The 111,379-nt window shown below is 40.8% G+C and overlaps 4 protein-coding genes across 5 annotated transcripts; 1 reads left to right on the forward strand and 3 right to left on the reverse strand.

Annotated features, from left to right (window-relative positions):
* The first annotated feature begins 1,359 nt into the window (after positions 1-1,359).
* LOC110971809 (target of Nesh-SH3) lies at positions 1,360-41,612 on the forward strand. Of its 2 annotated transcripts, XM_051958487.1 has the most exons (16): positions 1,360-1,789; positions 11,411-11,590; positions 11,719-11,787; positions 11,871-12,003; positions 14,188-14,378; positions 15,793-15,836; positions 16,606-16,654; positions 27,496-27,618; positions 27,989-28,078; positions 28,212-28,421; positions 30,321-30,426; positions 31,383-31,462; positions 32,696-32,725; positions 32,851-33,009; positions 39,419-39,541; positions 40,356-41,612. In XM_051958487.1, exons 1-16 carry the CDS (start codon positions 1,666-1,668, stop codon positions 40,469-40,471), a joined length of 1,827 nt encoding a protein of 608 aa, XP_051814447.1. In that variant the 5' UTR covers positions 1,360-1,665; the 3' UTR covers positions 40,472-41,612. The 2 variants fall into 2 exon arrangements, with proteins under 2 accessions (XP_051814447.1, XP_051814446.1); XM_051958486.1 differs by lacking the exons at positions 1,360-1,789; positions 11,411-11,590; positions 11,719-11,787; ... (2 more) ...; positions 15,793-15,836; positions 16,606-16,654 and adding exons at positions 18,166-21,203; positions 21,589-21,666; positions 22,069-22,257; positions 23,474-23,542; positions 25,977-26,039.
* An 8,404-nt stretch (positions 41,613-50,016) lies between these two features.
* On the reverse strand, positions 50,017-70,483 carry tfg (trafficking from ER to golgi regulator). Its single transcript, XM_051958495.1, is given in 11 exon segments — positions 50,017-50,817; positions 50,820-51,147; positions 51,149-51,171; positions 51,841-51,928; positions 59,577-59,724; positions 61,422-61,548; positions 61,551-61,610; positions 64,179-64,325; positions 67,268-67,351; positions 67,512-67,725; positions 70,337-70,483. Coding segments are annotated over 10 exon segments (1,239 nt in total). The 5' UTR covers positions 67,696-67,725; positions 70,337-70,483; the 3' UTR covers positions 50,017-50,767.
* A 161-nt stretch (positions 70,484-70,644) lies between these two features.
* On the reverse strand, positions 70,645-73,748 carry jagn1a (jagunal homolog 1a). Its single transcript, XM_022222211.2, has 3 exons — positions 73,698-73,748; positions 72,537-72,637; positions 70,645-71,737 (listed from the first exon to the last, which is right to left on the reverse strand). The coding sequence occupies exons 2-3, from the start codon at positions 72,623-72,625 to the stop codon at positions 71,275-71,277; spliced, it is 552 nt and encodes a 183-aa protein (XP_022077903.1). The 5' UTR covers positions 72,626-72,637; positions 73,698-73,748; the 3' UTR covers positions 70,645-71,274.
* A 1,034-nt stretch (positions 73,749-74,782) lies between these two features.
* col8a1a (collagen, type VIII, alpha 1a) lies at positions 74,783-89,153 on the reverse strand. The gene is made up of 3 exons (XM_022222212.2): positions 89,050-89,153; positions 78,697-79,000; positions 74,783-78,505 (listed from the first exon to the last, which is right to left on the reverse strand). The coding sequence occupies exons 2-3, from the start codon at positions 78,989-78,991 to the stop codon at positions 76,569-76,571; spliced, it is 2,232 nt and encodes a 743-aa protein (XP_022077904.1). The 5' UTR covers positions 78,992-79,000; positions 89,050-89,153; the 3' UTR covers positions 74,783-76,568.
* Between the last annotated feature and the right edge of the window lie 22,226 nt (positions 89,154-111,379).

Below are 111,379 nucleotides of genomic sequence, written 5' to 3' on the forward strand. Positions count from 1 at the left end.
TGTTATCAAAAAATGAGTAAAAATCTTCCAAAAAAATCCTACAAATATCTAAATTGATGACATATATATCAGTAAAACTTTCTTTAAGAACAAAAATCCAGTGAATTTCACTGGATTTTGGTTGATTTTTTTGTGTGAATGTTCTTAAGAAACTTTTTTAAAATTTCTTTTTTTCCAACCTTTCAAAGATGTCCCAAAAATGTTGAAAACGTGGACATCAGAAGTTTTATTGTGAAAATATATTGTTTTTCCAACATTTTCAAACTTTGAAACGGGTCAATTTCGACCTGCAGGACGACACGAGGGTTAACGGGCATGAGAGCGTCACAACTGGACCACATAGCTGTACAAAAATGTCATCTAATCTGATGAATGATGTCTTCTGTTACTTCATGTTGATGTGTCAGCTGGTATGATGTCATTCCTACAGATGTTACCGCTGTCGACATTCTCCAAATCTTAACTGACTGAATATCTGTGAGATGTGGTGAATAAACAAGTCTGATCCATACAGGTGACATCATCAGGACTTAAAGAACCTGCTGCTAAAGTCTTGGTGTCTGATCCCACAGGATGCATCCAAAGTCTGTGCCTCCACGGGTCGGAACTGTTTTGGCAGCAAGAACCTGCACAATATCAGGCAAGTGGCTGATTTCTATACATCCATACTGAACCATTTTGCACCTCATGATATGAACATTCAGACTTCGTACGTAGCGGAAAGTAAAGGTGTGGAGGTCTGTAACAGGTCTCTGCAACAGGTCCACTGTTTATGCTGGTGGCCAGTTTATTTTACGGATTCTCACATCTTTTTTTTTACCTCCAAGCATGATCCTTAACGTTAACTGAGTGTATTTTGCTCTTGTTTTATTTGCCGTCACATTTCCCTAACATTAGCCAGACCATAACTGGAACGCACAGATACTGCAGAAAATTAGAATTTAAAAAATTGGCTGGCTTTGTGGTTTTACACATTTGCTCAGTGCTGACTCTTCATCTGGTGATCGGGTTGGTGCACAAATGATTAGAAACCTGAATAATATTAGATTCATGAATATGCATAGCCAGATTTCTCAGCTTTGGAATAAACATCATATCTGGATGATCAAACCTGGCATCTTAGTGAGCATGCAAACATTCTTAGTTTGAAAAAAGAAAGTGAAAGAGAAGAACAATAAAAGATCTCAAAAGGCCTTTTCAGAGTAAAAGCAGGACTGGTAGAGACACATCACACCAAGCAGGAAAAAAGAAAAGAAAAAAGAGGGTGGGAAGCTTGGAGAAAACTTTCTCTCTCTCTCTCTCTTTTTTTTTTAGAGAAACAGAGTGTGAGATGGAGGAGAGAATGAGGAGGGTGAGGAGAGTGGGTGTGTCTTGCTCTCTGTCCCCTCCCTCTATTGTGGAGGTATAGATGGTGCAGGAGCAGCCGGCTGCATCCAGAGGTTCAGTCCAGTGAGCTGCACTAGTCCTGAGAGCCACCAGCTCAGAGAAGTAGTCCAGCTGCTCCAGAAGCATCCAGCCTGACTCCTGCAGCGTGCTCTCCACTCACCCTGTGTCCAAAGACAACACCAGCGTTTGTTCCCGTGACTCACTCCTGCTGAGACCTCTGAGCTCGTTCAGATCACAGCTGCTTGTTTCACCTGAGGCTCAGAGCTGAACGCAGCACAGATGATGATGATGATGATGATGAGGAGGAGGCAGCGGCACTCGCACACCTTTCTGGTCCTTCTCCTCGTGCTCTTCATGGCTGGGATAGTTCTGTCTGGTCCATCCAGTCCCCGCAGGAGCAGAGGTAGGTCATAAATGCACATCAGGTGACACCGTTGAAGGGGTGCATTTGTCACATGCATGAATGCTTTGCTGTCACAGTCTTCTCTCCTCATAGGTGTCCCACCAAGGTTTAAAATCCACACCAGTGAGCCTCAGTATAACTGGCTTTCTGTCTTAGTGCTGTGATGGACTGATTACTTCTCCATGGTCTTTGTCTGCCTTCTGCCAAGTGCATGCTGGGACAGGCTTGGAAACACAATATGTCATAGTTAGAAAGATGGATACTTGTTTCAAGGACAGGTCACAAGAGTAGAGACTTTGTAACAAGACTGAGACAACCATTGGCTGTAAAGCATTTTGAGTGATGGATACATTTTAACAGACTTGTTTCTAATATAGTACAGCTACAAACGCGGTTACAGAGCAAATCATGAACTATGTGGATGAAAGCGTCATGTTTTGAGTTCAGGTCTCTTCCTCAGGCAGCTCCTTACTAAGTGTATTTGTTATCTGCCATCAGACTGTTTCCACTAGAAGCAACCCTGATCACCACATTTGGCTTTAATGTAGCTCTGTCCAGGAGATGAAGCAAGTTCTGCCCTTCAGCTCTGGTACACAAGAGCACAAGTACAGTAAAAGTGGGTGTTCAAAGTTCAAAATTAACTCCAAATGGTGATTTCATTTTGGATGATGTTCCAAGGTTTTTTTTTTAAAAGAGCAGTTAACAAAACATTCAGCTCTTATATGGAGCTGACTGGTATAAATTCAATCCTTGTGGCTCGATGTTTGACAGCCGCTGAATGTCACTTTTTAGGTTTTAGTTTTTTGATTAGTTCTGGGTATTCATACGTTTCGTTACACAAAATTGTTCAAGTGTTTTTCTCCCTGCACTGAGTGGAAAAAAACGGTAGCATGCTGGCCTCCCCTCAAACAAGGCAATTTAGTAAATTAGGTAAAGGATTTACAAAGATTAACTTTCAGTAAGTGAATTTGATACCATCCTCTGATTCTGCAAAATGCTGCTGAACCCTGAAGCAGTCAAGAATCCACTGTCAGGCTTTCAAACTGCCTTCATTAGAAACTGTGTGAGCCTGTGCTTTGTACACATTTCCCTGAAATGAGGTTAGCAGACAATGAAAGGTCATTTACTGCTCACAGGTTTTCATGAAAGTGTTTCCAGGTTGGGGTCAAGGATTAGTCTTGTAGAACTGATGGGAGCCAAGCAGAGCATCTGAAGAGTTTACAAGCTGACCTATTTCTTTTGTACAGTGCCTCAGGCAAAAGATTTGTTTTATTGTTTTAAACTTCTCACACTGCTCATTAATGGATTTTTATACAAGCCATCTGAAAAGAGGCTCAAAAATTAAACACAGAATCAGACGTATAATTGCCCTCATTTAAACCACACATGTCCAAAAATACGGAGATTTTCGCTGCAGCGCCTTTATATTAACAAACAAAATGTAAAAAAACACAATCCAGGTTGTTATTTGGAGGGTTTCACCTATAGTTTAAAGAAGACTCATTATCCCTCATGCACTGTTTTCTTCTGCCGCATAGGAAACCCCAAAACATACTTTCTTTATTACGTAGATTATTATTTTCGCAGTATTCTTGGAAAACATAACATTTTCCACAAACGTATTGCACATTATCTCATCATCCAACTGGCATGTGGATGCACATACACACAGATACACACTCTGAGTGTACAGTCAGAAAAGGGCTCTATTCTTTTAGGTAAACTTGGGCTCCCTTTGAAGACTTTGGTGAGAGATGAAGTGGTCTGAGGTGAGCAGACTGGAGTCAGCGTGAGGAGGTAAACTCTGTGGAAACGTCTGCTTCCAGTACGTAACCTGCTGGCTTTCAGACAAATCTCAGTGTGCAGCTTTGGCAGCAAGATGAAAGAAATGCTGTGTGTTTTCTCTTTGGGAAGAGAGTTAAATGTCTGCATCTCTGTTCTTCTTGGATCAAGGATGAAGCATGTTATGGTCCACACCGTGTTTGCTTTCTTGTCTGAGTGATATTATAGCATAGGTGTCAATGTACTGTTGGGTAATCTGTGCGTTCCCAGGCTGTTAATTATCATGTATGTGTGCGTTCTCTCTAACAGTTTCTCCATCTGTGTCTGAATAAGGTGAATTAAAGAGGACAATATATGGCCTGCAAACTGCTGCTCTTCCAGACCAAACATGGCCTTGTGTCATGTACAGATTAATGAGAGGGAAATATGGCAGGAGAGAGGAAAGTAGAGAAGATTAGAGGACAAGGCAGATGAATTCAAGGCACTTTGGGATGTAAAAAGAGGACTGGGTTGATGGAAAGATGGCCGGTGACACATATAGGACGGCAGAGACTGAGTGAAGGAGGTGAAGGACGGGATGGAGCAGCGCCATAGGGAAAAGGGAAAACAGCTGTTGCTCCGTCGAATCTGACAGGGGGGGATATATGGTGTGAGAGCAGAGAGACCTGCATGGAAGCAGCCAAGGTGGGGGTAAAATGTGGGAGTACTATCCCAGGCACAGCTTTCTGCTGTCGGGCTGCAAGATGAGGCCTCCTGGAAGCCCGAGGGATGTGATTGTTCCAGAGGAGGATGGGATCAAAGAGGCTCCTGCAGGATTACAGTGGATATTCAGTGGGCTGAGTTACACCGGTTTCGGGTTATTCCCATTAGAGCTAATATAGGTCAGTTCAGCTGTCGTGTGCTCACCAGCTAAGTAATGTCAAGCCCTCGCCACTCCGGCTGGCACGGGGCTCTGAGAGATTTTCACACTTCATTGCCTTAAATGAAGGCGGCTGTTATACCAAGCGCCATAAAACATCTGTCTTTGTCGCTGCGAGGAGGCGAGCCAAGTCTCCTCTCCACCTCTTAGCTTCTAGGACAGAAACCTGAGAGGCCAAAATACTGCTGCTTAAAATCTATCTGGCAGTTTGGGTCACCTACAGCTAAAGATGTGTCAAGCTGAGGGTAGCAGAACAATATATTGCAAGAATATAATGGCCTCATTTGGTCAGGGTGGATGTTTAGTTGTTCCAACTCAAGACAAACTGACATCATTTTATTATTCTGTGTCTCCTCCATCCACCAAAACTTCTAAATTAATTTCCCCAAAGAAAGAAGAGTTCTTTTCCATTGCATGTTTTGAAAACAACTGGAAAAATAGACTCCGTGTACTGGTATTAATCCTTCACAACATTTATTAAATTACCACCTCGCGTTTCGAAAACAAAACACGCTTTGTAGCCTTTCTTTACTTTTCCTAAGGCTTTGCTTTTGGTGTTTGTACTTCATTCGTTCGCACATCAGCATGAGTGGAAAAGTCCTGTGATGACGTCGGTCTGTTTATTCTCGGAGCGTTTACTCCAGTGCATCTGAACCACGACACAGCTGCCATTGGAGGAAGCCTGTGGTTTGATAACGTCAGGCAGTAAATCAGGATATTTTAAAGCCAGAACCGCACATACTGCACAGATGCACGCCTTAATAGCTATTTTCAAACACCAATCACATAAAAATATCATGTTGCATTGCAGTGGAAGTAAAGAGGAGCATGTTATACTGACAACCCCATTAACCTACTGCCTTTCCCCATGGATCATCCATCACTGCCGCTGATCCAAGATAGCCGCTCTACTGAGCCAAGATCAAGTTTCCCATGTGAGGGTGTTTCTCTTGTCCTGGCCAGCAGGATTGCATTCTTTGGGTATTAGTCCAAATCAGAATGACTGCAGTGGTGAAATGTTTATTGAATGATGTGGCATTGTTTATTGCATAATCTGACGAGTTTATTGGCGGGCTCCCAGTGTTATGATTGATTTTGTTCTTACAGTATTCTGTGATGAATTGGCTGTGCTCTCTGGAGATGTATGTGGGGATAAACCATTCATATTGCACATGTGTTTGAATCGAAAGGATTAGTCTTCACTGCAGCATTTGCAGTATGTTATATACTATAACTACAGCTGGGAGTGGGAATGAGACTCTCTTTCTCCCCCCAACATACAGATGAGGTTTATTGCAGCACAGACTCAGTGTGGGCGATATCATGGCATGGCAGGGTTGTTTTTTTGTTATTTTTGAATTGATTTCTGCAGCTCTTGCTGTTTCCAGATGATAGATTGGTTCATAACATAGCCTGATTGTGAAACAATGAGCCCCTGGGCAGACATATATAACAAAGCCCTTAGATTGAAAGATGGGAAATGATGCTGGAGAGAACAGCTCTTTGTTTTCATCTCTTTGTGGTCAATTTGCATGTTGCTTTATGTCTCTTCTTGGTTGTTTTATGTCTCTTTTTGTGTTTCATTTCATGCATCTTTGTTGTTTGGTAAGGACCTCCCTCTGGTTCTGCCTGGTGGACCCCATTATCCATGGTTATTATGGGTAGAATTGTGGATTTATTTATACTTGGGTGAGGCTGTAAATCTTTAGTGAACTCATGTGTTTGACAGGGTCAGACACCAACAGAGCTTGCCTCGGGAAGACTTTAAATTCATATGAGCATTGTTTTTCACACATTTCCCCAACAAAAATGCTTTTAGCAGGTTTTCTTTTGGCTCGCTAAATATCAATAGCTTTCCCTTGCATTGTAGGTGATTGATTATCGGGACTAAGGCTGGATTTGTTCCTAAAGTGAAATTCATTTTGTTCTGGAAATGCTGATAAGTCTTAATGGTCCCTAAGTGGAGCGCGGGCCAAATGGCCGGGCTTTGGATGACTTGTCATGGGGCAGAGCCAGTGTTTGCTTGTACTGGAGTTTAAAAGCTGCAGCCAGAAGTTTCCTAATGTTTCATGTGCTCCGAGCCCCTCTCCCCTGGAGCAAACCTCACTTGTGCTTTATCGGAAATATTGATGAGAGAATCAAAACAAATGCAGTTTTGATAGGAAACACATAGCTGGAAACCATGAGGGTATTTTTCAAATCCAGGGCTTCCCCCTCTTTCGCTGTCAGTGTCTGTTTTGGCGACTAGCAGCTGCTGGCAGTTTTCCTCCTGCAAAGTTCCACTATTTCATTTAGCGCTGAAATATTAGCCAAGGACATGTGCTGTGGAGAGTATAATGCAAGTCATAATCCAGGCAAGGCGTCCATTGTTTTAAGCCTTGTAGACTATGAAGGGTGGAAGTTTAAGCCTCTGTAGACTCATTTGTATTTCCAGTTTACAATAAAAACAATAGAAACACAGGAGATGGATATATGATTGAATAAGTCTTTCTATCATTATTTATCATCACCATTTATCATCTCAGTCTGCACCGGTGTGGTCATTGTTTTACTTGTGCACCAGCCAAATATCAGTCAAACAGTCCCACTCCTGCAGCTGTACTCATCTCCGTTTTCTGCCGTTTATTAGCACGCCTATTATAAACTGGCTGATTGTTAGCATGCCCAGTTATTGTCTCGTCTTACAGGCTGCGTGGCAGAGGCATGAAATGAAGAAACAAACCGTTTTTCCACATATTGTGCTTGTAAAAATGGAGATTTGCTCATCTGGTCACTTCATGATTATACATCCGGTCTACATGAATTTATGAAAACAATCGGGGCAGGTTAGCAGCATTCTTTGCAGTTTGCCACCCTCTCCTCTGCCAGAGACACCGTAAAACCTGTTAATTTAGTAAGAACAATGCATAAATTCAGACTCTGCTGAAAGTGTTGTGTGCCTGTTAACGCAGATATCCCCAAGGTTAACACTTTGTCCTATTATACAGCTTGTCTAAATGGAGTCTGATTTTGGCAGATTTTGTTGTGAATGTTCTTAAACATTTTTTAGCATCTCTTTTTTCCACCAAAAAATGCTCAAAAATTTCCCCCAAAAAGTTGCAAATGTGGACATCAGAAGTTTCACTGTGAATTTTTTTCTTCTTCCACATTTTAAACTTTAAAATGGGTCAGTTCGACCCACAGGATGACACAAGGGTTCAGACGTTATGCAGTACCGTACAGTTACCTAAGAATAACATGTAGTTGTTCATCTTGGTCAGTTTTAGACTCAAATCTTCATTAATTGGCCTTAATGTTCCCCTTAGCCCTTGTACTCCTTGTGGCAGCTACAAGCTTAAACCTTTCAAAACTACCAGCAAATTCATTTAACTCTAAGAAAACGGTATCGTTCTCTTAAATACACCCCCTGTCAAAAGTTTTGAGACGGGTTCTAATTTATTTGAATGAGAAAGTGTCTCAAAACTTTTGACAGGGGTATATGCAAAAACAAAACATACTGGTTGCATAACTTATATTTCTTTTACTCATGTAGCTATGTTTCCTTTTGTCATTGTCTTTTGTTGATACGACTTAATGTCACAGATATCACCTTGGTGATCAGGCACAGAGTTGCAGCAGCACACAGGAATCACTCATAGCAAGTTTATTTTTACTGTACATGTGCATTTAAGAAAAAAGAGAATTTAAAGAGGCAGAAAAAGATTTAAAGAACCACAGACCACCAAAACCCACTAATATAAACATAAACACTCTCAAAAACCAATTTTCTTTCTCTTGTTGCCATCAGTGAGCCTTATGAGCCTCATTTTAATAAGCACCGCTACCAGCATTCACTGTAAATCCGGCTCTGGTTTTAGTCAAAGATGTGTGATCGGCTCTGAAGTGGTCACTTACAGAAAGCATTATGTCTCTGTAGACTCTGTTTTCATATTATCAGCACCTCTCCCTGCAAACATACCAACATGGTCTCACGGGGATTCGTGAAACTGTCACGTCAGTTTTTGTTTCGGTTTCGAGCGCACCAACACGATGTCGTCATGTTTTTCGTGCCACTCACCACGAGCGAAACCCGCTGTGGTAATCACATCTGAAAGTGGTTTATACCGGCGGATTCATGACGATCTAAGCTGTCCATTGGCGTTTGCGGCCGCCGCTGCGGCCGCCGGACATTCTTTACATTCCTATGCAAATTCGGCGGATTCATGACGATCTAAGCTGTCCATTGGCGTTTGCGGCCGCCGCTGCGGCCGCCGGACATTCTTTAAATTCCTATGCAAATTCGGCGGATTCATGACGATCTAAGCTGTCCATCGGCGTTTGCGGCCGCTGCTGCGGCCGCCGCCGCCATTGCGGCTGCCAGACATCTGGCCGCAGCAGCCACCGCAAACGCCGATGGACAGCTTAGATCGTCATGAATCCGCCGGTATAAACCACTTTCAGATGTGATTACCACAGCGGGTTTCGCTCGTGGTGAGCGGCACGAAAAACATGACGACATCGTGTTGGTGCGCACGAAACCGAAACAAAAACTGACGTGACAGTTTCACGAATCCCCGTGAGACCGGGCTGAACATACATGCATGCACACATCCCCACATACACACACAAGCATACACACGCACACACACACACATGCACACATGCAAACATGCACACACATTCATACACATACTGCACTACTGCACTAGGCTCTTTATTTTTTGGTAGTGTCTACAGATACGGACCCGTACCCCGTAGCCTGTGGCCTATGGATACGGCACTTTCCATTTGCCGACAGATACGGACCCGTACGCAAGTCTCACGAGTCAAGAAGCTGCTAACCACTGCAAACTGTTGAAAGGTAAGCAAAGGTTAGGGTTAGGGTTAGGTTTAGGGTCCGTACCTGTAGTACCGATGCTACGTGTCCGTACCTCTAGCGTCTACCGGCAGTCACGTGACCAGATCTTGCGTATCTGATTGGCAAATGGAAAGTGCCGTATCCGTAGGCCACAGGCTACGGGTACGGGTCCGTACCTCGAGCAACAACCTTATTTATTTATCTACAGTCAACCACTACTTTGGAGCCAAAGCTCCTGTCTGTATTGCACTAACTGATGGTCTCATGGCACATATATTTATGTTGTAGGTTTGTATATATTAGTAGTGCCTTTTATACTTGTATTGTCTTTTATAGAAGTGTTTTATATTGTCTTATGGCTGAAACCTGGACCAGGGTCCAATTTTGTATTGTTTCATGTGCAAATGTGGAATGATATGACAATAAAAGAACCTTTGACCTTTTGTTGAGTGTGTGTTCCTTTATGTTTTAGCCCAGTGTTTCCAAGACCAAGAGCTCAACCTAAGTTTTGTGAGGTTGCCTTGACCAGTAAAAACAAGCTCATTTGTAGCCTCTCTTGGTTTATTGCGACCCACCCTTCGGTGCCTATCCTCATCCAACATCTGTCCCCAGGCACTGCTGATTAATACTGTATTCTGGAGAAGTCACTTACAGCAGAAAAGTGATGTCAATGTGTGTGAAAGAGAGAAAATTCTGTGTGTGTTCGTGTATTATCTCATACCCCTCTCCTTTTTTTTTTCAAATTGGCACAAGCTCGATGATGCCTGGCTGAACTCACGTTTTAACAGCACATGCTCGCTGATTTTGATTTACAATATCTATTTCAAACGCCACATCTGAGCACAAACACATATCTTGCAGCCATGACCACATCAGGGACGCTGCAGTTTACGACGCTTGTAATTGGCAGATCCTTAAAGTTTGTCTTCTCTATAAAAGTAATGTCCTTATCAAGTTAGAAAGCACACACAGACTGTCATAAGGCTCTTCTCCTAGAATTGTGCCCACTTAATAAAATCACCACTGCTGGCGTTCACACCACCAGTGAGTCTGATTTGACTGTGTGCACGGCTTTAGTGTGTGTGAGATGATGGAGAGCAGAAGTACTGAATCTGGGAAGGTGTAGGCTGTTAAAATGAAAGTATTTATGTAACTCTGTAAACTCTCAAATGTTTTATTAGTCTGCTTTAAAAAATAACACTAATATGGAAAAAGAAGTTTATTTGAGGGTTGTAGATTTTATTTTCTGAGTTGATTTATCCTCAGTTTTTGTGATACGTTTTATTTGTGTGTCCATGCATGAAAAAAGAATGTCTAATGACCAAAAGTCGTTTTATCTTTTAAAACTCCAAAGTAGTTTAAATCAATCCACTGGACTTTAAGAAAGTTCCTTGAAGACGTTTCACCTCTCATCCAAGAGGCTTCTTCAGTTCTGGTGGTGGTTGGTGTTGCTTCAGCTTTTAAACCTCTGTGAGGTGTGTCCAGGGCTATTATTCCAATGACCAATACCAAAACTCGTCTGGCTACTCAGTGATGGTCGTTGTGAGTATCGGTGGGGGTCGTTGAAATGCACAGATGTCACTGAGCCCTCGGTGCTAATGGTGGTCATTAGCATGAGTCTGCTGAGTCGTTCTTCTGGGGAGTTTTGAAAGGACCGGATTGTAAATTGGCGAAAGATGATGTCGCAGACCACCCCCCCTGTTCAGAGATGGCTTCACTACTTTGACATGGATGGCTTCTTTCACTCCTCTCTCAAACCATCTGTCCTCTCTGTCCAAAATCTGAACATTGGTGTCCACCTCACAGAGGTTTAAAAGCTGAGGCAACACCAACCACCACCAGAACTGAAGAAGCCTCTTGGATGAGAGGTGAAACGTCTTCAAGGAACTTTCTTAAAGTCCAGTGGATTGATTTAAACTACTTTGGATAACCATGACCTGGATGAATGAGAACCTACACAGACATCTTTAAACACTGTAAATGCATTGAACTCGCTTTTCTTCACGTTTGACTTTAGTGAGACATTAGCAAAGAATACCTAAATAACCCGACACGCATCCGTGATTTCTTCCCGTTTCCTCAGTGAGGCGCCAGAACATGAAGGTCCGCATCAACGCCACAGGGGACACCATCGTGATGAAGTTTGTGCGTCCCAACGCTGACACCAAGCTTGAGGGCTACATCCTCGGCTACGGCAGCAGCATGTTCTCCAAACAGTTCATCCAGCTGCCAGAGAACGGACAACCTTATGAGACTGAGTTCGGTAAGAAGGACTGGTAAAGCTAAAGGTAGAGACTGTTTTTGATAATTGTAGTCTCTGCTGGAGGAGATAAGTATGTCTGTGGAGACTGAGAGGACAGGTAGGTCTGAACTGAGGCTCTTTGTTTTTAGATGCTGAGCCCAAGTACCTCATAGCTGTCCAGCCCATCCCAACCAACGAAGTGAAAAAGCATTGCACAGGTATGTTTGCCGAAAAGTGATAATTCGTTTTAGAAATGAACTATAAGCAAATTGTGAGTTAATTTCTTAAAATTTGTTTTCAGGTAAAGTGGAACTGGAGAAGCCTCTACACTTGGTCATCGGATCGGTGACTCCCACCTCGGTTCTCCTGTCCTGGGGGACGCTGCTGAAAACCCCTTATGAAGGCAACATCATGAATGACTGTCTTGAGGACGGGTGAGTCGAGACATCCTTTTCAAAAACTTGGCTGACGGAGCAGGTGTTTACAAAGTCTGACGTGTGGGACCGAACTTTTACTGAAGTTGAAGTCGAGGCCCCTAAACACAGGCTGCGCAGTTTACTCACTGTGCTGTTATTTCCTTAGTGGAGCCACTCCTGATAGGGCTATACCCACATACTCAGATCTCTTTTGTCAATCCACCTCACCGATCAGAGATGGAGCTTTTCAGGAAGGGGGCCTAAAAGAAACAGGAGCTAAAACTGGTGCTGCATTAATGTAAAGTTAAAAAATTACAGTAAAACATAAGCATATGCTAGTAGACCCCAAAATATAATTATAAACCTGTACATAAGCATAATGTGGGCTCTTCACTACTGATGAAGCAGCATTGTAGCAGCCAGTTGCATGGTCCTGTTGCTACAGCTGATTTGGTGTTAATAAGCAGGACAAACTACGGTAATGACTTCCTGTTAACGTCAGAACACTGGCATGCACTCGTCCCTTTGACCTCACTCCCTTTCTTCCCGCTGCAGAGCAAAGACACAGCAAGGGCTGGTACAGTAATGCACATACCAAACTAACACATGGAGATTTCTTTTTCAGCCTTTTCACTTCTTGTACCCTGGCTGTACAGTGGTTCTGGTGAGCAGAGAAACAGATGGTTGGAATAGGACTTTCTCTTGCATGCACACACTCTGGTATAAGTGCATAAACAGCAAACGTCTCCCTGACATCTCTCAGGTTACTTAGCGGTGGATCCAGTACAGCCTGTGCACACAGGTGTTTAGGAGAGAGTCCACCCACGCAGCATACGTGACATGGATTCAACCTGATGAAAAACGCCTTAAAAAAATAAAAAACTGTCATTCAAACAAATCTTTCCTTTGGTTTTATTTAATTTTCATGTTTCAAGATGACGCCTGGGGTCTGCATGGAACCATAACATTCCCATTTCATGGAGAAATTTTACGGTGGCCGACAAGGGCATACGCGCCGCAAACAAAAAAACGCAATACAAACGATCAAAACGCTGCAAACACAGCAATGATGCAAACCCAAAAACACATAAAACAAATGCAACAGAGAAATGCTGCAACAAAAAAACGATGCATTCACACAAACGCTGCAAAAGCAAAAACACACAAACCGACAAAACAAATGCAAAAGGGAAATGCTGCATACAAACCCCGAAACAACTGCAAGAGAGAGATGCTGCAAATTCACGGAAGGTCGCCAGGCCACTAGGGGGAGCTGTTCTGATCGGCGTCCCTAGCAACAGTCTGCTAGACAGACGCACGCTAATATTTGCTACGTAAATTTGCTGCTGTTGGATAATACTGTAAGAGACTAGGGCCGAGTGTTTAAAAAAGACGTAAGAGAAACATACCTTTTTATTCTCCTCTCCAAGTGTTTGCAAACTTTCTTATCCCGCTGTCTTCTTTGCAACTTCCTCCTGGGTATTTCTTGTCGGGTATAAAAGATCAGTCCCTTCCGTATGGTCAGCTCCCCCTAGTGGCTTGGCGACCTTCCGTGAATTTGCAGCGTCTCTCTCTTGCAGTTGTTTCGGGGTTTGTATGCAGCATTTCCCTTTTGCATTTGTTTTGTCGGTTTGTGTGTTTTTGCTTTTGCAGCGTTTCTGTGAATGCATCGTTTTTTGTTGCAGCATTTCTCTGTTGCATGTGTTTTATGTGTTTTTGGGTTTGCATCATTGCTGTGTTTGCAGCGTTTTGATCGTTTGTATTGCGTTTTGGCTGTTTGTATTGCGTTTTTTTGTTTGCGGCGCGTATGCCCTTGTCGGCCACCGTAATATTTGCCTACATAATCACATTAAAAAGCAGAGGAGGTTCTTCATATACAAAAAGAATCGCCTGTGTAAAAGGTGACTTGCCACTTTTTCGGTTAATTGTGTTGTTTGAACACTGACAACATTATTAGAAGCACTTTGCAGCACTGAAAAAGATGAAACAGCAACAGTTTCACTCTGAAGCATGAATGTCCCAAAAACTACCTCGAAACTGGAAGAATCTGAACTGTTGAACCCTCTTGGATCATGAATGAAACGTTAAGCCAATAACAGATCCAGATGCTTTTTACTTTTCACACTTCTGGTTGTCCTTCCATGTGTGATTCTTAATAGAAACCGGCTCAGCTGTTTCTGTTCTGCTCTGTCCTGGGTTCAGACACTACACTGTGCGGTATCGCGAGAGGAGCAGGAAGTGGAACTACCAGACCTGCCCCACAAGCGACACAGTCATTGACAATCTGAAGCCAAACACGGTCTACGAGTTTGGTGTCCAGCCCAACTCTAAGGACGGCACTGGAATATGGAGCAAGCCGGTCATTCACAACATCAGCACATCAGGCGTAGAAGGTTCGTTTGACTGTTTTGTGACCACTTGCTGCTGTGAATGGGGAGAACTGAAATAGCAGAGGGTGAACAGAGTAGTGTCTTCAAATAAAGCCACACATATGTCAATATGATGCGATACACAGCATGTACTTCTAGGAAAGTGAAGAATTAGCAGGTTTCAATTAAAAGGAAATGTCGTCATTTTTGTACTTCTGTTTTGCAAAAGAAATCAGCTGCTTGCAATTTGGTATTTAACAATTTTACCGTCTAAATGAGACACAGATTGACAGTTAGTGGGAGAAAAGACCAGACGTCTCGCTGCTCCAAGCACGAAATCTGAAGGCCAGGATTTCTGGTTATCTGTGGACAAAAATATATGTATTTTTTATGTTTTGTTAAAAAAACAAAGTTATTCTAAAGTATCACTTCATGCTATTGTTTATGGAGTGCCACATCAAAATATAAATAAATAAATACATAGATAAATAAATAAATGTGGAAATAGAAATAGAAATAAATAAATAAATGTGGAAATATAAAGATAAATAAATAAATGTGGAAATATATATAGAAATAAATAAATAAATGTAGAAATATAAAGAGAAATAAATAAATGAATAAATGTGGAAATACAAGGAAAAATAAATAAATGTGGAAATATAAAGAGAAATAAATAAATAAATGTGAAAATTTAAAATAAATAAATAAATGTGGAAATATAGAGAGAAATAAATAAATAAATACATAAATGTGGAAATATAAAGGAAAATAAATAAATGTGGAAATATAAAGAGAAATAAATAAATAAATAAATGTGGAAATATAAAGAAAAATAAATAAATACATAAAAGTGGAAATATAAAGGAAAATAAATACATAAATGTGGAAATATAAAGATAAATAAATAAATAAATAAATGTGGAAATATAAAGAGAAATAAATAAATAAATGTGGAAATATAAATAGAAATAAATAAATAAATTGTCTTTGCTTTTACCTTTTCTGTTTTTCCTTTTATTTATTTATTTATTTGTTTCTCTTTATATTTCCACATTTATTTATTCATTTATTTATATTTTGATGTGGCACTCCTTTGACTCCATAGTTGTTTCTAGTTTGGCAGTCAAATATTATGCATAGATGATGTAAACTGTAAATAGATAGCGAGAAATGCTAAATGTTCACTGGCGGTGTGGGACATTATGTGCATGTGCCGTATCACAAAAACCCTTAAATAGTGAGAGGTGTGAGGGAATCAAAACCATCTTGTGGTTTACTGCTGTTGAGGCGTTACTGAGGAGTCTTCACCCGGTCATCTTAGAGATTAAACACATCTTGAACAAGGCATGTGTGAAATGTGGTAATATTTAGTTCCTTCACTTTGCGTTAGTTCCTCTGAACTAATTTCCTTTCTTTTCTTCTCTTGTGTTTGTAGAGAAGGCCATCAGGAAAATCTTTAAACGTCCCATCAGCCCTGTGGTATGTAATGGATGCACACAATTTCTTAACAAAGCAAAACCATGAGATTTATAGATTTAGTTTTATTGTATCAGTATGTTTATATGGGTGCTAATAGATATATATGCTAAATTAAAGGAGCGTATTAAAAAAGTAATAATTGCCAGGCTGCACAGGTACACCTCCTTTCCTGAGAAAACAACACAAATTGAGAACTGGGTGTGTTTTTGGAACTGGCAATCTGCTATAGAGTCTTCGTTGCACACTTTGGTGAGCTTATGCTATTCTCAGGGTTGTTTGCCTCATTAATTTTCCATCCAACTGCTGAATGGAAACGGCATCAGTGCAGCCAGGACGGGCCAAGCCAAGGAGAGCAGTGAGCCGCTAGCTAACTCTTGGAGTGGAATAAATTTTTTATTTTTTATTTTTAAAAAGGGGAGATGAGTTGGAAGGACAAAGGAAGAGGGAGCAGTGCTGAAATGAGCTGAGAGAGGAAAGGTGGCACTGATTTTCTGACAGTACGAAGCTGCTCCTTCATGTGCCCTCGAAACCGACCTCATAAAACATCGCAGCTGTTGAGATTCAGCTGTGAGATTTGCCCTTCCACAGGGAAACTTTGAATAACAAGCTTTTCAACAGGGACTTTACCAGTTTGACACGGTGCACAGAGCCTAAGAGTTATGCAACACAGAGAAAGAGGCAGAGAACGCGATGACACCGAGGGCAAATGCTGATACTGTTGATCATTACTAATATCTTCTCCTTGTCTTTTTTTTCTTTCACCCTTCAGAAACCCTTAACGACAGGTTCCCACTCCTTCCCCTTTTCACCTCACCACGGTAAGCCCCAGAGACATGCTGTTTTTGATCTAACCCATTCAACCCTATTTCATACAGAAGCAGACGTTTTATAACACACCATAATGTATTCCTGCTCAGTTCTCTTCACTGACCCCTGCTTTAAGACTCTGCACTGGAAATAATTTAATTAGAGATCTGATTTATTGTGTTGCAGGACCTCGTCATATCCAGTCTCACTTTTTTTGTTTCCAAGTTTTTGTTTTTCTGGTTTATTGCAGAAACCGAACGCAATAAATCTGTTTTCAGTCTGTGTATCCGTTTCAGGCTTTGCACAGAGTATTAACTGTATGAAGACAAGCATATATTAATACGATCAGTTCTGTGCAAAAGCTGTACTTGTACTTCACACAGTGTGTAGTTTTCAACAGTACTTTGCAGGTAGGCTGTTTCACGCATCTTGGAGAATTTGCCCCATTTTTTCTGCAGACTGTCTCAGTCTGTTCTGTCTCTTCTTGTAATCTCAGATTGATTAAATGATAATTATGATCAGGACTCTGTGGGGGCCGCACCATTTATTTCAGGACACACTGTCAAGAATGAATTTAGGTCTGATCAGATGCCCCTTTTGATGACATATAAGCATCTAAACACAAGGTGCTGTGTCCATATTCACAGTAAATGCATCCCGGTCTAACAGAGTATATTTTGCGTTATGAATCAACCTGATGTGTTAAAGGTTGGTCCTACTGATGAACCCACACACCTGACTCACCTGACTCTTCAGTTCCCTTCAGCTCTGTGGATTCAATCTCTACCAACTCAATGCTGACTTCACTGTTTTGCAAATAGCAGCTTAAACTATTGATACTTCCCAAAACTCAGATTTCAAATGAGAATGGACATTGCAGGTTTAGATATGGAAGGACAATGTGGATAACAGACGCTGTAAATGAAAATTTAGTTGATGAACACAGTAAACAGCAGTAATGAGTTCTCCTCCAAAACACATTCACTGTGTAGGAAAATAGTTGCTTTACATAACTCTTTCTTTTTTCCCAGGACTCTGAAGGCATCATAAGTTTTGACTCTTTGACTTTAATCTCTCCTTTGTCCTTGTCAGTACTCCATAACAGGACCCGGGGCAGACAGCCCCTCTCCAGGAACATAGCACCACAGACAACTCTTGGTAATGACCTTTCTGACATAAAACTGAGTTCAGAAGGAACTCTGAACCTCATGTCTGACCCTTGTACCTAACTTCTCTCTCACTGTTCTGCAGGAAAACTCATTGTTTACGTACATCATTGAACTGTATACTTTCTACAGGACATACAGTAGTACCTTTTCTCTCAGGTCTGCTAACCTACATTATATTTCTCAGCTCCAACCACAACTACTAGACAGGCATCTCTCTCGACCCCTGGACCCACACTTCCTGTGGTCAACAAACAGCCAATCGGTAAACAGCAAATCTTTTTGGAAAAACTTCATGGCTCCTATTGCGGCTGTGCATCAGGATAAATTTGGCAGACTATAATTGAGAGGCTGTCAATGCTTTACAGTGGCCTTTTTTAATAGCTGCATGGGCAAGAATAGCATGTTGTGAGTGAGTACAGTAGCTCAACCCTCCCTGTGGATCCCAACTGATGCTGCCAGCTGTTTAGCTCGTAATGCGAGCACGGTAGGTGAAGGTAGCTGCATGGCATTTTAGCAAAACAACAAAGCTTGCAGGAACACTTGATGATATCCTCAAGGTTCTGTTGTTTTTCAGGTATAATGAGCTAGGATAGCTCTGCAGAACATTACCTAGTTTTGTTGCAGGTTGTCCTGATGCATGTCTGAACTGATCTGCTTCTTTGCCTTTCTCCGTTTTCTCTTGTGGGTTCAGGGTGTGGAATCTATAAAACATCCTGAGACAAATCCACTTACTATTGGCACTATGTAGATAACATTGAATAAAAGTGAAAAGTTATGAATTCAATCTGAAATCATTTTGACAAACATGCCAATCAAAAGTACTGTAGAGAATTAGTCTCAGAGAAAGCGATGGCTTTTAGCAAGCACCGAGAATGTCAGGAGGTGCTTTTTATTGCAGCTGAAATCATACCTCTCTAGTCATATCTCAGACATTTCTTAATTTTCCTCTGCTGCTTATTTTTTGCCATTCATGGTTAATATTTATTTTGGGATTTACAGTATGATCATTTTAATGCTATTTTTGCTGGTTACAGAACTGAGGCTTTTGCTTTCAATGCAGCACAGTTGATTGTATAAAATCTGCCTGACAAGACTGCATGAACAGACGTCTCTCTCTCTCCAACAGGAACTTCAGCAGAATCTCTCTTATCTCCTTTTCTTCTACCTGAACTACACTGTGCCCCGAGCTCTCACGTGCATCCCTTTAAAGAAACAGAAATGCAAGACGAAATCCACGTTTATGATTGGATGGTGCCTAATTCTCTTAAAATTTGCCAACAGACCCCTAAACAGGGACATTTTAGTCATTACATGGCCATGAAGTTGACTGGTATCCCGTGTTATCCACTGATTGATTTCCTACTGTTTTCTTTTCTCACTTATTTTCTGACTTCTTTTCCTTTTTTCTTATCGTCTCTCTCAGAGGTGAACATCTGATCAGGTTGAACTGCCAATTTAGACTGGTACATTAGAATCCCACAGCAGACGATCAATCAGCAGCTATTAAACCCTCATGTCAAAGCCTCCTGGAGGCACAGCCAATGGATTTGGATGGCTGTCATTCACAGGCATCCTGGCCATAGAAGACGAGTCTGCCTGTAGTAACACGCTTGTTACATTGCAAATACCTCCACATGGTCTGTCTGCCTTTGAAATTGGACTTGCTCTATCAGTCTAATGCCAGGTAGAAGTTATTGTGTAGCCAGGGCTTCAGTCTAACATTTGAACTTGCAGTTTTCAGGCCAGTAGCTGTTGGCACGTAGACTGTTCTAAATTTCTGCTGTTTGCTGAATGTCTTGCTTTGATAATTTTCTGGATCACAAAAAACATTTTGCTTTATTTAATTTAGTAAATCAATCTTTCCTATGGACAATTATATTTAAAATGATATTTTACAGTACAGGATTGTGGCTTCATGGCCATGTTTTCTTTCTCTCACACAACCCAGGAGGAGGAGACCTCTACAGATCTGTCCTGCCTCCTTTGCCGGAGGCTCCATTAGCTCCCAAGATCCACTCTCCAGTACACATTACTTCCACCATAGCGTCTGTGCCAGTACCCAATGCAAATGTGGATACACAGGGAGGGCACCTACAACAAAGGCCTGTGTCTCAGCCTCATGCAGAGCCTCAACCAAATTCCAGGCTCCAGCCATATTACCGACCACCACCACAGACAAAACCGCAACCCCAAGTGAAGCCCCAAGTTAAGGCTCAACCTGTGTCAAAACCTCATGGCCAAACTGAACCACAACTCCAAACAACATCCCAGCCCATACCCCAGACCCAGCCACAAACCTACACAACATCCAGGCCCAAACTCCAGACCCAACCACAACCCCAAACAGTCCAGGCAAAACTCCAGACTCAACCACAACCCCAAACAGTCCAGGCAAAACTCCAGACTCAACCACAACCCCAAACAGTCCAGACAAAACTCCAGACCCAACCACAACCCCAAACAGTCCAGACAAAACTCCAGACCCAACCACAACCCCAAACAGTCCAGACAAAACTCCAGACCCAACCACAACAACAAGCAACCCCCCAGCCTCCACTGCAGACACACCCTCTGTTACAATCTCAGCCAAAGTCACACTCTCAATCAAGTCATCAGACAACACCACAGTCCCATTCTGAACCACAACCTAAACCAACATTTAAGACTAAACAACAAGCCCAACCTCAAACACAACTGCAGCTAAAGCCGTGGGTTCAGCTAGCTGCCCAGCCAACATCTGTGGCACATCCTCAAATCGATCAGCCAACACGTGAGCATATACCTCATACCCAAGAAAAACTGCTAAATACTAATACCCGGCCTCGACCACAGACTCAATTTACAAATCAGCCACAGACTCAAACACACCTTGAACCAAAGGCACAACGACCACGCCTTCAGTTTACCAAGCAGCAGTCTAGACCCAGACAAACGCCTAAACCAAGGATCATTTTTGCCCAACCCAAGCCCACAACACAACCTCAGTCCGAGAGCCAGCCTATCGCCCAACCCCCACCTCAGCCAAAAAAGCAACCAAAACCTCAATCACACCCTCAGCCAAAAAAGCAACCAAAACCTCAATCACACCCTCAGCCAGGAAGGCATCCAAAACCTCCACAAAGGCCCAGAATTATGAACCCACAATCTGAGCCAAAGACTCATCCACAGCCCCGACCACAACCTCCAGCAAAGACACAGACCCAGCATGTACCTCATTCTCCGCCCATTTCCAAGCCACAATTTACAACAAAAGCCCATTCTCCACCTCCACTGAAGCCACGCCCTGTGTCTAAGCCACAACCACTCCCTCATCCTGGGCTTCGTTTGCAACCTCAGACCAGGACCCACTCTGATCCCATCACGGTTACTGCAAAGCAGGCAGTCCCTACGGGTAAAGACCCTACTTTTTGCCATCAGCAATCCACAAATAAGCATTAAGACCGCACCTTAATTACATTTTAAAGGGGCATATATATTTCAATTTTGGATGTATTTAAATTTACTTTTTAATGTCAATGTGTCAAATATGTAAAAACTGGATCAATATTGTCAGGCTTGTGTTTTTGGACAGTGGTAAACTCTACACATTTCCATTGAATGAGTTGTCTCTAACCAAATAGGACATCTGCATTAGCTACATGTACGACAGCTTTGCTTTTGAAACCAACAATCCTTCTCGGCTTTGCAAATTAAGAGTAGGTATGCCCCCTTTAAAAATCATAACTCTATTTATATACATATTATCTCAGATAAATAGTGAGTTTTCTTTCATACAGCTCCTAGTCCACCAGAAGAGGGCAAGCCTCTACCAAGACCTGCACTGGCTACAGAGAAAGCTGGTAGTTACAATCATGGTAAACACCATGACAAGTTTGTCCCATTACCATCTCTGCTCTGTCGTCAAGCCACATGGAACACAGTGCTTTCAGTTGTATTTCAAACCATTGGATGATGTCACTGCTTCTCCATCTCCATCCCACCACCCTACAAGCTCCACCCCATCGTTGTCCCTGTCTCCATGTGTGCCTCCATTTCTCAGCGCCGCACACTCGCCTCACCCCTGCCCATTCACAACCACAGCAGTCTGGCTAGCTTCAGATCTCATTTATGCCTCTCTGTCATTCCATCCATTGTCCTCTCCTCTCCTCTACGTTCCTTTTCACTGATGTGCTTTATCATTTATTCCATCTAGGGTAAAGCTTTCCAGCTCAGATGTGGATCTTCCCTAACCGCCAATTGCCTCTCTGCTCATCTAGGTGCCGGCGTCCTCAGACCGTCCGTTCCCGAAGTCCCTCGTTCTCCCATTAGCTCATCAGTTCCTACAGCAGGAAGAAACACCACCCTGTCTCGCGCCCGGGTTCCTCCTCATTCCACTAATCACGGTGTCAGACCATTCTCTCCATCCAAGACAGTCACCTCCTCTCACAGCTCCAGCACGCCTGGCGGTAATGGAGTACTCACTTCCCCTCCACTTATTCTCTTTTCCCTCAGGTTGTCCTCTTCCATTAGTGAACTCCTGCACACTCTTGTCTGCAGCCGTGCATCTACAGCTTCAGAGGAAGACAAATAAACCTCTCGATTTGGCTTCACGATCTCTGTCAGACGCATACAGTAGACATGTGAATGCTTATGCCGTTCTTCTGCTTCACCTACTCTTACCGTACATATGCTCTCCACGCTCTGCCACATGCGCTCGGTGTGTATTTTACACCTTTACCAAGAGCAGCGGTGGCGTCTCTGGACTCAGGGTCGTTAACATGATTTACGGTCCCTCGTGTTGGCCAGGTGGGAAGTCTGGCTGCAGCGATGGCCAGGACACACCACATTTTACACCAGCGATGCCAAGCCAAGCACTGTGCAGAGAGTACAGCTGCCACAGCCTCTTTCTCTCTCTCTCTTTCAAACACACACACCCCTACTCTCCAGCAGGGGTGAAAGTAAGCCGGAACGGTCCGGAACTGCGTACCGGCAAAAGATCTGGTGGCGGAACGCAGTTAAGGGAAAAGATCTGCTGGCGGTACGCCGCTCTTCCACCGGTATCTATGGGTACGCCGGTACGCCGCCCGGCCTGCCAGCTATCCATAGATATCGACCGGAGTTCACTCAGCAGTACGTGAGTGCGCATGCGTGTCTACTTCCGTAACACAGCGATTGTTATGGCCAGTAGCAGCCAATAGCAAATAGGTGCGCTTGATTTATTGCAGTGGGACGAGCAATAAATTACACATGAAATTCCACACGTTCTTGTGATTGGCTGAAAAACTTTCAACAGGATTTACAATGGTTAGCATCGACGGAATGGGGTGAAAGTAAGCCGGAATGGTCCGGAACTATTACTAATAGTTCCGGCAAGAATTTAAAACTACTTTCACCCCTGCTCTCCAGAGAGTTACACAGGAGAGAGGGTAGAAGTCAAAACACCAGAATGATATGTTTTAAAGTCATCACACTCACTTTGTACATCCAGAACATTTGTTAAACCACGTTGAAAACACAAACTTGTCTCCAATTTTATTGTCATTGACACTGGACAGTAAGAATATGCACAGAAAAAAAAAGACAAAAAGCGTTTTTTACTCTCTGACATTCTTCTTATTTGGTATTAGCATGTTTGTCGCAGTGACATAAAACACTTTATAACAGACCTTTCTCTCCCTCCAGCAGCCAATGGGGCGCATCATAGGGGCATTGCTCTTCCTAAACCTGTGGTGTGGCCCAAAGAGAAACCTGGTAAAGAAAAACCAAGATAATAACCTTTCAGTGTTCCTCGCTCACTAACCTAAGAGGCACTGTTATGTCCCGTCCTACACAGTCGCACTGATTTGTGCTTTTGTCACAGTCCTCTCATGCTGTGTAATGTGTCTGCTCATGATCTGTGTTGTCTGATACATATAGTCCCAGTAGCTCATACTGACTGGGACTGAAGCCATATGTCATTTTAAATTTGGCAGACACCTGTGCTCTCCACATTATTTAGCCTACAGCACATAAGGACAGTAGTCAGCTGGTTTGAGCTAGTTTGAGAATAGTTTAGTTTTTAGGTGAATGTGGTTTGCCCATTTTACTTTTTTTGGGGGGCGGGGGGTCAATCGCTTGTTTCTATTCTGCCAGGCAGGCTCAGTTAATTGGAGTAATTGAATCCATCTCAAGTAGTAATGCAAACCACGTCTGGACCACATGTATTAATGGTGACGCTCTGCTCACTCCTTGTTGTTCAGAGTTGTGAAGAGAGATTGTGCTTCAGTCCCATGTCACAGCTGGTGTGTGTTATTTCTGGAAACTTGGACAGTTTCAGAGGTCTTCAAGGAGTCGCAAGGCTCCCTGGAAGCAACTCTACAGAAAAGAATGGTCCTTTTTCCCGCCACCCTGCACAGCCCAGCACAAAGCTCTCAGTGACTGTTTTACAAAAACACATTTATTTCACTTTCCTGCCTCCGTGAAGCAAATGGCTTGCAGCTAAATGTTACTACTTCTAACAGCAAAAAGCATTGTGCAAGTCTATGTGTGCATTTGCAGAAATTGAGAATTAGAGCGTGCTCACAACAGTTTTATGGAATCAGTTTCATGCTGGCATGTAAACTTGAATCTGTTTCAGAACGAGCTATGGGATGCAGGTGTCCATGCATGAATCCCATCCATGAAATCTGAGTGTGCGTTGCAAAAGCATCAACTGCAGTGTTGTGAGACGCTCTATTTCAGTGGGAATATTTGTCTGGACCGACCATAAATCTCCCTGTTTTGGTTGCGTACATTTTCACATTCTCGCCCTCAAGATGAAGCTATCTGACAGAAACCAACACTCACACCACCGCTGCTGTTTTAAATCACAGATCTGAGTCTCAGGCCTTTTGGCACATCAGAGACTCGGCGTGCTCTTTGAGGGAGTTTATTGTGAGACAGCAAAACCAAACACACCTGCTGCAGAAACTACAGAGCAGCACTCATCATATCCTAGACACACTGTTGACACGGATTAGTGACATCACATCTTATCTCGTTACATCCATGGCTCTGTTCTCATTTGTTGCCCAGATAACCATGACATCACTCATCTGAGCTGTCAGTCGTTCATACTTCATCCCCGTGTGGTTTGCGTTTGTATATCTGACGACTGGCATTTAAATTACCGCATCACCATATTGTGAGCATGTGTTTGCCATTATCCATCAGTGAAACCACACGCGTGTCCTTCCTTGTATTCTTGGGGTTAATCAGTGAGACTCGTTGGCAGATGTTGTTTTAGTTTGTCTCGATATCCTCAACTCTCTTCTCTTGGTAGTAAATGCCAGAGATCTCTGAGGTGAGCTCCAGAGAGGAGGAAACAAGAGAAATGCGTTTTGGCCTCGACGCATAGACGATTACTGTTTTCTGTCAACATAATGATCATTAATGAATCTCTGAGATAAGAAATGACAAATGGAAAGAGGAGTGGATCCTCTGGAAATTAATCTTTCTGCTTAAATGGTGTTTTCTCTAGCAACAAAAAAGACCTCAGACATGAAACATGTAAAGAAAATGTTCTCTGTTTTGTCTCCCCAAGCTTCTCTGCCTCTTCTAAGATATCACAACACTAATTATCAGATTATTTAGTTTGTTTAACATCATTAAATCATTGCAGAACCCTCATGTTACGAAATTTGACCGTCTGTAGCTGAGGTGTTTTTATTACAGAACATTACGCTTCAGTGTGATTGCTTATCCAGTACACTAAATCCAGTTAATTCCTCGTGTTCATTTAAGCAGTCACAGTGAAAATAATGCGGTCGTCATCTCCTAGCTTGGTTGGCTGTTATTTTATGGTATTTTTTTGTGGTGCAGGGACTCTGTGGAACATTTGTTGTTGAAACGGAATGAGATCCAAATCAAATTTTTTTATAGAAGGGAGTCAATAATCCCACACAAAGGCACATTTCACATGCAATCTGGCTGCTTTATTGCTTTTATTATGCCTGTGTTTGTACACTGTAGTGTTTCTGCCCTGCTAAATGTCTCTTTGTTTTTGAATTCTTGAACTTGACATTCTTTCATCATTATTGCACTATTAAATTAACCACCAACACTTGTTTTCAGTTTTGTATCTCTACTCCAGTGCCGACCACCTGTTACTCCACTTCAGTTGTGATTTTAATCTAAACAGACTCTTGTTTCCCACGATTCCCTGCAGTTCTGCGTCCCCCTGTTCCCGGAAACAAGAGACCCAACCTGGTGGGGAAACCCAGCGACCACGGTGAGGGCAACAGTGATCGATGTGCAGACCACTGAACAGTACTGCACCTCAGGCGCTGTAATGACACACACAGCAAGCCTCGGGGAGCACAGATGTTCCAAGCCTGTGGTTGTCAAACATTTTGTCAAAGATCCTCTTTTACATTCTTCCAACCCTGTAAAACCCTTTGTTGCACAACATGGGTCAACAGATAGCCAGATTCAATGGAACATGGTCATCTGTTCACCCATGCTGTGCATCAAAGGGTTAAGAAAAATGTCTAAAATGTAAGTTTAAGGAATACTTTGATGCTTTAGGAAATGTACTCTCACCTTCTTGTTATTAGCACAAAGACTATCAGCAGGTAGAAACAGCTACATGCCTCCTGACTCTCCAAAGATAGTGAAGTCAGCCAACAATCAGAAGAGACTCCAAGGAGTCGCTGCACCTCGGTACAACAACAACTTGTCATTTTTACACTTGATTGTTTGGACAGATATATCGGCAATGCTATTTCCAGTGGCCTCATACCGTAGTTTTTGAATTTCCCTCAGGATTAATAAAGCATCCATCCATCCATCCATCCATCCATCCATCCATCCATCCATCCGTCCATCCATCTCTTCCATAAAGTCTGTCAAAAAGCCTAACATTTAACATACAGATGAGTCCAACTGTCAGCAAGAACGTGAACCAGCGTATTCCCAAAGATATCAAACTATTCCTTTAAACTTTCGCCAGACTTTGGAGACACCAAGGACCTAAAGCTTGCCTGCTTCAGTGATCCGTGTTGCTTTCCTTTCCTTCCCTGTTGAGAATTTGTCCGTCCTGTATTTTGCATGTTGTTTTGTTATCTGAATGATGATTGCTATACTCAATCTTGATAGCTTTGTGAGCATGAAAGCGCTCTTATTTATTAGTCCCACATGCATCCATCTTGCATTCAACTTAAGATTCGATCCACATTTTTTTTCCACAGGGTCAACTAAGTCTGGGCTGCAACGCGTTTACGCCCCTCACAGTTTGAGACCTGCCTTCTTAGACTGCACTCTGCCAATAACAAACGTCTCTCAAAATAGCTTGCAAGGAATGTGCAGTGTTTACCAATGCACAAAACAGTATTAATCTTAACATTACAGCTCATTTCAGCTTCTTGTTGCTCAAGTGTTCTTCTGGACTTTCCTGCGTTTTCGCTCATCGCTTTCACCTAAGTGCGCTTGTGTGCACACGGCGAGTCTGTGTGAGTGCATCTGGGCATCCTTGTGCTCTTTAAAGGGGATCGAGGGCTGCCAGAATACATCTGCTGAGACCAAGAGATATTACTCATCAAGCAATCTGAGCTTTCTGCAGCCAGGAAAAGGCCACTGAGTTGCTCAGTAAGGATGGCCAGAGCAGATGGATCACAACTGTGTATGACTGTGAGTCAGATGATGAGGGAGAAGCGCTGATCTCTCCTCCTCCTGCTTTCTGTCCTCAGATAAACCCATGGACCTGAAACAAGGAGACAAGGAGTCCATCTTGAAGCCATTCCCTCTGGTCACAGCCAAACCCAAACAAGAGCGCCGACAGCAGACGACCACCTCGGCCCCGGCAGTGAACAGTAATGAGCAACACAACAGTTTTTCCTAACATTTCTCATGACTTATTATACCATCCGAGTACATGAATGCAGGAATACTTCCGTGAAAGTAAGAGCACACAGGTTTGAAACAGCTTCGCAGTCATTACATGCACACGATGACAATAATGATGCAGTTTGCTGGTGCGTGTAGTAGTAAGAAAAGGAAAGAAAGCAGAAAAATTTGAGTAATACGAGGCAGACACGGAGTCTGGATGCAGTCCAGAGCAGGTGCTGGGCTGGCTGGTTGCTGACCCTGGGCCAGCGCTGTAAAAATGAAGACAGAGAGAGCTGCCAGGGACTGCTGGCACATCAAGCTAACCCAAACTCCTCTCTGTTGTTTCCTTTTCAGGCAGCCGTTTTGACATAAATGAAAACTCCTCTATATTCAGGCCCTTGCCGGCATCAGACGTAGACATCATGGGCAAGAAGCGCTTTGTAGGTAAGACTTCGGTTCAGCAGTCAAACCCTTTTTCCTCACCGGATGATCAGCTCTGCAGCAGCACCTGTCGGCATTTGACACGCGAGTAAACCAAACTTTAGAATGCATGACTCCAGCTCTTACTGTCCCGCAGCTCCTCATGTCATCTACAAGACAGACAAGAAGCCAGACGAGCCGTGCTCCATCACCTCCTCTCTGGCTTACTTCCCCGATGAGGAAGGCGGCGATCAGAACGTGACCGGTCCTCCCCGCGTGCCGCCGTCCAACGTCACCGTGGTTACCGTGGAAGGATGTCCGTCCTTCGTCATTCTGGACTGGCAGAAATCAGACAATGAAACTAGAGGTACGCTGGATGCAAAAGAGGTTTAAAGCCTTACTCAGTGGAGTTCTGCTTCCTAGTTTTAATAAGACATTGAGTTCCAGTACACACAAATCTGGTTTAGTTTAGGTTTTGAAATTGAGTGCTTCTATAAACAGTTAATCTCTTGGAAAAAATGTAGAAAAAAATCTTTATTTTTTTTATTTATTTTTTTTTGTGTTGCTCAGTTCTTCAAACTAGTGCTTTACATCAACACAGATATGAGAAAAAATAAAAATTATAAAGCATAAGACAACAAAATACAAAAGTAATAGGTCTGCATTGGTAAATTTAATAAAACGACATAAAAACAAACATAAAGATCATTTTTAAGGAGCTCTACACAGTTTGATGCTCTGGGCGATGTTGTAAAAACTGGAGCTGCTTCCTGTTGTCGAGGATTTAAGAAACCAGAGTTAAACCTAACCAACATATCACATGAAAAACATCAAGAGGCTGAAAACAGAAGGTCTTAGAATTAACCGTTTACGCTTCAGTGCGTCGTAGGTGTACCGCCGGCAGTACACTTACTAATTTGCATAGGAATTTCAAGAATGTCCGACGGCTGCAAACACGATTATACAAACACTATACACCGATGGAAAGCTTAGATTCTCATGAATCCGCCGGTATAAACCACTTTCAGATGCGATTACTACAGCTGGTGAGAAAAAACACATTTGTCCGACAAAAACAAATATTCATCCATCCGTTCTCTATACACGGCTTCAACGCACACAGCGCGACTCACATTTCCGGGTTCATTATTACACACAGATGAAAATATTCCACAAAAAACGGCCATAATCCAACCTTGGACATCCAGACGAAACAAGCCAGTAAACTATTTTGTCCAAAACATGTCCTGAAGTCGTATAAAATCCCTGAATCGGTCATTTTCAAGGAAATGCACCTCGTGATGCCCGTCCAATATTCCCTGTATTTTTCGTAATTTTTTTTATTTAAAAATAGAATATTAGCGATTTTTTTGTACTTAAAACGGCTGGAATTGACTGCAGCTTAAAGGGTTAATTCTAAAATGAGCGAGGTGTCCTACAAGCCTTAAAGCTGGAATAAAGTACGTCCTATTTACGATGACCACAGATAGACTGAAAATCATACTTTAGTCATAGTTTCAGATGAATATTTATTCCTAGCTTGTAACGATGTAATTCATGTTGAACAGAATATCACAAACAGCTCCCGCTCAGTCGTTAGCATCTTGGTGTCCTTTAGGGAACACTGAGCTAAAACTAAAGCAGTCTAACACATCAGTCCAGGTAATAATGTTCAGGAAGCTGTTTTAGAGATGTGTTCAGTCATTTATATACTTTTCAATGCTGTTTTTGATTTTTGTGATGCTGTCAAAGCGTGTTGACTTTTACAAAGATGTGTTTAGACTGTTTTTTAATTGAAGTTGGGTGAACAAAAATGAACACTTCCATTGTGGTCTGGATGTTCTAAAGCATCAAAACAGTGCCAAGAGGAGGTGCAGAAGTCTAGTTTCCTTTGTTTTGTCATTGAATTTTTGCCCAGTGAGTGCAGAAGAAACCTGCCTACCCCAGCTTTAACCGAGAATGCTGTTTGATCACTCGCCCTCTAAAAGAGCCAGAATTTGATCCAAACTATTGACAACTCACTGATCTATGAAGCATAAAAGTTATTTCCTCATGTAAGACTAACATGTCAATTGTGCGACGAGTGAATTAAAGGTTTGGAGGCACTTAAACACCACATCTCCACCTCAGAACAAATCCTGTTCTCACATCTCCTATCAGAATATCTCCATCTGGTCGAAATTACATTCTGAATTCTCACAGCTGAAACGTGAAATAATGTTACTGAACGCATCGTGGGAATTTTTCTCCTTTCCGTCTTTGGCAGAGTATGAAGTCGTATCCACCACTAAAGGACCGAACGGGCAGGAGGTGTCTATACTGACGACCAACCAGACGCACACAGCTGTGGAGAATCTCAAACCGGAGAGCAGGTATGAAAAGCAGACGTCAGGGCCTCTTTTACTGCGCATTGTTTGGAAGCAGCGGATAAATCTTTAGTCTGTGTGCTTGAACTGGAGGCTGTTATTTCAGTACGGCTCAGTGTTGATCTGATCAGCAGAGGGCTATTAAATGGAACTCCTTTTAAAGTCATCTTCGGATTCGCTGGAACTCTCGCTGTGAGTCACATTTGGTGCAGAACGGCTAAAGTGACACAAAAGCTGAGGAAATCTGGGTGGAGTGGGTCACGGAGATTTTAATTAGATCTCGGCATCTGGAGTCTCAGGACTCAGCAGAACCCTCCCCTGGGCTGGGTTTGCTGCTCCGACTGCTGCCAGCACATCTGAACGCAGCACGTGGAATAGCCATCAACTGTGTGTGTGTGTGTGTGTGTGTGTGTGTGTGTGTGTGTGTGTGTGTGTGTGTGTGTGTGTGTGTGTGTTCTAGCTTTTGCTACATTGTGGGGGACCAAATGTCCCCACAACGGTAGGAAAACCGAAAACTATGTCACTTGTGGGGACCTCATTTCGGGCCCCACAAGTTTAAACAGTGTTTTCTTGGCCATGTTGTTGTTACTGAAAAAAGTAAAAATACAAAAACGTTTCTTTAGGGTTAGACATTGTTTTGGTTAGGGTTAGGGTTTGGTTAAGGTTAGGTAAAGGGTTAGGGTTAGGGGTTAGATATGAATGGGAGTCAATGGTAAGTCCCCACAATGATAGAAAAACATAATATGTGTGTGTGTGTGTGTGTGTGTGTGTGTGTGTGTGTGTGTGTGTGTGTGTGTGTGTGTGTGTGTGAGCCCATATTTAGTTGTCAGAGGAATGAAAATATTCTGCATCCCGGCTCTTGAGATCAGAGGAATTTAAAATCGAATCTCAAAGTTTGAATTGTGCCTTTTTTTTCTGTGTGTAGCTCACATTTCCTGCTTTTGATAATTGTTTTGTTTCAGTTATGAATTTAAAGTAACTCCAAAGAACGAGCTGGGGACCGGACCCTCCAGTGATCCCGTGTCTTTTAGCACAGAATCAGGCAAGTTTTCCATCCCGCCTAATCCCCTCTGAACCCTGATGTGTTTGCACTTTACAGAAGAGATTAATTAGTTAATTCCTCTGAATGTTACTTATCAGGCGGCGATTAGTGCTGCCTTGAATCTCCGACGGTGGGCTATTAGGCAGTCGCTCGTCTAATGGTTTCAACACGGCAATGAGGTCTGACTGATTAAGACTCCAGGGTGTTGTCAGCTTCCCAGACATCCTCTGAGGCTGCGTTCTTCCATGTCCTCCACCTGGTGAACAAAACTTCATCTCAGCAGCTCAAGTGTTTCTGTTTGACTCAGACGTTATGTTTTACCTCAAAGTGACAACAGAGAGAGAGGACTGCTTTACTTACTTGGCTTCCTGCCCTGGTGCAATCAGAGCCCAGAATTTTAGGCAGTAAATGCCAAACCGCCTCAAATACAAGTTTGTCGAGCACAGGGGTGTCAAACATGCGGCCCACGGGCCAGAAGCGGCCCTCCACAGGCTCCAATCAGACCTGCATTGGACATTACCTGCAAATCGTCAATTTGTAAAACTATAAATTTAAAATATTTTCCAGATGAAGACCAGTTGTTTTGATCACCAAGTAAAATACTAGATTTTGTGTCTCATTTTTGTCAATATTTTATCTTGCTTTAGTTGTTTTTTTGTCTTTTTTTGTCAGATGTTTTGTCGTTTGTCACATGTTTTTGCCTTTTTGTTTCTCGTTTTTGTTTTATTTTACTCTCCATTGTGTTTTTTCGTCTTATTTTTGTCATTTTCTGTTTTGCTTTATTCTTTGTTTTGCGTAGCGCTTTTTGTCGTTTTGTGGTTTTTTTTGTCTCGCTTGTGCCATTTGTGTAATTTTTTTGTCTCATTTATATTGTTTGACCGCTATTTTTGTTGATTTGTAACTTTTTTGTCTGATTTTTTTGTCTCTTTTTCGTTTTGTTTCATGTCGTTTGTATAATTTTTTGTCATTTTGTTTCTTGCTTTTGGCGTTTTGTGTCTTGTTTTCTAATTCCTGAAATGTGAGCATTTTCAGAACATGCTTTTTTTGCACTAAAACAGAGGAAAAAAAATTGGATTTTTCATTATTTATCGATAATTATGCTGTGAGTTTACTGGTCCGGTCCGCTGGAGATCAAATTGAGCTGAATGTGGAACCTGAACTTGTCATGACTGTGTGTTAAATCTGACTTGGTTTGATGACGTTACTCATTTCAACTTTCCCTCCCGACTGCAGCGGATCCACGAGTGAGCGAGTACGTTTCAGGTGACTATCACTTCCTCTCATCATCATGTTTCAGTCAGCAGCTAGTATGAATCTTGAACCTTTCCCAGCTCAGATCCCGCTCATACGCACCAATTAAAGATTCACTTCCAATTATTTCCTCACAGGCAAAGACGCCATCTGGACTCAGTTCCCGTTTAAAGCCGACGCGTACTCCGAATGCAGCGGGAAGCAATATGTGAAGAGAACTTGGTACCGGAAGTTTGTGGGCATCCAGCTGTGCAACTCGTTGAGATACAAGATCTACCTGAGCGACTCGCTTAATGGTATTTACACACCAAAGGAAGCAGCTGTTAGTTAGAAGTCACTTGTAGAACATTATCAACAAGATGTCAGCGCTTCCCCGGCTTTAGCTGGAGGACTCTGCGTGTTCTGCATTATTTTTCGGAGTTTAAATTAGCTTCATTTATGTGTGTTTGCTTTTAAAGGTTTGCTGTGGGACCCCACTAATAGCTGTGTGTCAAATGATCAATCTGCAGTAGTAGTGAAGATCGCATAACTTCATTAATCCACACAGATGAGAAGAGACACAGTTAGGAACATACAGATGTTAGCCTCCAAAAAAACAATCAGAGGCAGACAATAGGACTAATAAAGAGTCTCATAAATACGAAATGCATTGCACATCTTACATATAGAATAAAAATGAAACAGCAGTAGCACAAAAGATTTTCAGCATCATTCTGTGAAGCATCCTTATCGAGTCACAGACTTTTCAAAACATTAAAAACACAGAACAAGCCTGGGATGAACTCGGTTCTGACTGTTTAAAATGTGGTATGTTCTGAGTATGGGATGTTGTCTCTCTGTATTGTTGAATAAAATTGACAGATAAATGGCAAAATATGGAAAGAAAGAAGTCAAAAACGGACTGAGCTCATTTAGTTTCATAACTAAATGTAAATTGTTCTGCTTTCCTGCTTCAACAACACGTGGATCTGTACTAAATGTTACTGATAGACCTGCTTTACATAAACTAGCTGCCTGTAATGTTACACTGACATGGGTTGGAGTGAGCCAAATATCAGAGCATAACAAACTGCACCATGGCTGAGAAATACACGCTGCTTTTATTATTTCACTCCACCTTCTTTATTATTTCAACATCAGTAACGCCTCTTTGTATTTTGATGCTAATAATAGTGCAATTTATTTGTGAAGCGCTCTCAGTCAAAGTGCTGTACATAGAGATAAAAACAATAAAAACATCAGAAATCCACAAACATAGTGAAACAATAAAAAGGACATGTCGTAAAAAAAATGCCATATGATGAAATAATGTAAAGTAAGCCGTGATGAAAAACACTATAGAGCAGTTTTCTTTTTAAAGAAAATCATCATGAATTTCGTCCAAAAAAACGCCATAGTATGTTGAAAAAAAATGCCATTTTTTCAACGTCTTAAAAACATGCCATATGATGATATAATGTAAAGTAGGCCGTGAAAAGCACTATAGAGCAGTTTTCTTTAAAAAAAAAATCATCATGAACTTTGTCCCAAAAAAAATGCCATAGTATAGTATGTCGGAAAAAAATGCGATTTTTTCAACATGTCTTAAAAACATGCCATATGATGGCATAATGTAAAGTAGGCCATGAAAGTAGGCCGTGAAAAACATCCCAAATGTGACAAAAACGTCATAGTTTAGTATGTCGTCCAAAATTTGACAAAAATGTCATAGTTTAGTATGTCTTCCAAAATGTGACCAAAAACGTCATAGTTTAGTATATCGTCCAAAATATGATAAAAACGTCATAATTTAGTATGTCGTCCAAAATATGACAAAAATGTCATAGTTTAGTGTGCCGTCCAAAATTTCTCTAAAAACGTTATAGTTTAGTATGTCATCCAAAATGTGACCAACAACGTCATAGTTTAGTATGTCGTCCAAAATGTGACAAAAACGTCATAGTTTAGTATGTCGTCCAAAATATGACAAAAATGTCATAGTTTAGTATGTCGTCCAAAATTTCACCAAAAACATCATAGTTTAGTATGTCGTCCAAAATATGACAAAAACGTCATAGTTTAGTATGTCGTCCAAAATGTGACAAAAACGTCATAGTTTAGTATGTCGTCCAAAATGTGACCAACAACGTCATAGTTTAGTATGTCGTCCAAAATGTGACAATAACGTCATAGTTTAGTATGTCGTCCAAAATGTGACAAAAACGTCATAGTTTAGTATGTCGTCCAAAATGTGACCAACAACGTCATAGTTTAGTATGTCGTCCAAAATGTGACAAAAACGTCATAGTTTAGTATGTCGTCCAAAATATGACAAAAATGTCATAGTTTAGTGTGCCGTCCAAAATTTCTCTAAAAACGTTATAGTTTAGTATGTCATCCAAAATGTGACCAACAACGTCATAGTTTAGTATGTCGTCCAAAATGTGACAAAAATGTCATAGTTTAGTATGTCGTCCAAAATGTGACAAAAACGTCATAGTTTAGTATGTCGTCCAAAATTTCACCAAAAACGTCATAGTTTAGTATGTCATCCAAAATGTGACCAACAACGTCATAGTTTAGTATGCCGTCCAAAATGTGACAAAAATGTCATAGTTTAGTATGCCGTCCAAAATGTGACAAAAACGTCATAGTTTAGTATGTCGTCCAAAATTTCACCAAAAACGTCATAGTTTAGTATGTCATCCAAAATGTGACCAAAAACGTCACAGTTTAGTATGTCGTCCAAAATGACACAAAAACGTCATAGTTTAGTATGTCATCCAAAATGTGACCAACAACGTCATAGTTTAGTATGCCGTCCAAAATGTGACAAAAACAACATAGTTTAGTATGTCGTCCAAAATATGACAAACACGTCATAGTTTAGTATGTCGTCCAAAATATGATAAAAACGTCATAGTTTAGTATGTCATCCAAAATATTACCAAAAACATCATAATTTAATATGTCGTCCAAAATTTCACCAAAAACGTCATAGTTTAGTATGTCGTCCAAAATGTGACAAAAACGTCATAGTTTAGTATGTCGTCCAAAATTTCACCAAAAACGTCATAGTTTAGTATGTCGTCCAAAATATGACAAAAATGTCATAGTTTAGTGTGCCGTCCAAAATTTCTCTAAAAACGTTATAGTTTAGTATGTCGTCCAAAATGTGACAAAAACGTCATAGTTTATTATGTCGTCCAAATTTTCACCAAAAACGTCATAGTTTAGTATGTCGTCCAAAATTTCACCAAAAACGTCACAGTTTAGTATGTCGTCCAAAATGACACAAAAACATCATAGTTTAGTATGTCATCCAAAATGTGACCAAAAACGTTACAGTTTAGTATGTTGTCCAAAATATGACAAAAACGTCTTAATTTAGTATGTCGTCCAAAATGTGACAAAAACGTCATAGTTTAGTATGTCATCCAAAATTTCCCCAAAAACTTCATAGTTTTGTATGTCGTCCAAAATGTGACAAAAATGTCATAGTTTAGTATGTCATCCAAAATATGATAAAAACGTCATAGTTTAGTATGTCGTCCAAAATTCCACCAAAAACGTCATAGTTTAGTATGTCGTCCAAAATATGACCAAAAACATCATAGTTTAGTATGTCGTCCAAAATGTGACAAAAACAACATAGTTTAGTATGTCGTCCAAAATTTCACCAAAAACGTCATAGTTTAGTATGTCGTCCAAAATGTGACAAAAACAACATAGTTTAGTATGTCGTCCAAAATATGACAAAAACGTCATAGTTTAGTATGTCGTCCAAAATATGATAAAAACGTCATAGTTTAGTATGTCGTCCAAAATATTACCAAAAACATCATAATTTAATATGTCGTCCAAAATTTCACCAAAAACGTCATAGTTTAGTATGTCGTCCAAAATGTGACAAAAACGTCATAGTTTAGTATGTCGTCCAAAATGTGACAAAAACGTCATAGTTTAGTATGTCGTCCAAAATTTCACCAAAAACATCATAGTTTAGTATGTCGTCCAAAATATGACAAAAACGTCATAGTTTAGTATGTCGTCCAAAATGTGACAAAAACGTCATAGTTTAGTATGTCGTCCAAAATGTGACCAACAACGTCATAGTTTAGTATGTCGTCCAAAATGTGACAAAAACGTCATAGTTTAGTATGTCGTCCAAAATGTGACAAAAACGTCATAGTTTAGTATGTCGTCCAAAATGTGACCAACAACGTCATAGTTTAGTATGTCGTCCAAAATGTGACAAAAACGTCATAGTTTAGTATGTCGTCCAAAATATGACAAAAATGTCATAGTTTAGTGTGCCGTCCAAAATTTCTCTAAAAACGTTATAGTTTAGTATGTCATCCAAAATGTGACCAACAACGTCATAGTTTAGTATGCCGTCCAAAATGTGACAAAAATGTCATAGTTTAGTATGTCGTCCAAAATGTGACAAAAACGTCATAGTTTAGTATGTCGTCCAAAATTTCACCAAAAACGTCATAGTTTAGTATGTCATCCAAAATGTGACCAAAAACGTCACAGTTTAGTATGCCGTCCAAAATGTGACAAAAATGTCATAGTTTAGTATGTCGTCCAAAATGACACAAAAACGTCATAGTTTAGTATGTCATCCAAAATGTGACCAACAACGTCATAGTTTAGTATGCCGTCCAAAATGTGACAAAAACAACATAGTTTAGTATGTCGTCCAAAATATGACAAAAACGTCATAGTTTAGTATGTCGTCCAAAATATGATAAAAACGTCATAGTTTAGTATGTCATCCAAAATATTACCAAAAACATCATAATTTAATATGTCGTCCAAAATTTCACCAAAAACGTCATAGTTTAGTATGTCGTCCAAAATGTGACAAAAATGTCATAGTTTAGTATGTCGTCCAAAATTTCACCAAAAACGTCATAGTTTAGTATGTCGTCCAAAATGTGACAAAAACGTCATAGTTTAGTATGTCGTCCAAAATTTGACCAAAAACGTCATAGTTTAGTATGTCGTCCAAAATATGACAAAAATGTCATAGTTTAGTGTGCCGTCCAAAATTTCTCTAAAAACGTTATAGTTTAGTATGTCGTCCAAAATGTGACAAAAACGTCATAGTTTAGTATGTCGTCCAAAATTTCACCAAAAACGTCATAGTTTAGTATGTCGTCCAAAATTTCACCAAAAACGTCACAGTTTAGTATGTCGTCCAAAATGACACAAAAACATCATAGTTTAGTATGTCATCCAAAATGTGACCAAAAACGTTACAGTTTAGTATGTTGTCCAAAATATGACAAAAACGTCTTAATTTAGTATGTCGTCCAAAATGTGACAAAAACGTCATAGTTTAGTATGTCATCCAAAATTTCCCCAAAAACTTCATAGTTTTGTATGTCGTCCAAAATGTGACAAAAATGTCATAGTTTAGTATGTCATCCAAAATATGATAAAAACGTCATAGTTTAGTATGTCGTCCAAAATTCCACCAAAAACGTCATAGTTTAGGATGCCATCCAAAATATGACCAAAAACGTCATAGTTTAGTATGCCGTCCAAAATATGACCAAAAACATCATAGTTTAATATGTCGTCCAAAATTTCACCAAAAACGTCATAGTTTAGTATGTCGTCCAAAATGTGACAAAAACAACATAGTTTAGTATGTCGTCCAAAATATGACAAAAACGTCATAGTTTAGTATGTCGTCCAAAATATGATAAAAACGTCATAGTTTAGTATGTCGTCCAAAATATTACCAAAAACATCATAATTTAATATGTCGTCCAAAATTTCACCAAAAACGTCATAGTTTAGTATGTCGTCCAAAATGTGACCAAAAACGTCAGTTTAGTATGTCGTCCAAAATTTCACCAAAAACGTCATAGTTTAGTATGTCGTCCAAAATGTGACAAAAACGTCATAGTTTAGTATGTCGTCCAAAATGTGACCAAAAACCTCACAGTTTAGTATGTCGTCCAAAATTTCTCTAAAAACGTTATAGTTTAGTATGTCATCCAAAATGTGACCAAAAACGTCAGTTTAGTATGTCGTCCAAAATTTCACCAAAAACGTCATAGTTTAGTATGTCGTCCAAAATATGATAAAAACGTCATAGTTTAGTATGTCATCCAAAATGTGACAAAAACGTCATAGTTTAGTATGTCGTCCAAAATATGATAAAAACATCATAGTTTAGTATGTCGTCCAAAATATGACCAAAAACATCATAGTTTAGTATGTCGTCCAAAATATGATAAAAACGTCATAGTTTAGTATGTCGTCCAAAATATTACCAAAAACATCATAGTTTAGTATGTCGTCCAAAATTTCACCAAAAACGTCATAGTTTAGTATGTCGTCCAAAATATGATAAAAACATCATAGTTTAGTATGTCGTCCAAAATATGACCAAAAACATCATAGTTTAGTATGTCGTCCAAAATGTGACAAAAACGTCATAGTTTAGTTTGTCGTCCAAAATGTGACAAAAACGTCATAGTTTAGTATGTCGTTCAAAATGTGACAAAAACCAGCGGCTCTTCAGCTTCGTTTTAATGGTAAATGGTCTGTATTTATATAGTGCTTTACTATACCTGAAAGGTACCCAAAGCGGCCCATAAATACATCAATGGAAGATGCCTGCTTGATTTCAAGTTCCGGAAAGAAAAAGTCGTTCCGCTAACTGTGGAATGTAAATGGACTTCCCTTCCTCTGTCCTCCCTCCAGGAAAGTTTTACAACATCGGTGACCAGACGGGGCATGGGGAGGACCACTGTCAGTTTGTGGACTCCTTCCTAGACGGCCGAACCGGCACCCAGATGTTGGCTGATCAGCTGCCAGGCAGACCAGGTGCTGTGCTTCACTTCCAGCCATTAAATGTTCATATAGAGCGAGGGTGTCAAAGATGCGGCCCACAGGCCAAATCCGGTCCTCCAGAGGGTCCAATCCGGCCCGCGGGGCAACTTTGTCAAGTGTAATTACAGGAAGATGTGGACTGTAATTTATAAATTTTTAAAACTGTAAATTGAAAATAATTTCTAGATCATGACAAGTTGTTTTGATCATAAAACAAAATACTAGATTGCTCATTGTTCTTTTGTCATTTTGGGCCTCATTTTTGTAATATTTTGTCTTGTTTTTATCTTTTTTTTGTCTGATATTTTTCTCCTTATTGTTTCTTATTTTTGCTGTTTTGTGTTTCCTTTTTGTCTTATTTTTTCATTTTGTGTTTTGCTTTGTTGTTTTGTGCATCGGTTTTGACATTTACTGGGGGGTTTTGTGTCTCGCTTGCGTTGTCTACTTTTTTGTTGTTTTGTAGCTTTTTGTCCACTTTTTCCTCTTTTTTGTTTTGTGTTTGTTGCATTTTTTTGTCATTTTGTGTTCATTTTTGTAATGTTTTATCTTGTTTCTGCTGTTTTTGTTCGTGATGTTTGGTAAAAATATAATTCCTTAAATGTGAACATTTTCAGAATGTCCCTTTTTTGCATTAAGACAACGGAAAAACTGGAGTTGTGGTTGTTTATAGATTTTTATGCTGTGATTTCACCGGTCCGACCCCATGGAGATCAGATTGGGCTGAACGTGGAACCTAAACTAAAAACAGTTTGACACCCCTGATCTAGAGTCTGATATTAGACTCTAATCTTTCCTCTGTTTGTTTCAGGATTCTACAGAGCGCTGAGACAGGAACCTGTAAGCTTCGGCGAGATCGGAGGAAAGTCTCATGTGACTTACGTAGGCTGGTATGAGTGTGGCACGCCCATACCTGGGAAGTGGTAGAAACCCTACAGGGTGTCCAGGAAGACGACTTCCTCAGTGTTGAAGACAAAGCAGATGGGCATGAAAGATGCCTGAGTCGGCCTGCAGGGAGGTGGGCCTTTCTAATATGTTACCGTGGACACTGTAGATGGCTCTGTCAGTTTGAACACACCCTCCTTTCACGGGTGTGAACCGTTACAGGACTATTAGGTGTCACAAAACTCTCGAGTGCATTAGTAACAACTTATTTTCTCTATTTATCAAAAACGTCCTAAGAGACGACAGAAGGCAGGAGTTTGAGTGAAACAAAACGTTGAATATACAGTAATCAGAGAAAATGTTGGGAAGCTGGCTCCCAAACTGTAATAACTTGTATGATAATATTTATCAAGGTTATTGAATATTCCGTGTGTGCTCGGGCTTTTGAGACAAGAAAGTACAAAAATGTTGCCAATACTTGCATGTCAGTGAGCACACGCGTTGTTCATATGTATACAGAAAGGTGCCGATCACACGATCATTGTACATTTGGACTGTAGGATACAGAAACACAGACATGCAGAATTGACCTTCTGCTGGCCCTAAGGGATTATTAGCAGTTGCAGTTTGCACAGTATTAAACTTTTGTTCATATATGTATATGGCGTGAAAAAAACGTACGTTTACCAGGGATCATATCAGTAGATAAAAGATTAAACCGCTTCAACCAAACTGTTCATGTTGAGCCGAACATTTCTATGTGGCCGCTTGGAAACCAAAGATTTTTGTATTTTTAATGCCCATGCAGTCTTGTTGTGTATTTTAATAAAGAATAAATATATATTTGAAAAAAAATAGAGTCAGAGTCCATGTGGAAATTTGTCATTTTAAGGTTTTGAGCTTAATTAAATAAGAAGTCATTGGAGGGAATATTTTCACATTTTTCATGACTGCAGCTTTTTCATACATTGTGGTTGTTTGTAGCAATAAATCTTGTTTAAATACTTGCTGATGTTCAGTAGCTTTAACTGCTCCTTTTTTGAGAGGTGCATGAGGTAAGATGACTGATGCGCTGTCCTCTGTTAAATGTGTGAGAGATGAAGTTTGGCTGAAAGAACAGAAAGACATCTGTCCTGCTGCTGTCGACAAAATCTCCCTGCCAGCACCTTTAAAGCTCACAAATTAAAGTGTATCTTGTGTGTTTTACTTGTACAAAAACAAAGTGTAAAAAAAAACAAACAAGAAAAACATTCGGAGATCACAGTACTCCACCAAGGATGCTCAGTTGACGTATTGTTAAATCTTAAATGAAAAATGACCTTACGCTGAGCACAAGCATCTGTTATGCATGTGCACGTTATGTGTGGATGCCAAATTGCATGTAAATTACTCCTATAAAAGTCTGTTGATCAGTTCATCACTTTTGGCAAGCCTTTGTTGTGCTAGTGATAAAATAACAGTTCCCTCCGTGCTTTTATTTTGAAGGCGTTTTTTAAATGTTTCAGGCTTTTATTCTGTCACCATTCCCGCGACACAGGAATTGTTTTTCTAAGAAGCATTTTCAACATTTTGGGACGACATAGTAAACTCTTGACATGACGAAGACGCTGCTGAAAAGTCAGAAAATTCACATAAAGATGAAAGAAAACGGTTCCACTGTCGCTGTCTAACAAAGGATGTGCCTAGACTTAGAAGCAGCTGGAATGGAGACAAGCTCTGACGGTGTTTCCTGAAGAAATGAGTGAAGGACAGAAAGGTGAATTTGTGTTGTGTTCAAAATAAGGCTAAATAAAGGCTTTGTGAAACACCAGGAGCTTCACCATTGTCTGGCTGGGATTTGGTACATACATGACCTAAATATGTAGCGAGGCTCAGAAACACCCCACAGTTTAATTATTTGTTCCTTGTATGATTTCCAAATAGTAAGTTATTTTGTAGTAGGATCGCAATAATGTGATTGTCAGCAGGTAACTGACACAGTGTTCACTTGTTGTCATGGTTACAGCTATAACTATGCAGCTATATCTCACAATGGGAAATCCTGAACAAAGCCATGGATCCATCACTGAGAAATTTTAATCAGGTGGTCCTTGTGTCATTTCTCACTTCCCCAGAAAATCTCATCCAAATCCATTGAGTCTGTTTTTGAGTAATGTTTGACACAGACAGATTCACAGACAAACGTACGCCAATCGACACATAACTTCGCCATTCCTTGAGGGGAGTCCTCAAGGAGGAGTCCTACGAGGAAGAGCCGGCCCACCTGATGCCGGCCAGTCGCTGTGGTTCAAAGCCAACACTGACTATATAGACTTCTACTGGACCACACGGAGGCCTTCAAACCAGACCAACAAGTTCACCGACTCCCCAACTCGTGGGTCTGAGGATGCCGCCGAGCCTCGGTCCGGCCGGCCGCCTGCCTGTGGGTGTTTGAGTGCTGAGAGGTTTGTGGATGCATTTGAACGTGTCCGTGTTGAAACAGCAGCTTTTGACTCAGTAACGCTGGGAAAAACCAAGAGCTGCTTTATTTGTGACTAACACTAAAAAAATTATGAAAATAAGTTTGCCAGGGTTCTGACTGACAACAGATTATTAAATAATGAAAATAATAGTTTAAATTTTCCTTTAAACAATCCTTTTAGGTCTACATTTCCTTTACACTGACATCTTGGTATATGTACAAGTATTTAGGGTGGAATATACCACTGAGCCCAATGTTCAAGGGTTCTTCTGGGAATATACCATTAAAGCAACCTTTTGGTAAATGTTCCAGGATGTTGGATAGAATATACCATCAGATCAATCTTTTAGGTCTATACTGGAAGGTTTTAGAGTAGAATATTACTCCAAATCATCCTTAAGGTCGACATTTAAGGTGGAATACCACTGGCAGTTTTTTTTCTTTCTTTGTCTAAGTTTTTCAAAAAAAATGACAGAGTGGTCTGGTTTTGAACCAGCAACCTGCAGCTCCATAGGCATATCCTTAACTCACTGAGCTACAGATCAGACAGAAATAAATAAATTCGTCATCCCTTTGACATCAAAGTTTCCAAGTGACCATGTGGATGGAGCCAAGGCGGAGTCTGGGTGGGGTCAGGTCGGAGAGTAGGAGGGGAGGTGGGTGGCGGCCTACCCCTCTACCCCCCACCTCCCCCCACTGCCCCCCTTTACTCCCCCACCGCCCACCACACCTTCCCCCGCCCGACGAGTTTTTCGAAAATCCGAGTCTCGACGAGTTTCCCAAGTTTCTGAAGTTTCCACCAGGTCGGAGGCAGAAGCAGAATAACTTGTCATGAAGAGGTGTTGAAGTCGGCGAGGATGGAGTGACTTTTTACAGCGACGAGAAGGAAGACGACGAGAAGAGCAGGTCTTTAACCACTATCCATAAAATCCATGGAGAGAAATGATGGGAGGTCAACTTTTATCAGCCTCCATCCAGATGTTGAACTTGATATCTTTTTGTCACATTTTGTACGACATACTAAACTATGACGTTTTGGTCATATTTGGACGGCATACTAAACTATGACATTTTTATCAAATTTTGGACGACATACTAAACTATGACGTTTTTGTCATATTTTGGACGACATACTAAACTATGGCATTTTTATCAAATTTTGGACGACATACTAAACTATGATGTTTTTGTCATATTTTGGACGACATACTAAACTATGACGTTTTTGTCATATTTTGGACGACATACTAAACTATGGCATTTTTATCAAATTTTGGACGACATACTAAACTATGATGTTTTTGTCATATTTTGGACGACATACTAAACTATGACCTTGTTTTCATATTTCAGACGACATACTAAACTATGATGTTTTTGTCATATTTTGGACGACATACTAAACTATGACATTTTTATCAAATTTTGGACGACATACTAAACTATGACGTTTTTGTCATATTTTGGACGACATACTAAACTATGGCATTTTTATCAAATTTTGGACGACATACTAAACTATGATGTTTTTGTCATATTTTGGACGACATACTAAACTATGACCTTTTTTTCATATTTCGGACGACATACTAAACTATGATGTTTTTGTCATATATTGGACGACATACTAAACTATGACATTTTTGTGACGTTTTTGACGACATACTAAAATATGAAGTTTTTGTCATATTTTGGACGACATACTAAACTATGACGTTTTTGTGAAGTTTTTGACGACGTACTATAAAATATGAAGTTTTTGTCATATTTTGGACAACATACTAAACTATGACGTTTTTGTCATATTTTGGACGACATACTAATCTATGACGTTTTTATCAAATTTTGGACGACATACTAAACTATGGCATTTTTATCGTGTTTTGAACGACATACTAATCTATGACGTTTTTGTCATATTTTGGACGACATACTAAACTATGACGTTTTGGTGAAATTTTGGACGACATACTAAACTATGACGTTTTTGGTCATATTTTGGACGACATACTAAACTATGACATTTTTGTCATATTTTGGACGACATACTAAACTATGACGTTTTTATCATATTTTGGACGACATACTAAACTATGATGTTTTTGTCATATTTTGGACGACATACTAAACTATGACGTTTTTGGTGAAATTTTGGACGACATACTAAACTATGACGTTTTTGGTCATATTTTGGATGACATACTAAACTATGATGTTTTTGTCATATTTTGGACGACATACTAAACTATGACGTTTTTGTCATATTTTGGACGACATACTAAACTATGGCATTTTTATCAAATTTTGGACGACATACTAAACTATGATGTTTTTGTCATATTTTGGACGACATACTAAACTATGACCTTGTTTTCATATTTCAGACGACATACTAAACTATGATGTTTTTGTCATATTTTGGACGACATACTAAACTATGACATTTTTATCAAATTTTGGACGACATACTAAACTATGACGTTTTTGTCATATTTTGGACGACATACTAAACTATGGCATTTTTATCAAATTTTGGACGACATACTAAACTATGATGTTTTTGTCATATTTTGGACGACATACTAAACTATGACCTTTTTTTCATATTTCGGACGACATACTAAACTATGATGTTTTTGTCATGTATTGGACGACATACTAAACTATGACGTTTTTGTGACGTTTTTGACGACATACTAAAATATGAAGTTTTTGTCATATTTTGGACGACATACTAAACTATGATGTTTTTGTCATATATTGGACGACATACTAAACTATGACATTTTTGTGACGTTTTTGACGACATACTAAAATATGAAGTTTTTGTCATATTTTGGACGACATACTAAACTATGACGTTTTTGTGAAGTTTTTGACGACGTACTATAAAATATGAAGTTTTTGTCATATTTTGGACAACATACTAAACTATGACGTTTTTGTCATATTTTGGACGACATACTAATCTATGACGTTTTTATCAAATTTTGGACGACATACTAAACTATGGCATTTTTATCGTGTTTTGAACGACATACTAATCTATGACGTTTTTGTCATATTTTGGACGACATACTAAACTATGACGTTTTGGTGAAATTTTGGACGACATACTAAACTATGACGTTTTTGGTCATATTTTGGACGACATACTAAACTATGACATTTTGTCATATTTTGGACGACATACTAAACTATGACGTTTTTATCATATTTTGGACGACATACTAAACTATGATGTTTTTGTCATATTTTGGACGACATACTAAACTATGACGTTTTTGGTGAAATTTTGGACGACATACTAAACTATGACGTTTTTGGTCATATTTTGGATGACATACTAAACTATGATGTTTTTGTCATATTTTGGATGACATACTAAACTATGATGTTTTTGTCATATTTTGGACGACATACTAAACTATGACGTTTTTAATCATATTTTGGACGACATACTAAACTATGACGTTTTTATCATATTTTGGACGACATACTAAACTATGACATTTTTGTCATATTTTGGACGACATACTAAACTATGACGTTTTGGTCATATTTTGGACGACATACTAAACTATGATGTTTTTATCATATTTTGGACGACATACTAAACTATGACATTTTTGTCATATTTTGGACGACATACTAAACTATGACGTTTTGGTCATATTTTGGACGACATACTAAACTATGACGTTTTGGTCATATTTTGGACGACATACTAAACTATGATGTTTTTGTCATATTTTTGACGACGTACTAAACTATAACGTTTTTATCATATTTTGGACGACATACTAAACTATGACGTTTTTGGTCATATTTTGGACGACATACTAAACTATGACGTTTTTATCATATTTTGGACGACATACTAAACTATGACGTTTTGGTCATATTTTGGACGACATACTAAACTATGACGTTTTTGTCATATTTTTGACGACGTACTAAACTATAACGTTTTTATCATATTTTGGACGACATACTAAACTATGACGTTTTTATCATATTTTGGACGACATACTAAACTATGACGTTTTTATCATATTTTGGACGACATACTAAACTATGACGTTTTTGGTCATATTTTGGACGACATACTAAACTATGACGTTTTTATCATATATTGGACGACATACTAACTATGACATTTTTGGTCAAATTTTGGACGACATACTAAACTATGACGTTTTTATCATATATTGGACGACATACTAAACTATGACATTTTTGGTCAAATTTTGGACGACATACTAAACTATGACGTTTTTATCATATTTTGGACGACATACTAAACTATGACGTTTTTGGTCATATTTTGGACGACATACTAAACTATGACGTTTTTATCATATATTGGACGACATACTAAACTATGACGTTTTTATCATATATTGGACGACATACTAAACTATGACATTTTTGGTCAAATTTTGGACGACATACTAAACTATGACGTTTTTATCATATTTTGGACGACATACTAAACTATGACGTTTTTGGTCATATTTTGGACGACATACTAAACTATGACGTTTTTGGTCATATTTTGGACGACATACTAAACTATGACGTTTTTATCATATATTGGACGACATACTAAACTATGACGTTTTATCATATATTGGACGACATACTAAACTATGACATTTTTGTCATATTTTGGACGACATACTAAACTATGACGTTTTTGGTCATATTTTGGACGGCATACTAAACTATGACGTTTTTATCATATTTTGGACGACATACTAAACTATGATGTTTTTATCATATTTTGGACGACATACTAAACTATGACGTTTTTATCATATTTTGGACGACATACTAAACTATGACGTTTTTGTGACGTTTTGACGACATACTAAACTATAATGTTTTTGTCATATTTTGGACGACATACTAAACTATGATGTTTTTATCATATTTTGGACGACATACTAAAATATGATTTTTTTGTGACGTTTTTGACGACATACTAAACTGTGATGTTTTTTTTCCACATTTTGGACAGCATACTAAAGTATGACGTTTTTGTCATATTTTGGACGACATACTAAACTATGATGTTTTGTTTTTCGAAAGACTAAACTATGATGTTTTTTTCACATTTTGTCATATACTTACAGTATATTGCCAAGAGTATTCGCTCACCTGTCTTGACTCTTATATGAACATAAGTGACATCCCATTCCCAATCCATAGGGTTCAATATGACGTTGGTCCACCCTTTGCAGCTCTCACAGCTTCAACTCTTCTGGGAAGGCTGTCCACAAGGTTTAGGAGTGTGTTTATGGGAATTTTTCACCATTCTTTCAGAAGCACATTTGTGAGGTCACACACTGATGTTGGACAGAAGGCCTGGCTCTCAGTCTGCGCTCTAATTCATCCCAAAGGTGTTCTATCGGGCTGAGGTCAGGACTCTGTGCAGGTCAGTCCAGTTCATCCACACCAGACTCTATCATCCATGTCTTTATGGACCTTTCCTGTCATGTTAGAAGAGGAAGGGGCCAGCTCCAAACTGTTCCACAAATTTGGGAGCATGGAATTGTCCAAAATCTTGTCTTGGTATGCTGAAGCATTCAGAGTTCCTTTCACTGGAACTCAGGGGCCAACCTCTTGGCACTATGCGCCTCAGCATCCACTGACTCTGCTCCGTCAGTTTACGTGGCCGACCACTTGGTGGCTGAGTTGCTGTCGTTCCCACACACTTCCACTTCTTATAATACAGCTGACCGTTGAATATTTAGGAGTGAGGAAATGTCACGACTGGATTTGTTGCACAGGTGGCATCCTATCACAGTTCCACAGTGGAATTCACTGAGCTCCTGAGAGCAACCCATTCTTTCACTAATGTTTGTAAAAGCAGTCTGCATGCCCAGGTGCTTGATTTTATACACCTGTGGCCATGGAATTTATTGGAACACCTGATTCTGATTATTTGGATGGGTGAGCGAATACTTTTGGCAGTATAGTGTACATGTATATAAATGTGTTTTACAGGGTTACAGTCACGCTCAGGTCATAATTTCAACCAATAAAACACATCTCTGTGTACCAGAGATGAATATTTATACATTTTTTTTCCATTAAATTTCTTCCTGTCCTTAAATGGCTTTGACAGTTTTGTCCTCCTGAGTGTCAGAGATCTATTAAGTCCTTGCTGGGCTCTCATTTCCCCACTCGTTGCAGCTGGAGCACACCAGCTCACCTACAACTCTGGTTCAAGGCTGTGAACTATTCCACACATGGGGAAGTTGGATGATGATATAGAAAGCCCCACCCTGCAACATGACCGGATAAGTTCCTTAGTTTTGTATAAAACTCCACAAGTCTGAATCCGTTTTAGAGGCTTTAGAGTCATAGAGATGACTACATACTTCACCCTTGATCCATCTTCCACCATAAAAAAGACATTACATTAACCAAAAACACTGGTTTTCACCAGAGAGGGTCTCAAATGCTGCTGCAATATTTTTAAAAACGCCTCATCCCGTTCTGGATCATTTCACAAACTATGTGTTGCTTGAAAGCACAAAACCTCACATTTTAAGGAACCAAAACCGCTGCAACAACAGTCCCTGGCTTCCTAATCAGATTAAAACATCGGTTTCTTTCCTTTCCTGTCTATAGAGGCATATTGTGACTATTTTTCACCGTAGTCCAAATAACAAAATGCTTCCAAGCTTTTGGGGTTTTTTTTCAAATTGGATGAAATTTAAGGAATTAATAAATTTCTAACATTATTCTGTCAACATTACACATTACATCCTAAGAGTGATTTCTATTTGGCCCAGACAAGGTACAGAACAACGTTGTACACTCCTTTTCTAAATTATCTTTAAAAAGCTCAGTTCTTCTCACTCGGTACGACAGTTTGACAAGAAAAGACCGACCACACACTCCCCTGCCACATGTATCAGCCAACCACAACCCACAGGCAGGAAAAACAAAATAAGAATACCAGCATTACCACAGTTTTCCAAATCCGGGTGGGGGAGAAGTGGAAGAGGCAAGCCAAACTTAACAGAGACATGAACTCACAAACCACAGCAAGGGAGAGCGTTCAGAGCCAAGAGGAACACGAGATGAAAACAAAAAGATTATGGACTCCAACTGGGTCTCAATCATTTATTAGGTTCAAGAAAAAAATGTTACAGTTTATACATAAACAGCTAATCTCACTTGAGGGTGGAATTCAATTTGATATATTAGTAAAAACCAGTGATAAGATAAAGAGAGAAAGGAATAGCAAGCTTTACTGGAGGTGATATAAGAAGCTAAACAGAAGACTTCATGACGCAGGGATGTGCACCTCCCGTTAGCCATCACTTAGCTAGTGTTCCAACATGGGGCAGTTTCATCGACATATCATTAATACCGACATGGTGGTGAAGTTGATCAAATACAGAAAAAAAAACACAAAAAAAAAAGACAACAAAGGTTTAACTTTTTCATTGAGATAGTGTCTGATGGATGCATTTTTTGTCGCAAATGCAGAATGGTCGCTGATCTCTCGCAAAATGAAGCGTTACCATTGAAAGAGACGATAAACAGCCTGTTTTGGTCTCCCAGGTGTGTGCATACAGACCGGTTCTTTTAACGACGACGGATACGAGAGGGCCGAGCAGACAGTGGAGGAGACGGGAGAAAGAAAAACAACATGGGGTCAGAACAGAGTGGGACGTAGGAGAGACGGTGTACAAACACTAACCATCAGACTGAGGGGGGGTTGCTTGTTTCATATTTGGATTTGATATTTGTACGAGGGAGGTTGCAGGGCAGTAAACCTGCACCCACTCCAACAGCTGGAGCCACATCTAGGATGGGGGGGTTCAGGGGTGAGTGAGGATCGGAAGCGTCCTCTTTTACCGGTATCCGGGGCCCGGCTGAGTGTAGCCCTGGCCGTAAGGGGGCGGTTGCGGGCGTACGGGTTAGCAGCTCCGGGTGGAGGGGTGACAGTGCTGCCCGGAGGCGGGGTGTATCCTGGGCGGGGCTGGTACCCCGAGCCGGGCTGGGAGCTGGGCGGCATGCTGTAGTTAGCTGGCTGGGAGGCCTGGGAGGTATAGTTTTGGGCGGGGAAGGCTCCTGGTGGATACTGCTGGGCTCCCTGAGACGGATGGGGCTGCTGCTGCCCACCCTGGAAGCCCGGAGCCGGGGCCTGACCAGGGGCCGGAGCCTGGGAGGAGGGAGGAGCGTAGTTCTGGAACTGCTGCTGCTGCTGTGGCTGTGGGGGCCGGGCTGAGGGGCTCCAGCTGGGGACTGTACCCTGCTGGGAGAGGAAGGACAGGAGGCTCATTAATTCACTGCACAAAGCAAAGATATCCAGCTCGCTACTGTCATTTCCAGACTGTTGAACATTAGCCATACCCACTAAATTTAAAAAGAGTAAAGTTTTGTACATATATAAGTTACAGGTGTCCACGTTGTAACATGAGATGTTTACACGGGAAAACTTTTTGAACTTTTAATTAAATAAATGCTTTTTATTTTCCAAACAGTGCCTGGAACACGGCAGTAAAACACATTGGTCAGTTCATGGTGTCGTCTCCAACGTCTCACCATGGATCCATTGATGTTAAGCTTACTGCAGCAGCTCTATTTTCTTCTTTGGACAGGAAGATCAATTACCTTTAAACTTGAAGGCTGCATCATTTGCATCTGTTCGTGTGTTTTCCATGATGAGGGTGTGTGCAAAATGACTGATCTGAAGAATTTAGTGAGTGCGTTTGATTTAATTCAAACTGTTCACTGGTCCACTGTGACCATGTTTGGTTATTTTATTCTGATGTGACGAGGCTAAAACGTGGTCGAGCTCGCCCATAAAAATCTATACATTAGCCGCATCGTTTTATAAGCAGCGGGGTTCAAAGGTGAGAAAAAGTAGCAGCTTATAGTCCGGAAAGCACGGTAGTTTTCTTTCTATCAGCTGTATTCTTACCAGGGTACTGCATACCGTACTGCTGCGGGGGGGCACCTGGTTGCTGAGGCGGGTATCCACCTGGAGCCTGGTACTGCTGGTACACCTGTACCTGAAGAGGGAGAGACAAACCTGATCAGTAACAACCAGCAGACATCATCCAACATTCACTATGCTACGTGTTCACGAGAGTGTTTTTCCTGCATGTAACAGCTGCTGCAGCTGATGGGACAAACGCATTCGACTCAGGAGCTGTCTGCTCCTGGATGTCAAGTCAAACCAAAACGGTCGGTGGCAAACTCTCTTTTATTATGAAAAAGGTCAGCGAGAAGCATTTCTTAAAGCATTTGAGGTGAGAAATAATCTGTGTAGCCGCTGAATCTGTCCTGTTTAAGTTCACTTGACGGCTAGTTTAGACGTTTAATCAAAGTTGGTGATGCGTCGGACCTCTTTACGCTGCATCAAATTTGCATAAAGTAGAAGTCCAGCCTACTTTATACGTACCAGATCACAGCTCGAAATGCACCACAACCGGACCAGCATGCAACACGGTGCATTTCACACTGAATGGGATGAGGGACATTTCTGGATGTAGTGGACACGTAGCTTCAGTCTGTCCTCATTTACACTGCTGAGGATCTCGTACAGAGATGTAGTTAAACTATTTCCGTTACGTTTCTGATTGCAAAGCGTCACGGTTTTTCAGGGCTACATGCAGATCTGTCCTCCTTCAGTCTGACAGGTTTCACGTCGACTTAACCAGAATAGATTTTCCTGTCACTGCACAGTTCACAATGAAATGAAGCAGCAATCCTGTCCTCTGCTTTCACACAGACACCAGCCACAGTAAGAAATCTGCAAATACAACAATACAGTAAATACAGGGGGTCCTCGGTTTACGACGTCAATGACCTACAGCGTTTCGTCATTTCATGGAACTTAACGGCTTTTGTTCCATTCTCCGGTTGTACGCCACCTTGGATTGTGCTACATTCACTGACTTTTTGCCCTCATTACGGCTCCTTGTAGTATGTGGCAAGTGTAACTCATAAAAGCAGGGACACAGCTTACTGTTAGTAAGACAGCTTATTTGTTGCATTAACCCTTTAAATGGCACTCATTGAAATACTTTGAAAGCTTCAACCCTAGAGTGCTATTGGAGGACGTACGACACTGTATTCAGAACACTATAAAACAGTGATTACAAAAATGTAATAACTTACAGGAGAGCAAAATGTACATATGAATCACAGCTGTATGCAAACATATGTACAGATTTAGTACATAAATAGACGGTGCTGCATATAAGAAGAAGATGCAAAAAAAATGCATATTTCCAGATTGTGTAATGTACAAGAGAGTAAATGCCTGATGGATATTCAGTGTAATTTCTTAAATAACATTAGAATAACCATAAATATAAAAAACACTTAAATACTATTCACTACAGGCTAGACGAAAGCTTTCTTGTCCTCCTGGCTCTCTCACCCTTTCGGATTAATTCGGGAATTAAACAGATCAAGATCAGACAATCGCTACAACATCTGGAGCATCTTGTCGACAGCTAATTCTGGTGTAATAGTGTAACTTAAGCTGACTTCCTCCACGGAGGATGTGCTGATTTAGAAGCTATTGAGACGAATAAGATTATCTATGAGCCTTAGAGAGATGGAAGTGTTTATTTACACATTTTCTCCATCTTGAAAGCCTCTTGTTTGCATTTACACTTGGCTTTTCTCCGCGTCTAATATTCCCTCAGACACACGTGAGAGGGGCTGAGTGTAAATTGGGTGCCGGTATCGTCATGGAAACACCTGTGCATCTGGACAGAGTAACGCTTTGAATGATAACATCTGCTAGCTCTTTAATGTAACCATTTCTTGTTAATCTCCCGCAGAAATCGCTCTTTGGCGCATTACAGTAAGATGTGGCTCGGGGCGACAGTGCAGCAGACGTAAACACGCTATAGACACGCAGACACATATGTTGCTGCATCACAACACGGATGTCACGTGCACCGTGCAGACATGTCTGTGCTTGCAGACAGTGACTTCCTGCAGCGCTCTGAATAACTCTGACTCCACCGGGCCACACTGCCTACGTGCACAGATGGAGACCGGTGACCATCTTCTCCGGTACAGGCCCAAAATAGGACTTCATTCAAGAATTTCCAAGAAAACATCGTGTTCATCACTTTTTGAGTCATACGACGAGTAAACACGCATATATCTTCCTGGACAGCGATGTCATTGCACATCTTTATACGTTAAAAATGTCGAAATCTTGTTATTTTCCTCGTGAAATGTTCCATTAATGGCTGAGTGTTCAGCAAAACTTGGCACACCACAGTCCCCCCCCAACAGGGCCTAATCTTACCCCTAAATCTCCTGCATGGCACAATGATTGGGGTGACGACACATGCAAGGCACAAACAGAGGAGGCATGATGAGGAGGGCTGCTGGTTAAAACTCATTCTGATTTGATGCACATTAGGAAGGGATGATATTAGACACAGTAAAGCTTAAAGGAGACTTTTATCACATTATTCTATTATGCCGCGTTTACCTCAGTGCACTGCCAAAAAAGGTCCACGTTAGGGATGCATTGAGTCACATTTTTTCACTTCTGATCTGATCCCAGGATGTGAATTTGGTTAACTGTCGACACCGATACTATTCCGACACCAGAGCTCTGTTTGCTTTATTATTATAATCATCATTATTGTTGATTCTATATGAGGCTGCAATGAACTCCTCTCTACAGACAAGTATGATATGTATGAATGTACACCCCCTGTCAAAAGTTGTGAGACACTTTCACATTCATTTGAATGAGAAAGCGTCCTAAAACTTTTGACAGGAGGTGCATGTCCTGAAAGGCAACTTGAAGTAAGGTCAGAAAAGGAAGTCAGAAAAACAGGAATCCATTAACAGGAAAAATCCCATCCTGAAACAAATATGCCGCTATAAGGGTTTCAAATTGGCTGTCAGTATTTTTTAAAGGGTAAACTTCTCTAACTCAGTTTAGAAAGATAAATGTCTGTTTTTCATCTCCATGAACCTAAATAAAATCACTGCAAAACTGGACAAATGTTGAATAAATCCTCTAATTATCTTAACATTTAACCCTTCTAAACAAATGATCGACATCTTTTTTCTTCATATTTTTGACTTTTCGTACAAAATTAATGGCGATGGATGCGTTTATATTTCGTTTACCAGAGTTCTTTGGGGTCTAAAAGCATCGAAACCTTCAAAGATTCTCAGGCTTCTGGTTCTGCTCCAGAATCTTTGAAACCCCAGAAGTCCAGAAAGATATTTAATCATCTTGTCGGCACAGTTTGTTAGAAGATAAAAACGTTTGGTGTTCGCCACAAAATGAAATGTTTGTTAGAACATTTAAGTACCTAGAAAGAAGCTCACAAAAAAACGCTAATTTCTACATTTTAAACAACATTTCAGCGACTGGACCTGAATAAATCCCTTTAAACTGGACAAATGTTGAGTAAATTCTCTAATTATCTTAACAGTTACATAGGAGGGTTAATTTGTGGCGTTTCTGGTGTCAAATGTTTCCACACAGCGGACGATGGAGCGGACATTTCCGATACTGGCTCTCTAGTCCATGTGGCTGCATGGTATTGAAAATCTTCAGAATTCAACACAACACGATTACTGTCCTCAAGGAATTACTGGAAACATATTTACTGTATAGTTCAAGCTGTTCCTGGAATACTAAAACTCCTCACGCTGTTTTCATAGGTCTGGGAGACACTTGACGACTAAATAGTCATCCAGGAACAGTGTCTTTTTCTAAACATCGCAGTGATGTGGCAACCATCTGCTTCTCTCCCTTAACATGAACGTCATGGTATTTATTGTTTGAGAAGGCACGTGTGCGAAATTGGCCGCTTCTTCTGCCGTTCTCCTCGCCTGCAATCCATCACAAGTGTTATGTAAGAGCGATGGAAGGTTGCGTGGCTGCTAGACCTCTTTAGCCCGGGGTTCGTTTCCCTCCAGCGCGAGCCAAGAGGTCAGCCATCAGGGACAAAGATACGGCTGAAGACAGCTAGCGGGTAGCTTTTCAACTGGCTGCAGTCCTGCTGACCTCTCCACATGTCTGGAGAAAGAGTCATGAGAACGACGGTCTAATTTTAATAACAATTTCACACCGAACACACGTCTGCCCATCAGATAAGGGAGCTCCGTGCACTGTCTGAGCTGCTGTTACGTACGCATATGTGTGTATAAAAATGTTGCCAGGTCCATCAGCATCAGGGTGAAATCTTTACCATCTGCTTATGGATCTTGTTAGCAGCATTCTTATGGTAACAAGTAACCTAAGCTTGCATTAAAAGTGTGCCTCAGGCTACCTTTAAAAGCCACACATGCTCTGCTGGCGTCCGATCTCACCTTTTAGAAATCCTCATGCCAAGACTGGCCGTTCTGATTTGCCTTGCTGCTGTCATGCTAACAGTCTGCAACCAGAGATGAGAACAACGTGCGGGCAAAGAGTGAGAAAAGTCGACGGCGTACGATCCAGTTTCTGTACTGGTGTGCAACCATCTGCAGCCTTGGAATTAAGAAAAGAAACGAGGAAATTCTAAGGAACGGATGAGGAGCCCCGTTTGCTGCCATGTTGGAGGTGAATCTAAGAAACTTCTAGAGGATTAGAGGATGGTGTCCAATAATGATTCTCTACTCAGTGGGGAAATGAGCGCTTTCTTTTTTCTTCTGTCCAGCTTGTGCACAAAAGAAAACCATAATGAGCTTCTGACAGTTAATGTCAACTAAACAAACATTTAAAACCATTGAAAACTGGTCCAGGTCGTGTTCTGTGTACAGGCAGCTATGCGTACCCCACAGACACATACCGGCCAAAAAATGTAAAAAAAAAAAAAAAAGCCGTTCTGTGCATCACGGTATCCATCAGTTTCTTCATAAAGCAGAAATACCAACGACTTTCATGCACGTATGGATCATTTTACTAGAAGATAACAGAAGTTATGGGTTTTCTACTTATTCTGAGCTAAGTTATGGGGTTTTTCTAGTTATTCTGGAGCTAAGTTATGGGGTTTATCTAGTTATTCTGGGACTAAAGTTATGGGGTTTATCTAGTTAGTCCTGGATGCTAAGGTTATAGGGGTTTTTCTACTTATTCTTGGAGCCTAAGTTATGGGGTTTTTCTAGTTATTCTGGAGCTAAGTATGGGGTTTATCTAGTTATTCTGGATGCTAGTTTATGGGGTATTTTCTAGGTTATTCTGGAGCTAGTTAGTTCTAGTTATCTTATGGGGTTTTTCTAGTTATTCTGGAGCTAAGTTATGGGGGTTTATCTAGTTATTCTGGAGCTAAGTTATGGGGTTTTTCTAGTTATTCTGGAGCTAAGTTATGGGGTTTATCTAGGTTATTACGGAGCTAAGTTATGGGGTTTTTCTACTTATTCTGGAGCTAAGTTATGGGGTTTTTCTACTTATTCTGGAGCTAAGTTATGGGGTTTATCTAGTTATTCTGGAGCTAAGTTATGGGGTTTTTCTAGTTATTCTGGAGCTAAGTTATGGGGTTTTTCTACTTATTCTGGAGCTAAGTTATGGGGTTTTTCTACTTATTCTGGAGCTAAGTTATGGGGTTTATCTAGTTATTCTGGAGCTAAGTTATGGGGTTTTCTACTTATTCTGGAGCTAAGTTATGGGGTTTTTCTACTTATTCTGGAGCTAAGTTATGGGGTTTTCTACTTATTCTGGCGCTGGCTACGGCCCACAGCATCCTGTGTGAAGGTTCAATAAACCAGCAGAGAACCAGATAAAGTCTCACTCATTCATCACAGAGGGTCGCTACAACATGTTGACCTGTTTCTACAACTTGATCCATGTTGGTCGCTGTTTGGCCCTGTTCCTGATCCAATTTCACTTCCATGGAGACGGCTTTCCTTTTCTTCCAGCATCAGAAGAGTCTGACTTATGCTGGGAGCCATAATGAAGGTAAAAAGTTAGTGAATGTAGCACAGTCCAAGGTGGAGTACAACCAGAGAATGGAAACAAAGCCGTCTTATAGCGCCGCGTGACGGCGTATTCATCCGCTCTGCCGTCAACTAGTTCCAACAAAACACTGTAGGTCGGTGACGTCGTAAACCGAGGACCCCCTGTATAATGTTGACACAGCAACTTGAAACTATTACAAAGCAGTAAAATCTACAAAAACCTGCCCTCTGTTAAGCCGGGCTGTCTGTCTGGGTACCGACGCACAGCTTGAACTAATTGTGGAAAGACCTCCATAACGGCATCCCTAACGTCACCACATCGAGCAAGAACAAGTTGTTCAACAGACCTGAACAAAGAACATAAAAAACTTTGTTTAGCTGGTTGTTTTTGAGCAACATGGCGTATCGTTTTCTAACCCAGTGACTAAACAAGACCTCCCTCTGGACCAACTAAACATTCACTAAGCTCTGTTGATAGGTCTGCCACAACAAGGCCAAACCGCAAACCACCAGTTAAATGGAAATAGTCATCCAACAGGTGTGCTCAGGAGTCAGCGGTGCGAGCAAATTCCAGCTCTCACAGGGTGCAACATGAGGCGGATTCTGTGCTCCAGTGGCATCAATCTGGGCCAAACCGCGAGTTAAAAACAATCCAACGAGCTCACAGCGAAGTGGGAAACGAAGGCTGAACCTGGCTGAACCTGCCTGGACCTTGTCTAGGATTGTTTTCCAGCACACTGCCTCTCCTTTTGTTCATTTATCTTCATCTAGGCCTTTAGTTTGGATCAAACGTGTGGATGCTGAAGAACGCTCACGAGGGAGAGCCGCTCCAAAGCTTCTGCTGAGTGAGATAAATACTGATTCCGTGGACGGTCTGTTTACACTGTGTTTAAGAATACACCACGGTGCAACTCAGGGATCGTTTCTCTTTCAAAGAAGCCCGCTGAGTCCACAGCAGAATGCATCCCATTGCCAAAAACGAAACAAGCTCACACTGCAAGCTGTGAATTTGGAGACGGGAACATATGTCAATGTAAATCAGAGTAAAGACACGGCACATTTACATGCAATTCAATTTGAAGATAATTAGTTTTCGTTTCATTTATTCTCTTCACATCCAAACAGTATTTCTTCTACTCCATTAACATCAGCCTGATCTAATTTATTACAGATCGCTGGCAGGATGAAAGGAGGAAGAAAAACCCACTGAGCGATAAAAAGCAAATAATGGAATTAAATCAACAAGACACGATGGTAGCAGAGTGGGAGTTTTGGTGCAATCTTCTTGCTTAATTACACACATACAGCACATATGAATGCTTCAGGAGCAGAACTATAGCGACGGAGACAGAAGAAGGCGGCAAAAATAACAGAAACATGTTCTCTGCGTGTAGGAATATTGAAGAGACACAGCACCACAAACTACATCCTCCAAAATGATCATTAAAGTGAATGACTTTGAACACTTTAACACTAAATTATTACTGATGAGACACTAAGATTGGTAGATATGTAAAATCAGTGTTTTATCTGTTATTGTGAGGCGCTTTGTGACATCTCATCTTGCTGACTCAACAGACGGTGACATTTTAGCAAAGCCGCTTTGGTGGCAACGACGGAAAAACTTCCCATTTAAAAGCAGAGCTGTAAAACATGTAATTGCTCCACCACTACAGTGCAGGATCTCTGACTCCTGTGTTTATTAAGACATATGCCAGTGTGCTTACCTTCCTAGACAGACCCTGTTTATAGTACTGCAGATGTGTGTGCATGGGTCTCACCTTCCATGCCGGCTGGGGGTCCCTGCTGTACTGCAGCGTAGGAGCCCTGTGGCTGGGGGGGCACTCCTGGCTGAGGCGCTGCAGATGAGGAGGAAGCGATGCTGTCAGGGGTTCCTGAACGCTCCTCTGGTGCCACGCTGGGGGAGCTGCCAGACAGAAACAGACGTTCAGGAGGTCAGTATGAATGTTCTATACAACGAAACAAAACACATGCAGTGTTCCCCTGGCCGTATTGTGGCTGCATCGCAGCTTTATCACCATATTGCGGTACATCAGTATTTTTCAATATTCATTATTGTGGCGAGCTGCGATGAAGAACAACACTGGAGAAAGGATATCTGCTTTTATGGATTCGGGTCATTCCATATCATTTCAACCAGTGGTCCCCACCTGACCCTTTCAGATTTTTCTAAGTTTTTACATACATTTAGTACATAAATATGATGGTAAAATCCAAAATTTGAATGCTTTATTGTCATTAGTTTCAAAGTTATGGCCATTTGAAGTAGGTAGGGGGTACCCTTAGCCTAGCCGCGCTAGACCATGTTTCTGAAGGCACAAGGGTCTAGGGCCGCTCGACAGGGAGGGAGGCGGGCTAAAAGGTTGTCTTTCAAATCCCTCTGCAGCAATTGGGTAGGTATACAACCAATCAACGCAACGAATAGGCTGACGGAGTTCCTAGAGCGCCGGTGGATGTGGCTAAGTCCATTAGCTTCTCAACCAGCGGAGCCAACTGGTATATTAAGGATTTGCCATATCCCGCCGGCATAGTCCAAATACGTCTTCTCAATGAAACACTTCAGTGCCGTTCCTTTGTTTATCTTTCAAGTTGAATTTTAGCTTCAAATCTTTAAGGGCTGTGGCCAAAGCCGAGTCTAAAGATAACTGTTTATTGTTTCCGGTTGTTTCTGTCAGAATCGTCGCGCCTCTGTCGTCACTTAGTTACGCCGCCTTCTGACTCTACACTTCATGGTGATTGGTCCGGCCAGTTTTAGGAGAATCCAGCCTCGAGCCTTATGGAGGGTAACTAGACCCACCCTGGCAGAGAATTAAATTCGTTGCCGTGGGTTGTCTAGCGCGGCTAGGCTAGGGTACCCTATTATTGCAGCCAAAATTAAGACTGGACATTTTCGACCATTTTCAGACTTCTATAACTTCTGAACAACGAAAGATAGAGACTGAAATATCCATTAGCAATTTTATGTGGTATAATTGGCTATCTAAGGATTGGATCTGTATAAAATGAAAGTGCTATGGTATGTAATGCATGAAATATGAACAGCTAAAATTAAAAATATCTGTCCGACCTTCGGATTCAAAGGCCAACATTAAACATAGAAGGGTTTATAGAAGCAAGTTGTGCTTGGTGTCAAAATTTAGGGCAATTCCTGTAATTTCACATGATGTCTTATTTTTGATACCACCTATCCCACATGCTGATATTGACCTTTGAATCCGAAGGTTGGACAGATATTTCTGATTTTTTAGCTGTTCATATTTCATGCATTACATACCATAGCACTTTCATTTTATACAGATCCAATCCTTAGATAGGCCAATTATACCACATAAAATCTCTGATGGATATGATGATTAGTTTTTGTGTAATGGGTGGCCAAATGTAGCAGTTTAGAAGTTCGTGATGGATAAATTTGCAACTTTGTCATTCTCTGTAACATGCAATTATAAATATAAAGTAAATATTTTCACATTTCTGAGGACTATAGGTCACTGTGAAATGATTCTGAAATTCTGAAACCTCCTCAGGTTTATAAAGCCTAAAATAATATATAAAAATTAAATAAATGCATTCTGTGGGTCTGGAACGTAAGCCCCGCTGTACTCCATCTCTTGCGTTGCTTTAATACCTGGGGCCTGGTCTTCGCTCAGGCCGAAAGCGAGATGACATTCTGTTGACCTCGTCCTGGTTTTTAACGGGTCGAAGGCTGACATGCTGGCTGCACTGACTGAGGGGCCTGCTTCACTGTGGGGTCTGCCGCCACAACTTTACCTTCGCGTCCATCCACCGATTCTACAAAACACAGCGAGACCAAAAAAAAAGTGTCACAGCATGAGCAGAGGTAAGGAGAACATGTGGCGACGATACAACGCACACATGCAGCATTCTGGGCTGACCATAAACAGGCCTGTTACCACACCGTGACCACAAACCTGTCATATACGGGGACGACGGTTTGAACGTTCCTCGCAAAGTTTCACTGTTTAAAAATGAACGCTGCCAAATCCTCATAAAAGACTCTGATTACTGTCTAGCTTTGACTCAGAAATCAAATCCACCTGTTGTCTCAGCATGGTGCTAGATTGCAAACTCAAGATCGTCTGCTTGCTTTCAGGAAAATCACAGGAGAATGTAATGTTGAGGAGGTTTTAAGAAATGAAAAGTTGCCTAAAGCTGAAAGTGAAACTGGCACAAAATGACCATCCTAAAATATGACTTCACATGTTCCTTGTATAAATGCTTCGGTCTCAGCGATGGTTATAATGAAAGGGCCTGCTTCTGCTTGACATGTGCAAACATGTGGGGGGAGAATGACCGCAATCATACTGGACTGAACCAGTATGTATGCAGTATGTAACTATTTAGCGTAGAACTGCTGACAAATACTCTTTTAAAGAATGTATTAAATGATTCCACCAGTCGCTGACTCTTGTAAACTGTCTCAGTCTGGTGCCAGTCTTTGTGGGATGCAGCTCTTCAATCCTGGCAATAAAACTGTGGAACACTGTGATTAGTTAAGGAGGTCACATCATCCACATCAGTGAGATTAAGAGACTGAACATACGTGGTGGTTTGAGATCTGAAAGAAACAGAAAACAACAACAGCAGAGCAGGAGATATCAATTAAAGAATCACTGTCAACACACGAGTCTCTCTTCGCTGGGTGTTGAAAACTACTTTCCAAATTTAAAATTTGTACCCAAATACATTGAGTTGTTTTGTTTTTTTTACAAGAAAAGGCAGAAATACAGAATATTTACATGAAACTATTTAAATACTAGATGGGAAAGACTGTAACCAGCTTACTAGCATTCACAGACAACTAAACTGGTCTATGTTCATCTATAAAGTTCTATCTGGGCCCAGAATACCTCAGCACTTCTCACTTTCAGTTCTAGTAGCTACCATCTGCACCTCCAAGTGGCTGCTTTTGAATGTTCCCCAGACTGACAGACTTTGACAGAACAGCGTCTCCCTAGCCTAGCCAGCTAGACCCATGTTTCTGAAGGCACAAGGGTCTAGGCACGCTCGACAGGGAGGGAGGCGGGCTAAAAGGTTGTCTATCAATCACTCTGCAGCAGTTGGGTAGGTATACACCAATCAGCGCAACGAATAGGCTCCTCGAGCGCCGGAAATCAGAGGATGCGGTAGTTCGGTGAAGCCTTATTTATACAGTCAATGGGTGAAGCTCAAGTATATTACAGACATGTTAACAGAAAGATTATTCAGAGTCGGTGCTAATGGAGCTCAACGACTGTTGTCGACCCTGGCAGAGACTTAAATTCGTTGCCGTGGGTTGTCTAGCGCGGCTAGGCTAGTTGTTTCCGGTTGTTTCTGTCAGAATCGTCACGCCTCTGTCGTCACTTAGTTACGCCCGCCTTCTGACTCTACACTTCATGGTGATTGGTCCGGCCAGTTTTTGGAGAATCCAGCCTCGAGCCTTATGGAGGGTAACTAGACCCACCCTGGCAGAGAATTAAATTCGTTGCCGTGGGTTGTCTAGCGCGGCTAGGCTAGCGTTCTCCCATCATGCACCAAAAATCTTTAAACCCTCTTAAAACTAGAAACATTCATATCCATTAATGAGTTTAAGAATATCATGAAGAATGCAGTGAAGGAGGAATGTCGCTGTCCTTGAACAGCAGTTAATCTGTTTTATTGTATATTTTGTGCATCATGCATCTATTTTATGAAACGTTTAAATTTTGTTTGGGCTGCTACCTTGGTCAGATCTCTCTTTTAAAGGAGATCTCTAATCTCAGTGGGACTTTCTGGTTAAATAAAGGTAAATGAATAATAAACAATACATGCCGATTGTGGATTTTTGAGATCTCTATAGAGCTGCTATATCTTGACCTTACTCTGTAGAGCAGCCTGAAATGACACGTGATATGATCTGGCACTATATGAATAACATACAATTTCCTATTCTGTTCTATCGTTTATTTCAATTAATTTACCTCCCATATTGTATATATTTGACCTCGTTTGCACGTCATTTTTTTATACTGTCTTGGTTTATATGTACATTTGATTTTATAATTTAAGGTTATTTTATTTCTTATTGCTTAGAGGAAGCTATTTTAGATTCTCATAATGCCCTCATAAATGATGACAATAAAACTATTCTATTCTACAGTGAATTGAATATTGAAGTCACTATTTGACTGCTTTACATGTTTCACTGTAAACACATGAACAATCCTGACATAAAAAGATGCAAATTTTGGATGCAAACCAACCCGTCATTGGAAACAGCGTACACCACAGTGACAGCTTCGTGTTTCCTATCTGAGAACAGCCTTTGTGCACTAATACATCTCCAGTAAGCTAATATCTGCTGGTGTGATTCATGCTTACCACTCTCCGGTGCTGTAGCAGCCAGACCCGGCTCTGTGGGGGGCTCCAGGCTATCAAGGAGGTTGTTGACTTTATTCCTGAGCTCAATGAGCTCCCTGCGCAGATATTTCACCTGACTGGATTCCAAAGGCCTCGGCTGACCGTTCACTGCGGATAATAAAACGAGGAGAAGGAACCCAAGTGAGCAAATCACACAAATTCTTCATGTTTATTTGGGAAATGGGTCCAGTAAAGTCAAACACTTCCCCATCTCTGCACAGACTACTCCAGTTCTGTGTTCATTTCAAGAAGACGGACAGAACTACACTCTTGTGCTCTTTTTACAACGTGCAACAATCCCCCAGCAGCCCATACCTTTATTAAAGGGACATTTTAGCGCTTACTGCTGACTTCTGTATCTCATTAATTACGATCGTTTGCCATTTGCCGTCTTCAGCTTGAACTGCTCGTTGACACAGGTTATGGTCTAGTTGCGAGTCCCAGCCGTGGATTCTGGAATATCTTGTTTAAACTGCGCAGGAAAAGTGTCAACAGCTCCAGCAGACGGTAAAACAAACCAAATGTGGCAGGAAAAACCAAGAAGTGTGGGCTCACACTCCCACAAACACTTGAATGCCTACAGACTGATTAAAAATGTGTTTATAAGGACTGAAATATTGGGGCTTCTATACAACCACGAACATCCAAACACATTAGGCTGGAAATATGTCGTTAGTAAATAATGACCGGCAGAAACTACAGCTCGGTACGACACTGATTTACTAATGTAACATCAGCATAATGTAAAATAAACACAGTGGATGTCAGAGCTTTGGAAAAGTGGGCAGCTCTACAGTAAATAGGCGCATGTTATGAATGATGATCTGTCTGTGTGCTGTTGGCTTCACACTGTAAATACCTGGGATTACAGCGATCGTCTATCACACGGCTGATTCCACAGAGCCATTCACAGCAGCAACAGCCAGATCAACAGAGACTTTGAGCTTCATCATCACCACCACCACACCCTGCCAGCTAAGCAGTTAACCAACAACAGTTCCACTAGGAGAAAGGCCACCGGTTTGTCGCACTGAACGCTCGACATCAAACAGAAACCCGTCACCGTGCGCGAAACACAACCTTCAACCCTCCGTGACCCGCACCGCACGGGCACCTAGAACTACTTCCAACTCTTTTCTTCCCGCTGCAAATTGACCGAGGAGTGAAATTTCCACTGCGAAAGAATGAACGCGAGACCGGAGATGGTGCTACATTCCTTTCTCACACAAGTTTCTCTGTCTGAGTGGATAATGCTGAACAGAGATGCACGGGGTCATGAGGCGCAGCGCTGAGACACAGGCCGCCGTCACATTCCAGCCACTCTCTCCGCCTTTAAGTCTTCACACATGTTGGAGAGCGTAATTTCCACGTGAGACCCTGACATGTGATGATGAGCCAGCACTCAGTTTTGATTTGTAGGAAGTAAAATACATTTCTTTTTGTAGAAAGAAAGAAAAAATAAATAACTTGCAGCTCTCTGGCTAATAATAGCAGCGGCAGGACGACAGAGTAACTGAGAGCAGAGGGAACATCATGTTGTTATTACAGATTCAAAAGTAGACCGAGTGCGTGTGTTACTGTATTTTTAACTTAACGGGACAGTTTGAAAGCTTTTCACAGCTAACAGAATTATTCCAAGAACTCAACAAGTCTGATTTCTATTTATATGCATATTCCTGTACTGGCAAATCTCTGGGACTATTTATTTTAATAATAACAACGGCAAAGTACAGAACATCACCCTGGCTTTAAATGAATTACAAGTAATAAAATAACAAACAGATGGAATGTGAAATGCTCTGCCGGTGAAAACTTGTATTTAAACAGATTCTGACTGTACGGTGCATGCAGCCTTACATTTTGCTGAGACTGAATGAAAAACAAAAACCCGGGCAGCACATCTGATCAATAGAACTCAATTACTGATGTGCAATATGCCTAAACATTAATACTGCATCTGCCTGCTCTTCCTGTTTGTCCACATTTTCTGGTAAGTCAAAATATTGTTCTTACATAAAGTATGTTTTTTTTAAATAAACACACCAATTTATTAATAACTAGGGATGCTCGATGTTGGCCTTTTTTTTGCCAATAACCGATATTGTCCAACTCTCAATTTTGAACTCTGACACCAACTGATATCGATATGTGTGGGATATTTTGCTAATTTTAGGTAACATCACGTATCTCCTGTGGTGGAATTAACACATCATTTTATTGTGATGCTCCACTGGATGCATTCTCAAATGCAACAAAGCTTTCAAATGTTTCAAAACTACTTTAACTTAAGTTATAGAAAAAATGCAACACTTATGCCATTGTTTTTTCCTTTTCTTAATTGTCTGAAACAACAGTTCACACTCTCCCGTAAATGGCGGTGAAATCCAGGCACCAATTTACGGGTTATCACGACAGGCAAAAAAACCAATAACGATATTGACCGATATTACATTTTTATGACAATATCAGACATCGCTACTAAAAACCTGTGTTTTTTAGAATGGAAAATGTTTAATTGTCTGTGAAAACAAAGTTATAAGAAAAAATTCTAACACTGTGTAGTACAAGTAATGCACTACAAATAATTTGTCCTGAACTTGCAACACAACGCACTGACAGAAACAAGCTCCAACTGACATGTTAGGGTGAGGCCTACTGGCTGCTTGGCTCATGTAATTACTCCTCCTGTGAACCAAACCTGAAGTCATGCAGCTGGTGAGTAACTGTTGACTTAACTGGAGTGGCATATATTTAAAATTAAGATTCAGAACCAGTATGATCAGCACAACGTGATTTTGTGAAGATGTCCGTCCACTATCTGTCACAATGTTTGTTTGGGGAAGCGGTGCTAGGAGACGCACAGGGATTCCACCTTAAATGAGTGCAAAGAAAGTGCAGACAGTTTTTCTTTGGACAGCGAGGAGCTGAGATTTGTTGAGGGAAACATGAGCTGGACTGCCCTCCAGTGACTGCCTGCTGTAACTAAGCGCTGGTGCCGCTGTGCACGCTTTTGGAAGGGCAACAGAGAGGAAAAGGCTTTAAAGTCTCACCAAACAAAGTCAGTTTGAGTATTCTACTGCACTGGATGGCAAAGGAGAGGTCAGAGCTGTCGAAGATGGTAATGAGGTCATCATCTGTAAACAGAGAAAGGCAACACCAGAAGCTTAACTGTACAGCAAACTATAACTTCCAAGAAAACATACGTTGAGATCATATCCATAAAGTACAGAGGAAACTTCTCGTTAGCTGAGAGCAATTTGCACGGAGGGAAGCTGAGTCACTGTCCTGACTGACCTTCATCCTTGTATTTGATGGTAACCTCGTCGTTACTCTGCAGCTTGCCCCTGAAGACACGCTGCATCATCAGCACCAGCTCATCGTAGGTGATGTCTTCATTATGGATCGGGATGCGTCTGATGTCGTCGCCCAACTGGGCTTTGATGATCAGCTTCCCGCTCAGGTCCAGCTGGCCGTTCATGGTGCCGTCCGACCTCTTCTGCTCCCACCACTTAACGCATGCAGAGGAGAGGGGGTTAGAAAAGCAGCCAAGTAAACAACACGCCTGCTGTCACAGTTTTCCTCCTCTCTTTCTAGACTGCCCATTTCAAATTTAGTCTGTAAGTAACCCTAAAATGCAGAGTAACAGGACACCTTTCTAAACAGGATTGTACGAAATGATGCACGACTAAAGACACAATTAAGAGGTCATAAATAACTGAAATTTGTTCTAAATGTTTAGGCTAATGATATGTTTTGAAAACTGTTATTTGTGTTAAGTTCCATTTTAATTGTGTAGCACCAATTCACAACATAAGCCATAAGTCACTCTAGGGAGTGAATAAGAATTTGTAGAGGACACTGAATGAGCAGCAGCGAGACAAAAATAGTAACATGACACAATTTTTACCTTTGAACTGAATTTTGGGCACCACCAGAGCCCATTGTTTGCTAGTGTATTACTCCAGCTCCTCTAAATTCAACTAAACCTATTCTCCTCTTTTAAAACACAAGGGCAAGGCTTGGAGGCTTTGTCAAGTCTGATGTGTGGAAGCACTTTGGCCTGTTATACAAGACAACATAAATGCAAGGCAGATGACAAAACTTAGCCAACTGTTTTTTAAAAAAAAATCATACATATAATAAAATGATCAACATGCTGCACCACTAGACTGAAAATAAAGACAGTCACTCACTGTGCTTGATGCTAAATTATTTACAACTACATTTATGCTCAAGAATGAAATATAAAATAATACATGAGTAATACAGAAACATCAAAATGTTTTATCATTATAGTTAAATGAGGACTCTGCATGTAAAGTAGGTTAACAGCTCAGGGGAGGTGGCTGCTGTGAGAGTTGGTATGTATGATTAAAATGTTAGATTAACAAGGACAATGAGATTATACCAAAAAATAGCTGCTCCTCTTTGTCCTAACTGAGCTTTGCTGTTTAGATTAAAGAAATCTTGACAACAACAAGAAAGATTCGATCCGACAGTCTGTTCAGCCACAATATCAGAGAGTCTGATTTAAGTGCAGAGTCTAAGGGTCAAAATCACTGTGTGAAGTGGCGTAGAGCGCAGCGTGCTATTACAGCCCTCTTTATAGACTTTGACCTAAACGAACCAACCATTTTGATAAAACAAAGCTCAATATAGGGGGTATTTTTAATACACATATTGTAAGTATCCATCAGAATATTATCATTTGCAGATTTTGCTGACAATCCGAGACCTGCATTAAGGTCAACTTTGGATCGACCTGCCTGAGGAGATAAGGCCTGCAGAGTCAATAACTTCCTTTAAATCACTTCTTAAAACGCATTTTTACAGATTTGCTGTTATGTGAGGTTTACTTTTAGCTTTAATTAGTTTCAGTGCTTTATTCTGTACTATGTCCTATTTTATTTTCCTTTTAGCTATCTGGTTCTTTGGTGTGATGTCGTCTCTCTCTAATTCTTTATTTCTCAATTTATTTTACTCTTAATTTTAACACTCAATCTCATTCTCTAATTTTTAAGTTCCCTTGTTTGAGCTGCGTGCTAGTCTAGCTAACTGTTTATTTAATTTATTATAATTTTTACTGTTTATTTTAATTGACTATTCTGACTTGTCTCCTGTCTTGCTTCTTTGTCTCTGTTTGCATGTTTTGACTGACAAAGCTCATTGCAGACGCTGTTTCTGAGGGTGCTATATAAATAAAGCTATTATTATATTAACACTGCAACATTACATCCATTTTAACATGTCAGTGTGTGATCTGTTCTCGTGTCTGTCAGTGTTCGTGTGGACTCCCCAGCTGGATTAACTATGACGCTACCTGCTGATGTTGTAAGCTGGACGTTACACTACTGACTGTGAATTTAATTCCAGAAATGCTACGGCTTTGACCGTCCTAGCCAGATGAATAATTGGCTGGATGCTAGGGATTCTGTGGTGGCTAAAGTTTAGCATACAGTGATGCTGAATAGGGACGACAAACACACCGATTTCCACCGAGATTGGCTCCACCAAATTAATCTCCGGGGCATCAGAATGAGACGTTTAAAACGCCACTAAAGGGTTTGGCTTAGCTGGCGTTGATTGTAAAAGACGCCCAGTCATCTGTCAGTGGCCCATTAACAGCAATTCACTTTGACTGCTAACGTTTGTAAGGCCGTTTCACCATTGCTATGTCAATGATGACATTATAGACAGCGCATGCTACGTAAAAATCAGTGATATATTTAATCTCCAGCTGAAAGAAGTGCCGTAAGATAGCCTGCTTTGATTTTATTATAAAGTGAAACGTCTGCTAAAAGCGTATTCATGTACAACTTGGGATAGCTACCTTAAAATGGCACTCTGACCTAAGTTAGGGAGCATAATATGAACTTAGCGATGTCCTACCTTCGCCTTTTAAAAGTTATTAGCAAATTAGCGCATCTTTGTTCAGTAACTTCCTACGAATCAGCCTCGACACCTGTTTGGGCGAGCTAGCCTAGCATTAGCTCTCCGCGTAGCTAGCTAGCGCTAATTACCTAGCATGCTAACTAGCAGCATATCAGTCACACAAACCGCTGTGTGAGCGAAACTAAATCACAATACAACTGGACAGCAAGTCTGAGAGCGTCTATTACCTGAATCAGACGACTTGACCACGCTGTATTTCACAGGTTTCCCCAAACCGTGAAAGTGTACTGTGTTAACTAGCTTAGCCAGAGCCGGGCACCAGCATCGGGAAGTGCCCTCCAGACTGTCAACGTCAAACAGTACGTGGCATTCACTACGCGCAGGCGCAGACCAAAGAGACTCCCTAATGACTTAACATCACATTTAAACAAGCTTGTCCACAATGCATATTTTATTCTTTATATAAACTATATAATTAAGCTGTACTTCTGGAACTGAATGAGAATACTAAATAATAATAATAATAATAACAGTGTAGACATATATTAACATCTTTATTTTATTGCTTAACTGCAATTTACAAAAAAACAAAACAAAACAAAACATTATGAGATTTAATGAAGGAGACAGCATCAGCACATCTGCAGCAAAGGCAAATCTACTTCATTTTACACATAAGAGAACAATTTCTAAGCAAAATTTGTTTTTAGGAAACAGTTACAGTCTTTACCTCTATATCTATTCTTTCCAAATAATAACAATGTTCTTTGAGAGACTACAACTTTATCTTGGCTTGTACTAGGAAGCAAGTTTGACATATCCAGGTTTTCTTTGTGTGAGTTGCTCTGAGGAAACCTAAAATCCCAGAGACAATGAGTATCACAATAGCCGTTTCAAGACCCAACATATCTAGCTAACCTAACAGTGTTGCTTCGTAGTACAGCCCTCTCATTATGTGTGCCTCAAATAAATAATAATGATACAGAAATGTATAAATTGCAGAGCTTACCTAAGTTTACATTTCTGTATCTGAAAACACCGGTTTCTAATGCATGATGTTATATAATAACAAAGGCTAAATAAGTAGACATAACTGAGATTCATACACCATGTATAAATTAAGATAAAAACACAGTTTAGCTCAATCAAAGCTTTCTTTACTCCATTATTTCTTCTTTTTCTCCTGAGTGGCGTTGAACCATGAGTCTAATAGTTTTTTCATATAATATAACTGCCAGGCGTGCACTTGAACAGCAACCACCATGATGAGGTACATAACAGTCACTGCAGAGAAGCCAAAAATGAAGCGGTAGGCCTTTCCATGCCGGTAAAGCTGCTGTGCTACAGGAAACATCTCCATACCACCATAAATAAGAGGCGCCACAGAGAACAGCCCTGCACTGATCATGGATATGACCAGGTAGCTGATATTGTTCTTTGGGAGAGACAGGCTGCTGCAGAGCAGAGGCAGGAGGCTGAGCAGGTAGGGGTACTCCCACTGGTACGGCATGGACACCATGTCATGTGACACCAGGTTGAAGTGGCTGACAGTCACCTGTGCAGCTACCAGCAGCCAGATCACAAGGTGGACCAAGTTTAACTTCCGCACCTCTGACTTTAGGGAAGCACTGCAAAACAGAAACCAGACATTCAGAGATCACATTCAAATTTAATGAGCAATCTTTGACATACAGTCGTGGAAAAATGATTAGACCATCTTTGTTTTCTTCAATTTTTTGTTCATTTTAATGCCTGGTACCACTAAAGGTACATTTGTTTGGACAAATATAATGATAACAACAAAAATAGCTCATCAGAGTTTAATTTCAGAGCTGATATCAGACATTTTCCATGGTTTTCTTGATAAAAACCAAAATCACTTCAGTTCTTACATCAACAACGATGACATTCCATGTTTTCTTTTCTGTTTTAGTCACATGATCCACACAGGACTTAGTACTTAGGACGTACTAAGTACTTGATTGCATAACCATTGTTTTTGATGTCTGCAGCCATGTGTCTTGGCATGCTCTTCACAAGCTTGTGACATTGTGCACAAACTCAAAAAAACTTGCTTTATTTTTAGGCTTGTGGTTTGATTTGGTTAGTTTTAGGTATTATGTGAGAGCTGACAACTCCTGAGTTGTGCTACGGCTTGAATGTCAGCAGGAAACCACTCTAGGCCTTTGCATGTGCTGTTCTGCTGATGACATGAAATGCCCTCTTATATACCCTGGAATACAATGAAGCTGAAGCATGTCAGATAGGACATAAATAATTATGGAATCAGCTGCATTTTTGTTGTGCTCATTGTATTCTTCAGGTAATATACCTTTAGTGGTACCAGGCATTAAAATGAACAAGAAATTGAAGAAAACAAGGGTGGTCTTCCCATTCTTTCCATGACTGTAGATACAACTAACTTACCTCATTTGGTAATGTGGGACCACCTTTTCTCTGTGTTTGAAGTCGGTGCCGTTAGCGCCAGCAGCTCGAGGGCCAACACGTGACGTCATGTTGAGATAAACCTGCTAACACAAAAAACAAATGAGTTGATACCAGCAGGGCTGCAGCTAACAGTTATATTCATCACTGATTCATCAATCGTTTGACCTACAAAATGTGGAAAAATCATTACCACATGCTGGTTAAAAATTAATCTAAAATAGTGATTCTTCAGTGTTTATATGAATAATCGAAACTGAAAAGACATTCAGGAAATTCAACTGGAGCCACAGCATTTAAACTTATTGGCAATTATTCTGAAAATCCATCAATTGATTGAAGTAATCTTCATTAAATAAAATCTCTTAAAATATGATTTCAGCTCCTTAAATCTGAATATGTTCTGGTCTCTTCACTCCTCTATGACAGTAAACTGAATATCTAGGTTGTGGACAAAACTGAATATTTGAGGAAATCATTTTGGGCTTTGTGAAACACTGATTGACATTTTTACTATTTTTGGACATTTTGAAGATCAATCATCCAATCGTTTAATCAAGAAAAAAGTCAACAGATTAATTGACAATGTAAATAATTATTAGCTGCAGACTTGATTCAAAGATAATTAATGTACCATCACATAAGTCTGTGAAAAAACAAGTCCTTACAAACAGAGGCTGGAATTATGTAAAGCTAGCACTTTGAATATGAAAACGGGTCAAACAAATAATTTGAAAATAAATGGAAATATTCTTTATTTAAAATTAAAAAAAATAACCAATTGCTTTTTCATATTTAGCATCTTTAATGTGCTCATATCCCAATACAAGAATAGGACCAGTGGGGCAGGTAAGGACACCGAGAAGGAAATAAAGAGAGTAAATAATTACATAGAAACAGCCTTTATAAGACAAACCGCTGTCTTATACTCACAACATACTGCAAACAGCTATATAAACGGAAAAAGACTAATTTCAGGCGGATTTGGGCTGTTGTACTGAAATAAAGCAAGCTAACGCGTTAGCTGCTGAGCAAACCTCATTCAGCATCACAGTTGAAAAGATAATATATCTATCATATGTCAGGCTGGGGTCTTTTTGATCTTCAGAAGAGGTAACAGACATCAAGTCAAAATTATCTTACCGGCGGAGTTAATTTCCTCTCGTCTGGTGGAGGTCGTTGTTCAAATTTCTGCGAAACGGCAGATGTGATGAATGAGCATCGCAAGCAATTCTGCGCATGCGCAAAGTCCGCCGAAAACCCCTCCCAGCGCAGCTTCAGCATCTCTCCTCATCACACGCCCAGTTCATCCACAATGGAGCATCCTGTCATAGGCAACGTGTTTAAGGATTTTTAACACAGCATTGCTGATATTACGACTATTGTCCAATTACAAAAAAAAGTGTACAAAAACATAAAATAATCTGCTGAGCCCCTGTCAATCCTGTATGTTTCTCCCTCTGCCGGGATATTTTCTGTGGGGACATTTTGATTAAATGCATTAATTTAGGAATACACTGGCCTCTTCCGGACAGAGCCTCAAGGTCACTATTAAGGTAAAGGGCATCCTTGTGGACAGGTGATGGAGTAAATATATATATGCCCTATGGTGACAGTTTCCATTATCATGTTGTTTAATACTGTGCTTTAGCTGCACAATTTTGCCACACATTTTCAGTTTCAAATAGCACAAATCAGTTGGCAAAAACACCCTGAGCTGTCTCTGGCATTTTACACCATGAACTGGTAATAATAAGTTGATTCTCTGTCCGGTGATTTGTGGTGCTATAAAAAGCAAAGGCATCTCAGACATTGTCTCAGTCTTGAAACTTGATTTGATAAAATTATGGCAATTATATCAATTCAGTTTCGGCATTACTATATCAACTATGACAGTTGTATCATGATTATCTCCATAACATTCATAGATAACAGTAATCAGCTGAACATGTGTGTTTTGACTTGACGTGCGGCAAAAACAATGAGAATTAAACTCCGGCATGTTACAACTGCGGTTAGCATCCAGCTGTCTTACACAGTAAAATGTCATCAGTAAAGCCAATAGAAGTGTCGACCAAGAAATGTATCATCCAACATCCCCATAGTGCATTTGTTTGGTCAGTTTTGTGTCAGTGGCTTTGAGTAGTTTTCTCTGAAATTCAAAATGATGTCAACGACAATTTTTTTAATTAAACAATTTTTATTTAGAAAAACATCACAGACAATAATAACAAACTTTAAACATTACTATTATTACACTGGATATTTGGTTACAATGACATCCTCAGCACCATAGTTACTTTTCCTCAAAGGGTTTCACGCACTGTGGCGTCTTCATTGCGAGAAGCTTTAAAAAGAATAAATTACTGCGAGAATTGTTGTTAAACTGCTGCAAACTTCAGTACTTGCTTCCAGTCTGTTAATTGTAATACAGCTCAATGTTGGAATTTGATTTGGTTATTTCACTTCTAAACAAATCCTGCTGTTAAAGATTTCCACTTAAAGACAGCAAGCCATAATTTGCTTTCCATCTGTGACGACTTCTATATAAATATGCTGCCATTACAGCTAAAACAGATTATGTATGATGGAATTTGTAATTATTTATTACAAAGCAGTTATAGGATTTTAAATTAAAGCAGTAAATAAAAAGCATAACAGGTAACAATTTATTTCTAACATGATTTTGAATTGAAATGAAAGCAGTCAAATGAATTGTTCAAAAAGAGAGATTTGTTTTGTAACTGCAGGACTGACTGAAACACATGGTTTTGTACTCTTATACAAGTGTGTGTTCACGTGCAAGGTATGTGTCATCTGTACCTGTATAATTTAACGCAGTGCATGGAGTGGTTTTCTTAATTCAGAGCATGCATGTGTTTTATTTTGAAGTCTCTGTTTTTGAACAAGATGGTTTATTTACAGCACTACACCCACAAGCCTATCTGCAAACATTAACACATAAAATTATTATCACATTCTTACTCTTTCAGTCTCGAAAGCAGTTGTCAGTCAGCAAAATACTCTCTGAGGTTTTTAATAGTTACACTTTGACCACCTACGATTTGCATTCGTCTACAGGAGAGTACATTTCCATTAATAATCACCCGCCAACAGCAGGTGTCCCTGATATACACAACTCCTTCACACACGTCTTTATTTCTGACCCTATGTGTAAATGAAAGCTATTTTTTTCACTCTCATACTGTATTTTGTACATACTTTTTTTTTTTTGGAACTCTACAGGGCAGCTTTAGACATTTGTCCATTAAAAATTACAGTGAGAATAATCTTTTCCTAAAACTCAGACTTTTTCAGGCTACTCAACCAAACATATCTTTACCTTTTAAAACACCAACCATGCTGTAATGCAAACCTTGCAACAATCTGCATTGTCTTTCTCAACATGTCGTACTCTATGCTTGCTGTTATGTGGGAAACAAAAAATGTTTCTATACAAAGATATGCATGCAGAAATATACATTTCTACCAAAATCAATGGTTACTGTCTCCGTGTTTTCTACTGTCTCTCACATTATTTGCCACATGGGGTAGCTGCCAATTTTGAAGACATGCAGAGACTAAATTTGACACTGTTGCAACAGCATGATTACCACCTTACAAACAGTTTTATCCTCTTTTACATACACTTGTTCCCTTTATGTGTTTACACCTGATAAAAAAAATGCTCTCTTAGTAGTTTCTGGCACTTTTGTGTATGAAAACACATCTGGAGCCATTTGAGGTGTTTTGTATGCCATTACCCAATTGCCCAATTAAAATGACACTGGCTTTATAGTATAAAAACTGCTGTATATACAGGCCATCAAGCTACATGTTTTTCTTGAAATATTTTAATTTGTCTTATCATCTCTGTTGATGAGATCAACAGTTTGCCGACTTTACATTAAAAGAATGCTCAGTCTAAGGTATTTTATGATCATGTTTTATTTGATAAAAAAATAAGCTCCCACTTCATTCTCACTGAAGCCTCTCTCCCTGCAGTTTGTGGTTTTACATCGGATATAACAAGAACCCAGAAAAGGAGGAATGCACATACTGCCCAGCATAAAGTCCTGAAGCCTGATCTGAGGGCAGCTGAACGTGCACAGTGTCCCCAGGTTGTAGAGGTAATACTGCACTCCCTGATGCTTGGTCTAGGAAAGCCTTTTTGTATTCATCATATGTATACATCACCGGCTCATCGTTTCTCATCAAAGCCACCCACACATTAGCTCCTTTGCAATGAACGTGGTAGGCAAAGTAATAAATGCCAGGTATGTCACAGGTGAAAATTCCTGTCTGAGGGTTGTAGTTTTGTCGACCATTGTACAAGATCTTGTCAAAGACGACTGGAGTGCCCACGGGTGGAAAAGGAGTTGTTGCTACTGCAGTGAATGCTGGCATTTCCATCCCACTAGGACCCATTACTTCAGCTCCATTGCCTCCATACTTGCCCTTCTTACCATAACTTCCAGCCTTAACGCCATCTAGTCCTGGGCCCATCTCAGAGAGCACTCCTGCCATTTCAGGAGATAGACCAAGCGGTCCGGGTGGGCCTGGTGGTCCAGGTGGACCAGGCTGACCTGGTTGTCCTGCAGGTCCTGATGGGCCTTCTTTTCCTCGGGGTCCTATGGGACCAGGTAGTCCTGGACTCCCCTCACCTGCAATGCCTGATGGACCAGGAGGACCACTATCTCCTTTTGGCCCAGGAAGGCCAGTGGGCCCTATTGGTCCTGCTGCACCATCCATGCCTGGAATTCCTTTAGGGCCTTGAGGTCCCATTTCACCAGGTAACCCACCTTGTCCTTTTGGACCAGGAAGTCCTGGAGGACCAGAATTCCCAGGTAGACCTTTATGCCCATCGCTTCCTTTGCCACCACTTGGTCCTGGGGGACCTCTTGGCCCTGGCTCTCCACGATCTCCTGGCAGACCATCCTTACCAGGTATTCCTGGAAGACCCGGCTCACCCTGACTTCCATCAAGCCCTTTAGGTCCTCCGTCTCCACATTCTCCTTTAGGACCAGGCACACCGATACCTCCAGGGGGTCCCATAGGGCCTGCAGGACCGGGTGGACCATTTGGTCCAGGGGGCCCAAGCATACCTGGTAGTCCTCCATGACCCTTATCTCCTTTAGGTCCTGGAGATCCAGGTGTTCCACCCATACCTTTATCACCCTTTGGTCCAGGAAGTCCTGGTTTACCAAATCCAGGAAGTCCTGGCTTTCCTGGCAAACCTGGTGGTCCTGGATGACCTTTTGCACCTGGCATCCCTGGCTGGCCTGGCAGGCCATTTTGACCTGGCTTTCCTGGACCAGGTTGACCTGGTGGGCCAGGCTGTCCTCCGTCACCAGGTGGTCCAGCTGGTCCTGGCTCTCCAGGATGTCCTTTCTCTCCTGGTGGTCCTTGTGGACCAGGTGCCCCATTCAACCCAGGTTTTCCAAAACCAGGTAGCCCTCTTGGGCCAGCAGGTCCAGGGGGCCCTGGGAGCCCTTTGTGACCAGGTGCTCCTGGCTGCCCCATCCCTTTGTCTCCTTTGGGTCCCTGTAATCCTGGTAGTCCTGGCAGACCTTTGTGACCTGGTTCTCCTTTAGGCCCTGGTTGGCCTGGTAGTCCTTGCACCCCTGGTTTACCTATTCCGGGGAGGCCAGGTGGTCCTGGTGGACCCTGAGGCCCTGGCTGACCAGCTGGCCCATCTTCACCCCTGGGACCCATTTCTCCTTGAGGCCCAGCTTCACCATTCCCTCCTGGCTTGCCTGGTAGTCCTGGCAAACCTGGCTTTCCCACTCCAGGAATTCCTGGTGGACCAGGAGGTCCAGGTCGTCCTGCTGGTCCTGGCTGTCCATTCCCTGGTGGCCCTGGAGGTCCTTGTGGTCCCTCTGGTCCAGGTGGTCCTGCTGGGCCTTGCTCTCCTTGGGGAATTCCCTCAGCACCGCTCGGGACTGTCTGACCTAAGAAGAGTGAGACAAACATTAAAGCAGAATTTATAAATTTGAAAACACATGGGCAAACAAATTAGTATGTTCTGTTAAAAAGGGGCACATTTGTGCACTTATCATGTTTATACAGAAAAAGTCATGTTGTATATCTAAATATATGTGTTCTTGGTGACTATTGTCTTTTAAAAAATTGTCTTTCTCACCCTTTTCTTGGCCGCCGTTATAGTTGACTCCCTTACGAGGAATTTCTTTGCCCTTGTGCATTGGCATCTGGGGTAGCTCCTTCCTGTAATGGGGATACTGCATGTAGGGCAACTCTTTGCCAAGATACTGTTGCTGAGGAAAGCCTTCTTTGCCCATGCCCATGTGTTGGATGTGCTGCATTGGCTGGTATGGTTGAGGGCGTTGCTTGTGTCCGTAGTATGCCCCAGCGCTCACATACGTAAGGACTGCGAGCTGGATCAGTGTCAGGAAGAGGGAGGTAAGGAAGGGAGGCATGGCCGAGGGCTGTATGGAAGGCAGAGAAGACAAGACATGAGGTAAAGCTGCAGCTGTTTTTTATATCTTGTTTGATTCCGTGTCAGTACTTCTTGCAATATCATCAAAAATCTTGAAGTGAGTCAAGCGGACAATCACATTTGCAAAGTGCAGGCAGGGAGAGGCCACAGTTTATCGCCCTCTCCTGGATATACATCAGAATTACACAATGGATTAGTGAGCAAGAGTTTCAGTCAGCTGCACTTAGGTTGTGTTATAGAATATTGCTAGAGATAGACCAAAATCAGCCAGGTTTCAATTCTTTCCGTCATAAAATCAACAAAATAAACTAAAAATTAACTGCAGCTGACCAAAGTTGTCATTTCTGCAAGTAAAAGTATGAATACAAATAACAAATAGCAATAATAAATATTATTTCATGATTAAGTAAAAGCTGCACAGTGGCGTGTGGTTAGCCCTTTCGCCTTCCAGCAAGAAGATCCCTGGTTCGAGTCCCGGCCTGGGATCTTTCTGCATGGAGTTTGCATGTTCTCCCTGTGCATGCGTGGGTTTTCTCCGGGTACTCCGGCTTCCTCCCGCAGTCCAAAAAAATGCTGAGGTTAATTGATTACTCTAAATTGCCTGTAGGTGTGAATGCAAGTGTGATTGTGTGTCTGTATATGTAGCCCTGTGACAGACTGGTGACCTGTCCAGGGTGTCCCCTGCCTTCGTCCGAGTCAGCTGAGATAGACTCCAGCACCCCCCGCGACCCTATTGAGGATAAAGCGGTGTATAGAGAATGGATGGATTAAGTAAAATTTTCCAGACACTAGACCACTATGAATGTTATCATCCTTAAGGCAACGTATTTTCTTAAACAGAAACTGTTGTAAATTTTTAAAGCTGCATTTTTTTTAAGATGACTTCCTTCTTTGCCTTAAAAATGTCTAAATATATAAAAAATGTTAGCCACCGGAACAACAGCACAAAGCTAACGTGATGTTCAGTATCACAATCCTCTGGGCTTGAAGATGCTTCAGTTTTTATGCTGTGACCAGAATGTGAATGGCCCTTATAGTTAGTTTTTTTTTTTAGTTTCGGACACGTACAAAGTCTTGAAGATCAAGTATAATACAGATTTTTTACTAATTTATTGTTGTTAATTTGTGATCTCCTCTGATCAGACTGTATCTTGTAATGTACCAGTGGTGATGTATAACCTTCTGAATAAGCCACCTGTGCGTTATTTTCAACTTTGGCTGAGCCTTAACAACAGATGCGTACAGAAAAAGGTACAACTCAAATGCTAGCTCTTACTTTGTCTGCTAGAGGGAGCAATTCTAGATGCCACATAGATTTTTTTTTTTCCCTAGTTTCATTTCATTAAATCAGACCAGAAAATTTGGACCTGTCCAGGGTGTCCCCAGCCTTCGCCCGAGTCAGCTGGGATAGACTCCAGCACCCCCGCGACCCTAGTGAGGATAAAGCGGTGTATAGAGGATGGATGGATGGTGTCTCAGACCTGCTAGATAAGGAGGATTTATAAAATTTGGATGAAGACTGCGAGTAGCATTTGTGTGACCATTCAGGCATTTTTTAAACAAGTGTGTGAAGTATTTCTGCCACCTCCAAGCTAACTCACTGGTTAGTATTAATACGAACATTCTTGCCATTCCTGCATTACTGCAAGGCGCTGACATGAAGATAAATCCCCAGACAATAAAACAGTTTCATTAATGGTGCAAAGAAGTCAAGAAGAAGTCAGAAAATGACACAGGAAGGTGTCACATTTGGTGGGGAACAGAAGGACAGAATGCAAACAACCCCCTCAACGAACAAAACTTGTCTTTAGGTTATTTCTGCTGAAAAAAGATCCATTAATTTTACATTTCTGGTGTGTAATTTAATGCAACAAATGCGTTTTGAGCAAACAGAGCTGCAAGGAGGAGGAGTTCTGCTTCACTCCACCGATCAATAAGGGTTTTGGTCATTTCCATCCTTAGTCTTAATCCACTTGTTTCCATCAGAACTCTCCACCCAGGTTAGATTAGTGCCAATTTATCTGTAATTTTTCTAAGTCACATTCTAAACCACATCCTTACTGTCCATTCCATCACCAACTCTTTGGATCTTTTCCGCCCTTTGACCTTTTCTCAGTCTTCTGGTGATTTTAACGTGGCCATGCCACTGTCTCCCGCAATGAGAGCCGGCCTTTGAAGGAAGTCCACCTAGTTTCCACGGTGACAGAATCCAGACATGCCAAAGAGTCCAGAGGAATGCCGCAGACTTTTCTCAGCAATATCTGGAACATATTTTTTTTGCCTGTCTGGTGTTTGTTGTGATCCATTATCGGTATCCTTATCAACATATGAATCTGTGAGGTCGATAAGGACCAGTATAGGACGGTAAAAAGGCGACTGTGAGGTGTGAGACAGGTTAATATTAGCATCAGGCTGAGTGTAGGGATGCAGTAAGGGACACCATGTAGGAGGAGGTTTAGTTAGAGATAATAGAAAGAAGTGAAAGTTTAAAAAAAGTAGAAAGGAAAGAATGGGAAAATGATGAGAGTATGTTTAAAATGTTTGTCAGGAGAACACCAGAAGTCTAACAAAAATAAGTAAATAAGTGTTTCATTCTACCAACAAAGAGCTCTCACACTAAACTCTACAACAAAAAAAAAGACAGCCAATAAAAGCATGCTTTGTTTGTGTGTTTTTAGCTCGGTAGGGGAGATGACATATATATCAGTGATGTGTAATGTATAATATATTTGCATAAACATCATATATACACAAAATAAGCTAAAGAAAACACGTGTGACAGGTTTACTGCCCTTCAGGTCGGCTCAGTGTTGGTATGTGGCTTCCTAGATGTTTTTAATGTGGTGGAAATATTCTGACAAAACTTTGCGACCTCCCATCAGAGCGACCGTACAACGAGGGGTCTGTTCAGCATCACATAGCAACACCGCGGCGTTGTCATGGCGACCACAGAGCGATGGAAACACCTTCTGTCCATACCTGGTGTGCTTTTCCTCCGACACATTGTCCTACATAAGTGTTGCCTCCCCAGTGACTCGTTCATACAGTAGGGGCCGCTTTCAGACTTCGACACAAACATTAAGCAGCAATTTCCACGTTTTTAACTTGTTGTTAGAGAAAACAGAAAGAGAGGAGGGTGAGTTTTAACAAAATGACTATAAAGGAGTCTATTATAGCGGTTAAAGTTGTGCTCAGGTGTCATCCTGCTGTGCCCGTACAGATGGCAGACATGAAGTCGCGTATAAATGTGGCACAGCTGTGAGAAGTCGAGTGCTGTTTCTCACACCGGTCGGATTTAGTGTTTCGCTCTTCTTGCGCTAGCGTAACGCAGTTTGACGCCCTCACTGATGACTCTCTGACAAGCAGTTATGTGGAACAGAGACCAAACAGGAACAGCAAGCATGTTCCACGGTTTCATGGCAGGCAGATGTCACCCAGGTTTCACTCAGATCACACCTCATACCGGCTTATTTATGAGGCACACATGCAAAAAGTTCTCATAATATCATGCAGCTGGGGCACCAAAAAGACATACATGTACACGACTGTTCAAAAGTTTGGGGTCATTTAGAAGTATCCTGATTTTTGAAAGAAAGGCAATTTTTTTTTCAATGAAGATAACATTAAATGAATCAGTGTAGACATAGTTAATGTGGTAAATGACTATTGTAGCTGTAAACGGCTGATTTTTAATGGAATATCTCCATAGGGTACAGAGGAACATTTCCAGCAACCATCACTCCTGTGTTCTAATGCTACATTGTGTTAGCTAATGCTGTTGAAAGGCTCATTGATGATTAGAAAACCCTTGTACAGTTATGGATAAAAGTGGGAGTTTTCATGGAACGCATGAAAGTGTCTGGGCGACCCTAAATTTTTGAACGGTAGTGTATATTTTTAGTGTACTTTTACTATATTTTTAATATATTTGACTATATTTTTACTATATTTTTTACAGCATTTTTACTGTATTCTCGCTACATTTTTACTTAATTTTTTACTGTATTTTTGATATATTTTACTACATTCTTACTGTATTTGTACCATATTCTTTTCAATATTTTTACGATACTTTTGATGTATTTTTACGATATTTTTATATATTCTTACTGTATTTTTGTTATATTTTTAATTGTATTTATGCTATATTTTTACAGTATTTTTACTATTTTTGATAATAATGCTGCATTGTGTTAGCTAATGGTGTTGAAAGGCTAAATGAAGAATAGAAAACACTTGAGCACTTATGCTAGCACATGCATAAAAGTGGGAGCTTCCATGGAAAATATGAAATTATCTGGGCAACCCCACACTTTTGAAAGATAGTGTATGCATATACACATATTGTATATTAATAAAAACCCACCAATACTTATACATATACCAATGAAAACATTAATTAAACATTTCTGCTGTGAAAATTTCTGTGTCTCATTATACATAGAAATCTATGTAAAGCTGCTATTTTGTCCTGTTTATTGTAAATAACTTCATTTAATTTCATTGTTATATTTGCAGCATTAAACCTGAGGTTGACAGTTAATGAGATATTTCAGTCTGGACTAAAAGACAATGATAAATTGCTTTGGCTGCTGTGTGTGTAGAATATTCTGCAAAAATGCTTTATATTCATTTATCATTTACTCCTAAAATACTCCACTAAAAATTCTGTAAAATCATTCGTTGACTTTTCGTTGACGCCACATCACCTTCACTGAGTGTGGCTCAAACTGACCGGCCATCTTAAACACCAGACAACAATCCAAAGGGACACGGAGGTACAAATGTCTGCAGTTTTTTCACATCTGCTGCCACAATCAAACACGGCTGGTCATCCACCACTGAGCTCTCAGCATGTGCTTCCAGGTCCAGACAGTTCAAAAATAAGCAAACCTCAAAGCAGTCTATGTGTCATGTATGTGTCTGAATGTGCATCAGTGCTGCCCTGTTTCCCTGACTACTTCCAGATGTCCATCTTTCTGACATCTGACATGAACGAAACACAGTAAATTGTTCATCAGGTGTGTCGTTTTCTGAGTCACATGGAAACTGAGGCGTCGGCTACGAGCTGCAATCTGCAGAATGTCATTAAAGCGGCAGCTGCACGACCCTCTGGACAAACGTGTGAAGAGAGACGATGAAAAGAATGCTTTTGTAGTTTAATTTTGACCCCAAAGATCAACAGAAAACTGTATTAATATTCAGAAAGGCTGGTGAAGGAAGCTAATGTGTTTTGGTATCACTTATAAACAGTGTTTGTGGCGTCAGGAGTCACATGTTTCTGATGGTTTATTGAATTTACCGAATGTTTGCTGTTATTTTATGCATTTTTTTTCTGCCACCCTTTTCTTTGTCTTTACCCACACCCCAACAGGGCGAGGCAGACGGCCACCCTGCCTGAGTCTGGTTCTGCCACACTGTGGAGAATATATAGCCTAGCCGCGCTAGACAACCCACGGCAACAAATTTAATTCTCTGCCAGGGTGGGTCTAGTTACCCTCCATAAGGCTCGAGGTTGGATTCTCCTAAAACTGGCCGGACCAATCGCCATGAAGTGTAGAGTCAGAAGGCGGGCGTAACTAAGTGACGACAGAGGCGCGATGATTCTGACAGAAACAACCGGAAACAACTAGCCTAGCCGCGCTAGACAACCCATGGCAACGAATTTAATTCTCTGCCAGGGTCGACAACAAAAACGACAACAGTAGTTGAGCTCCATTAGCACCGACTCTGAATAATCTTTCTGTTAACATGTCTGTAATATACTTGAGCTTCACCCATTGACTGTATAAATAAGGCTTCACCGAACTACCGCATCCTCTGATTTCCGGCGCTCTAGGAGCCTATTCGTTGCACTGATTGGTTGTATACCTACCCAGTTGCTGCAGAGTGATTTGATCGACAACCTTTTAGCCCGCCTCCCTCCCTGTTGAGCGTGCCTAGACCCTTGTGCCTTCAGAACATGGGTCTAGCGCGGCTAGGCTGGGGAATATAGGTAAATTTTACTGTAGAAAACTATCACACCATGACAGCAAAAACCTGTAAACTCTGAGACAGTTTGATATCGTTTATATAACACTGAATCACGTTAAACTTTAATTTCTTAAAACATTTTTTCTCTTTAAAAATACATTTCCCTACTCTTGCACAGTTGTTTAATGGAAAAATGCACATTCAGTACTGTAATTTCTTTCTCAAAAGAATGCAAGTTAAATGTACCTGCTGTTCTGCTGATAACGTGAACAAGCTTATTATTTCTAACAAGCAACATGGCGATTTTTGAATTGATTTCATGTAAAAAAAATCACTTTCTACCTGTCAAACTGACGTACTTTTGTGTTAATATATGCTTTAATATTTATGACAGCTATAACTGCATTTTTTTTACATAAATGAAGAAAATGTTTTACCGTAGTTTTACAGTAGCGTTCCGATAACCACAGCTGCCTGAATTTTACTGTCAAATAACATTTTTTTTACAGTGCAGAAGTTTCTTCCTGTTAAAGGAAAGATTTTTCTTTCCAGTGTCACCGAAGTAAAATGAATCTTTGTGTCTGTTGGGTTTCTCTCTGTCATCATATTATCATGTGAAGTGCATCGACATGACTCTTGTTGTGAATTGTCACCGTAAAAATAAAACTGAATTATATTTTTAACTTCAAAATGTGCAATTGAAAATTAAACATAGAAGGGTTTATAGAAGCAAGTTGTGCTTGGTGTCAAAATTTAGGGAAATTCCTGTAATTTCACTTGATGTCTTTTATTTTTTGATACCACCTATCCCACATGCTGATATTGACCTTTGAATCCAAAGGTTGGACAGATATTTTTGATTTGTAGCTGTTCATATTTCATGCATTACATACCATAGCACTTTCATTTTATACAGATCCAATCCTTAGATAGCCACATTATACCACATAAAATCTCTAATGGATATGATGATTAGTTTTTGTTTAATGGGCGGCCAAATGTAGCAGTTTAGAAGTTCGTGATGGATAAAATCGCAACTTTGTTATTCTCCGTAACATGCAATTATAAATATAAAGTAAATATTTTCACATTTCTGAGGATTATGGGTCACTGTGAAATGATTCTGAAAATTTCAGATCTCTATCTTTTGTTGTTCAGAAGTTACAGAAGTCTGAAAATGGTCGAAAATTTCAAGTCTTAATTTTGGCTGCAATAATAGGGTACCCCCTACCTACTTCAAATGTCCATAACTTAGAAACTAATGACAATAAAGCATTCACATTTTGGATTTTCCCATCATGTATAATGTACTAAATGTATGTAAAAACTTAGCAAAATCTGAGAGGATCAGGTGGGGACCACTGGTTGAAGTGATATGGAATGACCCAATAGTGAGCTCTGGAGTGTAGCCCCAGTTTCCTTTTAGAGTAGTTTATAAATGATTTCATCTATTTCTATCAGAAAGAAACACATTGATTTTCAGAAAAAGGTGTGAAACCATAAAAACAACATCATTGCAACTGTTTATGTTAAAATATTATCTAATAATGTAGCTTATACAATTGTAAAGACATGACTCAGGGCAAAATAAAGGAAAAAGTCAGAGCTGGCCCACTTCTATACGTACAGTCGTGCCTAATGGATGCTACAGCCTGACCAGAGGGCCACGTTCTTCCCTAAAAGCCCTTTTAATCTTCGACTAAGATGGAAATATTAGCGCTGTGCCTCTCGCCCTCACGTCTGCAGACACATCTGTCTACGCTCTCTCTCCCCGTCAGGTAGACTTTTCTCACCGTCTCTGTCTCTTCCTGTGTCTCTCTTCACACAGAGCCATATCTGTTCTGTGCCATCAGCCTCATTTCTTTCCTCTCTGTCTCTTTCTGGCTGGTTGTCCTCTCTGGCCTTTTTCTCCCTTTGGAAACATCCTGGTTCAGTGACCTGAAGCCACTCAGTCACCTTGCAGACTGTGGTGGAGGTCAGAGGACAAAGAGGAGGGCTACTTTAAACCACCATGCTAATGGACGATGAGGGGGATGCCTGGCTCATGCTGTGCAGTTGTCTGTATAAAAAAAGATACTTGCAGAAGGATTCAGCACCTAAAATAAGCAGTTAAATTATATTTCACTCTGCTTTCTAAGAAACAGGCAGCAGGGCAAAAAAAGTTAGTGCTCAGATCCCACTGAACATGTTTGGCAAACCGCTCTGCCTTCCTCTCTGCACCGCAAACCATCTACAAATGTATACTTAAGCCAGCGGTACCCTCGCACTCAATCTGTCTAAGTGCCCCGGTGGCGGCTGTGGTTTCTCTGTGAAAGGGAAAAACATTTGCAGCTCCTCGGCTCCCTAAACGCAGCTTTTATCACAAAGCACACCTTGTAAAATTAACACCTCTTCAAGTCACGCTGCAAACGTTCTCATTCAAACAAACCCCATACACAAACCAGAGGAACACGGCAACCACACACACACACACACACTGGCACAGCTGTGCAGCTAAATGACCGGAGTGTTTACTTCTTTCCCTTCTCCTTTACCCAGCCATCATTCTTGGTTTTCATAGCGTTCTTTTGTCCCTTTGTCCCGTGCATTCCTGACGTTTGCTGAATAACGTGAAGGTGGAGGAGGGTGCGGGGTTACCGTGTTGTATATGTGCACACACGCTCCATTTGAAAGGTTACTTTTTGTGCAGAGGACCTGCTAAACTTTAAGGTCTCATCTTCTCGAGCACCTTTCACACGCCGAGGTCAACACACAGGCCACACGCTGACTTTCTACTGTGATGCAACGCAAAGAGAGACACGAAAAGGAGGAGGAGGAGAGCGGGAAAACAAACATGTCAAATAATAATTGAAAACGGTGCTTTAAAAAATTAAGATAGGGATCACTTAAACCACTTTGAAAATGGATTAGAGACTAGAAAAATCAAACAAAAGGGGAAAAGATGTGATCTTTATCCTAACAAAACACTTTATGGGGGTGGAAATTCATGTCTTTGCCATGTATTTCAAGCTTTTCCACATGAAATGTTCCTCATATTTTAATCTACAGTCATGCAGTTAAAAAAAACTGCATCCTTTTGGAAAGCAGAACAATATGAACGGCAGGGAATCACTCTAAAAACCAGTAAATACGTGCATTCACTACAAATTTAATTTCATCTATAGCCTGAAATTGTCAGACCTGTGGTAGGAATGAATTTAACATTGCTCAGGCTCAACTTTTGAGCTTCCAGATCTCTTGCTCGGTTTTTTAACTCCTCTGAAATATCCGATCAGAAGTCTCGATCCCAGACAGGATTCACCTCAACCAAGCCAGGAGGAATTCAAATCAATAATTTACCAGCAGTTCTGACTGACGAGGCACCGAGCCAACGAGCAACGTCAGAGAAAGAAAGCATTACGAAGCAGAGACGGAGCCGTTCTGGAGGCCAAAAGCAATGTTTGCTCTGCAGTCTCTTCTCACCAAACTGCCACTGTTGCCCCCATCGCATACATCTGTCAGTTTGGCTTTCTGCACACACACGCATGCACACAAAGCATCTGAATGGATATTTGCCTTCAGCACAGCCCCCCCCCCTCACAGATGGATGCATGGCGGCTCAGGCTGCAGCTCTGTGGAGGGATGCTGAGCCTGCAGCCGCTGGAGAAGAACCGCTTTAACTCAGGAGACGCTCTGGTTGCTATTCTGCAGGACGATGACGTGCAGGAATTAAAAGTTCTCAGCTAAAGGCCGCAATTATGAAGCCTGTCGGATCAAGAAATGCTCCAGTATGTTGAGAGAAAAAGTAAGAATGAAGAACATCCATGAACATCAACTCACTGAGGCACATTTAATACATATCCTGATATGTTTAAATGGGAGCTTGTGTTTAAGAAAACTTATTTTAAATGTTTATAGTGGCTCACAGACTAGAAGATGTGTTTTATACGTAATAGATCAACCCACAGAAGATTCATTCAAGGCAATAAACCAACTTTCATGCAATGCAATGCATACAAATATCACTTAAAAAGTCAAATCAAACGTGTCATGTAGATGGAACACCACATTTAGTGGGACTCTTACCTTGGTGAGTGGACGCTTATGGGGAAATAATCACTGCAGTCGGACTCACAGACGGAATAGCGGGCAGACGGACAACCACGCAGAGGGAAGCCTGGCACATGTGCTCATAACAGACGCACACCTTGTGGACACAGCTTTTATCTGCTGCAGGGTGGAGTCACCAGGGTGGGTGGGAGAGAGACAGAGAGAGAGGGAGGGATGGGGATTTGACCGAGAGTAAATATAACCTCCCAAAAAGTTGATTCATAGCAGTACGTCCCCCCGCTGAGGGCCCAGCAGTGGATGACAATGATAAAAAGGAATGTTTCCCTCATTAATGCTGTGATATACCGGCCACTGAATGCAATAAAAAGCAGAGCGATTCATTATTCTATATGAGCCCAGACACACTGGAGCTGGAATCACCTGTTCTGGCACACACCTGGGGGGGGGGAAGCTGTAAAGCAGCCCAAGATGGATTCACACATACAGAGGAGATCCTAATGAAGCATTTACAGGCACCGTATTTACCGCATGTGAACAACTGTGCATGAAAAACATTCAAACAAAACACATTTATTTTCAATATAATGACACTTTAAGTATCATATAATTGCATTTACCTGGGAGCTATTGGAGAGAGGTGCATTAGTATTGAAAATATGAGGCAAAATATAAAAATAATCAGGGTTGCTGTACTTACATATTTAATATTTGGCATTAAAATGTAATAAAGTAAAGAAATGTTACATGTCTAATAGTGCAGCATCACTCAAAATACACATTCACAGATGTAATATTATCAGATTTTGTTTTGCAGAATATAAACATTTTTGTTCAGTGTTTGACTGTATTTCAGTGCACTGCCTAAGCTTAAATCTGAATGCAAGACTTTGGCTAATCATAGTACTTTTTGCACACTAGGGCATTAAAAAGCTCAGTTTGAAAGGATGTTTGGTTTCAATCATGTGAGCGTCGTCCTCCATCAGCGTCAGCTCAACATCTGCATTTGAGGGAAAAATAACATCCTTCGCTTCGACGCCTGTCCTCGCTAAAAGTGTGACGGCATTTTTCTCAGTGTTAAAAGCCGCAACGTTGAGTTCTCAGAAGGAGCGTTCAGCCACAGACTAAAAATACTCTTTTTCTCAGAGGTTCTTTGTTGCCGTGTGATGACGGACACTTTCCAGGGCAGCTTTGACACCTGTGCACAACAACTTTCTTCTAACAAGTCGGTCACTCTGACGTGTGCAGCCCCCTAAATACATACAGTATGACTCCTTTATTTCCTTTGCTGTGCTCTTTGCTCCGGTGATTCCAGATACAGAACAGAGACCTGCAGTGTGTCCTCCCTGACGGTGAGCTTAAGGCCTCCCCGTGTGACCGATGGTGGGTGTGTGCGGTTCCCAAGCGACACACTGGTGTAAAAGGGTGGATGTCCTGTTGCATCTCCAACAGCCAAGTGTCAGCTGAGTCAGCCCGCCGGTTTGGCCGGGATTTGGTAGCTGAGGACTGCTAATGTCCAAGATGCTTCCAATGGCATCGAACATCTTTCGTCTAAGCTGGGGGTGTCAAACATGCGGACCGTGGGCCAAAACCGGCACTCCAGAGGGTCCAATCCGGCCCTCAAAGTGTAAAAATTACAGAGAAGACGTTAACTGCAGATTGTCTATTTATAAAATTATAAATTTAAAATAATTTTCTAGACTATGACCACTTGTTTTGATCAGAAAGTAAAATACTGGGTTGTTCATTTGTGTCTCATTTTTGCAATATTTCATCTTGCGTTTGTTGTTATGTGTCTTTTTCGTCTCATTTTTGTAGTCTGTCTTTGTTGTATTGTTTCTCGTGTTTCCTTGTAGTCTAGCTTGTGTTGTTTTCTCTTATTTCTGTCGTTTTGTGTTTTTTTTCGGCCTCACTTGTGTCTATTTTTTTGGATTTTGTTTCTTGCTTTTGCCATTTTTGCCGTTTGACCGCTTTTTGTCTCTGTTTTTGTTTTGTTTTGTGCCGCTTGTCTCGTTTTTTGTCATCTTGTTTCTTGCTTTTGACGATTTGTTTCTCGTTTTTTTAATTCCTAAAACGAGAGCTTTTTCAGAACACGTGTTTTTTGAACTAAAATAACGGGAAAAATTTGGCGTTGTCGTTATTTATCGATTACTATGCTGTGACTTTACTGGTCCGGCCCACTTCAGATCAAATTGGGCTGAATGTGGAACCTGAACTAAAATTAATTTGACACCACCGGAATAAGCTGACTGCAGGTGAAGCAGCTGATAGCGCTGTATTATCCCGCTCTAATTGCTCTAATGACTTAATGGGGTGATTGTTTGGAGCCATCTGTCTTTAACTTCACAACTATGATGTTTATAACGCAGCCTAAAGTCCAAATACTATAATGCAGTTTTTATCTCTCAGGAGTTTAGCTTGTAATTGCTCCCAACCCGCCCACACAAACACATATAAATGCAGTAAATACACCACATAGACACACACACACACTTTGAGTTGTGGTGTGAAAGGTACACAATAGCTAGGGGGTAATGAGTTGTGTGTGTTTGCCCTCGTGCTTTAATTCTCTTCCTGTTCCATTAATGAAGCCTCAACGGGCCTCACAACTGCCGCCCACCATCCAGCCTGCACCTGTTGTATCCTGCAGCACGTGAAAGTAGATCCTATTCCTGATTTTATAAATCCATATCACCAACCTACAAATAATTGTTTTCTAACCTCAGACCTGTTGAACATTTCAAATTCATGGCCCACAGCTCCACTATCGAGGCTCATTTTGGCCATTTCCTCCTCATTTAAGCCAGTGAGAGGAAAAAAGCAGCCGTGTCCTGCACCAAACTGCCACAAAACAAACATTTAGCTAATAGTAGAGCATTAAGCGGCTAAAGTGACAGGCATTTTCCTTCAGGAGTTGGTGGAGACCGAAAACTGAGCTAAAACAGTGAAAATATCAGACGTGAATTCACCAAGCAACTTCAAATGAATGTTCACCGTGTCGACTTTATCAGGTGATATTTCAGTTCTGTGTCTTAAATGTAGGTTTTAAAAAAAAAAAAGAGTATTAGACTCATGTGTGATTACCCGTAAAGCATTGGAACTAGGATCTTATGTCAAATACATTGGCAAATCACACATAATACACAACCAAACATGCCATGTACAAGCCTTAAAGGGCATTTATACTGGACAAATCTAATATACACCCCTGCCAAAAGTTTTGGGACACTTTCTCATTCAGATAAATTAGAACCTGTCCTAAAACCTTTGACAGGGGGTGTATATTGCATATAGTTATAGGTGTTGCCCATAACTGATTTTTGAGTCAATAGACAACCTAATATGGGAGTATGGGACTATTATTTAACTTAAAGTTGCACATTTTAACATAGTATACCATCAACAGAAGAAATTAATGTAGCGAACAAGAGGTAAACCTACAAACCACTGCTTTTATGGCCCACAGCGCTGCGGTTCAATCTTGTTTATCATCCTGCGCTGAACTGCCAAAAGACAAAGCAATTGTACAAAATACTAGAGAATTTTCTAGCTAAAGAGCCGAATCGCTTCCATGGGAGGTGGTGGAGACCAAAAATGGAGCTACGAAGAGCATAAATATCAGACTTCCACCCACTAAGAAGCTTCAAATAAATGCTAAAGGGATGTCAAGTCTTCTGGATATATGTACTGTAAATCAGTTTTATGTGTACAGCTTGTCGTGCTCACTTAAAATGGACAAATGATCAAATAATGTAACAGGTAGATATAATTAGCGAGTTCTTCTTACCTCTGGACTAAAAGACTCATTTCTGATTACCTGTACAGTGTTAAAATTCGGATCTTACGTCAGGAAAAATCAAATAAGTCACACACAACTAAACTTGCCAATCTATAACAGATATCTATAATATGATGATTTTTTTACTCTAGAACATGGATGTCAAATTCGTTCTAGTTCAGGTTCCACATTCAGCCCAATTTGATCTCAAGCAGCACAACAACCAATAAATAACCATTCCTTCGTTTTAGTGCAAAAAACTTTAACATTTAAGGAATTATCATGAACAACCTGAAATTTCTTAAGAAAAATAAATTTAATTTTAACATCATGCCCCAGTTTACCATTTACACATTACAACTTTCAGATCACAGAGTGTCTACAAAGAAACACAACATTTAGTCACAGCTTTCTGCAACCGAACATAGCATTTTACTTCATGATCAAAATGACAAAAAAGACAAAAAATTACAAATCTAAGACAAAAAATTACAAAAATGAGACAAAAAATTACAAAAATGAGACAAAAAATTACAAAAATGACAAACAAAAAATAGCCAAACAACACAAGTGAAACAAAAAAACAAAACAACTAAAATGACACACAAAACAACAAATAAAAAACACTAGAACCAGAACAAAAAACATGACAAATGACAGATATCAGACAAACAACAAGAAAGAACAATCTAGTATTTTACTTTATGATAAAAAAAACATGTCATGGTCTAGAAATTAGTTTAGATTTATGGTTTTACTAATTAACAATTTGCAGTTAATGTCTTCTCTGGAATTTTTACACTCTGAGGGCTGGATTGGACCCTCTGGAGGACCACTTTTGGACCACGGGCCTCATGTTGGACCCTCTGGAGGACCACTTTTGGACCACGGGCCTCATGTTGGACCCTCTGGAGGACCACTTTTGGACCACGGGCCTCATGTTGGACCCTCTGGAGGACCGGTTTTGGACCACGGGCCTCATGTTAGACACTCCTGATCTAGAAGGAGTTGGGGGAGAATTGGTAGCCATTTATCACGTTACACATTTAAAGGCATACAGGCAGACTCTCCCCTTCTGCTTCGTTAGAATAATATAAAACACGATTCAGCCGCTTTACAGCTTGAGTCTTAAATGCAACAACACACACACACACACACACACACACACACACACACACACACACACACACACACACACACACACACACACACACACACACACACACTCCTCGATGACCCACATATTTGGAGCACTAACTCAGAGTCGCATGCAGCATATAAGATAGAGTGGCTTTGTTTTCCCACCAGCTGGCACGCCTCCTCTGTGCCCTGAGAAAGTTTATGATGCGTATTATGCATGACATTGTCCAGAGCCCCTGATGAGAGTTACACTGGCTGTTTGTGTTTTTGCCTGAGCCTTCCAGGGGAGCATGAACAAAAACACTCATTTGGCCCCTAATATAAATACCGCTTATTAATAGTCTAAACAAGTAGATGGCAGACTGGACGGCAGCTGGACAGACGATGCAGTCTGCATGTCAATGTGTGGAAAGGTGCTGTTAGTAGAAGTATTTGTAAAATATAAACCAATCATCCCTCGCTGCACTCATCCCACCAACCGACTGTCAGTGCGACACGGCAACTATAAACGCATTTTTAAATATTTGCAGTGCTCCGAGTTCACATTTTACAGTCATAAGCCCGTCACCATAGCGACTCGCTGTTAAGAATCTGCCTTTAACGGTGAAGAGCTGCCGTCCCGCAGTTTGGCCCCATTTTCGGATGAGTTTACGGCGACCTGGGTTTGTAAGGCCTCCACATTCCTTGCTCCGTCCCTCTTCACCATGAGGCAATCTTGGAATTTGCAGTGCAAACAGGAGCAAACATGCGAAAGTGTCCATGCCACCTCATGTGTAGGGACAGAGAGCTGTGGAATTTAGACCTGCCGCAAGCGCCACCAAACACGAGCATTCTGTTGATCAGAATCACCAACACTTAAAGAACAGGCTAGATCAGCCATCTCTCCATCGACCAGTCAAATCACTGCTTTCTTCTTTGAAAAACTGCCCCCCCACCCTCACTCTATGTCTGAAAAGATTTGCCCTCTTAGCTGGATTCTGATCTCACACTGCGCTAATATTTGCCTCTTCATGATGTCACTCAGTTCCCAGGAGATTCTTTCAGAGGACAGCAACTAAATCCAGGCTCTTTCAATGCTTTTTGGCAAGTGGGTGATCAGCTTCTTTCTTTTTACACTTTTACTATTTTGACCTTTTGCCCAAGTGGCCAGAGCCGTGAACCCTGACCGTCCTCCTCTGACCTGACAGGTCAGGCAGAACATACCCCGCACATAAACAACGGACCCAGAAAAATAATCAGTAAGCTGCACGAGTCTCGTCAGTCCGGTTGGTCCTGACTGACATGTCTGAATCTTTGCGTTTTCGTCTCGTGCCATCAATCAGTACAAAAAAAAAAAAAAAAAAACAGCTTGCCCAGTACTTTATTTTTGGGTGAATACTTGCAAAACTAATCACATCTCCATGAGTCTCTGCTGTATTTTATGTTTTTTGCTAATTTTACCACAGAAAAACACAAAATTAAGATGGCAGATGTCAACATTCTGATATTATTCTGAGCATAAAAAGCACAACAGAGCTATTCACGTGGCTGCACACCCTAAAAAATATCATCTAGACTCAAAATTATAAATAATACAACTGTTTGCATGCATCGGTTTGACTTATGACAACTTGTTCAACCTACAAACAATACTGAGTTAGATGAACTACATTTTCCTCTACAGTCACAGATGTTTTTAATAACCAGTTCCATGAAGTTAGTTTTAAATCACTCAGCACAAAAATTTGAGTTTGGGTTACAGACAAAGTAAAAGGTTTATTTTACTAAATTTGAACTTTTATCTTGTTGCCAAGCTTTTAGTTAAGTGATAGGGATCAGAAAATGAGTCCCCTGAAATACGTCTTAGAATGTAGACTCAAGTTTGAATGTCTGTTATGAAATACGTAAAGTTGAGTATTTACAGAATAAAATAAAAGCAGAATGGTGTGAAAGTCAGTATATAATTGTGGGGCTTTTTGTATCATAGTTGACATTTCTTGCTGCTTTCAGGCCTCAAATCAACATTTATAACCTACAAGCGAACACCACACGGCATTTTAGAGAAAGATTCTTCTAAAAATTATATCTACAACTGAGTAAAAGTGAAAGTTATTCATAAAGATATTGCAGTAAACCTGTTGACTACTTTATATCAAATAACTCAGAAAGCCTTGGAGTCTGGCCAGTTTGCACAAATCAAATTGTTTTAATAAGTCAATAGCTGTTCCTTATTCTGCCTTTTTTTTCAAGATTAACGCTACTTTCTACCAGTACTTGATAAAAAAATCTATTTTTGTTGTCTTTAATTTTAAATAATATTGCCCTGCCCTGCAACGGGAGATTTTTCAGAAAACAAAAGTCTATCTCAGCTGATTTGGGGTGAAGGCAAAGGACACCTGGACAGGTAAGAGTCTGTCACAGGGCTATACGTAGAGACACACAATCACACTCACATTCACACCTACGGACCATTTAGAACCACCAATTAACCTCAGCATGCGTTTGGGCTGTGGGAGGAAGCCGGAAAACCAACGCATGCACAGGGAGAAGATGGAAACACCACGCGGAAAGATTCCAGGCCGGGATGCAAACCAGGGAGCTGCAAGGCAACACTGCTAACCACTGAGGCACTGTGCAGCTTTGCCATGATTTATACGGGTTTATTCCCTAAAAGGTCAAAGTTATTGTCACTCTTTCAGTCATTTCTGTCTTTAAATGATCCACAGAATTCTATTCAGGATCAGTTCTTGCCTACATGTCCTGCTTACTAACATATTTCCAGATCTATACAGTTTCCTTAAAAGTAAAATCCCTTCATCGCTGGTTGTGATGTCCAAACTGTCACAGGCTTCACCCCACACCTGCCGTGCTCAGGGAGCGTACGTCTCCTCTCCAACCCCTACGGTGGGTGTAGCCATAAATCACTGGCTTTAAAAGTCCCCTGTGTCTTTTTTTTTTTTTTAAATGCCCCTCTCACCACCAACAAGGCCAAAGGTTTGTTATTCAGTTTTTTATGAAAACACGCTTGTTGCTCACACAGTCGGGCTCCCAGGACTTATGCCACCTCCTCCCTGTAAGCAGAGCAGCACGCCAATAAGGTCACAATCCCATAACCTTCACCTAATCTCTTAATGATCACACATCTGTCATATGTACAGTATTTATACACATTGGAAAGTCTGGGTGAACACAACCCACCGATCACGTATTTCACTAACATTCCCTCCTAAAGTGGAGCTAAATGTGCAGCGCGTCTCACACTGGAGGCTCCCATGATTCCCAACCAACCATTACGACCCCAATCAGCTCCACTCAGGGCATTAGACTAATGGGAACAATCATTCCTTGCATGTATTTGTGCCTCAGAGTGTGTAGAAGTCCTGTTTAGGTTTGGGAATTTGCTGTGAATGTGCAGGCGGCTCTACACGCTCCCCCGCTCACAGCTGGCCTGTGCATGGACAGGTTTTCACACGGCGGTGTCGCGACCGAAGCCCTCCACCCATACATGCACATGCACAGTCCTCCCCTCACATATTTAGCACCTGGTCCACAATCCTTTGCCCCAATCAACAGGCTGTAACATTCCAGCGCCTCACCAGGGGCTATCCCACGATGACATCACTGCACCCACAGAGAGAGATGGGTTTACAAGACCCACTGTAAAAAGAGCTGGTTATCCAAATGAAGCAGTTTATCGGAACAAACTGAACGAATCAAGTTTCTGTTTCTTAAAGAGAAGCGCCTTTTTGTCTGTAGAGGGATCTGTGATGTCTGATGTGTACCAACAGAACATCAGTTTGTTTAGTTTGGAAATGTTTGGCAGAGATTAGCAACAAGTTTGGAGGAAAGAGAATCAGCGACTCTTCATGCTTTTATTACTTGTAGAGTGAATAAAGTGCTCTTCCATAATTACAGCACACTAGGGGTGGCTGTGGATCAGGTGGTAGAGCAGGTCGTCCAATGATCAAAGGGTTGGCGGTTCAATTCCCGCTCTGACCTAGTCATGTGCTGCATGCCGAAGTTTCCTTGCCTACCAGTGACTGTTCAACTGGTGTATGAATGTATACTGACTGATGTTGCAGGTTGATTAGCAACCTGCAACATTAGTGTGTGTGTATGGGAACAATTGTTGTAAAAGCACTTTGAGTACTCTGAGGAGTAGAAAAGTGCTATATAAGAGCAAGTCCATTCACCATTTAGACACAGGGTTGCTGCAGAAATCAGTCAAACTTTTAATGCTATACTGTAATTTTAGTGCCACGACCGCAAACTCAACAAATTACACAGTTTTGTTTTTGTAAGATGATTTTTATGTGAAAACTGTCCTTACATTTCACCATTTCTGAATCCAGAAACCACCCCTGACCACCAACGGGCTGCAGTCGTTCTCTGAATTCCACGTTTTCTAGAGATTTTTGCTGGATTTTGCATTTCCCCATTTCTCGGCTCTCCTCCTCCTGGTCCAGCCTGCTGGCCACTTTAAAAACACGCAGTTCTTGGCAATTGTACCCGACCGGTCAGAACAATTATCGCAATGCTTCAGCATGTTTATGCACATATCTGAGGATATATCGCAGTCTATAATTACATATTATCCTTGTCATATATTTGTCTTGAAAACTGCAGAAAGAATTTTTAATGCCACTGAGAATAAAATTTAATGACGTATAGATGATAGGTGGCTGCCGATTGTGATCACCTGAGGCCTGTTGGACAGAAAGTCCAGGATCCAGTGGTGTGTTCAGCTTCAGAGCCACTTCATGAGGGCTCACTGTATTAATGTAATTGCTTGTATGACAAGTTTAATCTTACATTGATTTATCTGATGATGGCGTAAACACAAAATACTTCCTTATCTCTACACTCATCCCACATAAATGAAATGTTTCCACACAAATCGATTGAAAACTTTCCCAAACTGTTCCATTAATGTCATTTATTGTTATTAGCCATATAAAAAAGACACCCCAAGAAGGCTTCATGTGTGCAGTGTGAAGTCATTTCGATGTAAAGTCCCACATATGGACAGAACCCTCCCATACCTGCACAAACAGAGCAAATCCCACACGTGATTCCCTTTTCAACATGTCATATGGAGACAGGCAGTCTGTGGGCTTCTGCTATGTTTGATTTTTTTGGTCAGACTTCATGAGAGCAACAAGTGAGTGACAGAGAAACATATTTACAGCCACAGAGGAGGGTTTGGAGCCACAGAGTGCCGGTTTATGAGAAGGTCAGACAGAAAAGTAAATACATGTTTCAACCCTCAAGCGCATGGACTCGATGTCTGTGTTCCAATCTTGTAATATCTTTTTAATTCTCTCCTGTAAGTGGCAGAAATTTGAGCTTTGAGTCACTCTTGTTTGGTGATGAACTCATTTATTTTATCTTTTAATGTTAATAGATTAAAATGTGTTTGCTTGACCCCATATGAGATCAAAACTGGTTCAATCACGTGAGCTTAAATGTCAGATTAAAAGGTCAGAATTTATTTTTTAAGAATTTCTGATTCAGAATTCTTCAATATCAAATACTCATAGCATCCAGTCAATAAGATATGAGCGCGCACACGTACATGACTGGACTTCACGGGTCCATTTTGTCACGCTGGCCTCACGTGATTAATAGTTTTCATAGCTTTGTGCCAATTCTTGCACACTGTTTTTCGCTCTGACACACACTATGATTTATGGACTGTTTGTCTGAGCGTGTTTCTCCTGTCTGCAGAGGATGTTCTGTCTTTAAATTGAGCCTGCCAGGCAACACTTTCTGTCAAACTCCAGGTCCCACCTCCTCTCTAACCCACACCAGCCACAGTTCTGACCTGCAGTCAGCGGCACAGACACATCCAGACCACCTCCCATTCATTTCCTATGACAGGAGGCGAGAGCTTCACTTGGAGCATGACAGAAATAAAGAGGTGAGAGAAAAACAGGCAGGCAACAGATTTATTTTAAGATCGGCCACCTGATCTCTCATTTTGACCATGAAAACTAACGGGAAAAAAATCCTGAGCTGCAGAAAATCAGTCTATCAAATTTTATTTTTTCCAAAAATGAATTGGGGTCTATGGAGAAAAAGCTTTTTGGAGCCAACCCTAGTGGACGGCGTGATATTGCAAGTTTTGACACTTCCGGGTGGGCTTCATTTTTGGAACCAGATGCTATGTCCATCTTTATATACAGTCTATGGGTTTTACGGGGCTAGACCGTAAATGCATGTCACTCACCTGTTCCATTTCCCCACATTTCTTATTTATAACTACTGCTTCTATCAAAATTAGAGGCAAAATGCCAAAAACAGACAAACAAAGCCTTTTGAGGTGCTCAGGGAGTACATCACATCACAAATCTGCAACACGGTGCTTTTTACGTCGCAAAAGTTGAAGAGCAGTGGTTGACAGATGAAAATATTTTATGAGATAATGATGTATTTTAAATATGAAATCATCCGGATAACAAAAGCTGCAATAAAATGTAGCAGAATAAATTTTTAAAAAAGACTAAATTACAGTGGTAAAGTATATAAATGTTCCACATAAACCGTTTCTGAAGATGGAACCGCTTACTGAAGGGTCTATAAAGAAAATCTGTCGTGTTGTGTGATGGGATAAGTGGTAATTGATGCGCTCTTTGGGTTATCACTCCCAGTGTCACTGATATTCCATGATTCTGCAGCTTAATATTGATCATAATGTTTGTTTTGGGAAGAGCTTGTAAATATATAACAGAATTTAGCTGCTGAAAGGTCAGAGGATAAATAACAAGTCAGACTTTCCATAAAACCTACGTTAGAGAAAGAGCTACACACAAATTACCTGCATGTTGTACACAGTTACACCTGCATGTCCTCCTTTCACTTTCAGAATAATAAAGGTGCATCCACTTCTAGGTTAAAGGCTACAGCAGTGAGCCATAAACACAGGTGCTTGTCGAAATGCATTGTGGGTAGGCTATTCTGCAGTGAGGTGTTAGTATGTGTGGAATGCTCACAGGACTCGGTGTTGACCAGGGACAAACAGATGGCATTCTGGGATACAGCACATGGGAGGAGGACAGCTCTGCTTTCAACGGGGCCTCCTACGTCGTAACGAGCAAAAGTCAAGCAGAAATCAGTTTTGAAAAGAGAGCAGGCACAGTGTCTCATGAAGAAAGAGGCGTTTATGGCAGTCAGAGAAGAAAACAACATTATAATGACTTAAATGTGTGTCTGATGCAACATTTTCTTTTTTTTTTTAATTTGTGTTTTTTATTAGAAAGGTTGATAGCATTACAGAGAATTTTTTAGTCATCTTTATCATAGTTCTCTTCTGTCCCGCCCCCCCCCCCCCCCCCCCCCACACACACACACACACACATCAAAATACAACAAACACAACAAGAACAACGAATCTGAACCAGGAGCTTGCAGCCATCACTTTTCTCACAAAAAATATACATATATATATACATACATGAGGTGGAAAATACAGTAATAATATTGTACAAGAAAGGTCAAGGCTTTAGTCATATAAAGTCATTCCGAATAGGGGATATAAAATGAATCCATTTGTCCAAATTAGGTAGAACTTGTCTTTTGAATTTGTAGAGAGTATGTCAATTTTTCCATTATACATATTTCCTTAACTGTTCCCACCAATCCTCAAAGTTGGTGGGGTTGAATTCCAGCCATTTTCTGTAATTGACTTCTTACTTGCTGCTAAGAGTGCTTTGATATAAATTTATATCCACTGATGCAACATTTTCATATTATTCATCATAAAACAAGGTAACAATGACTTAATCTGCACAAGCGATCAATGGAAACCTGAGACGAATTAAGTTTTCTGTCAAAAAGCACTTTTTCTAGAGGAAGGAGTGCCACATGCTGACGATACAACAAACTGCACTTAATTAGGAAATTATTTACCCATTTCATGCATGCTATCCCTTAAATTCAAAGTAAACAGGACCGAGCTTAATTAACTATTTATTGTTTATATTGTGGACTAAAGCACATTGAAATGATCTGTTAGCAACTCTAAATGTTGGTGGCTCCTGGTAGCCTGTGGAGGGGGAGCAACCCACAGTCCAAATGGCTCATATATTAAACAGCCCACTGCAAAACTCTGCGTTATTTCTCCACACACATGCTGCCACCATCACCATCACTGTCAACCTCTGACATGGCACAGAACCATGCCGGGTAAAATATGCATTAGAAAAACATTCATTTTCAACACTGTCACATGGAATTGTGGCGATTTGTGTAAGATTTGTGTAGATTTTATGCACACACACTCCTCATGAAACATATTAGGAACATAGTGACTCGCCATCCTCTTCAGAACGGTTCACACAAGCGGGTTTTATTGCACATCTAAAACAGGATGGCGATGACAGCAGTTAACCAACAACAGTAATGTTACTGAGAATTAATTCAGCAGCAACACTGTTCAGTTGTAGCACTGATAGTAGCAGACTGTCGCCTGGTGGATGAGAATCTTTTAGTTTTTTTTTCGCCATAAGAGGAAAACTGCATAGATTATTCAATGTACGCTATCATATCCATCCATTTACTACCGCTTATCTGGGGTTGGGATCATAGAGGCAGCAGATGAAGCAGGTCTTTCCCCCCAGCCAACGCTTTCCAGCTCTTCTGGGGGATGCCGAGCGTTCCCAGGCCAGATGAGATATATACCATCCAGCGAGTTCTGGTCTACCCCGGGGCTTAATCCTAGACGACGGGTTCAGAAAACTCCAGAGGAAGTCTCCCTGAGGCATCCTAATCAGACGTCTCCTTAAAAGTGAAGGAGCAGCAGCTCTACTCCGAGCTCCTCACCCCATCTCTAAGGCTGAGCCCAGCCACCCAACAGAGGAAGCTCATTTCAGACGCTTGTATCCACGATCTTCCTTCTTTCAGTCACTACCCAGAGCTCATGAACCATAGGTGAGGGTTGGAACATAGATGGATGGTTAATCAAGAGCTACGCCTTTTCCCTCAGCTCCCTCTTCACCATCATCAGCGGTACAACGCCACATTACTGCTGCTGCACCAAACCTCCTGCCATCTCTCACTCCATTTTCCCCATACTGGTGAACAAGATCCTGAGATACTTGAACTCCTTTGCTTGTGGAAGCGAAGGCCTAGACGTTATTTAAGTATTAACAGATGATCTAATAATGGGCCTAAACCATAAATTCAGAAGGGGTAAAGAAGTATTTGCTGAAAACTGCGACATCATGCTTCTCTATGATGTTACTCCAGTCCATTTACACAAATCTATATTTGTCATGAATTTCCCATCTTCTGTTTGAACAATGAACTGGTGCATCCATTTGCTAGATCTGATGTCTTCTTGGGATTTTGGAGGAGTAAAAGCTGGTTTACTCTCATCCTACTGGACCTTTTCCTTTATCCCCAGTCATCGGCTACTACTAAACTTACTACAGCTTCTCGGGCAGGTTAATACTTCAGTATTTGCAACGTCAAGGTTGCTGCTGAAGCCTCGAGGATCCAAACATGCATCTGCTCAACAGCCTGTCCAAGCACCCAGAGTAAAGCAGGGCGAGTACAGCAGCAATACTGGATAAGAGAAATTCACTCTGCACCATCAGCAGCATGCTACTGTCATAATTCCTATTGCCAGATTATTCAGGGCTGCTCAGTACTTTCATAAAACCTGTAGTGTCAAAGCGTAGTGGAGACCTCCATCAGCAACATGCAAACATCAGACCACACACACACACACACTTGCAAACACAGCTCCATATAACAACACAAGGAAGCCGAGTGTGGCCAACAGGAGACCTCCTACAATTGACCTCTGAACCCCGAAAAGTATAGATGCAGTTTATTTGTTCTGTCTGGAGGAAGAAACGCCCAGAAAAAAAGCTCCTCTTCCCCCATTAAAAACTAGCACCAGAACAACCTATACACACAAATGTGAGCTTCCCCCCCCCACAGTTTAAATAAAATATACCCCTGCAAGGGTTAGTGAGAGAGAATAGTTTTCCCGTAACCGATGTACTTCATTGTTCCTCCTGAAGCTGCTGAGATGATTTCACCAGATCATCTAAAAAACAAAAGCTGGGCTGGCTGCCAGAGGGATGAAACCTTTATTGTGTGTTTGAATAATGAATAAAATTTTGCCGGGGAAAGTTTACATGAGGGGCTCACGCAGAAGGAAAAGAAAATACACAGCACCTGGACCAGGAATGCGTCAGACGGCCAAGAACGGATCGCGGGCAGCAAGGCACGGAGCCCGGTTCAGGTCCAAGTATCTGAGCAGCAAGAAAAGCTCCGGCCTTCAACCAAGACGAGATATTACCGAACACTTAGCAAGACCGAAAAAAAGAAAAACACAGTCCGCTGTTCTGGAAGCTTCAAACTCGAGCCTTGTCCAGGATCCAAACCAGAACCACAGCTTATGAAAACTCAGTCATGTACTGTAAATCTATGCAGCGGCACTTACAGGCCAAAGAAGTCAAAACATCCTTCATAAAAACCACAAGATTCAGCCTCAACTGTGACCATGAAGCTGGATTAACACCTGTCTGACAGTTTCTACAGCAAACTGGTATAAAATGTACCGCAAAACATTTATTTTTATGTACGGATAAGCCTACTTTTCTGCTTTTCTGCCTCTGAAGTTAAAAAAATACTCTGTATATACAGAGTAAAATAGACATGTGGCGATCTGACTAAAGCTTATTTCTCCTAAGTAGAGTCTGTTTAATGACTTACAGTGAAATGTACAAACTGCAAACTAGTGGCAGGCAATAGTACAAGTTTTTAGTGGTGTAAAACGTCCATACACTACGTCCAAACATATTCAGTTTCAGTAATGAAAAAAAACCTGATAAAACCCCCAACTAATTACTCCACCAAGGAACACGTACGTTTGTCCGTCTGTGCACAAGTAAAACGTGAAAAGAGTAAAATACACAAGATAATAAAGAATGGTAAGAACATAAGGATTTAAAAGGTTAGTTAACAGCCTGATTGAAAAGGTGCGTCTCTAACCTTCTTTTAAAAATATGAGGTTCTTTATTGAAATTGAAATTGAAATATATTAACTATTTAAAATACATAGAAATGACACAAACAAGGAACAGCAGGAAGATAAATCTTGTAAACGCTGTCCCCTGTGTTTCATTAAAACAACAACAATAAACAAACAGAAAAAACAAATAACAATAAGCAACCTTTCGAACCCCACTCCTCACCAGGTCAACACAAGTTAGGCAAACATAATCACAAACAAAATATATGTATTTATGTGTCTTACTTATTGGGAATTTCACATTCCAAAATTATCATTTTCTCTATATTCTGGCATTATTTTATCTTTAAACATTTTTTTTGAATTTGTAGACACTTGCACAGCTTTTAAGTTCATTTCTCAAAGAGTTCCAAACTCCAGCTCCATAAATGGACACACACATTCGTTTCTGTACTGTCCTCCAAGACGCAGTCCGAAAATTGTATTTTCTTCTGTGATATCCATCCTGAGAAACAAAATTCAATAAATTCTGGATGGAAGCAGGCAACATTTTTTGTTTTGCTTTCCACATCACAAGTAAACATTTTAAGTTAACTAAATCTTTAAATTGAAGTTGTCTCGAGCCAATGAACAAACTGTTAGTGTGCTCTCTGTAGCTCTTTTTTATTAATTATCCGAATTGCTCTTTTTGCAGACGAACCAGGGGCTCAATAGTAACATTGCATGCATTTCCAAAAACCTCAGCACAATAACTGAAGTATGGAAGAATCAGTGAGCAGTACAGCATTTGCAGAGAGTTACAATCAAAAATGTCTTTGACTCCTTCAGGCTGCTCCACATAATGGCTAAACGCCGCTTCACCGCGGGTTTAAGTTTTTAGATAATTTGCTTTAAAGGCTGCATGCTGTTGTGTTTATGCTGCATGAAAGAAGCACACAGAAGCCTGATGTATGTTCATGTTTTCATCTGCTGCTGCAAACTTTAGATAAACACAGAGGCTGCAGCGGCAAAATGGAATGAATAAACAGGCACAGATTCAATGATCCAGTAAAGGATTCTGTCCCAGGTGACATTTTTTGCTGCATTCAGTGAGAACAGAGAAACTGATTTGTGCGTTTTTGTGCCCCGGTGACTCTGAAAGGCTGATGTTCTTTCTTTGGCATTTCTTTGCTGAGAAGGCTAAGGCGTACATAACCCTGATGAACAAACAATTTGTCTAAGCTGGCAGTAAATACTGGAGGACAATTCGAGGTCAGAAAAGCAATTAAAGAAGGGGAGAATAAGAGGGAAGGAAAAAAAAACCAGAGGAGGGACCCAGCAGAAGATAATGTGTGTACAGTCCAGAAAGGATGACAAAGATTATAGATTGTAAATATGTCAAGTGACACTGAGTGCCAATAAACAGACCTGGAAACAGGAGATTATTCACATTCACACGGAGTAGAACAGGAAAACAAACACAGGAGATGAGGAGAAGCAGAATCTTCAGGATGATGATCACATTTAAAGCATCTGGAGTGAGATACTGACAGGCAAAAGAGAGAGAAAGGCAGGAAAACTCATGCTAGCGTCTTTTAAACTCTGCAGACAGAGCATTGGGTGGATTTATGGATATATATATATATAAATGATGCCTGGCCTGCTCATCATTAAAAGCACCTCAAAGTTTGATGTGACATGGACAGAGTCTGTTGACAAAGATGAAAATTAGTGCAATAATGTCAGATTGTCTGCTTTGAGTGAAATTTCTAGCTGCATACAATTCAGAAACTGAACTTTAGCTGTATTATGTGGATGGAAAAGGAAACTTTTCTCGTGTAAAAATGTGCTGACCAAAACAGAGGGTAGAATCAAATGTCACAACAGAATTATTAGCCACCAAAAAAAAAAAAAAAAAAAAAAAGTTTCTGTTTTCAAACTGGTGTCCATGTCAAGTTGGTTATTGACCAGCATCTCAGTTTTATCAGAATTTAACAAAATGTGACATTTTTTTCCCCACTGGAGACCGAAAAGTCTCTGATTAATTAATTTGCGAATCCACCTTTACAGGCAGATGACTGTAATATTTAGCACAAGGTGAAATGCAAAGAGACCCAAGAACAGAGCTTTGAGGTGCACCATTTTTCATATCAAAGTTTTGATTCAGTTATTTATTACAAGAGAGAAGTAACTACAGGATAAATTGTTTGAACAGAACACAGGCACCAATAACTAACAGAACCTCTAACGGTGGGAGGCTAAATAACAGGTATGCTATGCAATGCAAGAAAGCCTGTGAAAACCGTCATAAAGCAAGCACCGTAGCATAGTGGCAGGAAAGACTAAATCAAATAATTACACAAGCAATAACCGCCAGAATGTGGCAAGAAAGGCGCTGCAGAGGGGGGTGGCAAGAAGGCGTACCAGATGTAATCCAGAATAGGAGGACTGCAGTGAATGAAGCTGAACTACAGGCAGGATCTGAACTGGGAAACAGGGTTGGTACGACAGTAGACTGAGGAGCTGGACAAAGAACCAGGAGTGAAAACACAAACTAGGTTGTACAACCGTCCGACAACAAATGATGGCAGTATATGGGGAAGAAAAGGTGCTAGTTGCTGATTGTTCCCACCTGCCTGTGATTAGCACCAAGCTCACGCCCACCTGGAGAGAGAGAGAGGAGAAGCTGCCACTCTGCGTGGCATTGGATGCTGAGGCTATAACAATACGCACAAAACAATCAGCTAGAGTGAGCGAAAGCAGTACAGTGGTAGTTTATGATCTGGCGATGAGTAGTAGCAGCATCTGGCTTTTATGGAGGAGGAGCACAGATCGAGACGCATGCCCACCTGCTCGCCCACCAATCCTGCTGATTGCAATTAGCAGCACCTGTCTGCATACCACACACCACCCAGGAGAGAGGTAGAGAGAGCGAAAGGAGGGGAGTCTGAGAGCTGAGGTTAAGGGAATGGCATTAATACAACTTAAAATGGGGATTTATGAAAAAATAAATATATATAATCCCCTTGTACAGTACTAAGTGGTCATGAATGAGTAAATTAGGTCAAAACCACTTCTTACACCAGGCTGTAAATCTGTTTATTTCTCCTGCAAATCTGAGGATTATAACATAAAAATCTATGAGGATGAACTCATTTTGAAACCAGGCGTGAACTAACCATGACGTCACCTGTTGGTTTCAACGTCGAGAAAATGAAGCCCGGATTTTGCTACTTCCTGGTCGCCGTTTTGGATTTTTTGGAGCCAGTGACGTAAAAAGCGTCATCAAACAGACTGGACCTGAGAGCAACTAGGGGCAGGACCAGTCTATGGGACTGTCTATCAAGTATAGCCACGCCCCCTGGCTCTGCCAACTTTAACGATTTATTTAAAATTCAGTATTGATTTATTTTAAGATCGGCCACCTGATCTCTCATTTTGACCATGAAAACTAACGGGGAAAAAATCCTGAGCTGTAGAACATCAGTCTATCTAATTTTATTTCTCCAAAAATGAATTGGGGTCTATGGAGAAAAAGCTTTTTGGAGCCAACCCTAGCGGACGGCGTGATATTGCAAGTTTTTGACACTTCCGGGTGGGCTTCAATTTTGGAGCCAGATGCTACGTCCATCTTTATATACAGTCTATGTTTGAAACCAGCCTCAAGTGGCCATTTGAGCACTGCAGTTTCTGGTGCTTAGATATTGGCTTCTTTTCTTAGTCTCATGAGTTCCCACTTGGTTAAAACAGTATTAATGGGACTGTCAGGTCATTTTTATTTACTACTAATAATAAGTGATTCTTTTTTAGTCCATATTTTAAATAGTGTTACAGAAAACCAGGCTTGCTAGGTGTTAAATGTTTTCTATAGATGGTTTCACTCGTCAAATCACCCATAAATGATCATCATATAACATCTCCTTTGTTTTCTGTACATGTCTCTGTGTATGCACACAACGCTGAATGAGCTCCTTGTTCTGTTATTTATTAGTTTGCACTGAAGATGGGACCATTCATCCTTTACAGTCTTCCTGGGTTTAGAGGTTCTGCTGCTGATTATTTAGTCTTCAGATAAAAACAGCTTGTTCCCAGGGTTCCTATTGAAAAGTGCAATAAATCATTTAAGTTAAAAGACAGCCATCTGTTCACCGGGGCTGACATTACCTCTGTGGGTTTGTCTTCCATAAACTGTCTATTTGTATGAGGAGGTCTATGTAGGAAGCTGGATGCATGTATTTCTGCTGACTGTCCCACTGGAGGGTGCTGTGGTGTGAACAGATTCTGTGGTTAATGGTCAACCAGTGGAGGACCACCGGCCACGTTCGCTCACACAGACTCATCAAGTCACATATGTTTATTTAACGGAACAAAAAATACGGAGCAAACCGGCAGTTAGAAACCGCACTTTCTTCCCCAAAACATCCCCAAAACCACACAGACACTTAAGCTGTATTGTTCCTCTTCCTGACGTCTGTGATGATGAATGAAGGATGACCCATAACTCAAATGTGCACATGTATACACCGAGACACGTGCACACAAACAAAGGTACACATGGATGGAAAACACTGGCTGTATCACACACAGAGCTTCTGCTGTCTGCCAAAGCTACACTGATTTTGTTGCACATAAATCTGCAGGGAAATAAATAATCAGAGTCCAAACACGTGTGCGGTGCTGCTCACCCAAAAGTCTTCTATCACTGGATGTTCCAGCCCCTAATCAGATTATCAAAGATCTCAATGAACCCTAAGAAAATCACTTAATGTCTAACAAATGCGCAAAAAGCAGACGGTAACAAAAGATGTCTAAACTCGTAAACAGAACTTGTAGTTGCACTTGCATTATGTGGCACACATTGTCAACGTACTGATAGAAAACATTTTTAAAAATCCTTACTCAAGTTTTACAAAAGTTCCTTCATTTGAAATGCTTCACTCTAAATTGTGTTTGCATTTGCAAGTTAAAGATATTAGTAAAAATAGTACTTGCAAAATTATACTTATTTCTTACCACCTCCATGTCCTGTTTGCAGATTCCTCTACACTGTCACGGCACCATTTAGGCTCCTTTAACTGTGGGGAGTCATCGGACAGCAGGCTGGTAGTGGATCCATCAATTGCACACTCCAATTAGCATTCACACACATTCACATCTGGAAAACATCATTCATACATTACATACTTACGGAGCCCCCGAGGGGACATCCTTCATGTTTGTTTTTTATTCTTCCATGTTCTATTTCTATTTCTCTCCTTCGTGTTTGTGTTTTATTCCTCCGTGTTTTATTTCTCCGTGTCCGTGTTTTAAAACACAAACACGAAGGATGTCCCCTTGGGGGCTCCGTACATACTGGAAAAAATATGTCACACCTGTTAAAGGCATTAGAGGAGATTTAATTTCCTACGACTTTGAACGTAGCATGCGCATGCGCACATACAACCTCTCCCTCACCCCCCTCTAACCTCCCCCCTCTTAACATTTACGAAGAAACGCCCCCCTCCAGAAACTTGTGTAGGACTCGTGAAGTTGTCTTTTACGTCTGGGTCCCCCTGGATCTTTATCTGCCATTATGTAAAAAAAGATGAGCAAAACAAGTCTCCAGCTAACTACGAAGCTATACCAAAGCAACACATACAGAAAACACGTAAGTCCAAGGCGTACGTAATCTACGTAACTAGGCCTGAGCCGGAAGATTTTTGATTGACAGGAAAGGGAGCAAACCAAACGCCTCGGTCCGAGCGCTTTGATTGGCTGATGTTTTTCAGGTCCTGCCATGTCCGCAGTTATTTTTTTTAATTTAAAATTTTTTTAGAAACCATACATACAAGTCCACTAAAGGTCAGTATATTCATTTATGTGAATCAGACAAATTAAACAACAAAAAACATCCTCCATAATGCCTTTAATCTAAGTTGTAGAACAAAAACAATGTGTTGATGTTTATGGAATCATGATGAATCTCTCACTCATTTATCTGCCGGTCTGTCTTGGGATCAGTGATTGTTTTGCATTTATGTGTATTTCTTGCACACCTTTTAAACGTTCTGTTGAGAAATTTGAGAGATATTACATTTCTGGATAATGAATGAGAAGAAAAAGAAAAAATCATCACAGATAACTGAGTGGTTTTTACTTGTCTGAGTCCTATACTGACTCCCAGTGGAGATGTTTCCCAGTGCATGACAGAGATGAAACCAAGCAGGTATCAGCACAAACTTTTAAAAATGTGTGGCTGATTGTATACTGTGCATCCTCATCATTTGATCATCAGGTTATTTTTTTGTATTGACCATTAAATTCCAATGTAAACCAGTCAGATTTCTGCTCTGCTTTCAGAGCCCTGTTGAACCGGGTTCACCACGGAGAGCTGTGACCCCGCGGTTTGGTTGAATTCTTTGAAGTCCAATCCTCCGTTTACAGCTGAGTGTGCTGGAATACCGTCACGTTTCTCCTTCATCTGCTGACCTTCCTGAGCTCAGCGACGT

The sequence above is a fragment of the Acanthochromis polyacanthus genome, chromosome 14 (genome assembly GCF_021347895.1).
Source record: "Acanthochromis polyacanthus isolate Apoly-LR-REF ecotype Palm Island chromosome 14, KAUST_Apoly_ChrSc, whole genome shotgun sequence".
Classification (NCBI taxonomy): Eukaryota; Metazoa; Chordata; class Actinopteri; family Pomacentridae; genus Acanthochromis; species Acanthochromis polyacanthus.

Coding starts and splice junctions, on each gene's coding strand:
- LOC110971809 (XM_051958486.1), top strand. CDS start 19,604: ATGTCTTGCTTTGATAATTTTCTGGATCACAAAAAACATTTTGCTTTA. Junction 21,204..21,588: donor AAAGCAGGCAGTCCCTACGG/GTAAAGACCCTA, acceptor TCTTTCATACAG/CTCCTAGTCCACCAGAAGAG. Junction 22,258..23,473: donor CAGCTCCAGCACGCCTGGCG/GTAATGGAGTAC, acceptor CTCTCCCTCCAG/CAGCCAATGGGGCGCATCAT.
- jagn1a (XM_022222211.2), bottom strand. CDS start 72,625: ATGACGTCACGTGTTGGCCCTCGAGCTGCTGGCGCTAACGGCACCGAC. Junction 71,738..72,536: donor GTCCCACATTACCAAATGAG/GTAAGTTAGTTG, acceptor TCTGTTTTGCAG/TGCTTCCCTAAAGTCAGAGG.
- col8a1a (XM_022222212.2), bottom strand. CDS start 78,991: ATGCCTCCCTTCCTTACCTCCCTCTTCCTGACACTGATCCAGCTCGCA. Junction 78,506..78,696: donor TAACGGCGGCCAAGAAAAGG/GTGAGAAAGACA, acceptor CACTCTTCTTAG/GTCAGACAGTCCCGAGCGGT.